Genomic DNA, 144,179 nt, shown 5'->3' on the forward strand with positions numbered 1-144,179 from the left:
TAAATATTACCTAGTGACGCAGTTCTACAATCCTCACCTCCCTACACTCCCTACCAGTGTAGTAATCTATTCCCGGCTCATAATGGCCTCAGAGACAGTATCTGTCTAGTGCTGGTAATGTCAGCATGTTTACTGGTTATCCGCTTATTGAGCTACTGTGCTTTTGTGCATCAAGTTTGTCACTATAGTTTTGTGTGTAATAGATGGAGTGACAGTAATAAAGTATGATGCAGGAACATGTATGTATCAGAAATCAAGAAGCAGTTTAATCATAATGGCAAGCAAGCACAGTAATTAAGCATAAATTAAATATTAATTATCTTGTACGGATACCTGTTTTGGTGAGGGTTGTCACAAGATGTGCTCAAAAATATCTCGAATGTCGGCTCGTTTGGTCGTACGGTTGCGTTGTTTGGTTAATTACGACGGAAGTCGTAACGAATGCGTGTACGATCCAAATTGAGCGACGAATGGAATTTTATCATGCCAATCACTAAAATAAAGTATTTTTGTCAGAACGTAAGATATGCGCGAAAATGCAAACTTATGCACTTTTGACGCTTTTAGTCCCTAAATGACCAATAAGTTTATTTTAGCATACCGAACCCTTCAAAGCCTATTTCTAAGCTATGTAAAGTATATTTATGGTATGTTTAACTTATGATCAAGTTCCGGAATGTTCGTTACTATACAAATCGGTATAGTTTCGCAGTTTGACACAAATAGTCCCTGCGATCGAACAAAATTGTTTTCGATACACCAAACCATCCAAAATTTATTTCTAAGTTATGTGAAAGTTATTTAAGTTGTGTTAAGCCTATTTCACTATCCTGGAGTGTTTTTCGCGTTAAACTGACTGCGTTTACGCACCAATTTGCATATAACTTTCCAGAAAGCGATTTAAAGCTTGAAATCGAATCGAACCAAATTGTAAAATCACCAAACACAAATACACACATAATAACACCAAAACACATTGTTTTATTGATAATTAACATTGTTTTGCATTGTTCATCAATTAAAGAGCACAGTTGTCACATTGAATAACAACCAAGCAAAGCTAGAAGGATTACGGAATCAAACGGCACCTAATATAGGTAACTATGTTAATAAACCGGACCTAAATCGGAAGATCGGATAGAATGAGGTTTCGTAAACCAAATGAGTATAGGAACTCATGTAATATGGTTTAACAAAGCCTACATTCTAAATTGAAACCTATCTTAAGTGCTTACGACTCATTACGACCCGTTTAGGTAGCTTACGCTACTTTAACGCGTCGTTTGTGTAAAACGCGTTTGGACCGCCTAACTAGTCCTATCACAAGTATTATATGCCTTAACATGTCTAATAATGTTACCTAATCAGTTTAGATGTAAAAATTTAGGTTACATATGCTTAAAATGAATTTATGCGTAAAAAGGGCATTTTGGTCATTTTCCTAAGGCATACAAATTACCTATCATACAACTAACTAAACGAAGTGACCATAAGGTATAACCTCGGAAGGTTATTCCTTATACAATTATGGTCACAAATCATGTTTGGTCGGACCCTAATGATTAACCAAACGGGTCGGGTTCGAAAGTCTAAGCGGTTGTTTAGACCGCTTATCTTACGACCCTATATAGGCACTAAACTAAAAGTGACGAGTTAAACATGTTAAAACATGTTTAACCAAGTTAGAAAACAAGTTTGATATCAAAACAAAGGGTTTTGATACCAAGAATAGTTTGGTTGCAAAATACGCATGAATACGCATTTTGACCGAAACTATGACTCGTCACTATACCTAATCAACGTGGTAATCAGTAGGTATAGTCACAAGGGACTATGACCATCATGATTACGCTCACGTTGCGAAGTTCAAACGACCTTCGTGTTGACCAAATCAAGGTCAAAGCAGAAAGTCAAACATTGTTTGACTTTCATGCTTTAAATACATGAACAAGCATGAAGGAAACTTACAAAAGGTCCAAGACTTGAAGATTTGATCAAGAACAACTCAGGTATGAAGCCTTCATAGATGACAGCTTCAACTTAGAGTTGAATTTGAATCAAATGTGTGGAGAATGCAAATGGGGAAAATGGGTATTTATAGAAAGTTAAGAACCGTTAGGATCGTTCCTCAATAAGTGAGCTTCGATCTAGACCATCCATGTGTGGCACATTGTTTTGGAATACTAGGGGTGTCCAAAACCATCACACGGTATTGAAAAAGTTACATTTAGGCCCTTGAAATTCAACCTGGGTGCCAAAATTGAAGTTTCTGTCCAGATGAGGTTGTGGCATCGCGCCACAGCAACACCATATAGTGGTGGCGCAACGCCACCACCTACCAGTAACCAGAAACTTTGCTAAATTGTCAGGTTTGGTCCCTACCACTTGTTTAGGCCATTTTCGACGCGTTTAAACCTCGTTAACCCACTTTCAAGGCCCAATAATGAAGTTTAAGTATAGGGAACATGAAATATGCTCAAAAACATCTCGGATGTCAGTTCGTTTGGTCGTACGGTTGCGTTATTCAGTTAATTACGACGAAACTCGAAAGGACGCGAAAAACTATCCAAATTACATGACGAATGGAATTTGAGCATTCCAATCACTAAAATAAAATATTCTAATGATTACAAAAATTTTTGGATGTCCGAATATGTTCAGAACGTAAGATAAGCGCGAAAATGCAAACTTATGCACTTTTGACGCTTTTAGTCCCTATTGATCAAAAAGTTTATTTTCGCATACCAAACCCCTCAAAGCCTATTTCAAAGCTATGTAAAGGATATTTAGGGCATTTTTAACTTATGATCAAGTTCCGGAAGGTTCGATACCACACGAATCGGCAGACTTTCGCAGTTTGACGCAAATAGTCCCTGCGATCGAATAAACTTGATTTCGACACACCAAACCTTCCAAATCTTATTTCTAAGTTATGTAAAGGTTATTTAAGGTTTGTTAAGCCCGTGTCACTGTTTCGGGGTGTTTGTCGCATTAAACTGATTACGTTTATGCATCAGTTCGCGTATAACTTTCTAGAAAGCGATTTAGAGCTCGAAATCGAACGAGAATTGATATGTGCAAATGATACACATAATTCTACAAATCCCAAGTATGAAACACAATATTTCATTGGTTTGGTATTTGTTTGATGGTCGAAGAGGCACAAATGTCACATCAGGAATAAGAGGTGCGATATCAGGTAACCCAAACGGGACGTGGTCATGAGTAGGTAATGGCTCAGGGTCAACAGGTGCAACATCAGGCTGACCAAAATGAATAGGGCCAGATCGGGGACATGCTCGGGGTGGTGTGGAGGTGTGGGATCACGAGCAGGAGATGGTGCAGCAGACATAGCAGTGTCATCGTTGGAGTCAGTAGCAAAAAGCTGCAACCTGGCTGCCCGTAAAGCTGAAGAAGTCACAGTGTCACACCCTCAAAATCCACACACGGAGTATCACCGTTTGGAGGCATGACTGACCAGGATCCAGCCACCAATCATATTGAACAATATAAATTAAGTAAATAAAAATCCAATCCAATCAATATAATTGGTGTCAAAACAATTCAACCAAGTTAAAGTTATCAGCGGAAGCATAAAGTTTAAAACCCAAAACATAAGTTAAAAGATCATAAGTTTAACATGGAACTCAACAGTCCATGTCCCACAACGTCCACGCCTCCTCGTGCAAGCTCCTGAAATACCTAACGACCTGCAAGGCATGTAACAACGAGTCAACAACAAAGTTGAGCGAGTTCACAGTTGGTGTTCATTATTAAGTTGTTTCAAAAACCAGGAGTTCATTCGTATGTTGTAAGTTAATCCGTTTACCCTGTTTCCCAAACACATCCATCGTTGGTGGGGGCTTCCCCATGTTAACCACTAGACCTGTTTACCATATCGACCACTGACTAAAGTAAGTTGGTGCCCTGACGTCAATGTCTATCATCATTGACTAGTGCCCAGATCCATTAGTTCACGCCCGTCCTCTGCGGCACGGTGTGAGGCTTGTCAGACCTAAATAGCGCTATCTAACTAATGACCCGCTCGCTATTGGCCCGGCGATTAAGTCGATATAAAAAGGAGGGACTTCATGATAGAGAGTTTTGGTCTAGTATCCGTGTTGTCACCCTTCAATAAAGAGGGTGTGTACGTAATCCCCAAACGAGGAGAGTACGCAGGTTCCGATTATATTCTTATCACGTGTTGTCACCCTTCAATAAAGAGGGTGTGTACGTGTCCCAAACCAGGAGATCACGCAGTTTTTAGTTTAAATCCTTTACCCATTCCCAACCCTTGGGAATCCCATGCCTTGTGGAAAGTGTGAACTCACCTTAGGGTGCTCGGTTGAACTCTTAAAATAGCTAACGGTCAGGGTTGGTCAATCACGTCCTAGTATGATTAACATTTAGTCAATTAGTGGTTTCAAATAGAGCACAAAGTTCCTACACGTATTCTAACATGTTGCACATAAAATATTATAATGTATATATGTACACATGCATGCAATGTGTCGCTATTCGAATTAGCGACCACATATTCGTCACAAATCACAAGTAAATCTTGTCACAAAATTTCAGCTTTTAAGTGCATTTTCGGACAATTTGCGGTGCATTAATCGGGACCGTTCGGGCATCGGATAGTTCCCTAAAAATTACGGAACGTTTCAATCGAACCAGAGACCATTGTATTAAAATTTGGTGACCAAATTCCTTACGGATTTTTCGTGAAAAATCATGCGCCAAACCATGATCAGATTTGATGTAATCTGATCATGTTTGCCGAACAATTTATTTAAAAATATCTGTGTATCCAATTGGCACAAAACCAAAAGCAAAATCACATGTCCGATCCCTAGTATCTACAGTAAAATTTTCACATTCAACAGTAAACACACACCGAGTTATGACGCAAAACGTTCGCTGCATTTTCTGCAGAAAATGGCAGCTCATAGCAGTTTTACAGACAATTCCGCTAAAAATACCTAGACCTGTCCGAAAAATATGAAACCACTTCTGTTTGAAAGCTATTTCCGGATACTTGGTTTTAGACTCTGAAAACGTAAAGTTTCGATAAGTTTAAGTCCCGAAAGATTCTGCCGAAATTGGCGTATTTTCTGCACTGAAAGCTGTTTGGTTTCAGCTTTCACTCTCAACACTTATTATGTGAATTAAAGTTGTTTTTACTCAAATGGCTAATAAATCACGTATCAACAACTGTTTCATCATCTTCTCAATTACCCTAAAACATTCATAGATCATCATAAATGACATACAATCCACTTCTCATCCAATTAATCCAATGGTTTTATCAACTAACATGCATGAACCCCTTATTTCTTTACTTCAACAATCCGTGGCCTAAACAGAATGTGAACTAATCATACCACCTACTCATATGACTCAGCCATCACATACTAGATAAATCAATTTCATTCACAACAACCAAATCATATTAATAATCATATTGGATCAGTGAACCATAGAATGGTCATTTAGAATTTTGTAAACATGCCACCCTATACTACCCTATCATCTCAACAGTTTACCCCTCCCTAGCCCCTACGGAAATCACGGTCACCCACACTTTCACCAAGCAAGATTCTAGTTCTCATGTTATATAATATCAATTTCTCACTCTACCCGATGATGCATACAATTAAATTCTAGATTATCGTCGAACACGTTCCATATGCTTCTATATTAAACTATCAGTTGATCTTTTCATTTAATTATCAATCATTAATCAGCACAAACATCAAATATACTCAATCACTATCAAACATAATCATTCATCAATTATATCAAATACTCGAGCCGAACAGAATGTGAGTTCACTAACCGATATTCGGGATTCGAAGGAGAACGTCTAGAACATGAAGAATTTGCTTCGAATGGGGGGGGGCTGCCGTCAGTTCGTATGAAGGAGGAGAGGAGATTAGGGTATAGACTAGGATTTGTGAATGCTATAAAGGGAAGCATGCACAGTTACGTAATATTGAGGGGGCGGTTTGGGTTTGGCTGAAGTGGGCTTGAGCCCAAGGTAGGAGTATTGGGCTGCTAGCAATTGCAAGTGTTTAGACGTGCCTGGCTAGAACCGGATCGGAAGAACAAGTTATTTATTTAATTATTATTATTATTTATTTTTTTTAATTTATTTTAACATTAAATAACTAATAAAGATTTATAATTATAACCAACTAACATAGATGTATAATATTCACGTTAAGGTTCGGGCCTCAAAAGTTTCGAGTTACGCGAGTGGGTTGAATTGACAAGTGAGACATGTGCTCCGGTTCAAACGGTTCGGTTCGGTACAACACAATATGGATTTAGTTTCGACTACATGTTTGTACACTATAAATTAATTAGGTATATTATAGATATTTGATTCGTCGAATAAGATAAGTATATAAGAAAAGAAATTGATTTATAAAAGCGAAACTAATGGTTTTTACCTCGAGAATACGGGTTGTCACACACAGACTCAAATGAGTCTGAAACCAAGTGTAGACTGGTGTCAAAAGATATCTCAACGATAGGAATCTCAGGAGGTGGGGTAGCTACAACATCCTCATCTATCTCCCCATCACCCAGGGCGTCAACTGGGGGATCGTCAACAAACAAATCGACTTCGTCATCGAAAGACCAATCCTCGGGAGGGATGACCACAAGAGGAACAGGATCGAGGATCGGAGCCACGATGTGCTCACCATCGGGGTGACCAATGATGAGGTGATCATGGACTGGAGCAGGAATGACAAAAGGATCCTCATCAGGGAAACCATCAGCAAGAGGTAAATCATCGCCAAAGTCTGGTAGCACGAACGGCTGGAAGTCATCCCCGTCCTCTGATAACATATCAGGATCACTCTCAGTATCAGACGTAAATATCTCTGGCTCGGGTATAATCTCGTCATCTGATACGACAGCCATCGGGTCATGGGTTTCCGACAACCCACTCTCTAAAGATGACATGATGCCTGTAACATAACAATCATAACATGTGCACATATATGAACCACTATCACTTAGTATGCAATCAAGACAGTTATCACTCAATCATGTATTCGCATTATCCTTGATGAAACCTTTTCTATCTTTCCTAGTCTACCCCATACAGACTAAACCACCAATGTGACCTTGCATTGTGTTTCTTGTCTTTCCTTTTGTAAAACATTTGTTCCATGGATCTGGGCGTTTTGTGTATTCAATGAAAAATATTTTGTAAAATATTTTCATGAGAGCCCTAATGACTGTAGTCTAGACTCGAGAAGGAATCCTAGCTCGCTACAATCGAAGCTCTGATACCAAACTGTCACACCCTGACTTTTGCGGAAACATGATTATGTGTGACTTGCTTAATATCATTGCATTCAACCATAACAAACATCTATATGATAGAAACCATGATGTGCATCCATAATTAAGTTTCAAAACATTACAACCAACATTGTTATAAAACTGAAAACAGTTAAAAGAAAAGGGGGACATGAACTCACTGTCTTGCGTCATGAATCCGATGTAACTCAAAGCTGCTACTTGTTCACACGACTACCTACAAACGTACTTTGGTTTATTAGACGGATAGGTAGTGCCTTGACTCTTAGTTTTAATTAACATCTTTGAGTTACGTTTCCTTGTGCCTTAATATTTTCTCCAAAGTATATAATTATTTGTTAAAATAATAAGTATTTTAACTTACCACATAATGTATTTGCACATGTATAACTTCCCCAAGGATAGGTGTATTCGTACTCGTATACTTAAACTTGTATATTTTTGCCAAGTATCGGTGGCGTATTCCGGTGTATTTACACGTACGAGAATACGTATTTTTATTGTGTTTATTAAGTATTCTTATACTCAATTTTTGTATTAATTTTTTCGGAGTAATATTTCTAATAAAAATTCACCAATATATATTCTTAAAATATATTTTTAAGAAATCATTTATAGAACTTTATCTATACTTCTTTCTTGGCAAAATATTTATATTTTCATATACACCTCAAAAATAGTATATTTTCAAGATTATCTTAGAAAATATTTTATAAATCTATTTTTCACCCAAAAAATAATATATTCTAAGTTTATTTAAGAAAATATATATTTTCTACAGAAATAGTATATTTTCTAGTAATTCAAGAAAACATGTATATTTTTCTTTACCCAAAAATAATATGATTTCTTCTTGTAAAAAATATGATATAATTTTGTAATGATTGTAAAAATCATATTTTTGTTCTCTTGATGTCCAAAATACTGTTTACCAAAATATACTCATGAATTTAATTCCGGAATATTTATGTAAGTTATATTCCTTGTTCGGTTTCTCAAATTTTTGGGTAAAAATTATGTATTTATTTCTTGGAATTTTGGTAATATCTTGTATTGTAATTTTTGGTATTTTGGTGAGTTATATTATTTCAAGTCCTAAAATAATATAACTAATACACATAATATACAAGTAATCACACACATTGTGACATCTAAATATATATTTCCCTAAATACATATTTAGTCACTTTTATTTATCAAAAACAACCTCCAACATTTATAATTTTTGTAACAAAAATTATGGCAAACTTTATATGAAAAATCATGGTTAAAACATATTTGCAAATACTTGTTTAAAAATGTAACACCTCGAAAATTTACGTCCTATAATGTATTGACACGTGTCATAAGCTTGAACGTGTTAATAAATACTATAGAGAGATTGAAGTTGACAACCTTAGAAAGTGTGTGAATTCAAGGGTTCAAAATGTCAACAAGGGATAATATACTTTACAGTAACCCTACATGATGCTCGTACCTTCAAACGAATGAATCATGGATCATACGGAACAAAATGTGGAAGAAAGAGAGGAATTACAAACTATAGGGGTTAAATGTGTCAACATGTTTAAGTTATACCTCTGAGTGACCCTTTAGCAAACCCGAGGCTTTGTAACGGTAAATTATGCTCACTAGAATGCACGATATAAATTTCATAAAGTTTCGTTATCAAATGAGAAAGTTATGATCGAATTCGTACATAAGGGGTTGAAAGCGTCAACGTTGAAAGTTAAGACTTTTCGGGTAGTAATAAAGTAACCGTTGAAAGTTAAGACTTTTCGGGTAGTAATAAAGTAACCGAGGACTTAACAAGACGGGTAAAAGTCACGAGGCCCTTATACGTAAATAAGAAAGGCCCAAAATGCAAAGTTACCCCTCCGTAAAACCAAGAGCCAACTGCAATAATTGAAAAAGATTTGAAAATCTTACAACAAGTCTCAGGCAGGCCGCGTAAGATTTAGCAAGGGCTTACGCGGGCCGCGTCAGGAGTAAAATGATTTGATTTCTGTCAGAAAGATTCAGGCAGGCCGCGTAAGCCTTGTTAAGATCTTACGCGGGCCGCGACAGACTCCCAGATGCAGAAAACGTTGGCAGCAGCACTGTTTGGTGTTTTAACCGACTTAGAACAATAATTTAACAGCATGGGCGACCCCTAAACGACCCCTAGGCCTCAGAGACACTTGTTGATGATCTGGGATCCATTGTAGAGTTGTGTGGCATGATCTAATGCATCCAAGAACACTATATAAAGGCCTTATGTGCAACCATTGTAACCACACCTCATTCTGCATTTCCTGATCATCTCTAGAGCACAAGTGCCTTCTCTAAGCATCTCTGGTCGTTCATTAGACTTTAGTAAGTATGCTTAACCTTTCTTAGTTAAGTTTTTGCTTAGTTTTAGCTTAAAAGTCAAACCGTCGTAATTAACGGTTGACTTAACGATTAATCACAAATGGTCCAGTGATTAGTCGAATCAAAGGTAGTTATATGTTGGTAATTATGTGGGCATTAAACCCTTAAAAGGGAACCCTCTGATTCCCATTCTAACTAGTTTAAATGTCGGGTCAAAGTTGCTTAGAAAAAGTCAACAGAATGCTAATTTTCGATTTAACGCATAATTAACAATGTAGATGGCATGTAACCTATTTTATCACTCATATAACTTGATAATAAGAATTATAACTGGTCTAAGCTTGTTTGATCTGACAATTTACTGTTTTGACCCGGTTCGGAACCGAAAGTCGCAAAACTTTGACTTTTGCTTTGACTTCAGTTCTGTCCCGAATTGGTATGACTTAGATATGCCTTAGGACTCCCTTAGGACCAGGTTACATGATGGTATGACCTTCTATGACTGTTCGTTGTTTGTCCGAGTCTTTTGCACCTTTCCGTTATATGCGAAAAAGTTGACCATAATGCCCTTTCGACCTTAAAACGAGAATTTTGGATGTGTGAAAGGACAATAACCTTAGTTACTGATTTCTAAACATGTCCCTAAAATTTCATGTCAATTCAAGGTCTAGAATAGGAGTTATGCTATATAGCGCAATTAAGAAAACTTTTGTTAATTAAACGACGCACTTAGCATAAAGCCTATCTAAACCCAAATTTTGACACCAAACCTTTTACACACTGATGTAATATAATATTTTGGGATTTTTTAAGATTTTTAATTATTTTTAACCTGCTCATAACCTAAGGTTATGGCGTTGATTCGGTAAATACGGATTATACCCTTTTCGGACATAAAATGAGTTCTACATAGTATTTTGACACGAATCCAATTACTACTGATTTTAAATAATAAATAGAGTATTTTGAACTATATAACCTGATCATAAAACTCAGATTTCCTGTATAACCCGGAAATCGCTTAAAACGACTTTATACGCGTATTAAACGCATAGTTTGGATTTAAAACCATCTTTGTCATAAAGACTTATTACCTACTGATGTAACTTGTTAAAACAAGTGGTTTTACTGATTACTTCAGACCCGAACATCAGAAATATAAATAATCTCTTTTATAATCTTTAAAATGACCAAAATACCCCTACGAGGCGTATATTGGGATTAAACTCGTTTTGGGCATAATGGAAGGTATCCCACTGATATCACAACATATTTAGAGCATATTAACTTAGGAAACCTGTATAAGACTCTTAAGGTTACCCGTTACGCCTTTTACGCGTTCGGTTCGGTTTATGTAACTAGTTTACATAAATTAGCCGAAACGGGTCAAACCTCGTCGTTTGTATCTCAAAATTCAGAATGTGGTTGGATTACCCATATTATACAAGTCTTCCAACTTGTCGGGTCTAAATCACATTCTATTCCGGTCTTCGCTTAATCGTGCGTTCGAACCGTATCTTTTGTTAAAACTAACCGGTCTAAGTTAGGCTTAATTAAAGACCCGTTAGGATTCTAATAGGTTGTTATAAACCTTCGTTCCAGAATAGGAGACCCGGTAAAAGCTACACGCACTTGCTTATTGTGAATTATACTTGCAAAGGTGAATAATTTTAACTTATTTCCCTATACGGGCTTGTGGTACGGTATTGTAAGGTCTAAAACTTAAAAAGACACTAACGAACTTGCATTTGACAAAGTGGTAAACGGGTCGAATAATTCATAAGTAAATTTTTGCATTAACCAACTATATAGTTATGAACAAGTTTTGAACCCCAAATGTTTCACAAAATATAACCAAGTTCTTGACTACAAGTTCAACATCTAACTACTTCCGGGCTAACTTACATACAAAAGACCCGTTTTTAACGAAAGAAAACATTTAACAAAAGTTTAGACCATGACTAGAGACTTCGCGGAAGCGTGCATCACAAGTGTGTTCGGTCCAACCATGCCATCCATCAAGTAGCTTTACCTACATACAACCAACCAAATAGACATTTCAATTAGATAATTCATACGACCTCTAGTTATTAGTCGAACTACACTATACTCTTTTTCAACCGTCATTCGAACTTGAACTCCTCAACTTAGCACCACATCCTTTCTTGCTTATTCGACCCATATCCATATCATGTATAAACTTACATTAAGCTCATTACAATTATGCAACTTTGACAAAAGAACATTGACGCATCACATTGTTACATGCTAATATTATTTTGTAAGCGAAGAACTTACCTTTGTCGTTGTTTGTATGTGATCCGGAGTGACTCGAGCTTTCTTCTTTAATCCCTATATCCAAAAATCACATGCTTTAGGTTCATGTCATTCTTTTCATTCCAATATCAACATACTTTCATTAACAAACAACCGATTCTCTATTCTAACCATTCAACATTGTAAATCCTATGATTAATTCATTCGAGCATTTTGACAAACACTTGGCGTGCATACTAATAATTAAGCATAATGTACAACTATTTTATGCTCAATTGACCCATTCATATTAATAACTCTAATAACATCAATTTCACTCAACATCTCATATAACCTTCATCCTAATTCAATTCCCCATATCGAAATTAAGCAAGAACATCATCATACAACATTTTTATACCAATTTTTACAACAAGATTTCATATTACATAGAGCCATCATCTTGATCTAAGTGGGTTTTCTCTTTAAACACCAAATTTAACATTCTTCAAGGATTTATCATATTCCAAATGGTGATTCTAACTCATTATCCTACTAATTTCATCTAGACCCTAGGATTTCTTGAAACCCCAATTATCCAAAATTACCAAAACATAAAATTCTTGTTACCTTGAGCTTTGTTAGGACTAGATGATCAAGAATCCATTAACATGCAAGGGCTATGGCCATAATTAGGGCTTCAATTTGCTAACTTTGTGAAGATGAGGGGAGTTCTTCTCTCCTTCTTGTTCCTGGCGACCCAACACACGCATATGTGGGTGTGTTGTGTGTTTTCCAGTGTTTTAAAAACCTATCTTTCATTTTTACCCACTCCACCCCTCAAGTATACACACTTATTTTTAAATGGCCAGCTCTTATTCTTTTTAGTTAAAATCCTAACTCACATTCTAACTAGGTTCATTTCCTAGTTATATCTTATGACATACTATAGCAATGTATATATATATATAAACACATATAATTAAATTCTGGGGCGTTACAAGTCCACCCCCCTTAAGAAAGGTTTCGTCCCCGAAACCTGATTACGTACCGAATAACGTCGGGTAGAACTTCCTCATTTCCTCTTCCGGTTCCCAAATGAGATCGGACCCTTTTCTGTGTTGCCATTGGACCAATACTTGCTTGATTTCTTTATTACGAAGAGTCTTTATCTTAGAGTCCCTTATGGCTACCGGCCTTTCTATATAATTCATCTTCTCGTCTATTTCAATGTCTTCAAGGGGTACATGAGCCGTTTCATCCGTTAAACACTCCCGCAACTGTGACACATGGAAGGTATTGTGAATCCATTCTAATGAGGTAGGTAACTTTAACCGGTAGGCCACCTTTCCAACTCGAGCTAAAATCTCGAACGGTCCGATATATCGGGGCCCAATTTTCCCCGCTTACGGAATCGAATTATGCCTTTCCACGGGGATACCTTCAGGAATACCCGGTCCCCCACTTGGAACTCAATAGGGCGTCTTCTCTTATCCGCATAGGACTTTTGTCGGTCTTGCGCCTCTTTTAATCGAGCCCGAACGACGTCGATCTTTTCATTAGTTATTGCCACCACATCATTCGGTGCGAGTTCTCTTTGTCCTACTTCTCCCCAACAAACAGGAGTTCTACACCTTCTCCCATACAACATCTCATATGGCGCCATTTGTATGCTACTTTGGTAGCTATTATTATACGAAAATTCCACTAATGCCAAATGTTCATCCCAGTTTCCCCCGAAATCCATCACGCATGCTATCAACATATCTAAGAGAGTTTGAATTGTTCGTTCGGATTGGCCATCCGTTTGTGGGTGGTATGCGGTACTCACATGCAATTGGGTACCCATTCCTTCATGGAATTTCTGCCAGTAACGGGAGGTGAATCGCGTATCCCGGTCTGAGACAATAGACACCGGTACACCATGGCGAGAAACAATCTCATTCACATAAATTTCCGCTAACCTTTCCGAGGAAAAAGTCTCCCGAATGGGCAGAAAATGGGCGCTTTTTGTAAGGCGGTCGACAATGACCCATATTGCGTCATGCCCTTTCTTTGTCTTCGGCAGTTTGGTTACAAGGTCCATGGCTACATTTTCCCATTTCCATACCGGAATTTCTAAGGGTTGTAATTTCCCGTATGGTTTTTGATGTTCCGCCTTAACTTGGGAACATGTCAAGCATTTAGATACATACTTAACAATGTCGCGTTTCATTCCCGGCCACCAAAAATTTTCTTTCAAGTCTCGGTACATTTTAGTGGCTCCCGGATGAACCGAGTAACGGGACTTATGTGCTTCTTCCAATAATAAGGTCTTCGCCTCACAGTGTCGCGGTATCCAAATCCGCGCAAACCTCGTTCTTAACCGACTTGCGTTTACTTCAAATTCATTTTCAAACCCTTTCGTTCTTTCACTTTTCGGATCGCCAACATTTAAGGACTTATCTTGCGCCTCGCGTATTGTTTCAAGAAGGTTTGGGGTAACTATCATTCTCATTGATTTCACCTGAATAGGTGGTGGGTATTCCTTCCGACTAAGTGCATCCGCCACAACATTAGCTTTACCCGGATGGTAAAGAATGTCACAGTCATAATCTTTAATCAATTCCAACCATCTCCGTTGCCTCATATTGAGATCTTTCTGCTCGAAGAAGTATTTAAGGCTTTTGTGGTCCGAATAAATTATGCACTTTGTTCGATACAAATAATGCCTCCAGATTTTTAAGGCAAACACTACCGCCGCCAGTTCGAGATCGTGGGTTGGATAGTTAATTTCATGTTGCTTTAGTTGTCTTGAAGCATAGGCAATAACCTTGCCTCGTTGCATCAAGACACAACCCAACCCTTGATGGGATGCGTCCGTGTATACAACTAAGTCTTCCGTTCCCTCTGGTAGTGTTAATACGGGAGAACTTGACAATTTCTCCTTTAACATTCGAAAAGCTTTCTGTTGATCATCATTCCATTCGAACCTTTCTTCTTTCTTTGTTAGTTTAGTTAAAGGAAGGGCTATTTTGGAGAAGTCTTGGATAAATCTCCGATAATAGCCGGCTAGACCTAGGAAACTTCTTACTTCACTAACATTCTTCGGGGGTACCCATTTCATCACGACTTCCACCTTGGAGGGATCCACCAAAACTCCCTTTTCGTTAATTACGTGTCCTAAAAACTGCACTTCCCTAAGCCAAAACGCACACTTAGAAAACTTAGCATATAATCTTTCCTTTCGAAGCGTCTCGAGTACCTGACGTAAATGACTTGCATGTTCAGACTCGCTACGAGAGTATACTAAAATGTCATCAATAAACACTATGACGAACTGATCTAACATATTTCGGCATACCCTATTCATTAGATCCATAAAAGCGGCCGGAGCATTAGTTAACCCGAATGACATTACCAGGAATTCGTAATGTCCGTAGCGAGTTCTGAACGCAGTCTTAGGTACATCCTCTTCCCTTACTCGTACTTGATGGTAGCCCGATCGCAAGTCGATTTTTGAGAACCAACTTGCCCCTTGTAGTTGATCAAAGAGATCATCTATTCTCGGAAGTGGGTATCGGTTCTTTACCGTGAGTTTGTTAAGTTCACGATAGTCGATGCACATTCTCATCGACCCATCCTTCTTTTTAACGAAGAAAACAGGCGCTCCCCACGGGGACACGCTAGGGCGTATGAAACCCTTGTCAAGAAGTTCTTGTAATTGGACCATTAATTCCCGTACTTCCGCGGGTGCCAACCGGTAAGGGGCTTTGGCTACTGGTTTGGCATTTGGTTCTAATTCGATACGAAATTCGACTTCCCGCTCGGGTGGAAGTCCCGGCAATTCGTCCGGAAATACATCCGGGTATTCATTCACTATCTTAGTATCTTCAATTCTTAAGGCTCCTAATTTAGTATCGACAAAACAGGCTAAAAATGCTTTACTTCCATTCCTCACGTACTTAACTGCTTCTAAGATAGTACAAAATTTTGCCCCTACTTCCCTTTCCCCATGAATGGTTACCCGTTTCCCTTTAGGAGATGTCACATGAATAATTTTGTTTTCGCATAAAATTTTCGCGTGATAACGGGATAACCAATCCATACCTACCACTACTTTAAATTCTCCCAAAACCATGGGAATCAAATCAATATCAAAATCTTCATCATCTATAGTGATTCTACAACCTCTACATATTTCGTGCAAAAGGTAACTCTCACAATCGGCAATTTCTACTTCGAGCGGTGTACACATTCTTTCTATCGTGAATAAACGGGAACGTGCAAACTCACTAGAAATGAATGATCTACTAGCTCCGGTATCGAATAATATGTAAGTGGGTATAGAGTTTATCATATAGATACCTGAGACCACATTCGGGTGAGCCCTTGCTTCTTCCGTGGAGATTTGGAACATTCTTCCCTTAGCTTTCGCGGGTTCTTCTTTCTTTCCTTCCTTCTTCACCCCTTGTTTGAGCTTTGGGCATTCAGCTTTCACATGGCCCGATTCATTACAATTGTAGCACACCCTCTTGGGATTCGGACAGTTATAGTACGGATGCCCTTCTTGTCCGCAATTGTAACACCCCTTCCTTCCCAATAAACATTCACCCGAATGGGGTTTCCCACATGTCTTACATCGTGGAAACCCTCCTTTGGAAGCTTCTTTCGTTCCTTGATCATGCATTTTGGGTTTCTTAGAAGAGCCTTGTGTTGACCCCTTCTTGGCTTGCCTTTTCTCCCCACGTTCATCTTGCCTCTTTATCTCAATTTCCCTATCCCTTGCTAGATCAATGATCTCGTCCAAGGTTTCACATTTAGAAGGAGTGATGAACTCCCGAATTTCAGCCTTAAGCATGCCATGATAACGGATAATCTTCTTCCTCTCCGTTCCAACTATTTCTTCACAAAACTTCAGTTGATCAAGGAAGGTGTTCGTGATCTCGTTAACTGATTCATCCCTTTGTCGGAGTCGGAGAAAGTCTTCTTGGATTCGATCCACAGCTGATTGTGGACAATGGTACTTGATGAAAGGTTGTTTGAATTCTTGCCAAGTCAAAGTTTGAACTCGATTCTCTCCGATCTCCTTACTATACGAGTCCCACCAATCTTTAGCCCTTCGTAAAAGTTGCCCCGTGGCAAACATGACTTGATCTTCTTTGTCACAATGACTTCGAATGAACACCCCTTCCATGTTAGCTATCTATCTTTGGCATTCAATGGGATCAATTTCCCCATTATAGGTTGTAGGCTTACATGCCATGAAGTCCTTGTAGGTGCACCGTCTTGCTTCCTTCTTGCCTTGAATCCCGGTTATCATTTCCTTCAATTCATCCACTTTGTTCGTGATCATATTCTCCACCGTACTTAGTACTTGGCCCTCCACTTCTTGGGCTAACTTTGAAACGTTTGCATCAAACGCCTTCGTTACCTCATCCGAAATCATCTTGTTTAACTCGTTTCGAGTTATACGTTCGGTAGTATCCGTGTTTCCTCCACTTGCCATCTACAATTGAACATTCATGTTAAACATCATTACATTCGTTTTCCAGTCTTTCTATACTTCAATCATAATTATTAATTCATTCTCGTAAGTCACAATTTCATCCAATTTTTCTATACAAACATTCTAGACACACTTCTTACTTCATTCATTCATGTATGTAACGTCCCGTTCTTTTACACATTCCTTATTAAAGCATGGCAATTATTAGTAATCTAAATTTCATAGAGAATTTGAGGTGTTCTTAAAGTTTAACAAGTGTTTGGAACGGGTTTGGAAGCCTCGGAATCATAAACAAAACAAATCAGCAAAGCAGTTCAGGAGAGGGCGTCGCCGATGGCACAAGGCTGCGTCGGCGACGATGCTCCAAAATGTCCGTCGCTGAAATTTCTCCGTAGGCAGGGAGTTAAGCCGTCGGAGCCTCCAAGTGCGTCGCCGACGCCCAAAAGGGCCGTCGCCGACGGTGCTTTTGGCCTGCAATCGTTGTTTAATTAAAAACTTTCATTCTCAGCCTCTTTTTCCAACCCGAAATGGTCTTGGGCAGTCCCGAAACCTTCCATAGCACCCATTATCATCCAAACCCCGGATATACTAATAACTAAACCATAACCCATTCCCGTTTCTAACTAAGAACATGAAATTCTTAAAGTACTTACTTGCGTGGCGCTTTGGAACGAACACACCTTCACAAGAGCTTTCGGTTTGAGCTCGAGCATCATCACTTACTCGAATCTCTCAAACCTTGGCTCTGATACCAACTTGTAAGGTCTAAAACTTAAAAAGACACTAACGAACTTGCATTTGACAAAGTGGTAAACGGTTCGAATAATTCATAAGTAAATTTTTGCATTAACCAACTATATAGTTATGAACAAGTTTTGAACCCCAAATGTTTCACAAAATATAACCAAGTTCTTGACTACAAGTTCAACATCTAACTACTTCCGGGTTAACTTATATACAAAAGACCCGTTTTTAACGAAAGAAAACATTTAACAAAAGTTTAGACCATGACTAGAGACTTCGCGGAAGCGTGCATCACAAGTGTGTTCGGTCCAACCATGCCATCCATCAAGTAGCTTTACCTACATACAACCAACGAAATAGACATTTCAATTAGATAATTCATACGACCTCTAGTTATTAGTCGAACTACAATATACTCTTTTTCAACCGTCATTCGAACTTGAACTCCTCAACTTAGCACCACATCCTTTCTTGCTTATTCGACCCATATCCATATCATGTATAGACTTACATTAAGCTCATTACAATTATGCAACTTTGACAAAAGAACATTGACGCATCACATTGTTACATGCTAATATTATTTTGTAAGCGAAGAACTAACCTTTGTCGTTGTTTGTATGTGATCCGGAGTGACTCGAGCTTTCTTCTTTAATCCCTATATCCAAAAATCACATGCTTTAGGTTCATGTCATTCTTTTCATTCCAATATCAACATACTTTCATTAACAAACAACCGATTCTCTATTCTAACCATTCAACATTGTAAATCCTATGATTAATTCATTCGAGCATTTTGACAAACACTTGGCGTGCATACTAATAATTGAGCATAATGTACAACTATTTCATGCCCAATTGACCCATTCATATTAATAACTCTAATAACATCAATTTCACTCAACATCTCATATAACCTTCATCCTAATTCAATTCCCCGTATCGAAATTAAGCAAGAACATCATCATACAACATTTTTATACCAATTTTTACAACAAGATTTCATATTACATAGAGCCATCATCTAAGTGGGTTTTCTCTTTAAACACCAAATTTAACATTCTTCAAGGATTTATCATATTCCAAATGGTGATTCTAACTCATTATCCTACTAATTTCATCTAGACCCTAGGATTTCTTGAAACCCAAATTATCCAAAATTACCAAAACATAAAATTCTTGTTACCTTGAGCTTTGTTAGGACTAGATGATCAAGAATCCATTAACATGCAAGGGCTATGGCCATAATTAGGGTTTCAATTTGCTAACTTTGTGAAGATGAGGGGAGTTATTCTCTCCTTGTTCCTGGCGACCCAACACACGCATATGTGGGTGTGTTGTGTGTTTTCCAGTGTTTTAAAAACCTATCTTTCATTTTTACCCATTCCACCCCTCAAGTATACACACTTATTTTTAAATGGCCAGCTCTTATTCTTTTTAGTTAAAATCCTAACTCACATTCTAACTAGGTTCATTTCCTAGTTATATCTTATGACATACTATAGCAATGTATATATATATAAACACATATAATTAAATTCTGGGGCGTTACAGGTATATAAAATACCGCTTGGTCCAGCATTGAATCTTTAATCGATTAGAGGTTAAATCATTGATATGCTTTGTTTTGAAATGTTTTGTTTGCTTAAAGCCTTTGGGAGGTTAATGACCATGTCCTGGATATCCCTGGCATCATCTTACGAGATGGCCACGACCTGAGCGCGGGGTGTAGGTGTACACCCGTCAGTGCATAAATGAATAAATAAATAATGTGGTGTGTCTATTGATCTTTTACCTGGACTTCGGTACGGGCTACTGAACGCATAAGAAAAATGTAATTCGTTTACAAGTATTATATTAAAATAATTATCCCAAGTTATAAAAGTCTGTGCCACGTGCATTCAAATCAATTTTATTAAACCTTTTCCAAAAGTGTCGGTTGAATGTATTTACCAGTGTAAACTGACGTATTTTCCCAAAAAGGTTAAGTTCAGGTACTATGCGAACTAGGCTGGCTTTCTCCTAGCGTCCACAATAAGTCTCGCAAGCTTGGATGTCAACTGTTGAACAATATTTCCTATTTATTTTTGATCCCCCTGTGGATTATTTTCAACTGTTCGTGATACATGATATTACAATAACATTCGGTTGAAATATATCTATCTTTTACTTCCGCTGTGCATTTAAATAATGTGTTGTTTGACTGTAATGTTACCAACTACGTCACGATAATCCCCCACCGGGCCCACCGGTGAAACGTGTAGAAATCGGGGTGTGACAAAAAATATTTTTCTAAGTTTTAAATTTCAAGAGAAATTTTGCCAAAGTTTCCCCTTAAAAATGGAGGTTTCCAATGCCCACTATTGGCTTTTGTGACCCATTAAGGCCCAATGTGCTCTAATAACACATATATTATTAGAGATGAGCACGGTACCGGTGCCGAAAAACACCGATACTGAAATTCATCAAATATGGATACAGGTACTGGTGCCAAAAATGTTCGGTACGGTACAGTACGGTACCAGTCCTATACCGTTATTGAAAGTAAAATTCGATAAAATACCGGTACCGTGCCGAACCAAAAGTACCAATACCGAAAACGCAAAAAAGTGGGTACCGAAAACAATTCGTTACGGGAAATTCAATACCGGTACTAATGTGTAGTAAGATTTTTTTTGTTTATTAATATTAAATAATATAGTTTTTTAATGAGAATATTATTTGAGAGAAAAGTTTTTGATGAAATATTTTGGGAGGAAGTTTAAGCTTTTGGATGAAATATTTTGGGGGGGGGGGGAAAGTTTTAGGATGAAATATTTTGGGGGGAAGTTTAAATGTTATGATAAAATATTTGGGGGGAATTTTTAAAGATGTAATACATTTGGTCACACATTTTTTCCATGACATATAGTAACATTTCGTCACACAAAATAAATAAATTGACGATAGTGTGACGAAAGTTTATATAGAGCTATATGAAATTTTGTAATTTTAAGCGTGGCTATCATATATACTTTGGTTACACAAAATAATATATGTGGCCATATATATTAGATTTTAGCCACATTATTAAGCATATAATGTGGCCGTAGATCACATCTGGTCTCACTTTTCTAGTGTTGTTGCTTTTTCTTAACGTGTGGTTAAAGGTTTCGAATATATAAGTTTTTAGTCACATGAAACAAATATTGTGGCCATAGATCACATTTGGCCACACCTTTTTAGTGTGACTAATAAATGTCACAATTTTTTTTCCTTAAAATGTGGCTAAAGGTTTTGAATAAATATGTTATTGGTCACATGAAAACAAATAATGTGATCATAGATAACATTTGGTCACACGTTGTTACTGTGGCTAATATATATCATAGTTTTTTTCTTAAAGTGTGGCTAAAGGTGTCAATTTTTTATCACAAGAAACAAAAATGTGTGTCTATAGATAACATACAGTCACACATTCGAGTTGTGGCTAATAAATATCACATTATTTTCTAAAAGTGTGGCTCATGGTTCTGAACCGGTATAAATGGTCACACTAAAAATAAAATGTATGGCTAAAGGTGTTTTAAATGACCTTTAGCCACACATTTTTTAAATGTGTGGCAGGGCGGTTTTGCCAAAAGTGTGGTCATAGCCCCTTTTTCACGTAGTGTATGTTGTTTGGATGGTATGAAGGGTGTTGATGTATATGTGCATAAAGTGAAATATTGGTAATGGTATTGTATTATGGATGGTAGAAGGTAATGGTATTGTATTACGGATGGTAGGAAGTAATGGTAGTGTATTATGGATGGTGTTGGACCCAGTATGGCCTTAACAACTTCTTTTTACGTAATATGGCAAGTGATTTCAGTATATGTGAAAAAGATGTGCGGAAATGGAAATCAGACTTTCAAGAAACAAGACCTACAGAATTATCGAGTTTATATCACTTTGAAACAAATTAGTTTAACAAGGTGATTGTAAGATTATTATCTAATACAAATGAATCTTGATTTTTGTGGGTGAGAAGAGCAGTGGAGTTTGGGTGTTTGTATGTGAATGCTAAGCTTCAAACTCAAGTATCTTGTGCCTCTCGAGCCTTCTATTTATAGACGGTTGTGGGCATGAATAAACAATTGTTTATTCATGCAATAAGTCCTGCGTAAAGTAGCAATTTGACATATTCATTGAATCCATCGTTCAAGTTGCATTTGTAATCATGATAACCAACAATGTCATGCTTCGGTCATGGGTGGCAAGATAGAGTTGTGATTTTTAGACAAGTGGGTCTTTTATCAGAATTTCTGATAAACCACTTCATCAGAAATTCTGGTGAACAAATCATCAGAAAGTCTGATGATCAGAATCGTCAGAAACAGATGATATTTCATCAGAAATATCATCAGATCCATCAGAAATGACCTTTTCTGATAATCCAAATCAACTCTTGATCAACTTGTGATTCTTTGAAGTAGATACTTTGCATTTCAGTTGTCCTTTCTGATCTTCTTGCTGTGATCTTCAGGACTGTTATTTTCTTCAGAGATCCAGTTGATTGAGATTTTCTTCAATACTTACAAATAAAGTTTCCTAACAGTTTCCCCCTAAGTATTGTAAGAAAATGAACTACCTCATGAATATAAAATTTCCAAACAGTGGAAACTTAATACTTGCAAATTTAAACCAGTTGCTAAAGTTTTGAAAAACAAATTACATAAAAGATGAAGAAAAAATAAACAAGTTTTAATTCAGCTTCACTCTGTTATGCACATCTCCTTTCTTTATCTTCTTTTTGTAGGAGATATACTTGTTGCAGCTAACATACATGTCTTTGTACCATTCTCTTGCTTGGATCCATTCTTCAATCATTTGCTCAATTTCTTTTCTGCTTCCCTCCAAGTTCTTCTCTATCTTCTGAAGATGTTCTTATCTTTTGTTCGTGGTTTTCAAGATATACCTCAGAGTTTGATTTGAGTACTTACAGATGTCAACACTTCTGAACAGAGCTTTGTTATTGTCATGGTCTTTGAAGATTACACCATATTCTTGTTCTCCATCTTTGCTTGTCTGCATAATGATGTCTCCAGATCTTGCATCATCCAATATTTCTGAGGGAACTTTTGTCTTTGGTGATCTAAAGTACACCTTTTTGTTGTGCACATGTTCATAATTGATGCATAGATCAAAGTCTGAAAAAGCCATTCTTTCAAATAGCAATATTCCAGCCTTTGATATGCCATTCAATGCCCTTCTGACCTCTTGGTTATTTTTCTTTTCCTTTTCATAGTGATCCTTCATGAACAAAATGTCCAAAGGATGCAACTGGTCAGCTAATTCTTCATCGGTCACCTTCTGTTCATCCCCATTTTCTCTTTGAAGTGTGTATCTGTTTTGTACATAAGTTCCTCCTATATCATCAGTTGCAACTTTCACTTCATCCACCTTTAAAATTCTCCTTACCGGATTCTCATTGTGCTTATGAATGTTATATGACCCTCTTTTCATTCTTTCTTCTCTTAACCCCAGTCTGGTAGGAGATAGTGATCTTGGCATTTCATCTTCTTTTGTCAAATAGTAACTCACCAGATTGTATTTAGGAAACGTCATTACATCCCTGGCAATTTCTTTAACCATGACAGACTTGGTTTCTGAGATTTTTCTCTTAATAATCTTTGACTTTGCCTCTGACTCACCTTCTTGTTCCCATTCCTTCATTGTTTGTATATTCATATATTTGCTTATTGCTGAGTCATCAGATATTGTTGGATTTGGAACAGCAGCTAGCAGTTTCAAATTTGTAATGACTTGAGGTTTTGCAGCTGCTAACCTTTTCAGCATTTCACCTTTTGGGATATTTGGAGGTGGACCCATCACTGTGGTATCAGCATTGGTGATTGGTGTGGTTGATGATTGTTGAGGAGTTGACTTTGGAGCTTTCCGATGTGAGCTTGAAGCAGGAATTTCCTTCATGAGTTCTTGAGGATCCACTTTGGCTAAACTTGCAATATTGAATTGCATCTTCTCCATTAGTTGTTGTGTTTCTCTTACCAGTTTTGAGTTGCTTGCCATGTTTTTCTGAACTCGGTTGAATTCAGCTTGAGCTTTCATCTGATTTTCAGCCCATTCTTTTGACAGCTTCTCAAGGGAATCTGTGATACTGTTATTACTTGCCCTTAGAATGGTAACTTCTTCCAAAACTCTATTTCCACTGCTTGATTGCCTTGACTCCATCACATTTACAACTTGTGCTTTGATCTTTTCTATTTCTGTGAGAATCATTTGAATTTCTGATGCAGAAATGTTGAGTTCTGGTGCTTTTTCTTTCATCTTCTGAGGGGACTTTAGTGCTTCAGTGTTATCATCAGTTTGTTTCTTTATTGCTTCCACTGATTCTGACAAAGTCTTCATCTCAGCCCTTTGACCTTGTATTTCTGACAGCAACATATCAAGTTTTTCTTCCACTGGATTTCTTTTGCAGACTTTGTAAACTTTTTCCAACATAGTTTCCAGATTTTCTTGATCCATGGGTTTTTCAGGGATATTTGGAACAACAGATGTTCCTGCTAATATTCCAGCTGTAAACACATTTTCTGCTGTTTTGGAAATGATAGGATCACTTTTTGCTTTACCAGAATTTGGTGCAGCCTTAAGTTTACCAGTATCATCTCCACCAGTGGTGAGTGACATACTCTCATCCTGGATTTCCTTATATCCTTGAATCACATCAAGATGTGATTCTCCATAAGTTTCTAAGGTAAACATATTACCTTTTTCCAGATTTCCTTGATCAGTTTCCTGGTCTCTATCTGTTGAGACCTCATACTCCTCCTCATTTTCTGATTCAGAGTTGAGATTAAAAGCACTAGTAACCTCTTTATCAACATCAGTTTCTTTATGTTCTAAGTTGTAAGAAACATTTACTGAACTTTCTGAGTTAGTTTGTTTTGAGTGAGTATCAACTAAAACAGTTCTTGAGAAGGATGTACCAGCGATATGGGATTCATCATGATGTATTACTTCAGTTGCTTCAATTTCAGTGCCATCAAATTGAGCTTCTTCATGAACTCTTCCAGCAGTATGTGATTCTGCATGATGTTCTTGTGTTGTCTCTTGTAGCATATCAAAATCTGGATGAATTCTTCCTTCATGAATTTGATCATTTTCAACATCATCTGGTAAGTTGGTAATCATCAGAATTCCTTCTCCTCCTGCCTCTTTTAATGATTTTGACTTTGGTTCTTCATCTCCTTCTAGTGATGAAGAGCATTTGAAAACTTCTCTGCTGGCTCTTTCTGTTGTGGAGTCTGATTTGGTTAGAAGTATCTCATGCTGTATTCTGAACTGTGAATCTTGTGTAATGAAACATAGCATGCTTTCTGGTAATATAGGGATATCTTTGTCAGATTCTCATCCATGATTAGAACTCCAGGCCTTCATTGTGTTTGATCTCCACAGATTTTCCAAAATTGGAATTTCTATTTCTCTTGCAACAAATGTTTCAGAAATGAAAATAGAAGTTAACCTCGGATATGGTAGATGTGAGATTATTTTTCCATTTTTGGTGATGATTGACCTCTTGATCAGGTTAAAAATTTCTAACCCATAATCAATTCTGAACCCAGTTATGAGTCCATACATGATTGTTAGAACAGCTTGATTAATCTGATCAGTTCCTTCGATTTTTGAGGTGAGACATTTGTTTAATACTTCCATCATCACTTGCCATATTGCTGGCAATTCATTTCTTTTGATTGAACCAATTTTGTTGATCTTCTTGTTTTTATAACCAAGCCCAATGATAAAACTTAATAGCTCTTTCTTGCTTGGTGCTTCCACATAGTTATCAAGAATAAGTAGTTCGAGCCATTCTCTTACCCTTGCAAGAGTTAATGTTACGGAAACATTTTCCCATACATGAGCAGAGATTTGGTTTTCTTCAACTTCATCAAAGATGTGAACAAATTGTTGTAGCAACTTTTCTAGTACTTCTCTCTCTTTTGTTAGAGCTCCTGAAATTGGACAGTTCATGAGATACTCTATCAGAAGTTGACATCTCACATCATATTCTGAATGCTCTGTATTCATCAGCAAATTGTTTTCTTTCATTGGCAGAAATTCATTGTCTTCAGTGAAAGATACATCGTGTTGAACAATCGGGATGTTGAGCTTTACTTCGGCCATTTTTGAAGTTTGTGAATTAGGGTTTGGAATTTAGGGATTTTTGAGTGAGGAACAAAGTTTGCTTTGGTTTGGAATTTGTGAGAAAGGTATGATTTTTGAATTTTCTGCTAAGTGAGAGTTATATAGTGAAGGGTTTTAGCAGAGAGTTGTGGGTTTATGGAGTTGAGAGGATATGGAACGTGTCATGCAGTGGTGGTTAAAGGATCATTAATTGTCTTTATTACCGTTTGATCATGGGATGTCGGTTTTTGATTCATGATATAACCGTTGGATCGTGGGTATCAAGACTTTAATGATGATTAATCGTGTAATCGTGGTTGTGCCTTTTTAACTTGTTCTTTTTAACTTGTAGTTTCACTGAAGTGCTTCATCTGAATTCAGATTGGAGAAACATTATCGGTTGTATGACACCTTTCCATTTTTGTGGACCCTACTCTTTTGAGGAGGTCCAATTAACTTTCTTCATCTGCATCCTTTCTTTTCTTGTAAGTCAAAGTTCCATGTCTTCAGACATTCAATAATTTCTACTAAAAATATGTATTTCCTTTGATCTGACTTTTGTTTGACCCCTTTTGATATGGTCAAATAAAGTCAACAGAATTTGATGTGTTTTTTCCCCTAAATTTGTGACTGTTTTCACCAGAATTGTAATCACTTCAACATTTTTTTAATGATGAGAGGGAATGAGATAAATTTAGAAGACTTACTCTGGTTTTTTTCTGGTATCGTCCTGCTTTCTTGGTCTTTTTCTGATGTTTTCTTGTGTTAACAGAAAAATAGATTCTTTTACCAGATTTTGTTTTTGGTTATCAGAAAGTTAGAATTTTTTTTTCTGATGATCATTCTTATTTATCCATTTCCTTCTTAACAACATAAAACAAAAGTTAACTTAAAGCAAAACAAGTAGCATTTTATATAGACATATATATATATATAACATATCATCTATCTACACACACAAGATCCACTCATGGAGAGATCTAATCAATATCTATTCCATCTCCATGTTCAATCTCAAGAAGCACCCATTGTTCAGTTACTAAACCAAAAATTTTATTTGTTGGTCTGAGTAAACTTATGCTTGCATTCTGTTGAAGATACAGCTCTGCTCTCTGATAACCAGCAGGGATTCCACCAAAGCCCAGTTGGCTTGTGATTATCTTCATCAGAAAACGAGGATACATCAAAAATGGCTTGCTTGACCACATGTTGCTTGCAAAGTCTCTCATTAAATAATAAGAGAAGTTGTAAGGAATGTTCAATGTGACAGCTCGGCAAATTTCTAACAACTTATTAGATGCTTCATGATGATTTATGGCTTTCTTTGAGAAGCATGCACCTAGTTGGGTAATCAAAAACTGCCATGGCTTGATAAAGCCATTTTTGTTGATTGCTCTAGGATCATTTTCAGGATTGTACCCCATGTGCTCCAATGTTTCTTGAATCTCAGAGTGTGAGAACATAAGTACATCGTTGTCATCATTCAGTTGAAGAGCCATTCTGATGTTACTTTCAGTTACTCGGACTCTTTGATTGAGCACCTCACTTTCAATATATATTCTCCCTCTATCCTGTTTTTCTAACAAAGTTGCGTTTTGCCAGAAGATTTGAAGGATTTCAGGGAATATCGTTATGTTGGCAGTGAGAGCATATCATATGTTACTTGCCATTAGCATGTTTACCACTGTTTGACACCCATCCCAGAGAGGACCCTCAAAGCTAGTTCTGAGCTTGAGGTTGTCGTATGGATGTTGAGTAAGTGGAAAACGATCAGCTCTAATTTTAAGCATTTTGTGTGTGTGTTCTTGAATGTATGTAGGAGAAGATGGGGAAGTTTTTCTGGTGAATTTCTAAGTGAAGATGATTGTCTTTGCTCAATGTGGTAAACATATATAGTAAATTTAAGAACTGCCATAAATGGTATTTACCCACTGTATCTTGTCTACCACAATCTTGGTTATTTAATTGTTTTATCAGGTGACATTAAGAATAACCCAGATAGAACTCTCTTCATTAAATGATTTAGGCGGCTATTTTTTAGTTTTCTATCATGATTGCCTACTGTTGTCATTTCAGTGTATTTAATGAAGAAGAAAAAATCTCTACACCTACTAACAATCCCCAGAAAATCTTCTGTCATATGACGTTTTCAATTGTAGTAACTAAAGAAAGAGAAAAAAATAAAAAATAAAAGAAAATTAAGAGAATACACAATTACAAATTATGAATTTGTCAATTTGAGTTATGGATAAAGGTGATGAAATGTATGAAATTGTTCAAATAATCATTCAATAATTTTGTTCCAAGAAGTCTTCTGATTTGTTACCAGAAATTCTGATGATTTGTTAGATTTTCTGATGATGTATCAGATTTTCTGATAATTTATCAGATTTTCTGGTGCTTTATCAGAAATGCACTTTTTCTTCTTATGATTCTTTTATTTAAACAAGTTACAAGTCAAAGAGAACTTTATCACAATTTTGACCATGATTTAGCAGATCATACCTTAAGCCTATATAGGCTACTTTCTTCAGTGGTCAGATTTTCGTACGATCCTTTCATTTATTTCATTTCCAAAGTTCACAATTTTACCCAGCTTTGAGACAAAGTTGCTGAGTAAGCTCCTATCCCCAGTCATGTGCTTGGAGCTCCCTGAGTCGCAGTACCAGATCTGCTACACATGATGGTCCTGAAATGAAATGGTTAGAGGGTTTTAGGTACCCAGGCATGCTTGGGTACTCTTTCTGATGATATTCTGGTTTTATTATTTCTTCTAAATGACCTTTCATCAGAATTTCTGTTAAATGCTGAGCCATTAACAGAATTTTTCTTTTTCTTTTGGAGATGGTGTTGAACAAGCTTCAGTATTTCAACACACATACAAGAATCATCAGAAATTTCTGATGTTCCTTCTTGTGATGGAATGATGGGATAATTTTGAAAAGATGAGTGAACTGCTTCTGGAGTTCTTACAAACTCCTGATTACATTCACTTCTTTTTTGTTCAAAATTTGGCTTATCAAAGGAGTATTCAGAACATATTGATTTGCAAGTTTCAGAATCAGATTCTGATAAAAATTTATTAGAAATCTATTGAGTTGCTTTTACAAAGACAGTGGGTTTGTTATTATTTGTTCTTACATAACCCAAACCCTCTCCTTTGTTCTTTGGAGTGGACTCTATGAAATTTATGAATTCTTTTGCTTCCTGAAAACCTCTTAGATTAATTTCTTTATCATTGATTTTCTTGTAAAGTTCTCTTCTTTCATTTTCATAGAACTCAATCTTAACTCTTTGATCTAAACTTTGTTCTATAAGTAAGTGATTTTCAAGAATAATTTTATTCAAGGTCCTCTACAACTCATCAGATTTTTTACCATCTGATTGATGTTTAACTTGCAAGTTTAAAAAATCTGACATGAGCTCATTTAGCTTGTGTTCAAGATCAAGATTGTCTAAACTTACCTGTTGTCCTGAAGTCTCTGGTATGTCATCAGAAAGTGCCATGAGACAGAAGTTGGCCATTTCTTCTTCTTCTTCATCAGAAGAATCATCAGATAGCCATGTATCTGTCCCAGCAATTAAGCTAACTTGCTGTTGTTGCTTCTTCGCTTCCTCAAGCTTCTTTTCATAGTAAGCAACATCTTTCAGATTCTTGGTCTTACACTCAGATGCATAATGACCTTTTTGCTTGCACTTGTAACACACCACCTCAGCCTTTCCTTTATCCTTAGATCTAACTTCTTCTTTAGATCTATCATCCATCCTCCTTCTATCACTCCTCTGGTACCTCTGGCCACCTCCTCTCAACCTCTGCTCAAATGTTTTGGTGAGCAGTGCTATTGCATCAGCAAAAGCTGAAAAATCTGATGATGAATCAGAAGTTTCAAAACTCTGGCTGTTTGATGGTTGTGGATCATTGGAAGTTGTTTGTCTTTGTGAGTTTGAGATAAGAGCTAAAGATCCCCCTCTTTGAATGGTTTCTTCAAATATTTCTTTCTCTCTAGGGATCAAGATGCTATATAAGTCATGAAGACTCATGTTTCCTAGTTCTAAGGTTGAGGACAAAGTCATTGTGAGACTTCTCCATTCTCTAGGCAAAGCATCAAGAAATTTTATGTTTCTTTCATCATTTGATTTAGTTATTCCAAATTTCTTTAGCTCGTTTAAAAGTTTTGTGAACCTTTGATATGTGTCATTTAACTTTTTATTAGGTAAACTTTTAAACCTTTCATAAGATGAGACGTTGTTTGTTCTCTTGTTTCTTTTCATCCTTTCTCCTCCTTCACAAAGATTTTCCAACTGATCCCATATTTCCTTGGCTGATGCACAAGCATCAACTTGTGAAAATATGTCATTGGGGATGGCCATTATTAAGAGTGATTTTGCTCTTTCATCCCCTGCTACCAGTTCCTTGTCTTCCTCACTCCAAAGTATTTCACTTTTGGGAGCTCGGGAGGCAGGGATAGCAAGTAGTTGGTCAGTTGCTGGAATTGCTGATATTTCAGTCATTGGTATATGTGGACCCCTCTCAATGGATCGAAACAGAGCTCGGTCATGACCATTAAGGAAATTGACCATCCTGATTTTCCATTGGGGGTATTCCTCTCTGACCAGAGTCGGAGGTTTGGACATAGAACCAATATTGAAAGTATTATTCCAGGTTTGAAAGCTGGCCATATTTAGAAAAAAGAAGAAGAGCGATTGATCGTTTGAAGATAATTTATTCAATCTGCTCTGATACCAATTGTTGTACCCAGTATGGCCTTAACAACTTCTTTTTGCGTAATATGGCAAGTGATTTCAGTATATGTGAAAAAGATGTGCGGAAATGGAAATCAGACTTTCAAGAAACAAGACCTACAAAATTATCAAGTTTATATCACTTTGAAACAAATTAGTTTAACAAGGTGATTGTAAGATTATTATCTAATACAAATGAATCTTGATTTTTGTGGTGAGAAGAGCAGTGGAGTTTGGGTGTTTGTATGTGAATGCTAAGCTTCAAACTCAAGTATCTTCTGCCTCTCGAGCCTTCTATTTATAGATGGCTGTGGGCATGAATAAACAATTGTTTATTCATGCAATAAGTCCTGCGTAAAGTAGCAATTTGACATATTCATTGAATCCATCGTTCAAGTTGCATTTGTAATCATGATAACCAACAATGTCATGCTTCGGTCATGGGTGGCAGGATAGAGTTGTGATTTTTAGACAAGTGGGTCTTTTATCAGAATTTCTGATAAACCACTTCATCAGAAATTCTGGTGAACAAATCATCAGAAAGTCTGATGATCAGAATCGTCAGAAACAGATGATATTTCATCAGAAATATCATCAGATCCATCATAAATGACCTTTTCTGATAATCCAAATCAACTCTTGATCAACTTGTGATTCTTTGAAGTAGATACTTTGCATTTCAGTTGTCCTTTCTGATTTTCTTCTTCTTGCTGTGATCTTCAGGACTGTTATCTTCTTCAGAGATCTAGTTGATTGAGATTTTCTTCAATACTTACAAATAAAGTTTCCTAACAGATGGTATGATAGATGAAAGGGAAGGTGCATTCAAAGTAGTGTACTAAAACACATTATATCATGTGTGACAACCGTCACTTTCCCGTACATTCCGTACACTCAATGAACAGTAATTTGTGCTTAAATGAACGTACATGATCTAGTTTACAAGACATATAAGTTCTGAATTCCATACAAGTGAATTCATGCACGTTTTATACTACAAAATATTGCTTTATGCATAAACGAGAGCGTTGCGTCATAAATTAGTAAACTCACCGGTAAGACACACTGTATCAACAAAACTGCAGAAAGCAGTCAGACATTAGAATTAGCGCCTAGGTGTAGGTCCAACGACAAGAATCCACTAAAACCCAAGAGTACAAACAAGGGTTTGTGTATAAACTTTACGGAAGCTAAAATACGCACTAAAAAGCACCCGAAACGCACTTTAAGTGCGGAATTTTATTAAATTCAGCACAAATTAGCTTTTAAATACATAAATATCATGCAAAAATTATGATTGATCATCCAGAATACTTCCCTAAGTGTCGGGGATTGAAAGTGTTACAAAAGGACACTTGAAAGACACAAAACGGTGCAATCTAGCACTTAAACGAATCGGTATCTAACCGAACAACCGGACGTTACCCGGAACACCCAAATATTGCTAGAAGCAATGTTTTAATTTTTCTAAGCTAGTTAGGGTCCCCGAACACCCTAACACCCACTAAATTATCTAATAACTAATACTTGTAACCTTACACTTCGATTGGAATGATGAACTAACTATATGGTTAATACTTACATTTAGAACCCCTCCCCATATCCTAAACAAATCAGCCCACATGCCTAATTCAAGATTTTATTGGATTGTTTATGTGATTGTCTCTTATACTTGGGAAGACATAAGACCTAATGGGTAAGAACTTGTTGGACATGAGCCTTTATAAACCACTAGGCTATATCATAAATCACCAACACACTCAAACACTCCTCTCTCTCCCTCCCCATGCTCTCGGCTCAAGCATAGCATCACCACCACCATTATTTCAATTCCATCCAATCCATTCCAAGGTGTTTTGGAGGTGTAAGAAGGTCACTAACGAAGCTCGGTGCAAGCGGATCTTGAAGGACCTTCCTCGTTTACTATTAACCACCACTTTTCTCTTCTTGAACTTCCCTAGCCTTGAGCTAGTAGTAAGTGCTTCTAAACATCCCCTTGATCTTGTTTAAAGTGGTTAATAAGTGATTTGATGGCTAAAAATCAAGAACACACAAGATCATAACTTAAAGACTTGAAAATAAGATGAATATGTCGGATAAAGAGTAGATGTGTGTGTAAATCATGTAGATCTTGTGTTGTTATGATTCTTGTTGATTTCATGATGATTTTGTTGGTTAATATTGATGTTTGATGTTGTTGTGATCACTAAACATGTTAACGGAATCAATCGAACACACTTCATAATGTTAAAAGACTGCAAAAGCTTGCTGATATGCATTTCCAGCCGCCTTTAACTGGCTGTAACCAGACCGTAACTCAACGAAAAATGTATTTTCTGAAGCCTAGATTTATGTATTATGAAATACGGTTCTAATGGCACTGGAATTATAATTTTTGGATTTCGTTTACTATTTTTAAAGTGTCATTCTGTAACAGCAGCTAGAGCTGCATTTTTCTGCTGAAAATATACATTTTGTTTTCTGTCATAACTTGAGTTCTGTGTAGAGTTAGATCATGAAACTGGTATTGTAGATGGATACTGATGTCGTAGTAATTGTCCCACTGGAATTTCGTCAATCCGACTTACAATGAATTTTTAGTGAATTATTCGGTGGGCTGCAGTCAGAAAATAATGAATCTGATTGCAGTCCGGAAAAATGATTTTTAATCAAATATTGGTAATGAATCGGATACCGAGATTTTTACACAATAATATTTGGATCGTTTGAGATATTCTATAAAAATTTGGAAATTTTTGGAATAAGTTAACTATTTTATTAAATGCTCGAAAACAGTCCAGTTTTGGATATTTAAGTTGAAATGACATAAGTGGTAATTTGCGTGTCTAAATGTCGAGTATGTTATCTGAGGAAAAATATATATATATATATTTGTTGATTACTAAACTTTGTGCTAAATGTATGTGGTATGTATAATACGTGCTAATATATTAGGACTTGCAGATACACATACAACATATTTAGACAAAATACATAATTCGGGTGCAAAGTGCAAAATACAAAATACTTATATTTATTTTCGAGAAAATAATATAAGTAAGACACTTAGTTAAAAATATAACTTATTTTTAACACAAGAATACGTACATAAAAGATAGTGACTTGTACTTGTGCGACACAAGTCTAGTGACTAACGTTAATAAAACACGTTTAGGTCACGACGCTTGCAAAGCAAATCCGGTGAAGTTTACGACGCAAGGAACGCAAAGCTGTGAGTTCATGCTCCCCTTTTTCTCTAACTGTTTTTGGTTTTATAACTCTCGGGGGTGAAATACATGTTACAAATATTACAAGTTTTACAAGTGGTAAAAATACAAGAAGCACTCTTGGTGAGAACGAGTACCGAGTGCAATACGAATTGAGAATACAAAATACGAGAAGCACACTTGGTGAGAACGAGGACCGAGTATGATGTGCTTTAAGAAATGCCTAGAAAATACTAGATCATGTGAGCATAGACTTAATACAAAAAATGCCATAAAGTCTTGGTGAAAATTAGTACCAAGCCATTAAAAACATTCAGTAATTAGGGACGAGGGTTAGATCTAACAGGTACGGCCGAACCCCACTCATGGTCAAAACTAGTACTTAGTAGTGCTTCAGAGTCCCAGTCGAGGGTAATCGACACAGTCGAGGTTAATCGACACAATCGAGGTTAATCGACACAGTCGAGGGAAATCGACACAGTCGAGGTTAATCGACACAGTCGAGGGTAATCGACACAGTAAAGGAGCCAACACTAATGCTCCATATGTTCTCACATGCCTTAAAGGAGCCAACACTAATGCTCCATATGTTCTCACATGCCTTAAAGGAGCCAACACTAATGCTCCATAAGTCCTCACATGCCTTAAAGGAGCCAACACTAATGCTCCATATGTCCTCACATGCCTTAATGTCCTTGTACAAACATTCAATTAGTACGTGGTGTACACAAGAAAACTTGATTTATACAAGAATACTTTATTTAAACAAGATACATACCATGTTTTCATACAAGGTATGCAAAACGCATGAACTCGCTCAACTTTATGTTGATGTTTTCCAAAATTACATGTATTTCAGGTGACAGGATGGATCTTGGGCGCAAGTGTCGTAACTAGAAGTAGACTACAAGTTTAGATGTCTTCCACTTTTGTTGAATTGTAACCTAGATGAAGGTTCTGTTTTAAAACTTAAATAACAAGTGTTTGTAATACTCAAAATTTTCCGAAAGGATGAACATCGTTTTAAATCATGTAGTTGTTTATTATGATTGAATGTAATGATAACAAGCTAGTCACACATCATACGCTTCCGCAAAAGACAGGGTGTGACATCATGTTCATACATATAGATGCACATGTGCATTTCTAATATTGATAATGTAAAAAAGTAATGTATTACGGATGTGCATTGTCTAATATTGGTAATGTGTTACATAATTTGTTAAAGAAATGATACATATGCACATGTGAATCGATAATTGTTACTCAATTTTTTTTAGTTTTTTCTGACGAAATATAGCGATTTTTTAAAAAAAAAAATATATATATTAAAAAAAATTTTGTGTGTTTTTTAGATTTTTTAGGTATTTTTGGTTGTGTTCACATTGGTTCTCGTGGTTCTCATAATAAAGGGTGGTTCCTAACGGATCCTTCTCCTATATATATATATATATATATATATATATAACATTGTTTGATTTAATTAATTATCATATAGAACATTGTTTGGTTTATCTAATTTATATATGTATGTACTAGGTTGGAACCCCGTGTAATACACGGGTTGAATAAATGTACTTTTATATACCAAATAATAAAAAATATATATATCATTAAAAACCTTGTTTATTACACGGGTTAAACAAATGTAATTTTATATACCAAATAATAAAATAAGAGTTAATTACATAGTTAGTCCCTGTGGTTTGCACAAAATAACATACTTAGGTACTAATAGTTTAAAATCACATTCTAGGGTATTAACTTTTCATTTTGTAACGTTTGGGGGTATTAACCTCTAGGGTATTAACATAGTTAGTCCCTGTGGTTTGCACAAAATAACATACTTAGGTACTAATAGAATGTGATTTTAAACCTACAAATAACGTTAATACCTCCAAACGTTACAAAGTGAAAAGTTAATACCCTAAAATGTGATTTTAAACTATTAGTACCTAAGTATGCTACTTTGTGCAAACTATAGAGACTAACTATGTAATTAACTCAATAAAATAATATATCTTTAAAAACCTCATTTATTGCAATAAGGGTTTGTTCAAAAAAACATTTAATTGATTAAATGGTTACTAATTTTATGGGTTTTTATTTTAATAATTTCAAATCAAAATTAAATTCATAAATTATAAATTAGATTTAAAACACATTATAGACTTTAGATTTACAATCAAGATTAAATTCTAATATAATATTTAAATCTTTTTAATTTGAAATTTAAAATTTTAAAATTTATCTATAAATTATTAATCCCCTCATTGAATGACATGTATTCCAAATCAGGTTTCTTTTATTATAGTAGATAGAAGATAGATATGCTTTTATGAAAAAAACCAACATTAATAAAAGAAATTTTAATTAATTATATAAAAAATCAAGAAAATTATAATAAAAACAACAAAAACCCCAGAGGCCGGGTCTCGAACGCATGACTTCCAGGTAGATATGAACATGCCCAACCACTTAACTACTGCTATTTCTTGGTCGGAAGTACAAGAAAGCTTTCTTTATCTTTATGGATAACCAATTCATTTTCAACTGTTTTAAGTTTTAAACATAACAATAGTTTACCATAGGTTTGATTAAGATTAAGATGAGAAAAATAAAGGAACCAGTTCGAAAAACATGGGGCCGGGTCAACCCCGAGACCTCCCGTGATTTTAACGGAACAACAATAACAACGAACCACTGTTCTGTATCGCTTTCTTGCCAAAGTAAGGGATACCTGCAAGTGTCATCTTCTTCAAACAATATTAATCCAAGCGGGACCCAAACCCCATAAATTCCTATCTTCATTCTTTACAGATAATTAATCCACTCACAAGTATAGGGCTTTTGTTCTATAAAGAAAATTGAATAGAATGATGCATAAAAGGGCTTATGAGTTGACGTAGAAGAGTCCATCGAGTAGATGAATTCTGACGACGACGCAGACACAAAAAGACGATGCAAAACAAGTTTTAGGGTAATTGTTTAGATGTCAAGGCTCGCAAAGTCGATCCAAGTCTTGTATTTAAGGATTTCAACTTCAAACAACACTTGATTCGATTTTAATTTGGTTTTCTAATATTAACATATTTGATACGATTTTATGAAGATTCGGTTAGGATTTTCGAATGTAATAGGTTGACATATAGGCCGGATTCTAGTTGCACAAAAAGGAAACAATTTCCAGTTTTGATGTCGAGATCAGAATCGGATCTTGATTTGGTTATGGAGCAAAAGAACAAGATTGGCGACATGTTTGAATGTTTCAAAAGGGTTATAGGGTGTTGGTATAAGGCTAGAGGGTATGGTGATGGTCCTTCAAGGTAGGATGATCCGCCACGTAGGCGACACGTCATAGTCATCCCAAGGATGGTCCATCCCTCAAAACTAGAGGGTATGGAGGATGGTCCTAGTCATAGTCCTCCCCACCACTTTTTTTTTTTTTTTTTTAATCTTCTACCTTTTTTTGACATTTAACAAATAAACTAACAATTAGCAATGACGTTGGAGTTCGGGTTGTGAAAACGGGTCTCGTAGAAATTACAGACCACTTAAACATAAGATTGGGCTTGTGAGCCTTGGGCCCAAGCCCACTAGAAACCCTGGGCCCACTAGAAACCCTACCTATTTAAATGACACAAACCCTAAAATCCTTTCATTTGGTCAGCCGCTACCTTCATTTTCCTTCTCATTTGTTGTCTGCAACAAAAGACTAAACATACACACACTATGTTCCCTCATCTCCTTCATGTCTTTGGAAGCCTTTATCTTCTTCTTCATTTCCACCATTTGTCAAATGTTAGTATAATTTTTTTTTTAAATTTTTAATCTTCTATTTTTTTAATCTGTTTAATCATCGTTCCTCACAAAAATTTGTCCTTTAGTGGACCGTCTCAAACGTCAAGATGCCGACGTTGAAGACGGGGACGGAGGGGGAGGCATGGTGTGCTGGGCAGCGCCGGTCCTCGACGCTCCGGGGAAGGTCCCCATACCCAGTAGCCTAAAAGATAGATCGCTGGGTAGATACCGATGTGTGCGAATGTATATGCTATTTCTGACCAACTGTTAAAAGATAAAATTACCTAAAAACGGCACACAAACGGCCAGTGTACCAGACGTGTGTAGTATAAAAAGCAAGATCGAGTATCGAACCTAAGGACTAGATGTGGCAAACTCTAAAACTCAATCTAAACCGAATTACTAGCCAAAATTAATTTGGACTTTTAATTATTTTAATTAACTAACTAATAACCTGAAATTGTACTAACGAGAACTAAGAAGAAGATGAAGACAAATAGCAGATAAGAGTGTGATCAGTGATGATGTACAAACCACGGGAAATTGGCCTGTAATAATCCCACCTAGACCTTATTAGCCATTAATAATCCCACCTCAGAATATTCCCCCCATCAGTCCCACCTTTCACCTATTTTTCCTACAATGGTCCCCCGTTAAAAAAACTTAACGGAGTTAAGCTTTTTTCCAAATTACAAACAGATTTTTTAGGGCTTTTGATTAGAACGACGATACGAGTCCATTGATGTAAAACTTGTCTCGAAACAATGCTCCAAACGATGAAAACGACGCTTTAATTCGGGTGTTTAAATTTCCAATTAACCAAAATCAAGTCACTTGGAGCACCGTTTCGAGGCAAGTTTTATATCAATGGACTCGTATCGTCGTTCTGATCAAAAGCTCTAAAAAATCTGTTTGTAATTTGGAAAAAAAACTTCACTCCGTTAAGTTTTTTTAAACGGGGGACCATTGTAGGAAAAATACGTGAAAGGGGGGACTGATGGGGGGAATATTCTAAGGTGGGATTATTAATGACCAATAAGGTCTAAGTGGGATTATTAGAGGCCAATTCCCCTACAAACCACCTAGACAAGAATCCCTAACCGCATGCAAGACTTCTACGGTTGATAATTACCAAGTTTTTCTGATTTTAGACCGACTACCCTCTCATCAGAGAAGATAAATCCTATAGTAATTAGACAAGATGAATATGACCCACACACAAAAGCCTAAAAACCGATCTATGACGTGCAATCAAAAAGTGGATGAAGTGCTACTAAAATTTGAAACGATTGTATCCGTTTTTAGTTAAATATGATACGATTGCATCCGTTTGACTATATAAAATGTCAAGGATAACTTACATATGTGATGTTTTTCAAAACACACATGTTTTCCTTATGATTGTATCTGTTTTTAGCTAGTTAATTAATCGCTTTTATTTGTTTTAGCTTGTATTTAGTTAGTTATGTTTTTTACAGGGGTTCATGCGTAGAAGGTACAGAAATTGAGGCTAAATCATGGAAGAATCGCGCACGTGGAAATATGGGTTAAAAAGAAAAACAAAAATCTGAATTTGGCAGTTTCCGCGCCACACGAAGAGTTGAAGAGGGTTCTTTGCGTCACGCCAAGAGCCCGACCTAGAAAAACTAAAGGGCCAACTATTTTGTTTCTGGTTCCACCCGAAGGACATTAATTAACCCTTCGCAATGCGAAGGCCTTTAAAATCCGATAAACCCTAAAAATTGATTATGTAAACATTGCCCAATCTCTTAGAGAAAACTGACTTCTAGCCGTAAAAACTGAGTGCTCTCGGGATTTTCGAGTGGAGAAGTTGCTTTTGATCAAGAATTGAAGCTAGGGATCGCGAATCGGGTCGGTTACAAGTATTCGGTTTAAGTTTCTTGGACTTCTTTGTTTTTCCATATTTAAAGGCATCATGTTTATAAATTATACAATTTATTTACTGTTTTTGAACATCATTATTGGCTCGATTTCATAGCTACCTAGGTTTTGATGAATAATTGTTGTTTGATATTTTCTCAGTTTTACGGATTGTGTTGATCGATTAATGCTAAAGTAAAGAACCTTTTTACAATTGATATGATGTGTTTGATTATTTGGATCTGATTCATCATCAGTTTTTGTTCCTTATGTTTTCTATTCAATGTCTTTCAAGTATCGTTGCATATTTAGGTCGCTTACTGTGAGTTTATGATTATTTTATGTTTTTTCTAGACATAGTAATCCATATGAACATTGACTGGTGGTTTGTTAGAACTTTGTATTCTGCCTATTTAGATAGCTGAGAAGTGATAGATACCAGTTAGTCTTCGTTATTAGGTGTTTAGGTGTAAAGTTTCTGAGAGGAAATTTCCCTAAATTTCCTAATATCATTGCTAGTCTGTGTCTTATCAGTTGTTCTTAGGCTACCCCGTGCATCATCAAATGTATTGAGATAATAAGACTGAGAGGTAATCTGTCGTTCGGGTACATTAGTGTTGTTGGATAGACTGAGATGTAACCTGACCAACCAGTGAGTTTCACGCACCCCTAGGGTTTTCTTTTAGCTCATACCCGGAGAATGATCAGGGACCCATTAGGTTGTCTAAGGGTGTCGTATTATAAGATCTTAGTTTCATCATGGTTTCCATAACTAAGAGAATCCAAGAGTCACAATTAGGATTCCTGACCTATGTAGTGCCTTTTCCATTCTTGAGTTCATCTGAGTTGTTAGTTTGATAGTTGTTAGTGTTAGTTTAACTTCTTTTAATTTCGACTTGATTAAACCAATTCCAAACCTTCTTTAAAAAACACCCAAATCAATCAAATATTTTAAACCTTGTGGGTTCAATATCTGGATTTTTGTTAGGTTTTACTATATTCGGTAGGTACATTTGCCTGTCATTGTGGCCTAGTTTAGGGTTTCCAGAGTTTAACTAGAGTGTCTAAGTTAGTTTGTTGTTAGTTTTTAGTTGTCACACCCCCAAAATCCACACGCGGAGTACCACCGCTTGGAGGCGTGACATGACCAGGATCAAGCCATCAATCATATCAAACATAGCATTTAATAATAATAAAAGTAGTTAAGGTAGTTCATCATGACATGATTGATGTTTCAAAACCAAACATTGTTTGAGTAGCGGAAGCATAATAATGTAAACTCGAAATAGTCATAAGTTCGAATATCGTTCATGATCCATATCCCACAACGACCCGCTCCTCCCTGTGCAAGCTCCATAATGTACCTAAGGTCCTGCAAGGCATGCAGCAAATAATCAACAAACTAGTTGAGCGAGTTCACAGAAAGTAAGTTCGTAACAGTAATGCGTAAGTTCATCTAGTGGGGACTTCCCATACATGTATATACTATTGGTGAGGGATTCTCACAATTATCCTGAACAATGGGGGATTCCCATTATGGTACTTACTAGACTAGTGCAACCATGTGTTCTTCTTAAACCGAGAACAGGAATACGTACTGGGTCACGCAGGATTTACGTGACGTGCCCTTCCCCGAGGACAGTGGTACGTGTGGGGGCTACGCAGGATTTACGCAGCGTGTCCTTCCGACCCGGAAGATAGTAGAAGGTATTGGGTTACGCAGGATTTACGTAACGTGTCCTCCCGACCCGGGAGACAATTGGCAGTTACTGGGTTACGCAGGATTTACGTAACGTGTCCTGACTATCCTGAGGACGATGGTCTATAGTCTAGTGATTGCGTAAGTACGAGTAATCATTCCTTATCAACATTTCCAACCCAATTCCCAACCCGGGAATCCCATGCCTTGGCTGTGTGAACTCACCTTGGTTTGCTCGGCAGATACACAAAGAGTACAGGTAAGCTAGTAATTGGTCAACCACGTCCTATCATGGTTATAATACAAGTCAGGTCTTGACTTAGATAATACACGTTTGTTTCACATAGTCTAGCACGTTGCTAATCACGTAAAAATCATGGCAACATTTGGCAGTTAAGCAATACATACAACTTGTACGGTTTAAACGAGTAAGCCCAATACTAACCGGCCCAACCTGTTGTGCGAAATCCCATAAAGCCCGGTCCAAATAATTATAGCAGTCCAATTAGCAGATATGTAAACAAGTCCAATTACTTGGCCCAATCAATTGGGCCCGTGACAAATGTGAGTCCAAAACAGTGTGTGCGAAGTGGCGGGTTTCGAGTCGCAACTAACGGTCTCGAGTCGCAACAGTGGTTTCGGCTTGACATGGTCCGGTTACGAGTCGCAACGGGACTCGCAACCTCGGTCTCGGCTTGTCATGGTCTGGTTACGAGTCGCAACGGGACTCGCAACCTCGGTCTCGGCTGATGCTGTTGTGGTCTCGAGTCGAGACTGTGGGTTCCCGACTCACAATCTGGGTCGCAACCAAGTGTGTAACTGATTTCCATAATTCATGCAATGATTTATCCGTGATTCTAGCAAACATCTAAGGCAGTTTCGGAAATCAGATCAAACAACAGTTTCAAACCATTCAAAGTATATTCATATCATCATCATCAAGAACAGCAATCATCAATTAATCAAGCATAGAATCGGATCATCATTCAAACCAAATCGACTCCTTTATCTAACATGCAACCTAATTCTTTAATCACAGCCGGTTATCAAGCAATATCCGAACCAATTTAACATGTTACCAACACCAATTCAATTCAATAATCATGCAGCCGGTTAACAAGAGTATTATCACTAATATCACTATCATGAACCCTAGTGTAAACGTATTCAATCTTCATTACCAAACATAACATCGTAAACATATACTAACCGGTTGAGATGGAACGAAACCGAAGAGAGGATGAGGGGATCGCCGGCTTCGAGAAGAGGGTTGTCTTCGATTCCGATTCCGGTCGCAAGAGAGAGAGAGACGAGAGAGAAGTAGGGTTGTGTGTGTGAGTGTTTTGGTAACAATGAGAGAACAAAAGCCTCCTAACTTGGTTTAGTGTTTGCGAGTGGGAAGTGGGCCGAGCCCAACTCGGCTATCTAATGAGATCCGGTTTCAAGGAGTGGCCCGAATGGCTTGTGTGACCGGTTATAGTGTGCGGTTTGGGTTCGTGAACACATAATCATTCATATAATCACAAGCACGTGTTAACATAACATTCACATAACATTCACATACGTTACATCAAAGTACAAAGGTCGGTTTGGAAATACGAGTTGTCACATTATCCCCAACTAATTAGAAATTTCGTCCCGAAATTTGGTATGCACTCACTGAGGAAGCTAGGTAAGTTCAATCGTTCACTGGTTTTCCTGGGGTGTCACATCCTCCCCCCGTTGATCTAGAATTTCGTCCCGAAATTCCGAAGTAGTAGCTTCAGCCTCAGTAGTGGTTGTATTGGTTTCGAATAACTGGGGGTACTTTTCTGTCATCCTGTCTTCGCGTTCCCAGGTGTACTCTGGGCCACGTTTGGAGTTCCAACGTACTCGAACAAGAGGGATTCTCTTGTTTTTGAGGACCTTCACATCCCGGTCCGTGATTTCGACTGGTTCCTCGACGAACTGCAACCGCTCGTCGATAGTGAGTTCTTTGAAAAGAATGATAAGGGTCTCATCTGATAGGCACTTCTTCAGATTCGACACGTGAAAGACATTGTGAACTGCCCCGAGTTCAGCTGGTAGGTTCAACTTGTAGGCTACCTTGCCGATTTTCTCAATGATCTCGAATGGTCCGACATATCGCGGATTTAGTTTGCCCCGTTTGCCAAAACGAACCACACCCTTCCAGGGTGAAACTTTTAATAAAACCCGGTCCCCGACCTGAAATTCCAACGGCTATCTACGCTTATCCGCGTAGGCTTTCTGACGGTCGCGTGCTGCCGCCATGCGTTGTCGTATCTGTGCTATCTTTTCCGTGGCGTCCACAACAATCTCTGGACCCGTAATCTGACTATCCCCCACCTCTGCCCAACAGAGAGGTGACCGGCATTTACGCCCGTACAATGCCTCGAATGGAGCGGCTTGAATGCTGGTGTGATAACTGTTATTGTACGAAAACTCCTCCAAAGGGAGGTGCTTTTCCCAGCCGTTGCCGAAATCGATAACGCATGCTCTAAGCATGTCTTCAAGTGTTTGAATCGTTCGCTCAGACTGCCCATCCGTCTGAGGATGATATGCTGTGCTCATGTCTAACCGTGAGCCGAAAGATTTGTGCATCGCTTGCCATAGCTCTGACGTGAATCGTGCATCGCGATCCGAAATGATGGATGTGGGCACCCCGTGCCTCGAGACAACTTCTTTAAGATAGACGTCTGCGAGAGTGGAGAACTTATCCGTTTCCTTTATAGGTAGGAAGTGTGCAGACTTGGTGAGTCGATCCACGATCACCCATATCGTATCGTTCCCACGTTGGGATCTAGGTAGGCCTGTAACGAAATCCATGGAAATTTCTTCCCATTTCCATTGAGGTATCTTAGGCTGCTGAAGTAGGCCAGCTGGTTTCTGATATTCAACCTTGACTCTCGCACAGGTCAAGCATTTTCCAACGTACATAGCGATGTGGGCCTTCATGCTAGGCCACCAATAAGTAGTGCTGATGTCGTGGTACATTTTATCCGACCCTGGATGTACCGAGTAGCGAGACTTGTGTGCTTCGTCCATCACAAGTTCGCGTAGACCGCCATAAAGTGGAACCAAAAAAAAAAAAAAAAAAAAAAAAAACGCCCCGTTACATAGTAGGCGCCGTCTGCCTTCTGTTCCATTTGCTGTCGTGAGCCGCGTAAGGCTTCAGCCTTGACGTTTTCGGGCTTCAATGCTTCTACCTGAGCATTTCGTATCTGTGTAGGGAGGCTAGACTGAATTGTAAGCTGTAGCGCTCGCACGCGCCGAGGTAAAGTGTCTTTTCGACTGAGGGCATCAGCCACAACGTTGGCTTTGCCTGGATGGTACTTGATAGCGCATTCGTAATCGTTTAGTAACTCAACCCATCGCCGTTGGCGCATGTTCAAATCCTTCTGCTTAAGGATATGCTCGAGACTCCTGTGATCGGTGTAAATCGTGCACCTGGTACCGTACAGGTAGTGTCGCCATATCTTAAGCGCGAAAACAACAGCTCCCAGCTCTAAATCGTGCGTCGTGTAGTTCCGTTCGTGAATCTTGAGTTGACGAGAGGCGTAAGCAATAACCTTGTCGCGCTGCATTAACACACATCCAAGTCCCCGAATGGATGCATCACAATAAACCACGAAGTCATCTGTGCCCTCTGGCAAAGAGAGGATAGGTGCACTGCAAAGTCTATCCTTTAAGTACTGAAAAGCAGTCTCCTGGGGCTCTCCCCAGCGATAGGTGACACCCTTCTGTGTCAGTAGCGTAAGCGGCTGAGCAATCTTTGAAAAGTCTTTGATGAACCGTCGATAATAACCTGCCAAACCCAAGAATTGGCGTATTTCTGTCGGTGTACGCGGTGCAGGCCAGTTTCTGATCGAATCTACCTTGGATGGATCGACATGGATCCCATCCCTGTTCACCACATGGCCTAAGAAGTGGACTTTACGAAGCCAGAAGTCGCATTTAGAAAGTTTAGCGTACAGCTGTTCCTTCCGAAGGAGTTCCAAAATAAGGCGTAGATGCTGCTCGTGCTCCTCCTGACTCTTGGAGTAGATCAGGATGTCGTCGATGAAGACGATGACAAACTTGTCAAGATAGGGTTTGCACACCCTGTTCATAAGGTCCATAAATACAGCAGATTCGTTAATCCAAATGGCATGACGAGAAACTCGTAGTGACCGTAACGAGTTCTGAAGGCTGTCTTGGAGACGTCCTCATCCTGGACTCTCAGCTGATGATACCCAGACCTCAAGTCTATCTTGGAATAGTAGCACGACCCTTGCAACTGGTCGAATAAGTCGTCGATGCGTGGAAGAGGATAACGGTTCTTCACCGTTACCTTGTTGAGTTCACGGTAGTCGATACACATCCTGAACGTACCATCTTTCTTTTTCACGAAAAGTACTGGAGCTCCCCATGGCGAAGAGCTTGGACGAATGAAGCCCTTTTCCAAGAGCTCTTGCAGCTGTTTTGACAATTCTTCCAATTCTGATGGAGCTAGGCGATATGGTGCGCGAGCTATGGGTGCCGCTCCTGGAGCGAGCTCGATTTGAAATTCGACCTGACGATGAGGCGGTAAGCCAGGTAAGTCTTCAGGAAATACCTGAGGAAAGTCACGTACGACTGGTATATCCTCCAGTCTCTTTTCTTTCGCCGATGCATCTGAAACAAGAGCCAAAATGGCTGTGTGACCCTTACGTAAGCATTTCTGAGCCTTCAAGAAAGAGATGATGCCAACCACAGCACCACTCTTGTCGCCTTGAACTTCAAGAGGTTCTTGACCAGAACGAGGAATACGAATTATCTTCTCGCTGCATAAGATTTCTGCCTGGTGTTGGGATAACCAATCCATCCCAATCACGACGTCGAAGCTACCCAATACTATGGGAATGAGGTCGATAGAGAAAGCTTGGCCAGCTAGGATAAGATTACAACCCTGAACTACGTGCGTGGCTTCTAGACTTTTACCGTTAGCTAACTCTACTACATGTTTGGTGGGTAAAAGTGTTGGTGCACGTTTTAGCAGTTGACACATTTTCACAGACATATAGCTTGTATCCGCACCCGAATCAAATAAAATAGTAACATAAATATTGTCGAGGAGAAACTTACCCATAACAACGTTGGGATCGTTCACTGCATCACCTCGACCTAGCACAAAAGCGCGTCCCCTGGCCTCGTTGCCATTATTGTTGTTGTTTCCCCCGTTGTTGTTGCCATTGCCCTGATTGTTGTTATTGCGATTCTGGTTCAACTGAGGGCAGTCGCGTTTGAAATGACCTTCAGCCGCACACTGGAAACATCCCCGGTTTCCACGCTGTGGCTGCTGTTGCTGATTCTGGTTCTGGTTCTGCGGAGCTGGTAGTTGAGGTTGCTGGTTTTGATTTGCAGGACGTGGGCTCCTACAGTCTTTGGCCTCGGCCCCGTCTTGAGACACCTTTGGCAACGACCCTTGCTGCATGGGCCGCTATGGTGCCTGTTGCAATTGTGACACTTGGGGTGAAAACCCTGATATCTTCCCCGTCTATGACCACCAGAGGATTGCTGACTGGGACTCTGGTAATGGTCAGTCTTCTGTTGCTGAGCTTGAGACTGAACGGATGCTGAACCTTTACTAGAATCTCCATCCCACTTTCTTTTGCTGTCACTAGTAGTAGCGGGAGTAGCTGAAGGAGTGACTGTAGTAGTAGCGCTGACACGCTTAGGTAGCTTATTCTGATCCACTGCCTGGTCGGTGATGCGATGAGCGAGGCGCTGAATTTCCTGGATGTTATCGAGATTAGCCGAGGTAACATGGCTCTGGATCTCTGGCGCCAATCCCTTGAGATACATCTCAATGCGCTTGTATGGAGGGTCTACCATAGTTGGGCACAGTACGGCCAGCTCATTCGACCGTTTAGTATACGCTTCGATCTCTGACCCAACCATTTTCAGATTATACAGCTCGTCTTCCAACTTGTGAATATCTTCACGCGTACAATACTCCCTCTTGATAAGTTCCTTAAAATCGTTCCAGGGTGTGGCGTTAGCAGCTGCCAACCCCAGAATTTGCACCTGCGCGTTCCACCAGGTTAGCGCGATTCCTTCCAAGGTGCCAGTTGCATACTTGACCTTGCGAGCCTCAGGGCACTCGCACATTTCGAATACTGACTCTAGCTTCTCGAACCAGTGGAGGAGTCCCACTGCCCCCTCTGTGCCGCTGAAGGTACTTGGGCGACAGTCCATGAAGTTCTTAAATGTGCAGACAGGCTGCTGCGCGTGTTGACCTATTGTGTACGAATAGGACGAAGTTAAATACGAGAGTTAATGTAGGATCTAAAGATCCTAGTGTGTGCCTATACTGCAGGATATACTACCTGCTTGAGCAGCTGCAACTGCTGCAGCAACTTGAGCTTGAACAAGAGCCTCTAGCTGGGCTTGAGTCATGTTAATTCTCCCAGACATGATCTTCATAGTAAAAGTAACGTAAATGAGAGTGGTTCGCGAGTAGGGCGATGACAGAAAAGTGTAAGCACGTAGGGATTCTCATGAAATAAAGTCATGTGTATCTAAGAGTAATACGAGCAATGTTCTAAGCAGTTCTAACAAATAGGCAATAAACATAAACCTTATTACCTAGGATGTCGAGTCTTGCACATGGAGCGAAGCGTCGTTGTGGATCGTTTGAGAGCACTGTTCTGGTTATAGTCTGGTTTTAATAAAAACGTTTTCCCATATTAAAACCAAGTTCTCTATAACCAATGGCTCTGATACCAATCTGTCACACCCCCAAAATCCACACGCGGAGTACCACCGCTTGGAGGCGTGACATGACCAGGATCAAGCCATCAATCATATCAAACATAGCATTTAATAATAATAAAAGTAGTTAAGGTAGTTCATCATGACATGATTGATGTTTCAAAACCAAACATTGTTTGAGTAGCGGAAGCATAATAATGTAAACTCGAAATAGTCATAAGTTCGAATATCGTTCATGATCCATATCCCACAACGACCCGCTCCTCCCTGTGCAAGCTCCATAATGTACCTAAGGTCCTGCAAGGCATGCAGCAAATAATCAACAAACTAGTTGAGCGAGTTCACAAAAAGTAAGTTCGTAACAGTAATGCGTAAGTTCATCTAGTGGGAACTTCCCATACATGTATATACTATTGGTGAGGGATTCTCACAATTATCCTGAACAATGGGGGATTCCCATTATGGTACTTACTAGACTAGTGCAACCATGTGTTCTTCTTAAACCGAGAACAGGAATACGTACTGGGTCACGCAGGATTTACGTGACGTGCCCTTCCCCGAGGACAGTGGTACGTGTGGGGGCTACGCAGGATTTACGCAGCGTGTCCTTCCGACCCGGAAGACAGTAGAAGGTATTGGGTTACGCAGGATTTACGTAACGTGTCCTCCCGACCCGGGAGACAATTGGCAGTTACTAGGTTACGCAGGATTTACGTAACGTGTCCTGACTATCCTGAGGACGATGGTCTATAGTCTAGTGATTGCGTAAGTACGAGTAATCATTCCTTATCAACATTTCCAACCCAATTCCCAACCCGGGAATCCCATGCCTTGGTTGTGTGAACTCACCTTGGTTTGCTCGGCAAATACACAAAGAGTACAGGTAAGCTAGTAATTGGTCAACCACGTCCTATCATGGTTATAATACAAGTCAGGTCTTGACTTAGATAATACACGTTTGTTTCACATAGTCTAGCACGTTGCTAATCACGTAAAAATCATGGCAACATTTGGCAGTTAAGCAATACATACAACTTGTACGGTTTAAACGAGTAAGCCCAATACTAACCGGCCCAACCTGTTGTGCGAAATCCCATAAAGCCTGGTCCAAATAATTATAGCAGTCCAATTAGCAGATATGTAAACAAGTCCAATTACTTGGCCCAATCAATTGGGCCCGTGACAAATGTGAGTCCAAAACAGTGTGTGCGAAGTGGCGGGTTTCGAGTCGCAATTAACGGTCTCGAGTCGCAACAGTGGTTTCGGCTTGACATGGTCCGGTTACGAGTCGCAACGGGACTCGCAACCTCGGTCTCGGCTTGTCATGGTCTGGTTACGAGTCGCAACGGGACTCACAACCTCGGTCTCGGCTGATGCTGTTGTGGTCTCGAGTCGAGACTGTGGGTTCCCGACTCGCAATCTGGGTCGCAACCAAGTGTGTAACTGATTTCCATAATTCATGCAATGATTTATCCGTGATTCTAGCAAACATCTAAGGCAGTTTCGGAAATCAGATCAAACAACAGTTTCAAACCATTCAAAGTATATTCATATCATCATCATCAAGAACAGCAATCATCAATTAATCAAGCATAGAATCAGATCATCATTCAAACCAAATCGACTCCTTTATCTAACATGCAACCTAATTCTTTAATCACAGCCGGTTATCAAGCAATATCCGAACCAATTTAACATGTTACCAACACCAATTCAATTCAATAATCATGCAGCCGGTTAACAAGAGTATTATCACTAATATCACTATCATGAACCCTAGTGTAAACGTATTCAATCTTCATTACCAAACATAACATCGTAAACATATACTAACCGGTTGAGATGGAACGAAACCGAAGAGAGGATGAGGGGATCGCCGGCTTCGAGAAGAGGGTTGTCTTCGATTCCGATTCCGGTCGCAAGAGAGAGAGAGACGAGAGAGAAGTAGGGTTGTGTGTGTGAGTGTTTTGGTAACAATGAGAGAACAAAAGCCTCCTAACTTGGTTTAGTGTTTGCGAGTGGGAAGTGGGCCGAGCCCAACTCGGCTATCTAATGAGATCCGGTTTCAAGGAGTGGCCCGAATGGCTTGTGTGACCGGTTATAGTGTGCGGTTTGGGTTCGTGAACACATAATCATTCATATAATCACAAGCACGTGTTAACATAACATTCACATAACATTCACATACGTTACATCAAAGTACAAAGGTCAGTTTGGAAATACGAGTTGTCACATTAATAGACCATACCAATCAATATGCTTCATTTTGATTGGTTCATACAAAACTCCAACCCTCCCGAGTCATTAATGTCAAGCTCTCTAGCCCATAATCTCCGTTTGCACTCTTGTTGAGGTGAGTATAAACAAAGACTAAATATAAGTCAGCTTTGCAGTGATTGTTTTCGTACATAAGAAAAGAGTAAAAGAGTAATGTGACAAGGGTTTAAATTTAAAAAATTAATAAACTTTATATATATGATTAGCTTACCAACACAATATTTCATCGAATCCCATAGATTTGCCTGCAAATTTTTCTAAACAGTTGTTGCCAACGTTAGCTTTGCATCGTTTTCTCTTGTTTGAGGACATCTTTAGCTATTGACGTGTGTCCTAACCTTGTAAAGTGTAAAAATATATGTACAATATATAAAGGGGAACTGGATATGAGACTGGGTATGTGATTACCTTTTATCTTCTTTTTTTTTTCACGGGTATAGGACGTATATGAGATTTGCCGCTATATTCGTTTATCCGGCCTAATAACCCGATGACGTATACTCGTTTACCATATTATATACCGGTATTTTTTTTTTCTTTTTAATCTTCATTATGTTGTATATACCATTATTAAAGTGTATAGTTTCTTTTAAATGATACTAAATCGTTACTTTTTGGTACACCTAACCCTCACGTCTTTCATTCTAACTTGCACTAAAAAAACTTTTTAAATGATACTACATTGTTACTTTTTGGTACACCTAATCCTCACCTCTTTCATTCTAACTTGCACTAAAAAAATTTTCCAAAATTTTTAACATGTCCTATGAAGACGACCCCTCTATCTTTCTCATTCTATCCACTCGTAAAGTTGTAAGCGTCTTAAGAATTTCTTGTTAGTTCTATATTGTTTGTTTATAGCTACCCAACGGGTTTTAGGGTCATCCAATGGGTATTTTTAATAAACTAAGGGGTATACCCAAAACTTGCGAGAATGCTTGATACTTGATAAGCAATTACCCAATAAATGCCTGACAGAGTTTGGGTCAGGTATGTGACAAGTTTTTATAATCTGGTATGAGGTTAAAATTACTCAAACCCGTTTCAAACGCTCCCCATTGACATCCCAAGAAGTATAACATAACTTGAAGCAACATCGGCCTTTGCTCAACTGTGTTCATATTCAAAATTGTAAATTTTAAAACAAAACACGAATTCGAAATGATTTGAAATAGAATTTAAAAATCATTTCGATGCGGATGGGTGTGAATTGGAAAAACTAAAGAAACCAAAAATAAAATATATGCATTTTTTTAACAAACTAGAATATATTAAATTATGAGGAAAAACTAAAGAAACTAAAAAATAAAATATATGCTTTTTTTTTTTTGCAACAAACTAAATCTGATTAGGAACATAATATGAACTAGGTTTTCCCTCATGCTTCAAGGCGTGAGTGTCGTTTTCCCACGTACGCGGCATGAGTTTAGCCATTATTGGTTTGGCTTGTTGACAAAACATAAAAGCGAACATCGATGCTTTACCGACAAGGATGTTGTTCACTTATACGTTGTTGGATTCGTCACGCAACGATAATGGTAATCTTACTCACTATAGCATACGATACAAAAAAATACTTATGTTAAATACAACTCTGCATTCATAAAAATCTACACTGGAACGTTCACAAAAAAATATGAACGACTGCACATTTCGTTTTTTCAACAAACAAATGTTATAATAGAAATACAAAATTAATTAATATCTATTAATAGAGCAATGAAAATGAATAGTGATTTTGATCGTGGTTTGTTCTAATTGACTCATTTGGGCGGTCATAAATGGGTTTTTAAAAGTGTATGTTAAATTGTGAAAATGAAAAAAAAAATGCCTTAAGCCAAAACCAACTCATTGCCCTAAAAGACAACTTTTTTTGGGGTGAAAGTGTGACAAAAAAAAAGGTTGCAGTGAAAGTGTGACAACAAAAAACCTTACTGTTTTAATAATAATAATAATAATAATAATAATAATATTTTTTTTTTGAAAGGTAAACTTCATTAAAAAATGCCACAAGAGGCCCTCAAAGCGAGGACTCAAGGGCAAACCGACATTATACAATAAGTTTAAAGGATATTTACACCAAACAATCCACTCAACATTTTTTATTTTGGATCTATTTCGGATCCAAAAAAACGACGTAGATTTAATGATTTCCACGACTTCGATCGGTCTTCGTCTTGTACCTTTGAAGCATCTATTATTTCTTTCGGTCCAAATCGCCCACATGGTGGTAATGAAAATCCCTTTCATAATGTATCTCTTTTGACTCGTGAACCTTTGTGACTCAACAGTCTTAAAAATATCCGCAACTTCAAAAATAAACAAAGAATCCAAACGACACCAAACCTGAATCCGCGTCCATATCTCCGAAGTGTAAAAGCAGCCTGTGAAAACATGGAGCGATGTCTCTTCATCCGAGTCACAAAACAGGCACGAAGCATCCAGAAGATTAACACCCCGTTTGATCAGCTCCTTCTTCGTCGGTAGGTGATTTAGAGTAGCTCTCCAGGCCATGATTTTACATTTCAGCGGAACCCACCCTTTCCAGTTCATCCTCCAAACATTTGGATCTGTATGATCATTTGAGATCAATTCTTTAGCCTTCTTAACAGAAAACATACCACTTTGGTCCGCATTTCATTTCCAACTATCAATACCTCCTTTCCATTCAAAATCATGGATTGCAGCTAATAAATCAAACAGCTCGGCTACCTGCACATGCGTGGATGGGGCTGCAGACCAGTCCCAGCTAACTGTTTTGCAGCCGTTTATAATCTGGATCCTCTCCGACACTTTAGCCCATTTGTTTTTCTCCATACTAAACAGATCAGGAAAGGAAAAGCGAAGGGGTTCATCGAGAAGCCATGTGTCTGTCCAGAAGTTTATAGATGTTCCATCTCCCACAGTGCCCTGAAAATAGCTATTCAGTAACTTTCCATTCCATATTTTCTTTTCCCCCATCTTGACAATAAACCTCCAACAGCCATTAGAAGAGGAGGCGCATGGTAGAAAATTCCAATTTCTAGCAGACCCATGGCAAGCCAAAATAATTTTCATCCAAAGATTTGCGCCTTCTTTCTTGAAACGCCAAGCCCACTTAAGAAGAAGAGCATCATTGACGTTTTGTAATTTGGTGAGACCCAACCCTCCGTTCTTCTTAGACGAGGTCACAATATCCCATGCGACCCAATGTATCTTTTTTTCTTCACTAGATCCGGCCCATAAGAAACGCCTCATTAAGGTTTCAATATTCTCAACAACCGCATTGGGGGCTTTATAAAGTGATAGATAATATATTGGCAAATTCTCTAACACAGATTTGATAAGTATTAGGCGCCCCCCAATGGATAAATGTTTTTCTTTCCACGACGCCAAACGGTTTTCAACCACTTGTATCACCGAGTTCCAGTTGCTGATTTTGGACATCTTAGCACCCACTTTAATACCCAAATAACCAAAAGGAAATGCCCCACGTTTACAACCCAAAACCTCCATCATGCTATCAACCTCCTCATTATCCGTACCGACCCCGAATAGATTAGATTAGATTTATGAAGGTTTATACGTAAACCCGAACATAAATAGAAGACCCTAAGAATTCGGGCCGTACATTGAAGATTGCTACGGGACCATTCACCCATTATAAGGGCATCGTCCGCGTAGAAAATATGATTGATATTCATATCGTTCGCCGACCAACTAATGCCTCTATGTTCACCAATGCTTTTAGCTTTATCCAACATCCAAGATAGGCATTCCATCACAATAAGAAATAAGAAAGGCGATAATGGGTCACCTTGGCGAAGGCCCTTTTCGCTATTAAACTGAAAGGTAGGAGACCCATTTACAAGGATAGACGCCCGACTAGAAGCAAAGATACCTTTAACCCATGTGCACCATTTCTCCGGGAAACCCATTTGCGACATCATTGATAATAGAAAATGCCAATTGACGTTGTCATAGGCCTTTTCAAAATCTATCTTCAAGAGAAAAGCCTTTTTCTTCCTTTTTTTCAACCAATCCATAATTTCATTCACCACGAGCGGACCGTCTAGAATAAACTGGTTAGCTAAAAACGCTGATTGAATCCGATATCACTTTACCTAATACCTTCTTAAGACGGTTAGCAAGGATTTTCGAAATAACCTTACTAATCATCCCAATTAGAGTAATAGGTCTATAGTCTTTGAGTCCCATCGGTGATTTAACCTTAGGGATCAAAGTAATAAATGCCGAGCCGCAATCCAAGTTAATAGAACCAGTGTCGTGGAAATCCTCCAAAATCTTATAAAAATTGTCTTCCAAGTAGTTCCAAAAACGCTTAACAAATCGAAATTAAACCCGTCTGGTCCGGGCGCCTTGTTCCCTCCACAATTGAACACCGCGTCTTTAACTTCTTGCTTAGAGAAAGCTCCAATCAGAAATAAACTATCCTGGTCGTCTATGCGTTTTATCCCCATACCTTGAATAGCCGGCCTTATCTTAATATCTTCCTTAAAACGGTCTCTAAATAATCTCTACACTTCTCGCTTGACAATCGATGGTTTCGAAACCCACTCATCTTTAACTGGGAGGCCCGGGATAGTATTTCTCGCTTGTCTACCTTTAATGATGTTGTGGAAAAAGTTTGAGTTCTCATCACCAAGAGTAGCCCATTTAATCCGTGACTTTTGTCTAAAATCACGAGATCTCATAAGCTCGATATCTTGAAGACCCTTAAGACATTCCGCCCAGACCCAAATATCCGATTCCTCAAGATCTTGATTCTCCATTAAAAACTCTAGGTCTTCTTTCTCTTGTCTTAACACATTCTCTTCTTGTTTTTCTTTTAATCTGTTATCATTGACCCAAAGTTTAAGTTTAACTTTCAACACTTTGAGCTTGTTAGACAGATTAACATCAGCCGGACCTTTATAAACCCAATTACCCAACACTGAATTAATAACATCCAAGCATCCCGCTCTATCAACCCAAGAGTCAAACCATCTAAACGGCTTCGGGCCAAAATTCGTATCAACAAGGGACAAGAGAAGAGGAGCGTGATCCGACAGTTCTCTATTAAGAGCCGGCTGCACATAACCGCCCGACCATTTATTGAAAATCTCTTCACAAAAAAAAACTCTGTCAATTCTACTTAGTTTACACACACCACGCCGATTGACCAAGTAAGTGTATTTCATTCCTTTCAAGTCAAATTCCCGGAGACCCGCTTCATCAACAAAATTATTAAAATCCCGAGCACAAATAGGATCAAAAACCGAGTTTTTCCTCTCGTTTTGATCTCTAACCGCATTAAAATCTCCGAAGATAATCCACCAACCATTACCCCCTTGAATAAGACGGAGCAATTTCTCCCATAGATTCCGTTTGTATTATTTTGCGGCGCATAAACGTTCATGAAATTCACCCGATTCTTACCATCAACAAGTAAGCCAGAAACTAGAAGAAAGTTTTTGTCTTTTACAACAGAGTCTTTACAAAAAAAACTTACGGTCCCAGATACTAAGGATCCCACCAGAATTACCTTCAGCATCAACACTTTCAAACTCGTGACCCAAACCACCCCAGTAGTTCGAAACCAAGCCTGGTAAAATAGTATCTGACATAGTCTCTTGAATTCCAATAAACGCCGCCCCGAATTTATTCTTTAACCGATTAATCTAACCCGCTTTTCCTTTGGATCCAATCCCCCGAATATTAACAGAAAGACAATTCATTGCTTACCATATTGTAATCCTTCTTGAACAAGAGACTTTTGAATTAAAGGAACATGCTCTTCTAAGTTAACTCCCAGCTTCGCCCCCAAAATCTTAGTGGCTTCCACTTCTATTGCCTGAATTTGATCTTCAAAATCCACGCGGTCCCGAGCAGCTTCTTCAGGAGAATCAGGGGCATTAACATCAATATCCTCCACCTGTGGGTTAGGTTGAGAGTTAAGGTCAAAAGAGTTTTGTTGACATTCTTCGAGCTCCCTTCATTTGTTGTCTATTTACTCTTGACCAGGCCCAAAAGAGAGTCAAGCCCAAAAATGTCTTCATTCTCCTCAACAATAGGAATGTTCTTGGGCTTCTTACCAGGCTTCAAACTTTCATTGCTACTTATATAGTTGTAGCTGGACCGGCCCACTTCCGACTTTTTACATTTTTTCCTCTTAACAATCTTAGAAATTATAGTACTGTTTTGTAAATTCTCACTTGGTGTGTCAAAGTCAAAGTCAACCGCTGGAATAAAATTATCATTTGAATTTTCCTCAATCTCAGCGCCTTCCTTAAAACCCAATGATTGGTCATCAATATTTTCATTAAATGTGCATTCAATGTTTTCCTGGTAATCCGCCTCCTCTTCCGGTATGACGTCATCGTCTGATTCAGAACCCTCCGATGACTGGTCGGAGTTATTTTCCGATGATTCCTCTGCCTCTGAATCTTCACTAGCCATGTCGTCATCCTTCCGGATTGTAGTAACAACATCAAAGTCCGGCACCCAGTCACCAACTTCCTCTGTGACCCAAACTCGAAACTTCCGATTCTGCCAATTAAGCAAGATCTCTTCTGAAATCCTTTTGCCATCACCGACCAGAACTCCCACATATTCGAAGGAAAGATCTTGATCAGATTCTGACTTTTTGGCCTTGTGAACAACCTTCCCAATCAATCCTCCAATCTCATCAATGACTTCATTCAATAATAAATGTAACGGAATTCCTTGTACCTTCACCCATGCCAAACGTTCGAATCCCAAAGACTGACCTTCCCATGAACTAACAATAGCGAATTTATCCTTTAAGGATACAGCCACACATCTAAAGTCTACTGCCTTCTCTGCATCTTCAAACGAAATCAAAAGATCCAAACCACCAAGATACTGCACTTTGCCGGAGCCTGGGCAAATATCGTTAAGTATCACGTAAATGTTTTTTAACGCCTCAACGTCGATCATTCTAGTGACTACCGCTCTCCCATGCAACGTAGAGAACGCGTTAACATTACTATCAATATTAATCGATTTCCCCACGAGCATCTCTTTGAAAGACCAATCTCCAGAGACAGCGGGTCCAGAACTAAACGACGAACCTACCTTGCTTTTATCTTTCGGAATTGAATTTTGTTGTTTATATTCGAACAAATTAACTTCACCGTCTTCAAGAATATAACGAGTAATATTGAACCAGAGTTTATTATCACCAATACGAATTCCCCGAAGATTCTTTAATAACTCACCTTTGTCTTTAACATCAAGAATTGAAATGAAACCAAAACGGTTGCCTCCCCTATCTCTTTTTCTTGCTATATACAGATCATAGATCTGACCAAACGATCGAATTGTAGTTGCTAAATCAGTGCCGCTGCATCCCTCGGGCAAGTTCGTGACGAAGATCTTGGTGATACGTCGCTGGATGTTTTCCGGAATTGGCGTTTTCCGGCGCCGGTCCATCCTTTCTTTATATCAATAAGATATCCTTTCAATAACATAATAATAATAATATTTGGGTCAAATCCGTTTAAAAACTAAAAGAAATTGACTTCGCCTCGATAAAATAACCGAATTAGGGATTCGGCTTGATGTTAGAGTGGTTGGACATCATGCCCAAGGGCCAAGGCCTATCAAAAGATAAGTAATTGTTTTGGCCAATAGACGCTCACATCGCAGGCCCATTGGATTGTAAGGATTAAAAGAAGTAATTAGGCCAGACCATTTAGCCCGAGTCATGTTTTAACTTCTAAGCATCTTCAAAAAGATTTAACGATACGGTGTTATGCTTTTAAAATGGCTGCTTGTATCCGTGAGTTTGTTCGTCCTTTACTTTATACTAGTAATAAGACCCGTACACGTTGCGGCGCGGGTACTTCGCAAATATCGAACGGATTAGTCCAAGCGCTATGTGATGTGTTAACCATATGAAAACGCACGTTTTGACGTATCTGATCGAACTCAATGTATCCTGTAGTTGCATTGCGATTGGATCAAAACATAACGTAAATCGAATTTATATCGTACAATCATAATGTATTATACGCAACCTGACTTATTCGAATTTATATTGTCAAGACAAAAACTCTCGAGGGGGTCAAAGTGGCATTTACAAAGTTTATAAAAAGTTAAGTGGTTAAAAATTGCATTTTCTAAACTTAAGGGCTAAGAAAGAGTAAAGATAAAATGTATTTGATAAAGTTTTAAGAAATATTTGATAAAGTTTTGGGGTAAGAAGGAAACTATAACAAAGTTGGGGCTGAAAAGAAAACTACCACAAAATTAGGGTGTCAAAAGCAAACTATTTGTAAAATGGATTAGTAGTTTAGGGACTAAATTTGGCATTTTATGAAACTTTGAAGATACCAAATTTAAGGGGATAAAATTGCAACATCCGTGAAAGTATGGGGGGGGGGGGAGGCAAAGCCGGTGTCATCAAGACCAAAACTCTAGAGGGGTAAAAGTGACATTTAAAAATTTCATAAAAAGTTAAGTGGTTAACAATTGCATTTTCTAAACCTAAGGACTAAAAAGGGTAAAGATAAAATTTGATAAAGTTTTGGGGTAAGAAGAAAACTACTACAAAGTTGGGGTGTCAAAAGCAAACTATTTGTAAAATGGAGTAGTCATTTAGGAACTAAATTTGCCATTTTATGAAACTTTGAAGTACCAAAGTCAAGGGGCTAAAATTGCAACATCCGTGAAAGTATGGCGGGGGGGGGGGGAGGTGTCGTCAAGAGAAAAACTCTCGAGGGGGTCAAAGTGGCATTTACAAAGTTCATAAAAAGTTAAGTGGTTAAAAATTGTATTTTCTAAACCTAAGGGTGAAGAAAGGGTAAAGATAAAATTTGATAAAATTTGATAAAATTTTGAGGTAAGAAAGAAACTATAAAAAAGTTGTGGCTGAAAAGGAAACTACCATAAAATTGGGGTGTCAAAAGTAAACTATTTGTAAAATGGAGTAGTAGTTTAGTGACTAAATTCATCATTTTATGAAACTTTAAAGATACAAAGTTAAGAGACTAAAATTGCAATATCCGTGAAAGTATGGGAGGAGGAAGGCAAACCCGGTGCGGTTTCCAACGACTTTGTGCTTTAAGATTTAGTTGAATTTCTTTTATTATAATCAATTTCATTTCAAAAGTAATAATTACATTACAACTCATATAAATTTATATATAAAAAAATCATTTATGGTTTAGATTTAATAACTGGTTCATTAGTTAAGTCAATATATCTAAACTATACTCAAATGTTTATACCATCTTTAATTGTTTTATGTTTTCGAAAAGTTATTTTGTACTATTTTTTTATTTTGATGATACATAATTAAAGTTGAAACAAACAAGTCAAAAAGATTGTTGGCGTATTTAAACCTTACTAATATGTTTACCCTTGAATTGAAGGTTGTGTGAGTGATAGTTTGCACTCAAAAGTCATGTGACGTCGTTGCATTATTATGCCTTTACCGCGATCCCCATATCTTATGGATATGATAGTTGCATAATACTTAATAATGTAACTCTTATGAATTTGATAGTTACAGAACTCTTTAATAGAATTGCTTACTATTGATATTTTTTCTAGGCAATCGAATAATAATGTAACTCTTATGAATTTGATAGTTACAGAATTCTTAATAGAATTGCTTACTATTGATATTTTTTCTAGGCAATCGAAATATTCTATTGAAGGGGGCATAAGAAGATCGATGTTGTCTCTTTCATGTGATCATACTCAAAAGTTATTTTGATGTTACCTAAACCATTTGATGTATATGTTGTTACAACACCTTTACAAAGTTATGTACATCAATTTGACACGGAGTTGGTGTTGGAATTTTCGTGTAACTTTTAGAAAATAATTTTAATCAATTTGTCAAACAAACTGAACGCAGCGGAAAACATGTACACGAGGTTCGGTTCTAAACCGTTTCCACCAGTGATCTCATTAAAATCAAAATAGGTTATATAAAATTAAAGAATGGTGACATCCAAGAAAGACACCTTGGTTCAACGAACGATCTCGCTAAATGATCGTTGACCACGAAATATGATTTGTTCGTTTGAAACAATTTGAAACGAAATCTTTAAACTAAAGAAAAATAAAGTTCAAAACTATACTTACCTTTTTGCCAAATAAAAGAAACAAACACGTTCAGCTTCCTTTGATGCAAGAAGTAAGAGCTTGATTTTTGTGATTTTTTTTATTCTTGTTCGACCAAAAAGCCAGCCAACAACAGAACCTTTTTGTTCTTTTTATTTGCAACGATGGTAGATTAGCCCAAGTATTAGAGATCCATCCTAACTATATGGATGCATATATGAGATTAAATTGGAAGTAGTTAATTAAAGATATAATATGTATATCTTTTATTTAAAACCAACATTAGAATTGTAATCTAATCACAACTCCACATAACTATCTCATAATTATAACAATAATCTCATTACTTTTAATTATCTAATAATTAACAAATATATATATATAATTTATTATAATTAACAAATTAATTATAATATTAAATCCGGCTCTCCGTAATTATTCTAAATAATTACCTGTTTCTTTCCTTACGCTTATTATTTCGTGATCCGGTGATTAACGATTAAAACACCGTTAAATGTTTGTTGCCCAAAGTGTAACTCTTTGGGTCGTACCTTGACGACAACATTGAATTATAATTGACAATTGAACATTATATCCAACAATCTCCCACTTGGTCGATTGGCCGATTAAGTTTCAATGTAGACAATAGTGGGTGCCTAGCTGCATCATATTGCCCCCGACAAGGTATGACAAATTTATGTCAACTAATTCTTTGCACTAATCAGTCCTTTGGTTACGCAAATAGTATAGCCCTGGTTATCGACTCATTTATCCCTCTGTATTGAACACTTGTTGAACATGAGACATGGATCCAATTCATTCTCATATATTATTCAACCATTTCTAATTCCGTTCCTGATTTGAAGTGGTTTATCAAACTACTACTAGTTCGAGCGTGGCCACGCGTTTAACACCAGTTCAAACCAACGAAAGGCGCCAGAGTGTTCCTCTCCTAAGTATAGAAGCACAAATCCCTTTGGCTACAAACAACTCCCACTAAACTTCAGATCATTCCCAAAACTATCCTTATTACTGCCAGTTACGAACAGCGTTAGATAGAATCAAAGACCAACCATTCATTTAAGTTAGTTCTAGTATGTACCGCAGGTCTAAGGATACAATGATCGTACCTATTCAAAATGTCTTATGACTAAGATCCATGAAGATCATTTTGAAACGAGTTACGCCCAATATGATTCAACTAATCATATCAGTGAATATGGTTCTCAACACTTTGAGTATCCATGATATGGATCAACCATCTAATTCACAATAGTCTTTTACCAGATTGGTTCTCACGAATCTGATAGACTACGGACATTTTAGAATACAATATTCATAGATTCTTAACGTACTAATATTTGAACATTGATATAATAGTTTAAAAGACATTCAACCATTAAATTCAAATAAACATAAAATACTGTTTACAGTTCAATATGCACCAAATCACTAAATTACAAAATCAGACCCACTGTCTAGCATATCTAAGACCTATACTATCAGCATGCTTCTCGTGTCTCACTTGAGGTATAGGCTTAGTAAACGGGTCCGCTAGATTCTGATCAGTATCAATTTTCTCTACTACGATGTCTCCTCTTTCCAAAACTTCCCGTATGTAATGGAATTTTCTGAGAATATGCTTCGTGCTGTGATGCGACCTTGGTTCCTTTGCCTGAGCAATTGCACCAGTATTGTCGCAAAATATCTCGATAGGCTTATGTATGCTTGGTATAACTTCGAGATCAGCAATGAACTTTTTCATCCAAACAGCCTCCTTAGCAGCTTCTGAAGCCGCTATATATTCTGATTCAGTGGTCGACTGGGCCACCACGCTTTGCTTAGAACTCTTCCAAGTTATAGCACCACCATTTAAAGTAAAAACATAGCCTGTCTGAGATCGTGAATCATCACGATCCGTTTGGAAGCTTGCGTCAGTGTAACACTTTACTCTCATCTCTTCTTCCAAACCGCCAAATATCAGAAACATATCCTTAGTTCTTTTTAAGTACTTTAGGATATTTTTCACAGCAATCCAGTGACTTTTACCAGGGTTCTGTTGATATCTGCTAGTCAAGCTCAGAGCAAACGATACGTCCGGTCTAGTACATAACATGGCATACATGATGGAACCAATAGCAGAGGCATATGGAACCTTTTTCATATCCTCTTTATCTTTGTCCAATTTGGGACGCTGATGACTATTCAGTACGGTTCCACTTGCCATTGGCAAGAGACCCTTCTTGGAATCTTGCATTGCAAAACGTCGAATGACCTTATCAATATATGTACTTTGACTAAGTCCAAGTAACCGCTTAGATCTATCTCTATAAATCTTTATTCCTAGAATATAAGCAGCTTCTCCAAGATCCTTCATTGAGAAACATTTACCAAGCCAGGATTTAACGTCCTGCAGCATCGGGATATGTTTCCAATGAGAAGTATGTCATCTACATACAGGATTAGAAAAGTAATAGAACTCCCACTTGCCTTCTTGTAAACACACGGCTCATCTTCATTTTTGATAAAACCAAATTGTTTGATTTTCTGATCAAAACGAAGATTCCAGCTTCGAGATGCTTGTTTCAATCCATAAATAGATTTACTCAACTTGCAAACTTTCTTAGGATTCTTAGGATCTCCAAAACCTTCAGGCTGCTCCATATAGACATCTTCTGTTAGGTGTCCATTTAGGAACGCGGTTTTGACATCCATTTGCCATATCTCGTAGTCATAATACGCGGCTATGGCAAGTAGAATCCTAATAGACTTAAGCATGGCTACTGGCGAGAAGGTTTCCTCATAATCAACTCCTCAAGTCTGAGTAAATCCTTTAGCAACCAACCGAGCCTTATAGGTTTGCACATTTCCATCCATGTCTGTTTCAACTTGAAAACCCATTTACTTCCTACAGTCCGACATTCGGGAGGAAGTTCAACCAAATCCCAGACTTGCTTGTCATACATGGATTGCATCTCGACGCCTATGGCTTCGAGCCATTTTTCAGATTCGTTACCTGAAATCGCAGCTTTGTAGGTTGAGGGCTCTTCTTGATCAATTATCAAGACGTACCTATCAGGTCCATGACGATCCCTTATACTTCTGCGGACGCCTAGTGTTACATCAGATTCCTGAATCCTATCAGGTTCAGGTCCAACAACATTTTGTTGAGAGGCAGATTCGACTATTGGTTGATTAATTTGTGGTTCTCGAATTTCCTCAAGATCCACAAGATTATCTCCAATTCCTCGCGCCATAAGCTCATCCTCTAGGAATGTTCCTCGACGCTTAGTGAAAACTCTATTTTCAGTAGGATTATAGAAATAATAACCAACCGGATATGCATATCCAATGAAAACAACTTTTTCACCGTGAGGATCAAGTTTGTCCGAAGACTCACTGGTAACATAAGCGTTACATCCCCATATGCGAAGGTAAGAGACTTTAGGTGGTTTACCATGCCACATCTCATATGGTGTCTTTTCTACCTTTTTAGTAGGAGCAATATTAACAAGACGTGTAGCAGTTTCAAGAGCATAACTCCAAAAGGAGTGTGGTAAGTTTGTACGACACATCATTGATCGAACCATGTCTAATAAGGTTCGATTTTTCCTCTCAGACACACCATTAAGTTGTGGTGTTCCGGGTGGAGTTAGTTAGGATATAATCCCACACTTCTTGAGATGTTCATCAAACTCTTGATTAATGTATTCACCACCTCGATCGGATCGAAGTGCCTTAATCGTTTTCCCTAGTTGATTCTGTACTTCATTTTGGAATTCTTTGAACTTTTCAAAGGTTTCATGTTTAAACTTCATAAGATAAACATATCCATATCTACTATAATCATCAGTAAATGTAACGAAGTATCTTTCCCCATTCCTTGACATAGTCCTGAATGGACCACATACATCAGTATGTATGAGTCCTAACAGGTCTTTGGCCCTTTCACTAGTTCCAGTAAAAGGGGCCTTAGTCATCTTGCCACTTAGACAACATTCGCATAAATCATAAGTCTCTTGACCCGTGGATTCTAGAATCCCTGTGGTCTGGAGCTTCCTCATGCGATTGATGTTAATATGGCCAAGACGACAATGCCAACGATATGTTTGATTAAAGCTAGTTTTAACACGTTTAGAGGAAAGAGAGCATACCATATTATTTGATCTATTGTTAGAAGTATCTATTTCATAGACACCATTGTGAGGCTTAGCCTCAAAATAGAACACACCATTTAAAAATGCAGAAATGTTACCATTAACAATATCAAAAGCATAATTAAAATCTTGTTCTCTTAAAGCAGAAACAGAAATAATATTCTTAGTCAAACTAGGAACATAAAAAACATTGTCTAAAGTAATAAACAATCCAGAAGGTAATTCAAGAATAAATTCTCCAACTGCCTTCACAGCAACATTCTGCCCGTTCCCAACGTGCAGCTCTAAGTCACCCTGCTTCAGCTTCCTAATCCTTTGTAGTCCCTGCAAATCATTACAAATGTGAAAACCACATCCAGTGTCAAACACCCAAGATTTGCTCGAAAAGGAAAATAGATCAATAACATGTATACCTGAGGATTCTCCTATTTGCAACTTCTTAAGCTTCAACTCAGCCAGGTACTTGGGACAATTCCTCTTCCAATGCCCGATCTCATCACAGTGAAAACACTTGGAATCTTTATGAGGCTTTGCCTTCGGAGTGGCAACCTTTTTGCCTTTGCCCTTGTCTTGCTTACTCGCCTTGCTTTTTCCCTTGGATGACTTCTTCTTGGTAATTCTTCCTTCCCTGATTGCCAGCACTGGATTGCCCTTAGTTGGGATGTTTGTCTCAGCAGTTTTTAGCATCTGATGCAACTCTGGGATCGTTCTTTCCCACCCATTCATGTTATAGTTCAATACGAACTGATGATATGAATTAGGTAGCGAGTTAAGGATCACATCCGTAGCTAACTCATTACTAAGGGGTGCGTTCAGACGCTCCAGTTGATCAACGAAAGACTTCATTTTCAGTACATGAGAACTGACCAAAGTACCTTCCTGCATGCGACATGTAATGAGAGATCTCATCACTTCAAAACGCTCATGACGGGCTTGCTGCTGAAACATGTTTTTCAGCTGCTCACTCATCTCATATGCTCCCAAGTTTTCCAGATTCTTCTGAAGTTCTGGAATCATCATAGCAAGCATAAGACATGTCACATCTTGGGAATCATCAACATGTTTTTCCATGTCCTACGGGCTGCACCCGTATTAACAGCAAGTGCTTCGGGAATTGGTCCTTCAAGGACATAAGCCTCTTTCTCCGCCCTGAATTTTCAGGTTGCGGTACCAATCCATGAAGTTAGAATTATCAAGTTTAGCATTTTCAAGGATGGACTTAAGCGAGAATTTGGTGTTATCAGAATTGTTTGTAGACATATGTAGAATTTAGAAGAAAATTTTATTAGTAATTTTCATGCATTAACCTAATTCAATTTTGACCCAAGATATACAAATTTTTAGGAATTAGGATGAGATCCCATCTCCCCATAACTCAGTGAATAGACTTAGCATTCTTCACTGGCATAGATTGAAGGGTAGGTGACGATCACCAATTGTGTCAGCTACACAATTCTCGGATTGGGGTCGCATGACGAGTGTTGTCAAGCATTGGTATGTTAACCCCAACTACACCCACTTTCACAACCATAGAAGACGAATGCAGGGTAAACACTAACATTCTCTCTCGTGTCGCAAAAGTGATATTTGTCCTCAAATCAGAACTGTAGCCCGGCCCATGTAAGCATGGAAATCGTGGAACTACCCCTAACCAAAACCGTAGGTCTGGATGCAGGGTAAACACTAGCACCAGGGGTTCGGATAGATCAGTTCGGGTGTTCTTAATTTAGGGTGGCGTAGAATATCGATTTTATTTGGGTTATATTTTAAAATTACCAGTTCGGGTCGTTTTAAAATACTTGTACGGCCTATGGCATGAACATAGGCTATACAATTCCTTTGTAAAAACCAATTTTATGTTTTAATTTGTGACGACTTGAAACACCTTTCAATCACTCGACCGATTAATTTTAAATACCCTATTTAATCTAAGTTGGTCGTGTCGCAAATTTATTTTAATTAATAACGTTTATTAATTACGGTTTTCAAATTAACTTTTAATTTTTGAAAAACCAATTTTGATTTTTGTATTTTAAAATAAACTGTTTATTTTAATTACCTATCCAATACTTAATAAACCTTTTATTAAAATTGTCGTTTTAATGATCGTGTATTAATTATTAATTTTATGTACGAAACAAACATCTCATGGCAAAACGCATAATAAAATAAATAAATATGCAATTCCGGGTTCAGAATATGTTCGGTTCATTCGAGCCCAAGAACATGAACCGAGCCCATTAAGTGTAGCACAAACCCTTTAGTGCTCCCACTTAATCTTGGATCCAATAAAAAAAACTTTAACATAAAAGAAAACCTAAATTTCCTTTAGATAGTTGTAACGAAAAGACTTAACAAAATTTTAACATTATTTTCAAAATAAAGTCTTTAGTTACGTTTTTTGTTTTAATATTTTAGTTTGGCTTACATTAAAAAACATTATTTTAATATATCCATTTTTTGTGTGTTTAACGCGCGTAGCTCCAAAAACTAATTCAGTACGCGTGTTATGAAACTAAACGATTCTTGACCCGGATTTGCATAGTACGATCATTAAGCTAAACGAAATAGGTTAAGGCCAAGTATTTTGTCAACGAGGACTTTGACAAGTGTTCATGTTTGGCCTTAATAAAACTTGCCTATAACTATTATACGTGACAAATTCTTATGCCAAATCTACTCGATTTTATGCATGCAATCCTATAAACTATTTTATAAAATAAACCTACTTTGATTTGTAAGGTGGCTCTGATACCACTGTTGGAATTTTCGTGTAACTTTTAGAAAATAATTTTAATCAATTTGTCAAACAAACTGAACGCAGCGGAAAACATGTACACGAGGTTCGGTTCTAAACCGTTTCCACCAGTGATCTCATTACAATCAAAATAGGTTATATAAAATTAAAGAATGGTGACATCCAAGAAAGACACCTTGGTTCAACGAACGATCTAGCTAGATGATCGTTGACCACGAAATATGATTTGTTCATTTGAAACAATTTCAAACGAAACCTTTAAACTAAAGAAAAATAAAGTTCAAAACTATACTTACCTTTTTGCCAAATAAATAAAAGAAACAAACACGTTCAGCTTCCTTTGATGCAAGAAGTAAGAGCTTGATTTTTGTGATTTTTCTTATTCTTGTTCGACCAAAAAGCCAGCCAACAACAGAACCTTTTTGTTCTTTTTATTTGCAACGATGGTAGATTAGCCCAAGTATTAGAGATCCATCCTAACTATATGGATGCATATATGAGATTAAATTGGAAGTAGTTAATTAAAGATATAATATGTATATCTTTTATTTAAAACCAACATTAGAATTGTAATCTAATCACAACTCCACATAATTATCTCATAATTATAACAATAATCTCATTACTTTTAATTATCTAATAATTAACAAATATATATATATATATATATATAATTTATTATAATTAACAAATTAATTATAATATTAAATCCGGCTCTCCGTAGTTATTCTAAATAATTACCTGTTTCTTTCCTTACACTTATTATTTCGTGATCCGGTGATTAACGGTTAAAACACCGTTAAATGTTCGTTGCCCAAAGTGTAACTCTTTGGGTCGTACCTTGACGACAACATTAATTATAATTGACAATTAAACATTATATCCAACAGGTGGAAAAGTACGTGTCCACGTTAAACTGTTAAAGGTGCGGTACAAAGAGAGTCTGTCACTAATTGCTGTTTTGGTAGCCATTTCTGAAACGACCACAATCCCTCTAAATCTCACCCACACGCAAGGCCATAACTTTTGTACATTGTGGTCTACACACATTTTTTTATTATAAAATCACACATTTTAAGGTGTTTGATGCTTAAAATCAAGTTTTTTTTAACTGAAAAGATAGTTTATTTCACTCATACCTTATTAAGTTACATCAAAACAGAAGGTAGACGGGTAACAAGCTGCACAGTCATCTCTTTCTAAATTGTAAACTCTAATCTACCAAAGACAAATCCCCGTCCCCCTGAGGCTGAGCAATTGTTGTGGATAACCCGTTGGACCCTGGTCAGGAATTGAATAGCTTCTGGCGCTAGGGAGCCAAATGTGTCAAAGGCAAAAGGGACAAAACCATCTGGTTCTCTGCACAAGCTTTAGCTTGCTTATCAACTTTCTTCGATTCTGCCTTTGTTGCTGCTTGTCCAGCTACAAGCCTTTTTTCCCTTAAACCAACCAGAGGGGAAACCCCCATGAGGTCCACACAAGCATGTTTCCCCCTAACCCAACCAAAGACGAGCAGATCCACTGGTCGTAGAGTAGATCTCTCATCCATAGGGTCCATAAGGAAATTCACAGGAGCCTCTTTCTTAGCTGAAAAACCAGCTCTTCTCAGGATGTCCCAAAAAACATCTCGCACCCAGTCACGCCTATATTTGAACCCAAGGAGCTCTTTACAATGCACTACGTGCTCTCCGTATTTATCCATACAAGCTTTACGACATATCGGGTGTCACACCCTGACTTTTGCGGAAGCGTGATTATGTGTGACTTGCTTAATATCATTACATTCAATCATAACAACAACTATATGATAAAACTAACGATGATCATCCATTAAATAAGTTTAAAAACATAACAACATTGTCTTAAACATAGACTTCAAATTCGAGTACAAACCATGCAACTTGTTTTAAGAGTTCACAAGGACTCGAGAAAAGACATTAGATAAAACTAGGCTTTGGGAGATGTGTCTTGTCCAGGATAAGACACACTAACCAAACCCTAAGACCATGGATGACATCTTTTATTCTCAGACAACACTTGGAACTTCCAAACGCCCGCCAGATCCATATTTAATTCCCTGAAATACATGTAGTTTGAAAACATCAACAAAAGTTGAGCGAGTTCATGTGTTTGTTTGTGTGCACGAATAAACCTTTGAAATCAGTGAAAGTATGTATGTATGTTTGTAAACTTCTGGTATGAAAGCAACAAGGAAAACAGATCATTAATGGTTTGTAAGGCCATTAATATGTGTGACGTGATGCAGGAAGGCTCAAACCTAGCAGATTTTGCACCGGGATTCTGGCTGTAAGACATAGTCATCCCATGGGCCAAACCTTGGTCCAATATGGGTGGGGCTCGCTACACCCAAATAGATCTATTACTCATGTCCCTCGGTCCTACAACGAGGATTAATGGTGTTAAGCATTATACCCACCACTCACATGATCTGGCACTACACTTCCTTAGCTAACCATACCAAATAATAACGTTTGTAAACAGTTTGTAACATGTACTTCACCCCCGAAGTTATAAAACTGAAAACAGTTAAAAGAAAAGGGGGACATGAACTCACAATCTTGCGTTCTTCGTAAGCACCGTAACTCAAAGCTTCTTCAGATATACACGACTACCTACAACGTACTAAGGTCCATTAGACGAGCAGGTCGTGCCTTAACTTAGTGTTAATTAGTGTCTTTTGAGTTATGTTCCTTCGTGTCTTCAATATTATTCCAAGTTATAATTATTTGTTAAAATAATACATATTTTAACTTCAATTATATTTATTAAATTTTGGAATAATAGTTAAAAGCATATATATTAACTTGATACTTCTCAAGTATTTATTCACGTATTCCCTTCCCAAAGATGGGTGTATTTGTATTCGTATCCTTATACTTGTATATTTTTGCCATGTATCGGTGTCGTATTACGAAGTGTATTTATACATACGAGAATACGTATTTTCTTGTAACTGTTAAGTATTCTTATACTTAATTTTTTTATTAATTTTTTCGGAATAATATCTTTAATAAAAATTCACCAATATATATTTCCAAAATATATATTTTAAGAAATATTACTTAGAAAAATTATTCATAATTTTTCACTTGGCAAAAATATTTGTATTTTCATATAAGTTCCAAAAATAATATATTTTCAAGTCTAACTTAGAAAATATATATAAATCCATTTTTTCTTCCAAAATTAATATATTTCAAGTTTACTTAAGAAAATACATTTTCTCCCAAAAATAATGTATTTCATGTTTGTTTGAGAAAATATATATTTCTTTTAAAAATAATATATCTTCACAAAGTTTTAAGAAAATATATATTTTCACTTGCCAAAAATAATATATTTTTCCCATGTCAAAATATGATATATTCTTGTAATAATTGTAAAAATCATATTTTTGTTTTCTTGGTGTCCAAAATATTATTTACCAAAAATATTCTTGTGATTAAATTTTCCAGAATATTTTTGTGAGTTATATTCCTTTGTTCGGTTTCCCCAATAGTTTGTGTATTCTTTGTATATTCACATTTTTGGAATTTTTGGAACATTTTGGATTCTGATTTTTGGTATTTTGATGAGTTATATTATTTCAAGTCCTAAAATAATATAACTAATACACATAATATACAAATAATCACGCACATGATGACTTCTAAATATATATTTCCCTAAATACATATTTAGTCACTTTTATTTATAAAAACCAACCTCCAATATTTATATTTTTTGTAAAAAAATTATCGCAAACTTTATGTGAAAAATCCATGGTTTAAAATACATTTATATAAATATTTGTTTAGAAATATTTTTCTAAGTGTTTAATTTTTAGAAAAATTTTGCCATAGTTTCCCCTAAAAATGGAGGTTTCCATACCTTCAAGGTATATCATTTTCTTTTTGTAAATCAACACAATCAATTCACCATCAACAATAACCAATCTACACTTACCGATTTTGCCAAAATCAAGCATAAACTACCACTTCATGAACTTGAAAATTTGTAAAAAATTGTAGTAACTTACTAGTATTTTTAGTAAGCCTTGTTACACTTTAAAGTGTGGTTGATTCTTTAAAAACGTCATTTTTAAAGAATTTAGATCTTTACAACTTACAACCTTATTTTCTAAAAATGTTTCTTCATGGATTTTTCTTGTTACACATAAGTTTCTACAATTTATTAATCACCAAAAATAAGGGTTATTTATTTAAGAACCAAGATTTAGTAAAACTTGTAATTTTGACTTGGTTTCTTGGAAAATCACTCTTGAAATCTTAGATTTACAAGATTTACAACTTACTTTAGTCATCATTTTACAAGAACACAACATATTCTTTCAAGTTCATGTTTCTCATGAGGATGATCTATGATCCTACAACATTTTCATCCTCTCATCTTGCTAGATTATGTTTTTAATCATGATCTAGCAAGATCATATAATGATCCACATCAAATACATGAATAAACAACAATCATCAAGCATAACAACACATAAACAACATAGTTTCTTCATGATTTAAGCTTATGTTCAAGTTTCATTCTTGTGATTCTTAGTGTTCTTCATGATAATCAACATGTATCATTCTTTAACCACTAAGATAAGATGAAAGATGGATTGTATGATGTTCTTACCACTAGCTCAAGGCTAGGGATGATCAAGAGGAGAAATAGAGTGGATAAAAGCCAATGAAGAAGGTCTTTGAACTTCTACAAGCTCCTAGCTCCGTTGTGCACCTTCTATCACACTTGTATAAGCTTGAAATGGATGAGACTTGATCGAAAATGGTGGGTGTGTGTGTGTGGTTTCGGCCGAGAACAAGGCAAGAGGAAGAGGAGAGAGTTGTGGTGTGAAGTATGTTGTGAGTTATGAGAAGTCATGAACCCTTAAGTCTTTCTTATAATCTATTACACATGATCTTCCATTGGGTAATATGTTTAGGAAAGTATAAACAAGATCAAATAAAATATTTAAACAAATCTTGAGGTGGGGGCCATGTTGGCCGATTACATAGGTGGGGGGGGGGTGGTAGGCTTAGGTTCCAACCATTAGTTAGTAATTAGGTTAGAATTCAAGTGTTAGTTAGATGTTTTAGTTACTAGATATTTATATGATGTGTTATGATGTTCGGGGACCATAACTAGCTTGGTAATGTTAAAACAGTGCTTCTAGTGAAAATTTGGTGTTTCGGGTAGTGTCCAATTGTTCGGTTGGTTACCGGTTCGTTAAGGTGCTAAACTATGCAGTTTAGTGTGCTTTATGTACCCTTTTGTGACACTTTTGATTCCCGACACTTAGGAAAGCATTCAGGACCATTTAATCATATTTCTGCTTGATATAAGAGGGTTTAAATGCTGAAAATTGCTGATTTTTGTTGATTTTCTGCAGAATTCTGCAGTTTATGTGAGTTTTAGGCACTTTTCGGCACTTAAACTATCACTAGGAAGGCATTTTTATGATCCTTACTGTCACACCCCCAAAATCCACCCTGCGGAGTATTACCGCTTGGAGGCGTGACGTGACTAGGATCGAGCCACCAATCATATTGAACAACATAATTAAGTAAATAAAACCAAACACAATACGATTGGTGACCAAAAGGTAGTAAACCGATTTTAGGTTAACAGCGGAAGCATAAAACATAAGTCCATAGTTCATAAGTTTAAAGTCCAAAACGTAGGTTTAATAAGTTCATAAAGCTTATTCATTGAGTACGTGACATATCAGTTCGCATCCCACAACGACCACCTCCATATGCAAGCTCCATAGCATTTAATGACCTGCAAAGCATGTAATAACGAGTCAACAACAAAGTTGAGTGAGTTCACGGTTGGTTGTCCATTTTAGAGTTGTTTCCATAAAACATAGTTTAATCTCATTCGGCTATCCAGCCGTGGGGGTTACCCCATAGTTCAAAAACGTTTATTTGTTAACCATCCCATGTCCACCCTTCATGGCTATCCAGCCCGGCACTTTGGCCGTGGGGAGCTACCCCCGTATTTTAAACTACCAGACTCGTTTATCATATCGACTACTAACAAAAATCAATTTTGCCCTAGCGTCGGTGTTCTATCACCACCGACGTGCCATAGTCCATTAGTACACGCCCGTCCGACTGGCACGGTGTGAGGTTTGTTAAACCTAATAGCGCTATTAACTAATGACCCGCTCGCCATAGCCTCGGCGATTAAGTCGATACAAAAAGGGAGGGACTTCGTTGATAGAGTTCTAGTCCAGTAAGTCTAACATGTCCCAACAGGACGAGGAATTTACATTCCTGAACACGTCTCAAAGGACGAGGAATCCCTATTCCTGTACCCATTCCCATTCCCACCGGGAATTTACCATGCTTTGTAGAAAAGTGTGAACTCACCTCGGTTAGATTCTCAAATATCGCTAACAGTCAAGGTCGGTCAATCACGTCCTAGTATGATTTACAGTTAGTCATTTAGTGTCTTACAAATGGAGCACAAAGTTCCTACACGTATCTATCACATAGCATGCATTACTTTAACTGTTTATGCCCGTATATATATACTTCCCATCCATTCCCCACTCATAAGTATACATACGATAGTGCACGTAACACATACAACATGTTAGATCATTCACAGATAGCATACTCGACATTTAGACACGCAAGTCACAACTTGTATCAATTCAGCATTAATATTCAAAACCGGCTGTTTTCGGACATTTAAATAAAATAGTTAAATTATTCCAAAAATTCCCAAATTTTTACAGAATGTCTTAAACATTCCAAAGGTTATTGTGTAAGAATATCGGGGTCCGGTTCATTACCAATATTTTATAAAAATTCATTTTCCGGACTGAACTCAGATTTATAGTTTTCTGACCACAGCCCACGAGATAATTTATATAAAATTCATCGAGTGTCCGATTCACGAAATTCCAGTGGGATAATTACAATTACATCGGTGGTCAACTATGGTATAAATTTCGTGATCAGACTCCACACAGATTATAAGATATAACAGAAAACAAGACGCACTTTTTCAGCAGAAAAATTGCTGCTCTAGCTGCTGTTACGAAAAGACGCTTTTAAAATAGTAAACGGAGTCCAAAAATTATGATTCCGGTGCCATTAGAACCGTATTTCCTAATATCACATTTTAGACTCGAAATATTAGTTTTTCGTTGAGTTTATGACCTGTTTACAGCCAACTGAAGTTGGCTGTAAAACTTGGACAGATTCTGTTTTCACTTTCCAACTTACTAACTTGTGTTTGATTGATTCCGTTAATCATGTTTAGTGATCACAACAACATCACACATCAATATTAATCAGCAAAACATCAGATAATCCACCAATAATCATAATCACACAAGATCTACATGATTTACACACCTATCTTCCCTTTATTCATCTTATTCATCTTTTATCCAAGACTAATGTAAGTTCTTTTAGAGTTTCATAAGTTTTTAACCATTAATCATCTATTAACCATCATAAATATGTAGATCAAGAGTGTTAGAGTGTCTTACTACTAGCACAAGGCTAGGGAAGAAACAAGTTGGAAATGTGGAGGATAATAGCACACAAGAGAGGTCCTTCGAGTTCCAAGCGCACCGGGCTTCCTACTTCACCTCCTAGCACCTTGCTATCACCTTGGATTGGATTGAAGTTGCAAGAAAATGGGTGGTGTGTGGGTGGGACTCTTGGCCGAGATCAAGAACAAGAGAGGGAGGATGAGAGTGTTGGTGTGAGTTTTGTGAAGATGAAGATGGTTTATAAAGTCTCTAAGTCCTTATGTCCAATGGATTATGTGCCTTCAAAAGTACAAACAACATCTCATCATAATCTCTAAAGGGATTTTATGGAAGATTTACAAGATTAGAGAAATCGTGTGGTGGGTCCCCTATGGGACGGTTATGGTGAGGGGGGCGGGGTATCTAGTTGGGTTGTAATGGAACTTGGTTACTACTTAGTTGGATTAGAAGTATTTAGTTGGTGTATTAAGTGTGTTAAGCAATATAAAGGGTGTTAGGGCGTTCGGGGACCCTAACTAGCTCTGAAAAGTAGAAACAATGTTTTTGGCAATATTTTTATGTTACGGGTAAAGTCCGGTTGTTCGGTTTGACACTATTCCGTTAAAGTGCTCAATTAATTCGTAAAGCGTCCTATATATATATATATATATATATATATATATATATATATATATATATATATATATATATATATATATATATATATATATATATATATATATATATATATATATATATATATATATATATATATATATATATATATATATATATATATATATATATATATATATATATATATATATATATATTTAACGTTTTTAATTTTCAACACTCCGGAAAATATAACGGACTATTTAGTGACCTTTCTGTACACTATTAGTATATTAACAAGTACATGTAAGTATAACACAGATATCAGAAGCAGTTAAATGATTTAGCACAGTCATCGAACACTTTAATTTTCATTAATAAACTGTACGGTTACATGTAAATTTGAGGGTTGTCACATTCTCCCCTTGTTAAGAAAATTTCGTCCCGAAATTTAGCATGTGGTTGCTGAGGAAGCTAGTTAAGTTGCGTTGGTTTCCTGGTTTTCCTGGGGTGTCACATCATCCCCCTGTTGATTTGGAATTTCGTCCCGAAATTCTGCAGTAGCTTCAGTCTCAGTAGTGTTTGCACTTTTCTTAAACAGCTGGGGATACTTGAGTTTCATTTGGTCTTCTCGTTCCCAGGTATACTCTGGGCCACGACGGGAATTCCAACGAACTCGGACGAGAGGTATTCTGGTGTGCTTGAGAATCTTAATGTCTTGATCCGTAATCTCTACTGGTTCCTCAACGAATCGCAGCTTGTCGTCGATTGTGAGCTCTTTGAGAGGAACTATGAGGGTATCATCTGACAGACACTTCTTCAGATTCGACACATGGAATACGTTGTGAACTCCACTGAGTTCTTCAGGTAGGTTCAGCCTGTAAGCGACTTTGCCAATTTTCTCAATGATCTCGAATGGCCCGACGTAACGCGGATTGAGTTTGCCTCGTTTCCCAAAACGAACTACACCTTTCCAAGGTGAGACTTTGAGTAGCACTCGATCCCCAACCTGGAACTTGAGTGGTTTTCTTCGCTTATCGGCATAGCTTTTCTGACGGTCACGAGCTGCCACCATTTGCTGTCGTATCTGAGCAATCTTTTTTGTTGTATCTACTACTAGTTCGGGCCAGTTATTTGACTCTCACCAACTTCTGCCCAACAAAGAGGTGATCGGCATTTACGTCCATATAATGCCTCGAACGGAGCGGCCTGGATGCTGGTGTGGTAGCTGTTGTTATATGAAAACTCCACTAACGGGAGATGCTTTTCCCAGCCGTTACCAAAATCGATTACACATGCCCTAAGCATGTCTTCAAGAGTTTGGATGGTGCGTTCAGATTGCCCATCTGTCTGTGGATGATAAGCGGCGCTCATATCTAAACGTGAGCCAAAAGACTTATACATAGCTTGCCACAGTTCAGAGGTAAAACGAGCGTCACGATCAGAAATGATAGAGGTTGGCACTCCGTGCCTTGATACCACTTCTTTTAAGTAGATGTCTGCTAGAGTAGAAAACTTATCCGTTTCTTTGATAGGCAGAAAATGTGCAGACTTGGTCAGTCGATCCACGATCACCCAAATGGTGTCGTTTCCGCGTTGAGATCTGGGCAGACCAGTAACGAAATCCATGGAAATTTGCTCCCATTTCCATTTAGGTATCTCTGGTTGTTGGAGTGGGCCTAATGGTTTCTGGTATTCGACCTTGACTCTCGCACAAGTTAAACATTTACCGACGTAGGTTGCTATGCTGGCTTTCATACCAGGCCACCAGTATGTAGTCTTGAGATCATGGTACATCTTGTCCGAACCAGGATGTACTGAGTAACGAGACTTATGCGCTTCATCCATCACAAGCTCGCGCAAGTCTCCATACAGTGGAACCCAGATGCGTCCGTTAACATAGTAGGCGCCGTTTTCTTTTTGTTCTAGCCGTTGCCTCGATCCTCTTAGGGACTCAGCTCTGATGTTCTCTGCTTTCAATGCTTCAACCTGAGCATCGCGAATCTGAGCGGGAAGGTTAGATTGGATGGTAAGCTGTAACGCACGTACCCGCCTAGGTATAGTATCCTTTCGACTGAGGGCGTCGGCCACAACATTGGCTTTGCCCGGATGATACTTGATTGCGCATTCATAATCGTTCAAGAGCTCGACCCATCGGCGTTGTCGCATATTCAATTCCTTTTGCTTGAAGATATGCTCGAGACTCCTGTGATTGGTGTAAATGGTGCACTTGGTACCGTACAGGTAATGTCTCCATATCTTAAGCGCGAAAACAACTGCTCCCAATTCCAGATCATGGGTAGTGTAGTTCCTTTCGTGAACTTTAAGTTGACGTGATGCGTAGGCAATGACCTTGTCACGTTTCATCAACACGCAACCAAGTCCTTGGATGGAAGCATCGCAGTAAACCACAAAATTGTCTGTGCCTTCAGGCAATGAGAGGATAGGTGCGCTACAAATTCTATCCTTCAAGTTCTGAAATGCGGACTCCTGTGCATCACCCCAACGATAGGTGACACCCTTCTGAGTCAGTGAAGTGAGAGGTTGCGCAATCTTGGAGAAATCTTTGATAAACCTTCTGTAATATCCTGCCAAACCTAAGAATTGGCGGATCTCTGTTGGTGTGCGGGGTGCAGGCCAATTCTTGATCGATTCAACCTTAGATGGATCCACATGAATTCCATCCTTGTTTACCACATGGCCTAGAAAGTGGACTTCGCGAAGCCAGAAGTCACATTTTGAAAACTTGGCATACAACTGCTCTTTTCGAAGAAGTTCCAGCATAAGTCATAGATGCTGCTCGTGTTCCTCCTGACTCTTAGAATAGATCAGGATATCGTCGATGAACACAATAACGAACTTATCCAGGTAAGGCTTACACACTCGGTTCATGAGATCCATGAAGACCGCTGGTGCATTCGTCAGCCCGAATGGCATAACCAGAAACTCGTAATGGCCGTAACGAGTTCTGAATGCTGTTTTGGAGACGTCCTCATCTCGGACCCTCAGCTGATGGTATCCCGATCTCAAGTCAATCTTGGAGTAATAGCTCGACCCTTGCAACTGGTCGAACAAGTCGTCAATACATGGAAGAGGATAACGATTCTTCACAGTCACCTTGTTAAGCTCGCGATGGTCAATACACATTCTGAAAGTACCATCTTTCTTCTTTACGAACAAGACTGGAGCTCCCCAGGGCGAAGAGCTAGGACGTATAAAACCCTTTTCCAAGAGTTCTTGTAGTTGTGTGGACAGTTCTTCAAGTTCTGATGGAGCTATACGATAAGGTGCTCGAGCTACTGGCGCTGCTCCAGGAGCTAGCTCGATTTGAAACTCAACTTGGCGATGAGGCGGAAGACCAGGTAATTCCTCAGGAAATACCTCGGGAAAATCGCGCACAATAGGGATGTCTTCAATTCTCTTCTCTTCCGTTGATGTGTCAGTAACGAGTGCTAAAATGGCAGTGTGGCCCTTTCGCAAACACTTCTGGGCCTTAAGGAAAGAGATGATGCCTTCGACAGCACCACTCTTGTCGCCACGAATCATGAGAGGTTCTTCACCAGAACGAGGAATGCGGACGATTTTCTCCTTACAAACAATCTCCGCTTGATGATTAGATAGCCAATCCGTCCCAATAACAACGTCGAAACTACCCAGTGTGATAGGGATAAGATCGATAGAGAAAGTCTGACCAGCTAAGATGAGGTTACAACCTTTAACTACGTGTGTGGCTTCAAGACTTTTACTGTTAGCTAGTTCTACCGTGTGTTTGGTGTTCAGAAGTGTTGGAGTGCGCTTAAGCATTTGGCTAACTTTTACGAACACATAACTAGTATCGGCACCCGAATCGAACAAAACAGTAACAAAGAAGTCGTCCAGAAGAAACTTACCCATCACAACATTGGGATCGTTCCTTGCTTCTCCCTGACCAATCACGAACACACGACCTTGGGCGCCATTTCCATTATTGTTACCTTCATTGTTGCCTCCGTTGTTGTTTCCATTGTGGTTCCCGTTTCTTTGGTTATTGTTCTGGTTTTGGTTCAGCTGGGGGCAGTTCCTCTTAAAGTGGCCTTCAGCGCCACATTGAAAGCATCCTTTGTTGTTACCTTGTTGTTGCCGCTGCTGGCATTGATTGGGTGGGGCTTGCTGTTGCTGCCGGTTCTGATTCGCTGGATGCTGACTCCTGCAGTCCCTTGCCATGTGACCAGGCTTGTTGCCTCGATGACAGTTGCCTTTACCACATGGCCCACTGTGGTGCAAGTTACAGCGATTACCTTTGGGGTGATTTCCCTTGTATCCACCCTGACTTTGATTCCCAGAAGACTGCTGACTGGGGCTCCTATACTCATCCGTCTTTCGCTGCTGAGATTGAGCTGGAACAGAACCCTTGCCCAGATTTCCATCCCACTTGCGCTTATTGTCGTTGGGAGCATCAGAAGTAGTGGCGCTAATACACTTTGGCAGCCTGTTCTGCTCAACTGCCTGATCAGTGAGGCGATGAGCCAACTTGACGACTTGCTGTATAGTGCCAAGGTTAGCTGAGGTTACGTGGCTTTGAATTTCTGGCACCAAGCCCTTAAGGTACAGCTCAATGCGTTTGTACGGAGGGTCCACCATAGTAGGACACAGGATGGCCAGCTCGTTCGACCTCTTCGTGTATGCCTCGATCTCAGACCCCATCATCTTCAGATTGAAAAATTCCACTTCCAGCTTATGGATGTCGTCACGACTACAGTACTCTTCTCTAATCAGTTCTTTGAAACCATTCCACGGGATGGCATTAGCAACCGCCAACCCAAGCAGTTGAACCTGTGCTTTCCACCAGGTTAACGCAGCACCCTCGAGTGTTCCAGTAGCATACTTCACCCTGCGATCTTCAGGGCATTCACACATCTCGAAAACAGACTCGAGCTTCTAAAACCAGTAAAGAAGGCCTACAGCTCCTTCTGTGCCGCTGAAAGTGCTAGGTCGGCAATCCATGAAGGTTTTGAATGTGCACACAGGAGGCTGAGCATGTTGACCTGTGGTGCGAGAATAAAAGACAAGGTTAAGCACGAGGGTTGATTCGCGAAGGTGGGATCTAAACGTCCTAAGATGGGTTGAAGTAGCAGGTTATACCTCCTACAGGAACAGCTGCGAGTGCCTCAGCAACTCGTTCATTGATCAAAGCCGTCAACTGGGCTTGAGTGAGATTGATACTTCCTCCGCGTCCGCTCATGATCTTCAAAATGAAGCAACGTAAGTGAGGAAGTGTCGCGAAAGTGCATAAGTGTGGGACGACAGTAGAGAGTAAGCACACAAGGTTCAAATAGCAATTATCACATTATCCAATGCACAGTGTGAACTATCTAACCGAAAGTATAACATATATCATACCACCTATGGTGTCGAGTCTTGCACGTGGAGCGATGCGTCGTTGTGGATCGTTGAGCACTGTACAGGTTATAGTCTGGTTTTATTAAAAATCTTTTCCCTTTTTAAAACCAAGTTCACTATAACCAATCGCTCTGATACTAATCTGTCACACCCCCAAAATCCACCCTGCGGAGTATTACCGCTTGGAGGCGTGACGTGACCAGGATCGAGCCACCAATCATATTGAACAACATAATTAAGTAAATAAAACCAAACACAATACGATTGGTGACCAAAAGGAAGTAAACCGATTTTAGGTTAACAGCGGAAGCATAAAACATAAGTTCAAAACATAAGTCCATAGTTCATAAGTTTAAAGTCCAAAACGTAGGTTTAATAAGTTTATAAAGTTTATTCATTGAGTACGTGACATATCAGTTCGCATCCCACAACGACCACCTCCATATGCAAGCTCCATAGCATTTAATGACCTGCAAAGCATGTAATAACGAGTCAACAACAAAGTTGAGTGAGTTCACGGTTGGTTGTCCATTTTAGAGTTGTTTCCATAAAACATAGTTTAATCTCATTCGGCTATCCAGCCGTGGGGGTTACCCCATAGTTCAAAAACGTTTATTTGTTAACCATCCCATGTCCACCCTTCATGGCTATCCAGCCCGGCACTTTGGCCGTGGGGAGCTACCCCAGTATTTTAAACTACCAGACTCGTTTATCATATCGACTACTAACAAAAATCAATTGTGCCCTAGCGTCGGTGTTCTATCACCACCGACGTGCCATAGTCCATTAGTACACGCCCGTCCGACTGGCACGGTGTGAGGTTTGTTAAACCTAATAGCGCTATTAACTAATGACCCGCTCGCCATAGCCTCGACGATTAAGTCGATACAAAAAGGGAGGGACTTCGTTGATAGAGTTCTAGTCCAGTAAGTCTAACACGTCTCAACAGGACGAGGAATTTACATTCCTGAACACGTCTCAAAGGACGAGGAATCCCTATTCTTGTACCCATTCCCATTCCCACCGGGAATTTACCATGCTTTGTAGAAAAGTGTGAACTCACCTCAGTTTGCTCGGTTAGATTCTCAAATATCGCTAACAGTAAAGGTCGGTCAATCACGTCCTAGTATGATTTACAGTTAGTCATTTAGTGTCTTACAAATAGAGCACAAAGTTCCTACACGTATCTATCACATAGCATGCATTACTTTAACTGTTTACGCCCGTATATATATACTTCCCATCCATTCCCCACTCATAAGTATACATACGATAGTGCACGTAACACATACAACATGTTAGATCATTCACAGATAGCATACTCGACATTTAGACACGCAAGTCACAACTTGTATCAATTCAGCATTAATATTCAAAACCGGCTATTTTCGGACATTTAAATAAAATAGTTAAATTATTCCAAAAATTCCCAAATTTTTACAGAATGTCTTAAACGTTCCAAATTTTATTGTGTAAGAATATCGGGGTCCGGTTCATTACCAATATTTTATAAAAATTCATTTTCCGGACTGAACTCAGATTTATATTTTTCTGACCACAGCCCACGAGATAATTTATTTAAAATTCATCAAGTGTCCGATTCACGAAATTCCAGTGGGGTAATTACAATTACATCGGTGGTCAACTATGGTATAAATTTCGTGATCAGACTCCACACAGATTACAAGTTATAACAGAAAACAAGACGCACTTTTTCAGCAGAAAAATTGCAGCTCTAGCTGCTGTTACGAAAAGACGCTTTTAAAATAGTAAACGGAGTTCAAAAATTATGATTCCGGTGCCATTAGAACCGTATTTCCTAATATCACATTTTAGACTTGAAATATTAGTTTTTCGTTGAGTTTATGACCTGTTTACAGCCAACTGAAGTTGGCTGTAAAACTTGGACAGATTCTGTTTTCACTTTCCAACTTACTAACTTGTGTTCGATTGATTCCGTTAATCATGTTTAGTGATCACAACAACATCACACATCAATATTAATCAGCAAAACATCAGATAATCCACCAATAATCATAATCACACAAGATCTACATGATTTACACACCTATCTTCCCTTTATTCATCTTATTCATCTTTTATCCAAGACTAATGTAAGTTCTTTTAGAGTTTCATAAGTTTTTAACCATTAATCATCTATTAACCATCATAAATATGTAGATCAAGAGTGTTAGAGTGTCTTACTACTAGCACAAGGCTAAGGAAGAAACAAGTCGGAAATGTGGAGGATAATAGCACACAAGAGAGGTCCTTCGAGTTCCAAGCACACCGGGCTTCCTACTTCACCTCCTAGCACCTTGCTATCACCTTGGATTGGATTGAAGTTGCAAGAAAATGGGTGGTGTGTGGGTGGGACTCTTGGCCGAGATCAAGAACAAGAGAGGGAGGATGAGAGTGTTGGTGTGAGTTTTGTGAAGATGAAGATGGTTTATAAAGTCTCTAAGTCCTTATGTCCAATGGATTATGTGCCTTCAAAAGTACAAACAACATCTCATCATAATCTCTAAAGGGATTTTATGGAAGATTTACAAGATTAGAGAAATCTTGTGGTGGGTCTCCTATGGGACGGTTATGGTGAGGGGGGGGGGGTATCTAGTTGGGTTGTAATGGAACTTGGTTACTACTTAGTTGGATTAGAAGTATTTAGTTGGTGTATTAAGTGTGTTAAGCAATATAAAGGGTGTTAGGGTGTCCGGGGACCCTAACTAGCTCTGAAAAGTAGAAACAATGTTTTTGGCAATATTTTTATGTTCCGGGTAAAGTCCGGTTGTTCGGTTTGACACTGTTCCGTTAAAGTGCTTAATTAATTCGTAAAGCGTGCTATATATATATATTTTTTAACGTTTTTAATTTTCAACACTCCGGAAAATATAACGGACTATTTAGTGACCTTTCTGTACACTATTAGTATATTAACAAGTACATGTAAGTATAACACAGATATCAGAAGCACTTAAATGATTCAGCACAATCATCGAACACTTTAATTTTCATTAATAAATTGTACGGTTACATGTAAATTTGAGGGTTGTCACACTTACTTTCCTACACACTATACTAGTGTAATACTTGGTTTCTAGCTCATCATGTGTCTCAACACATTGTCTGTCTATGTACTGAACTCCGTCATTATATTTCTGATTTGTCTGAAATCTGTGCTAACTATGTTTCGTGCATCATTTGAGTCAAATAAGCTTTCATGAAATAATGGTATGACATTAAGAAATATGTGATGCACATGTATGTATATGGCAATAATCAGAAAGCAATTAAAGTCATTAATTGTAATTCAGCACAGTCATTAAGCACTAATCCTGGTTTAATAGTTGTACGGATACCTGAAATTTTGACAGTTGTCACATCGGGCAGGTTTCATCTTCTGGGTACATAGAGATCATCAGCCGGTATTTAAGGATGGCTCTGTATTCTACTTGTGAAATACATTGTCCCAGCCCCTCAATTGGGATAACGGTCAAAAAATCCTGAGCATGGGGACCCTTCAGGCACTCCCACACCGCCTTCTAGCGAGTTGACAAATCAAAAATTTCTCCCAGGCTTTGAACGATTTTGCTAAACAGAGCATTCGCTGAAGTTTTTCGTGGCTTCGAGGGGGTGGTGTCCTTGTTAGAGAAACTGCCGATATCAAAGTCTGGGAGAGAGACATTGAAGCGTTAGAGCACCTGCAGATAGTCCCCGTCGAGACCGGTAGCCCCACTGTTTCAAAGGATATGATCCTGTAGTTCCCGAGACTGAGCTCTGGACGCCACAAAAGCATAAACCCCAACATCTCGAGCTGAGAGGAGGCCCAAACCACCTAGACGCGTTGGCAGAGATGCCAAACGCCATTGGAGGTCCCCAAAGAAAGGGCCACCACCCACGACTATGTCTTCTATAGCCTCCCTGAGGCCATCATCGAACTGGGATGCCGCATCCACCATCAAATGGGGTTGACAAGTTCGCAGCCCAAAAAGTAATTTAGCAACCCCCATGCAAGAACTAGAAGAAGGAGTTCACATTGAGGGTCCCTAAGGTAGGGCAAGAGTTTCATGAGGTCAACTGCCCCCTCTGCCCTGCCAACTCCTCTGGGGAAAAGCTTGTCCTGAACTTTCCGCCCATCACATATCGGCCAAAAAACCTCTGTTTTCTTAATGTTGAGGTAAATCCCTAGAGATGGCCCCTTCTCGTTGATGACATCTAAGGCCCTAGCAACCTCAGTCGCGTTGCCGATAATCGTCCTATCATCCAAGTACCAAGCATGAAACGGGAGGTTACAGCGGTCCTGCACCCAAAGAATGAGGGGGTGTAAGGCAAGGGCAAAGAGAAGGGGCACCAAGGGATCCCATTGTTGCACTCCGGTAGTAGCCCCAATACACTCATTACCAACATACAACTGAGCAGGTTGGGTGTAAAGGTATTGGACCCATCGATAGATTGACGGGCAATGTTGATGAACCTCTTTAAGAAAGATTGTGAGGTTAACTGTGTTGAAGGCATTGGAGAAGTCCACAGTAAGCAAGGCTAAGGAACCTTCTGCATGAAAGGAGTTGAGATACTTGTTCGCACTGTGAAGCACCGCCTCTGCATCGTTTGATGTTCCCACCCCAAATTGAAAGTCCCCCAAGTACCGGGCCATGTTTTTCCTGACCTTCTTCATTTCCACCTTGGAAACCATCCTTCGCCAGATACCCCCCACAACAATAGGTTGAATTCCTTTATCGGGTTTCAATAAAGGGGTAAGGGGGCTGAGGCAACAAACTCAGCCAGCACCTTAGGGCAGGATCCTCCAAGCCATAAGTTAACAACTTTAGTAATGGTCGTTAACAAACCCGAGGAAGTCGTTGAGCCCTGGCCCCCGATAGCATCTAACAAATGCAGGGCCCACATCCTGTCCCTACCACAAGATGTCCCTTTAAGAAAGGATCGAATACATTTGAGCACACATTCCTTATCAAAGAACGGCAAGGGTTTAATGTGTGTTTATTGGTATAAAAGTTTCTTTGATTTTTGTTAGATCCTTTTATTTTATATCTTGAAAAAAACTACTGAAAATTAAAAAGCATATTTAAAAGTGATAATTAAAATGAAACATATACTACAATTATAAGGCGGCAGCACTGACGGCATGGAGTTCGTGAGTGGCAGTGTCCCATTCAATAAAGAATAAAACATTTTTAAAAATCCCTTATTTCAAAATTCTGCTTGTTTGGTGGGAGAGCATTACTAACAGACTTTCCCTCGGTATTCCGTTGGTGTAATGAGATTGGATTTCCGATAAAATTCCCACCCATTTTTGTTAGGTGATTGTCGATGTGGGTCCAGGTTTCCATCGATAATCCCTCACTATTCTGTCAGTAATCAAAATATGAATTTTTTAATAAGATTTTCACCCAAGCTTTACAGGCGATTATCGGGGTGAGGTCTATTACCAACAAAATTATCGTTGGAAACCCAACAGTCTTATTGACTAGAATAAATAACAAAATTTGTCCTTTGTGTTTACACCAAGTTTCAAGACTCATCATTTCCTTTTAAAATTGACGAGATTCACACTTTATCTTTAAAAATTTGCATGTTATGTCCTTTGGTCCTAAATCAATTAGTTTTTATCGTTAACTCAAATCATGTCCAAGACACATGAGGATAGTGTAGTCTTTTTCCTTATATTAAAAATATATAAAAACAAAAAACCCAACCCTCCCCCCCTCTCTCTCTCTCTCCAACTTCAACTAACACCCACCATTACCTGTGATCGTCATCACCGACCACCAAACCCGGCCACTAAAAAAAACTCCACCATCTACGGAGAAGATATAGTGGGGTTCATCTGCTTGCCTCTTCTTTACTTCCAATGGGGTTCACAACAACCCTTCATGGTGGGGTTCACAACAACCACCAACACCACCACAACACCAATCAAGAACGGAAACCAAGGGACACACCATGACCACCAACATCTCTTTAAACCCTAAAAATCTTTAAATTTTCATATATACTTAAATGTTTAGTAGCGGAATAGAGGATGGTTGTTGGATATTCAGATCGGGTGAGGTCACTTTAAGACCTCCGGCGACTTCCTGATGGTTTAGATCCATAGATCCAACGATGGTTATGGGTTTCCAATGTAGATTGGTTGTTGGATGCTTAGATCAGGTGAGGTAAGGCTTGATTCCAGCGATTTAACTTTTGTTAAGATTTGATGTTCAAAAGTAGCCGAATATGTGTTTTGAAGACTGCTACGTTACTCCGAAGATCTGAGAGTGGTATGGTGACGACTATGGTAGTGGTGGTTTGTTAGGAAACTTTTATGTAAGTATTGAAGAAAAAGATGATCAACCTGATCATATGCTGAAAGATATAGTCAAGAAAGATCAATAAAAAAGTGCATACAAGATAACTATCCAATAAGAAATGAAAGACACATCTTCAACAAAGTATCAGAAAGTGATCAAGACAAAGAAGGCGATCAGAAAAGACCATTCTTGTAAGTCTGATGATAAATCTAGTATTTATCATCAGAATCTGGTAACTCTAATCATCAGAATTTCTAAAGACCAATCTCATCAGAATTCTTCTGGTAAGCTATTCATCAGAATTTCTGATGAATCAACTTGTCTTAAAGATAAGGCCCTGACACATTTTGGAAAGTAGCAAGTTGACATCAACGGATTCAACGAATATGCCAAAAAGCTACTTTATGCAGAGCAAGTGCATGAATAAACAAACGTTTATTCATGATCCAGACTCTCTATAAATAGAGATGTCAACCCCAAAGGTTAAATGAGTTGAGCTAAGCATTTAATACACACACCACAAACTCCATTGCCCTTCAGACAAAATTCTTTAAGCATTCATTTGTAACAGTCATGTCACACCCCGATAAATCGATTACATCAAAGCCGAGTGGGATCCGAATGGTATCTTCATTGCACAGCGGAAGTAATTGAGCTAAGACTTCTATAAATGAACACCCGCTAAGTACTCGAATTCCCATGGGTTCTCCTATTCCAACTATTCCATTGTTTTAAAAAATGCAACCTGAGAAAGAACATGCAAAAGATCAACATAAAATTGGCGAGTTCACAATTTGTTTGAAAAAGATTTAAAACAAATCTTTTTGATAACCGGTTTAAAAGTTGGTGAGAAAACATAATAAAATCATTTTTCTCGGTATGTCATATGAAAACTGTGAGTCTAGCCCACAAGTTGAGTTCGGCTTCGGAATTTTGGCATATCTTGTGGTTGTTGATTCATGTCGTGCTAAATAATGTTTTGGACGACTTTTAAAACTATTTGGGGACCGTGTGTACTATAATCCATAAGGATCAAACAACTATGTCTTGGTTGTGGTTTGTGTTTAAAGTTTAAACTCTAAACTTTAAAGTTATGTTTTAACTAAGTTGTATGTCCAAAATTAATATTGCATCGTCCACTAAGATACTTATGGGTACCAACCTCGATCACCGACACATATGTATTTCCGCTGCGGCGTTTTTGGGGTGTGACACCACCAGCCATCACCCTCATTCGTTGTAGCTTCCTTCACCATTGTTACCACCTTCCACCTAACCATTTGGCCCAAAAAGTTGATAATTTCTTAAGCAAAAATTTCTCTGGATCTTGATCGAACATTACTGAAAATCTGTAATCCCCATGTTAATAAACAACTTCGTTAAACAAACAATAATATCTTATTTTTTTGTTCTTTTGACCTGCACAATTTGGATATAAAAAACCCCTTCCATTTCACAATGTTCCATTATTTCTAAAATCAAAACAAAATTGTGATACACAGAAAAAAGCCAGATTATTCAAAGGATGGTGATGATTCTCCGGCTAATACCCAAGACGACGAAGATGATTCGCTTGATTCCCTTTCAAATTTTAATACATATACATTATCATGGAAATCGATGGATTCGCTTTTAAGACGACTAATACCCACCATAAAAAACCACTGCTAACACCCTAGATCTCACCGATCTGAAATCGAACCCTAAATCTTACCGATGTGAAAATCAAACCATCAAAAATCAAACCCAAATCTCAAGAATATTAAAGTGTGGTCTTGAACATGTGGGGTGATTGTGGCGGTGGTCGGGTAGTGGCGGTTATCGGCTGGTGGTGGTGGTCTGTAGGTTAAAGAGAGATGTGGAGAGGAAGAGAGAATGCATGTTTATTTTGTTTATATATATAGTGGAGGGTTCAAATGAGAAGATATTTTTGTAAGAAGAAAAAAGAAGTCATGACCAACAAGAATGCTTCATTTTACTTCATTATATTTGTATTTAACTTTAATATAAAGGTATAATTGTAAACTTACATAAATCATTAATTTCTAGTCTCCTCTTTAATAACTAAGTACATTAAATTTGTAACTTATTTTCAAAATATATATTTTTAAAAAATAAAAAAATTAATTTAGAGTGTAGGACAAAGTACTAAGTCTGTAGGATAAATTACGAGTTGTGTAGGTTAAATTAAATATGTGTAGGGTAAATTTCGAAATGTGTAGGATAACTTTTTATGTGTGTAGTAAAAAAAAATTAGTGTAGAGAATGATAGTCTTTACGAGTAATTAATTAGTTAAAGATAGTAATAAATGAGATGAAAGAAAAACTACTTAATATTTTACAATTGTACCATTTGTTTTTTTTCTTCTCAAATGAATCTTCCACACACACACACACACACACATATATATATATATATATATATATATATATATATATATATATATATATATATATATATATATATATATATATATATATATATATATATAGGAACATGATCAGGAGAGAATGCCTCAAAGTGTGAGAACAGTGAGAACGATTCTCAGCCACAAGATCTTAGTGGTTTGTAGCTGAGATTGATGTGGTGACATTCTTGTAAATAATAGGGGCCTTGGAACTACCAGGAGGGGTAAAATAGGAAGATCTAAACAAAGGTGCACATGCTAATCACATGCCATTTTCCCCCATCATATTTAAACGACAATAACTTTTTTATACGTGATTATTTTTCGAAAAAAAATACACCATAAAACTCACCGTTTTTTATCTTTCCAACGAGTATACTATTGATATACTTTTCGAAAAAAAATTAACTGGGTTTTATGGCGTTTTTCTGAACTGGGTGTTTTATGGCGTTTATCTGAACTGGGTGTTTTATGGCGTTTTAGACGAGGTATATTTTCATGGCGTTTTTCTGAACTAGGTGTTTTTATGGCGTTTTAACTAGGTATTTTCATGGCGTTTTTCTGAACTGAGTGTTTTATGGCGTTTTCAACTGAGTTTTTTCATGCCGTTTTTCTGGACTGGGTGTTTTATGGCGTTTTTACACTAGCACAAATTATGATTTTTCTGAGCTCAAAAAAGCTATATGGCTCAAAAAATGACGTTTTAACTGGGTATTTTCAGTGTTTTATGGCGTTCAAAAAAATGGTTTTTTGAGCTGTTGTAAATTATAGCTCAAAAATAGCTTTTGAGTGTTTTATGGCGTTCAAAAAAATGGGTTTTTGAGCTGTTGTAAATTATAGCTCAAAAAATAGCTTTTGAGTGTTTTATGGCGTTCAAAAAATGGTTTTTTTGAGCTGTTGTAATTATAGCTCAAAAAAATAGCTTTTGAGTGTTTCATGGCGTTAAAAATGGTTTTTTTTGAGCTGTTGTAAATTATACGTTACAAAAATGGTTTTTTTGAGCTGTTGTAAATTATAGCTCAAAAATAGCTTTTGAGTGTTTTATGGCGTTTTAACTGGGTATTTTCATGGCGTTTTTCTGAATTGGGTATTTTTATGGCGTTTTATTTCAACACCCAATTCATGTGAGTGAGTTTTTTTGACAATATTACCCCTTAGTTTAATTTAACATCAATGCCACATGTCACCACCAAAATCGTTCTCACCGTTCTCACACTTTTCATCGTTCTCTCTAAATCCTGACCCTATATATATATATATATATATAAATAGAAATATATTAATAGCTATTAAGATTTTAAAGGAAACTTTAAAAGGGGGTATATGGTAATTTTTTAAGATTTATTTATAAACAGAAATATATAAACAAAAATATAAACAGAAAGAATATAAACAGAAATATATTAATAGCTATTAAGATTTTAAAGTTTCCTTTTTTTTGGGCAGTAAAAAGTAAAAATATTACAGTAAAAAGTAAATAAAGGGGGTAATAAAAAATTTCTTACAGTGGGTTTCAAGAAAATGGCTCCTGATTATGAAGGCCAAAGCTCGAGCAAACCTTGAGATTTATGCACAGCGGATTGAACAGGGGTAACAAAAGGTAAAAAAGACTCTTTTTTTTTGGAATATAATATGAAGAACAATTAACGAAACTAAGGAGATAGGAGGTTAGGCTAAGGAGTGACGGAGAGGATTTTAGTGTGCCATAAGAAGGAATGAGAATGCAAGAAATTTCTATTGAATTCTGGGATGATTTTTACAAGTGTATTCTATGCCTTATATAGGCAAAAAGAAAAGCTAACTACAAACAAAATACTGTACATATTGCTCTAATGTCAGAAAACGGATACAAATAAAAGAAAGAAGAAGACAATAGACACTATCTTCAATAATGGATTCTTTTTCAGATGCATGTGTTGTGCAGCAATTTGTCTAGAAATGTTGTGTACACCTGTCTCTTTAGGTCCATGCTTTAATCATTTCTTTTTAGAAATCTCTGTGTGCTGAGTCTATGGACTGTGGGCTTCCAGGGTCTGAGTCCGGTACCTGGTCATCTTCAATATTGATTATGTGATCAATTTTAAGAGATTCTCCTTCTCCCACAAATGGTAGTGACATACTCCATTTGGAGGATGTGTAAATCTGAAGATAATGCCCTTCACCTGATAATTTAAAGTCTAACCATTGCAAACTCTTGGGAATTTCTGGGATTTTTTGATGTGTTTTGATAAAATTGTTTAAGGCTTCTGTATTTTCTTTACTCTCATCCTTTAACCATGGTAACTTACCAAAGTCTATATTGTAGTTTACAATTTGTCTTTTAAGGAGTATTTATAATCCTCAGTATATCTGATAAAAATCCTTTTTCTAGCTGGCCTGTATGTATAAGCATCTGTATATGGGAGAGAAGAGAATATCTTGCAGGAAATTGTAGGACATAATGCTCTTGTCACACCCCCAAAATCCACCTGCGGAGTATCACCGCTTGGGAGCGTGACTGACCAGGATCAAGCCACCAATCATATTGAACATGCATTTAATATTAAATAAAGTAAATGAAAACCATCCATTCAATACAAAAGGTGTTCAAACATTAAATCGTTTCAAAAGTGTTGCGGAAGCATAGTAAATAAACCAGTATCAATAGTTTTAAGTATCACAATAGTAAAGCGGAAGAGCCACGATCCTTGTCCACAACGACCCGCATCTCCAGTGCAAGCTCCAAGTACCTAGCGATCTGCAAGGCAGGCAACAGAATGATCAACAAACTAGTTGAGCGAGTTCACATAAAGAGAATGCGTAATAGTAAGTTCATTTGTAATAGGTGGCTCTACTGGGCCGTTTGTATATTTTACTGTGGTGGGTTCCACGTTTTCCTGTGGTGGTGTTCCACGTTTTCCTGTGGTGGGGTTCCACGTTTTCCTGTGGTGGTGTTCCACGTTTTCCTGTGGTGGGGTTCCACGTTTTCCTGTGGTGGTGTTCCACGTTTTCCTGTGGTGGTGTTCCACGTTTTCCTGTGGTGGTGTTCCACGTTTTCCTGTGGTGGTGTTCCACGTTTTCCTGTTAGTTCGCGACCATAGTCTTTACCGACCAGGGTGTGTGCGAAGGCAATTTATCAGTTCGTTCGCGACCATAGTCTTTACCGACCAGGGTGGGTGCGAAGGCAGTTGAGTAGTTCGTAAGCATCAACAGTTTAATCGTTCGTTACAGTATCAAAGTATGCACAATTAATCATCCAACCCATTCCCACCCTGGGAACCCATGCCTTGGCTGTGTGAACTCACCTTGGTTTGCTCGGTATGCTAAGTTATGCGCTCACTAGTAATTAATCACGTCCTACTGTACGCACGTATAACAAATCAGTTCATGTTCACAATGATTCGCATGCAATATAATGTTCACGTAACAGTCAGTTTGTACATCGGCGCAACACGTACCATTTCCTAGTTACTCATCAGCTAGTGCACACAATTACAAATGTAAACATTCATCATCAAGCATGGCATGTCAAATAGTTCATGTATACATTCCATCCTTCGAAGGATGTTTATAATTGCTACTATCCTTCGATCCACTGTTAACTTTCGACACATCAGTGATCTTTCGACACTTACAAGTTTTCACAGTTATCTTTCGGACTAGTTGGTATGTTTCGTACCATCAGTCATCTTTCGACCTAAGGTATCTTTCGGTCAACTTAATTATGTTTCGGTCATATCTATCCTTCGGTCAATGCTATGTTTCGACTACAAGCATCTTTCGATCAATCAACAGTTACGTTTTCACAATCAGTTACGTTTTCACAGGAACAGCAACCCTAATCATCTGTACAGCCGTCATCATCATTACCAAAACATCAGAATCATTTAGCACATCTAATCATAACGCAATCATCCAGAAATCATTGTCTAGCATGAACCTAGTTTAAACGTATCACGAAACCGGTTAACGCACATTAACACATCATCAAACCCTATGTGAAATCTATATCGATATTCAATCGTATTCAAAATCATAATATTCAGGCATGTATCAGTTCAGGTTACATCAACAATCAAGAACACACTACACGTGAACACATACGCATATAAACGAACGATCGAATCAAATAGATTTTACTAACCGAAATGAGGGTTTGGTCGCAAGGGTCTCCTGTGGTTACTAGCTTGCCGTCACAGTTTGGAGAGCTCTAGGGTTGGGAATATGATAGAAAATGACAGCCGATACATGCTGATACGTATTTATACGTATTACAGAAATGGGCCAAGCCCATCTGAAAGACTGGGCCGAAGGATCTGGGTTCCAGTCGAAGGATATGGTCTTGGTTCGAAGGATATGTTTCGAGATCCTTCGAACCGGCAGTTGATCCTTCGAATCGAAGGATATCTTTCGGGGTCCTTCGATTGGCATAACATGTTTCGATCTAAACTAAGTGTTTTAATAATATTCTAATAATAACTTTAATACCACAGCAAGTAATCACATATGTGCAACACGACAATTCATTTCATCAAAACACAACGTGTACAATTACAAGTCCATAATCCAAACAACTAAACAGTCAAAGTCAACGCGCATTTAATGCGAAAGTGAAAGTCAGAAACTCGAGTTGTCACATTATCCCCAACTAATTGGAAATTTCGTCCCGAAATTTGGTATGCACTCACTGAGGAAGCTAGGTAAGCTGTATCGTTTACTGGTTTTCCTGGGGTGTCACATCATCCCCCCGTTGATTTGGAATTTCGTCCCGAAATTCAGTAGTAGTAGCTTCAGCCTCAGTAGTGGTTGCATTGGTTCCGAATAACTGGGGGTACTTTTCTGTCATCCTATCTTCGCGTTCCCAGGTGTACACTGGGCCACGTTTGGAGTTCCAACGAACTCGAACAAGAGGGATTCTCTTGTTTTTGAGGACCTTCACATCCCGGTCCGTGATTTCTACTGGTTCCTTGACGAACTGTAACCGCTCGTCGATAGTGGGTTCCTTACAAGGAAAGATAAGGTTTTCATCTGATAGGGACTTCTGTAAGTTCGATACATGAAAGACATTGTGAACTGCCCCGAGTTCAGTTGGTAGATTCAATCTATAGGCTACCCTGCCTATTCGTTCTATGATCTAGAATGGTCCGACATACCGTGAATTTAGTTTGCCCCGTTTGCCAAAACGTACTACACCCTTCCAGGGTGAAACTTTTAGTAAAACCCGGTCCCCGACCCGAAATTTCCAATGGCTTTCTACGCTGGTCCGCGTAGGCTTTCAGACGGTCGCGTGCTGCCGCCATGCGTTGTTGTATCTGTGAAATCTTTTCTGTGGCGTCCACTACAATCTCTGGACCCGTGATTTGACTATCCCCCACCTCTGCCCAACAGAGAGGTGACTGGCATTTACGCCCGTACAATGCCTCGAATGGAGCGGCTTGAATGCTGGTGTGATAACTATTATTGTACGAGAACTCCACCAAAGGGAGGTGCTTTTCCCAGCCGTTGCCGAAATCGATAACATACGCTCGAAGCGTGTCTTCTAGAGTTTGAATAGTTCGCTCAGACTGCCCATCCGTCTGAGGGTGATATACTGTGCTCATGTCTAATTCTGAGCCGAAGGATTTGTGCATCGCTTGCCAAAGCTCTGTCGTGAATCGTGCATCGCGATCCGAAATAATAGAAATGGGCACCCCGTGCCTCGAAACAACTTCCTTGAGGTAGATATCTGCGAGAGTGGAGAACTTATCCGTTTCCTTAATAGCTAAGAAGTGTGCAGACTTGGTGAGTCGATCCACGATCACCCATATTGTGTCGTTCCCACGCTGAGATCTCGGTAGGCCTGTAACAAAGTCCATGGAAATTTCTTCCCATTTCCACTGTGGTATCGTAGACTGTTGAGGTAGGCCAGCTGGTTTCTGATATTTGACCCTGACTCTCGCACAGGTCAAGCATTTTCCAACGTACGTAGCAATGTGGGCCTTCATACTAGGCCACCAATATGCAGTGCTGATGTCGTGGTACATTTTATCCGACCCTGGATGTACCGAGTAACGAGACTTGTGTGCTTCGTCTATTACGAGTTCGCGTAAACCGCCATAGAAAGGGACCCAACTCCGGCCCGTGACATAGTAGGCGCCGTCCGCCTTTTGTTCCATTTGTTGTCGTGAGCCGCGTAAGGCTTCAGCCTTGACGTTTTCGGGCTTCAGGGCTTCTGTCTGAGCAGCTCGTATCTGAGCAGGAAGGCTAGACTGAATCGTAAGCTGTAGCGCTCGCACGCGCCGTGGTAAAGTGTCCTTTCGACTAAGGGCATCCGCCACAACATTGGCTTTGCCTGGATGATACTTGATAGCGCATTCGTAATCGTTAAGTAACTCGACCCATCGTCGTTGACGCATATTCAAATCCTTCTGCTTAAGGATATGCTCGAGACTCCTGTGATCGGTGTAAATCGTGCACCTGGTACCGTACAGGTAGTGTCGCCATATCTTAAGCGCGAAAACAACAGCTCCCAGCTCTAAATCGTGCGTCGTGTAGTTGCGCTCGTGAACCTTGAGTTGACGAGAGGCGTAAGCGATAACCTTGTCGCGCTGCATTAACACACATCCCAGTCCCCGAATGGATGCATCACAATAAACCACGAAGTCGTCTGTGCCCTCTGGCAATGAGAGGATAGGTGCACTGCAAAGTCTATCCTTTAGGTGCTGAAAAGCAGTCTCCTGGGGCTCTCCCCAGCGATAGGTAACACCCTTCTGTGTCAGTAGCGTAAGTGGTTGCGTGATCTTTGAAAAGTCCCTAATAAACCGTCTGTAGTAACCTGCCAGACCCAAGAATTGACGTATTTCTGTCGGTGTACGCGGTGCAGGCCAGTTTCTGATCGAATCTACCTTGGATGGATCGACATGTATCCCATCCTTGTTCACTACGTGGCCTAAGAAGTGGACTTCACGAAGCCAGAAGTCGCATTTTGAAAACTTTGCGTACAGTTGCTCCTTTCGAATAAGTTCCAAGATAAGACGTAAGTGTTGCTCGTGCTCCTCCTGACTCTTGGAGTAGATCAGAATGTCGTCGATAAAGACAATAACGAACTTGTCAAGATAAGGTTTGCGCACCCTGTTCGTAAAGTCCGTAAATACGGCAGGTGTGTTCAATAATATCAACCCATCCATCACATCAAACATAAAATATAGTAGTTAAAATAATTCATAAAACCCAAGACATTTGATGTTCAAACCAAACTTTGTTCGAATAGCGGAAACATAATAATGAAAAACCCAAAAAGAAGTTATAAGTTCAAATATCGTTCATTGCGTCTCCCTGACCAATCATGTACACGCTGCCCCGGCGTCATGGTTTCCATTGCTTCCCCCAACACTTTCCCCGTTGTCATCCCTGTTTCCATGGTCGTGGTTTTGAGTCTGATCCTGGTTTAATTGAGGGCAATCGCGTTTAAAATGACCTTCAGCCCCACACTGGAAACATCCCCCGTTTCCACGCTGTGGCTGCTGCTGTGTGCTCTGTGGAGCTGGTAGTTGCAGTTGCTGGTTCTGTGAAGGTTGAGGCAGTCGTTGTTGTTCTTGGGTTACAGGACGTGAGTTTCGACAATCCTTTGCTTCATGACCAATCTTGAGACACCGCTGGCAACGACCCCTGTTGCACTGGCCACCGTGGTGTCTGTTACATTTGTTGCACCATGGGTGAATTCCTCGATATCTTTTCTGCCCATGACTACTAGAAAACTGCTGTTTGGGGCTCTGGTAGTCATCTATCTCTTGCTGCTGCGTCAGAGGTTGGACCAAAATTAATCCCGTGCTCAGGTTTTCATCCCACTTGCGTTTGTTATCTCTAGAAGCACATGCAGTATCAGTCTTAGCTCGTTTCGGTAGTTTGTTCTGTTCTACAGCCTGGTCTGTGAGACGATGAGCCAATCGAGTGGCTTGCTGGATAGTGCCAAGGTTAGCTGTGGTCATATGATTCTGAATTTCGGGCACCAGACCCTTGAGATACAGTTCGATGCGTTTGGTGGGAGGGTCTACCATAGTAGGACAAAATGTGGCTAATTCATTCGATCTCCTCGTATAAGCTTCAATTTCAGACCCCACCATCTGTAGGTTGAGGAACTCTACCTCTAGTTTGTGGATGTCTTCACGACTACAAAACTCTTCCTTAATCAGTTCCTTGAACTCGTTCCAGGGGGTGGCATTAGCAGCTGCCAGCCCTAACATCTGAACCTGTGCTTTCCACCAGGTAAATGCAGCACCTTCGAGTGCTCCAGCAGCAAACTTTACCCTACGTGACTCAGGGCAATCATGCACCTCGAAGTCAGTTTCGAGTCTCTCGAACCAATGGAGGAGGCCTTCAACCCCCTCAGTTCCGCTGAAGGTACAAAGCTGGCAATCCTTGAGATTTTTGAAGGTGTAAACAGGGGACTGAGCGTGTTGACCTCCCGCTTGTATGGCTGCAAGTGCCGCAGCAATTCGTTCGTTAATGAGAGCCGTCAACTGGGCTTGTGTCATGTTGATATATTCGGCCATGACCTTTATGGCAAATGTAACGTAAGTGAGAATGGTTCGCGAGTAGGGCGATGACAGAAAAGTGTAAGCACATAAGTATTCTCATGCAATGACAAGTTGTGAGCAAAGTAATGTAAGCATACTACGAGCAAAGTTCTATGCAATTCTAGCATGTAGGCAATAAACATAAACCTTATTACCTAGGATGTCGAGTCTTGCACGTGGAGCGAAGCGTCGTTGTGGATCGTTGAGAGCACTGTTCTGGTTATAGTCTGGTTTTAATAAAAACGTTTTCCCATATTAAAACCAAGTTCTCTATAACCAATGGCTCTGATACCAATCTGTCACACCCCCAAAATCCACCTGCGGAGTATCACCGCTTGGGAGCGTGACTGACCAGGATCAAGCCACCAATCATATTGAACATGCATTTAATATTAAATAAAGTAAATGAAAACCATCCATTCAATACAAAAGGTGTTCAAACATTAAATCGTTTCAAAAGTGTTGCGGAAGCATAGTAAATAAACCAGTATCAATAGTTTTAAGTATCACAATAGTAAAGCGGAAGAGCCACGATCCTTGTCCACAACGACCCGCATCTCCAGTGCAAGCTCCAAGTACCTAGCGATCTGCAAGGCAGGCAACAGAATGATCAACAAACTAGTTGAGCGAGTTCACATAAAGAGAATGCGTAATAGTAAGTTCATTTGTAATAGGTGGCTCTACTGGGCCGTTTGTATATTTTACTGTGGTGGGTTCCACGTTTTCCTGTGGTGGTGTTCCACGTTTTCCTGTGGTGGGGTTCCACGTTTTCCTGTGGTGGTGTTCCACGTTTTCCTGTGGTGGGGTTCCACGTTTTCCTGTGGTGGTGTTCCACGTTTTCCTGTGGTGGTGTTCCACGTTTTCCTGTGGTGGTGTTCCACGTTTTCCTGTGGTGGTGTTCCACGTTTTCCTGTTAGTTCGCGACCATAGTCTTTACCGACCAGGGTGTGTGCGAAGGCAATTTATCAGTTCGTTCGCGACCATAGTCTTTACCGACCAGGGTGGGTGCGAAGGCAGTTGAGTAGTTCGTAAGCATCAACAGTTTAATCGTTCGTTACAGTATCAAAGTATGCACAATTAATCATCCAACCCATTCCCACCCTGGGAACCCATGCCTTGGCTGTGTGAACTCACCTTGGTTTGCTCGGTATGCTAAGTTATGCGCTCACTAGTAATTAATCACGTCCTACTGTACGCACGTATAACAAATCAGTTCATGTTCACAATGATTCGCATGCAATATAATGTTCACGTAACAGTCAGTTTGTACATCGGCGCAACACGTACCATTTCCTAGTTACTCATCAGCTAGTGCACACAATTACAAATGTAAACATTCATCATCAAGCATGGCATGTCAAATAGTTCATGTATACATTCCATCCTTCGAAGGATGTTTATAATTGCTACTATCCTTCGATCCACTGTTAACTTTCGACACATCAGTGATCTTTCGACACTTACAAGTTTTCACAGTTATCTTTCGGACTAGTTGGTATGTTTCGTACCATCAGTCATCTTTCGACCTAAGGTATCTTTCGGTCAACTTAATTATGTTTCGGTCATATCTATCCTTCGGTCAATGCTATGTTTCGACTACAAGCATCTTTCGATCAATCAACAGTTACGTTTTCACAATCAGTTACGTTTTCACAGGAACAGCAACCCTAATCATCTGTACAGCCGTCATCATCATTACCAAAACATCAGAATCATTTAGCACATCTAATCATAACGCAATCATCCAGAAATCATTGTCTAGCATGAACCTAGTTTAAACGTATCACGAAACCGGTTAACGCACATTAACACATCATCAAACCCTATGTGAAATCTATATCGATATTCAATCGTATTCAAAATCATAATATTCAGGCATGTATCAGTTCAGGTTACATCAACAATCAAGAACACACTACACGTGAACACATACGCATATAAACGAACGATCGAATCAAATAGATTTTACTAACCGAAATGAGGGTTTGGTCGCAAGGGTCTCCTGTGGTTACTAGCTTGCCGTCACAGTTTGGAGAGCTCTAGGGTTGGGAATATGATAGAAAATGACAGCCGATACATGCTGATACGTATTTATACGTATTACAGAAATGGGCCAAGCCCATCTGAAAGACTGGGCCGAAGGATCTGGGTTCCAGTCGAAGGATATGGTCTTGGTTCGAAGGATATGTTTCGAGATCCTTCGAACCGGCAGTTGATCCTTCGAATCGAAGGATATCTTTCGGGGTCCTTCGATTGGCATAACATGTTTCGATCTAAACTAAGTGTTTTAATAATATTCTAATAATAACTTTAATACCACAGCAAGTAATCACATATGTGCAACACGACAATTCATTTCATCAAAACACAACGTGTACAATTACAAGTCCATAATCCAAACAACTAAACAGTCAAAGTCAACGCGCATTTAATGCGAAAGTGAAAGTCAGAAACTCGAGTTGTCACAGCTCTGATAGCAATATTGCCTGCTATGATTACTATCTTTTCACCCATTTTGTTTAAAAGATTTGTTGTTCTAACATATGTCTTTATCTCTATGTAATCAATCATACCATTATGGTAAAATTGAAGGATTTGATCATCTGTTAATTTTGTAGGTGAGTGGATTTGGATTAACAGCAATCCAGTCCCTCTGCCTTCTTGATCTGTTCTTTCAACAATTTTAAAGCCTTGTTTTTCACCATCTTTTGTAAATGCCAAATCTACTAGCTGTTTTTGTGATTCATACAGAATTATTGGGAACTCTGTGCAAACTTTTTGTGAAACCAACGTTCTGAATTCTGGAAACTTGTCTGTAACTTGTTGAACACATGCCCACCATGGTGTATCAATCATTCTTGCTTTCAATGAATCATAGCTTCTGTTTAAGACTGTGTTTGTTTCTTTTTCTTGAAGTTTTGTAACACCTGTTTATATTTTGTTTCGAGAATACTAACTTTTTATTTTAACAGACTATTTTCAATCTTTTCTTGTATAGAGTGTGTATTTTTTCCTTGTTGTACAAGCTGATCTTGTAACTCAGTGATCAGCTCTTCTTGATTTTTAATTATTTATTCTGGCTTAATTTTAGCCATGTCTGCAAATGTTTGAACCTCTTTAGGTTCTATGTAAAAGCCACTTACCCCAAAATGTTCTCTTGCTGTTTCTATAGCTTTTTGAAAATCTGTAAAGCCTTTGTAAATTGGATTGGGGCATTGGATATGTTTAGCCACAGTTTCTGTTGGTGCAGTCATCTGTCGTCTTCGTCTTAATATCGTGTCTCGGGTTCGTTGCGGTTTTGGATCAAACATGATGTCATCATCTTTGATGATGACATCATATGATGACTTCATCACTACATCATCCCACATAAGACAAATAAGCTTTGGTCCAATTAGATGTCATGATATAAAAACAAAAGTCTATGTGGCCGTTTACATCATCACTTGCTAGTTCATATAAGACAAAGATGATATGGTCCAATGAGGTGATCCCATGTGATCGGTCCAATGAATAGTTATCATTTAAAGGTCCAATTACAAGAGTTTGCTTGAAGGCTCAAAAGAATCATAAAGGTTCGCTTATGCAGAAGTGATTTGGTTCGCTTTTACGGAATTTGTTTAGGTTCGCTTATACGGCTAATAGTGAGGTCCGCTGTCACACCCCCAGAATCCACATGCGGAGTACCACCGCTTGGAGGCGTGACTGACCAGGATCTTAACCATCAACCACATTGAACTCATAAGAATAGGTGAATAATACTTTCATTTATAAACAACAAGTGTTACAATATTACAATGTTTCACAGTTTACAGCGGAAGCATATTTAAATCAATGAGTGTTTATAAAACCACATGTAAGTTCTTAGTCCTTGTGTTGCGTTTCCATGTGTCTCGACCCATGACCACTCCAGCTTCCCAGACAGCAAGTTCCTTGGATATGCACCTATAAGCCTGCAAGGCATGTAATAGAGAGTCAACAACATTGTTGAGCGAGTTCACAGTTGGATGTTCGTTTTAAGAGTTTTACGAAAACATAGTTTGTCTTAAGTTGGCTTACTTGCCGTGGGGGTTTCCCATAATTGAAAACATGATTAACCAGTTTACCCTGTTTCCCAAATATATTCATAGATGGTGGGGTTTCCCAAGTGAAATGTTTATTGTTTAGTTATAGTATCCGTATTGTGAGCCTTGTGTTCGTTCATTAGGTCATATATCGTATTAGTTCATATCGCAGCCCTCTAGGCATGTATGCGAAGATTAGGGAAAGTTCTTAAGTATTCTAGACTAGGTATGTTTGTATCGCGGCCACCCGACACCTGTGCGAAGTTTTAGTGTATAGTTCGCAGCCTTCCTAGGCATGTGTGCGAAGATTAGTCATATTATCGCAGCCAACCCTGGCATGCGTGCGAAGATCAGTCATATTATCACAGCCAACCCCGGCGTGTGTGCGAAGATCAGTTCTATAAGCATCACTAGTCTAGCAGTATCTTAACCAATCAACTTCCTCACCCGAGGATCATATCATTACGTTCCATTATCTAGAGAAGTACAAATAAATAAATCAATCCCATTCCCACCCTGGGAACCCCATGCCTTGGCTGTGTGAACTCACCTTGGTTTGCTCGGTATGCTATGCTCTAGGGTTTATCAAACGTCTAAGTCCGTTACACACGACCTAGGATATGTTGCACATGATACGATGTAAGTGTTTGCATCAAATTAAGGTTTGCAAATCATTGGCATTCAAGCAACTGTGTTTTGTGTGCTTATTGTGTACAGTCTGGTATCACATCGAATGTTCATACATACGGGATCATACAGTTGCATTCCGTATCATGCGATTATATAGAATCATACATCACGTAAACAGTTAATCGTATTCACATAATTCATGCGTCACGTCTTTGATTTTCACTGTTTAATCTATCGTGGATATTTAACCTAATTGCCAACGTTAACATACTTAACCTATTAACATCGGTATCAAGCTTAATCAGAGTTTGTGGCTAAACACAGTAGCATACACATCTAACAGATCCAATCATAAATTATCTAACAGATCCAATCATAAATTAACATACAATACATGGCCTCATATTAATCATACACAAAATAGACAGGGCCTTGCCCTTCTTAAAAGCTCGGACAAGTGTTGGGGGGGTTTCCCCTGTTTAAAAGTTGGCTCATGAGTAACAAGTCACAAAACTCAGACAATGACACACCCCCTTGTGAAACTCGAACATGTGGGGGGGGTGGGGGTCAAAAGTCGGACAAAAAGACATGGGTCAAAAGTCGGACCCCTTTGATTAAAGAAAAGTCGGACAAGGGTTTAGGCTCACAAAGTTCGGATACATTCCATCTTAAATACTCGGACTCACAATCATGTTACAAAAGATCGGACTAGAGTGGCTCACAAGAAACTCGGACATATGCAATTGTTTCAAAGGTCGGACTAACATATCATATCAAAACTCAGACAATCACAATCACAATTGTAACAGTTACATTCTCTTATTCATACGATCTGGAACCCTAATTCGTACATTGCATAACAGGAATCACTTTAACAATTAACAACTTCAACATATCAAGCATATCTTGTCATCAAACCATCGATTTCATGGCTAATCATCATCATAACACAACAATCAAGATTCAATTCAGTAAATACAGAATCATCATATAAAGAACTAGGGTTTTCATGAACACATAATCAAGAATCAAGAATTGATAAATCAAGCAATCAATTAGGGTTTACAAGTATTACAATGATCAATAAACAATTACCTTGAATGATTCTAGAGAAAATGTGGAATCAAAGTGTTGAATGTCTTGTGCCAATGATGATGGTGATAATGATTGCTAGAGGATTAGAGAATACAGTACGTGCTTTGGTTTTGTGTGCAAATGATTAGTGAAAAGGGACTAGGGTTAAGTATCTCTAGGATTTCACTAATTATCCTCTACCTCCCTAAGTATCATATTTTACACATGTACACCATCTCATAACAATTTCATAATTTCACCACCAAGTTCATATATTTACCAAGTCTTTCACAATTAACAAACAACCATGCACAAACACACAATATGATTTATTTCATCAAAATGTATATAATTCCATGGCAACTAATTGTGCAAATAAACAACTAAACAATAAATGAACGTGCAATAAATGCGAAATAGGAATCTTGGAAATTCGAGTTGTCACATTATCCCCAACTTAGAAGAAATTTCGTCCCGAAATTTAGCATACGGTTACTGCGGAAGCTAGGTGAGTTGTATTGTTTACTGATTTTCCTGGGGTGTCACATCATCCCCCGTTGATTTGGAATTTCGTCCCGAAATTCCGCAGTAGTAGCTTCAGTCTCAGTAGTGGTTGCATTGGTTCCGAATAACTGGGGGTACTTTTCTGTCATCTGGTCTTCGCGTTCCCAGGTGTACTCTGGGCCACGTTTGGAGTTCCAACGAACTCGGACAAGAGGGATTCTCTTGTGTTTGAGGACCTTAACATCCCGGTCCGTGATTTCAACTGGTTCCTCGACGAACTGCAACCGCTCGTCGATAGTGAGTTCCTTGAAAGGAATTATGAGAGTCTCATCTGACAGGCACTTCTTCAGATTCGACACGTGGAATACGTTGTGAATTGCACCTAGTTCAACTGGTAGGTTTAGTCTATAGACCACTTTGCCTATTCTTTCTATGATCTCGAACGGTCCAACATACCGTGGATTGAGCTTGCCTCGTTTACCAAATCGAACCACACCCTTCCAGGGTGAGACTTTAAGTAAAACCCGGTACCCGACCTGAAATTCCAATGGCTTCCTACGCTTATCCGCGTAGCTTTTCTGGCGATCACGAGCTGCCGCCATGCGTTATCGTATCTGTGCTATTCGTTCAGTAGCGTCAACTACCATTTCTGGACCTGTAATCTGACTATCCCCCACCTCTGCCCAACAGAGAGGTGACCGGCATTTACGTCCGTACAATGCCTCGAATGGAGTGGCTTGTATGCTGGTGTGGTAACTGTTATTGTACGAAAACTCCACTAACGGGGGGTGTTTTTCCCAGCTGTTGCCGAAATCGATAACACATGCCCGAAGCATGTCTTCTAGAGTTTGAATAGTGCGCTCAGACTGCCCATCCGTCTGAGGGTGATAAGCCGTGCTCATATCTAACCGAGAGCCAAAAGCTTTGTGCATTGCTTGCCATAGTTCTGACGTGAATCGTGCATCGCGATCCGAAATGATAGATGTGGGCACCCCGTACCTCGAGACTATTTCCTTTACGTATAGGTCTGCTAGTGTGGAAAACTTGTCTGTTTCTTGAATAGCCAAGAAATGAGCAGACTTTGTGAGTCGATCAACGATCACCTAAATGGTATCATTCCCACGCTGGGATCTAGGCAGGTCGGTAACAAAATCCATGGAAATTTCTTCCCATTTCCACTGTGGTGTCCTGGGTTGTTGAAGTAGGCCTGAGGGTTTCTGGTACTCTGTCTTGACTCTCGCACAAGTCAAACATTTGCCGACGTAAGTGGCGATGTGGGCCTTCATACTAGGCCACCAATAGGTTGTCCTGATATCGTGGTACATTTTATCCGACCCTGGATGTACCGAGCACCGAGACTTATGAGCTTCATCCATTACAAGTTCTCGTAAACCGCCGTATAGTGGTACCCAAATACGCCCTGTTACATAGTAGACGCTGTCTTCCTTTTGTTCTAATCGTTGCCTTGATCCGCGTAAGGCTTCAGCCCTGACGTTTTCTGGTTTCAATGCTTCAACCTGAGCATTTCGTATTTATGCAGGAAGATCAGACTGAATAGTGAGCTGCAAAGCTCGTACACGCCTAGGCAGAGTGTCTTTTCGACTGAGAGTGTCAGCCACAACATTGGCTTTGCCTGGATGGTACTTGATGGCGCATTCATAATCATTAAGTAGTTCGACCCATCGTCGTTGACGCATATTCAGTTCCTTCTGCTTGAAGATATGCTCGAGACTCCTGTGATCGGTGTAAATAGTGCACTTGGTACCGTATAAGTAGTGTCGCCATATCTTAAGCGCGAAAACAACAGCTCCCAGCTCTAAATCGTGCGTCGTGTAGTTCCGTTCATGAATTTTGAGTTGCCTCGAAGCGTAGGCAATAACTTTATCACGCTGCATCAATACACAACCAAGCCCCTGTATCGATGCGTCACAATATACTACAAAATCATCCGTGCCCTCTGGCAATGAGAGAATAGGTGCGCTGCAAAGCCTATCCTTTAAGTGCTGAAAAGCAGTTTCCAGAGTGTTGCCCCAACGGTAGGTGACACCCTTCTGTGTCAGCATAGTAAGCGGCTGTGCGATCTTTGAAAAGTCTTTAATAAATCGCCTATAGTAACCCGTCAGACTCAAGAATTGGCGTATTTCCGTTGGTGTACGCGGTGCAGGCCAGTTCCTGATCGAATCTACCTTGGATGGATCAACATGAATCCCATCCCTGTTCACCACATGGCCTAAGAAGTGGACTTCACGAAGCCAGAAGTCGCATTCTGAAAATTTAGCGTACAGTTGTTACTTTCGAAGAAGTTCCAAGATAAGACGTAAGTGCTGCTCGTGTTCCTCCTGACACTTGGAGTAGATCAGAATGTCGTCGATGAAGACAATGACGAACTTGTCTAGATAGGTTTTGCACACCCTGTTCATAAGATCCATGAAAATTGCAGGCGCGTGCGTAAGCCCCAAATGGCATGACTAGAAACTCGTAGTGTCCGTAGCGAGTTCTGAATGCTGTCTTGGAGACGTCCTCATTCCCGGACTCTCAGCAGGTGGTAATCCCGACCTCAGGTCTATCTTGGAGTAGTAGCTCGACCCTTGCAACTGGTCGAATAAATCATCAATTCGTGGAGGAGGATAGCGGTTCTTCACCGTCACTTTGTTGAGTTCTCGATAATCATAACACGTGCGGAGAAGCTTTTCTTCACGGTATAACGGGGGCTCCTTAAAGCGAAAACTAGATCCGACGAAACTCGAGTCCATTAATTCCTGAAGCTGCTTAGGCAGTTCCTGCGACCTTCCTGGTGTAAGGTAATAAGATGTACTAATAACAAAGGCTACTCCTAGCATGACACGGGTCTGACATCCCACTTGACAATGTGTATATAAACCTGACAGTTCTTCTGGTAACACTTAGGGAGAAGTCACGTACAATTGAGGAATCCTCGATCCTCCTTTCCTTGGTCTTGACATCCGCGTTGAGGGTTAACATTGCAGGGTAAATCTTCCGTAGACACTCCTGGCCCTTCTTGCTGGAATGAAGTTAACCGTTGTACCACTCTGACACGCTGCAAGAGGTAACATTTCTCGTACAAGGTTTTCTCCTCACTAAGCATATGCATACTATATCTGGGTAGCCAGTCCACATGGCTACTGCGTCAAATCTATCAAGGGTAGCAGAAGGATGGTCGACGCTGATCACTTGTCCCACAAGGTCGAGTTTGCATTCCTACGCCCATATGAGGTTTCAATAGGCTCGCCATCTGTCGTTTCCATAGCAGGTTCGGTTTCGAGATGTACTAAAGATGAGCCGAACAGTGACGAAGTGAATTATTACTAAGAGCACGAAGACCACCATGTTGTTACAGTATTGGTGTTGTCCATACCAATCCTAATTACCCATCGCGAGTACCACATCCAGTGTTGTTGCTACTGCTACTAGAGCTCCCAAATCTGCCATTGTTCCTTGGGTTGATGATGTTTTAACTTAACCCGTACATAGGTCGGTAAGGTGCTACGCTCATCCTCCTGTCCTTCGTCGTTACGAGTGGTTCAAGTGGTTCGCTATCTGATACGAGAGTGTTGCGGAAGTGATCACACTTCAGGATTCGGAGACGTCAATCCATGAGTTTCAGAAAACGAGGAGGAGTAGGATAAATTTCGTTCAATCATTCGACACGAGGACATCCAACTCAGGGACGCTCGTATAAGCACCTAACATTCTACACGGTTCGCTAGATGTTCTAATGGGTGTTCAGGTAACACTCGACAGCATCGAGTTTCGAAAGAATCCAACGATAATGGAGAAGTTCACGTTTAAGTTTGAGTAGGGAGACAATTACTGCTATGGCCCCTATAGGTTGGTTATGTTTCATATTGATCAAATAACATGACAGAACCCCTTTTCCACTTGTTAAGCCTTACTGGGACTCACATGCACCCCACATTATTATTATGTGTGCACCCACGATAATATTGTGATTTGCATGTTCATCTCAGCTCCTCTTAACTCATGTCAAATGGTTCCCCACACTCAAGTAGGAATCAAGAGTATCACATAGCGTAGGTTATGAAGGTTTAGGGAAAGACCACCCCATCGGTCACTTATTACGTGAATGTGTTCATGAATTCAAATTGGTTTGCTAAACGTGCAATCCATGCAATATCGTATGTAGGTGTTCACTAGTTATGTAGTACAATGAGTATAAGAAAGACGAACCTTGCAATCTGGAGCTGAGTGTCATGGTCGTATTCCCGTTTTCAGAATCTGTCCGGTTATAGTCTGGTTTTACAAAAACAGTTTCCCCTTTTTAAAACCAAGTTCACTATAACCAATGGCTCTGATACCAATCTGTCACACCCCCAAAATCCACATGCGGAGTACCACCGCTTGGAGGCGTGACTGACCAGGATCTTAACCATCAATCACATTGAACTCATAAGAATAGGTGAATAATACTTTCATTTATAAACAACAAGTGTTACAATATTACAATGTTTCATAGTTTACAGCGGAAGCATATTTAAATCAATGAGTGTTTATAAAACCACATGTAAGTTCTTAGTCCTTGTGTTGCGTTTCCATGTGTCTCGACCCATGACCACTCCAGCTTCCCAGACAGCAAGTTCCTTGGATATGCACCTATAAGCCTGCAAGGCATGTAATAGAGAGTCAACAACATTGTTGAGCGAGTTCACAGTTGGATGTTCGTTTTAAGAGTTTTACGAAAACATAGTTTGTCTTAAGTTGGCTTACTTGCCGTGGGGGTTTCCCATAATTGAAAACATGATTAACCAGTTTACCCTGTTTCCCAAACATATTCATAGATGGTGGGGGTTTCCCAAGTGAAATGTTTATTGTTTAGTTATAGTATCCGTATTGTGAGCCTTGTGTTCGTTCATTAGGTCATATATCGTATTAGTTCGTATCGCAGCCCTCTAGGCATGTATGCGAAGATTAGGGAAAGTTCTGAAGTATTCTAGACTAGGTATGTTTGTATCGCGGCCACCCGGCACCTGTGCGAAGTTTTAGTGTATAGTTCGCAGCCTTCCTAGGCATGTGTGCGAAGATTAGTCATATTATCGCAGCCAACCCTGGCATGCGTGCGAAGATCAGTCATATTATCGCAGCCAACCCCGACGTGTGTGCGAAGATCAGTTCTTTAAGCATCACTAGTCTAGCAATATCTTAACCAATCACCTTCCTCACCCGAGGATCATATCATTACGTTCCATTATCTAGAGAAGTACAAATAAATAAATCAATCCCATTCCCACCTTGGGAACCCCATGCCTTGGCTGTGTGAACTCACCTTGGTTTGCTCGGTATGCTATGCTCTAGGGTTTATCAAAAGCCTAAGTCCGTTACACACGACCTAGGATATGTTGCACATGATACGATGTAAGTGTTTGCATCAAATTAAGGTTTACAAATCATTGGCATTCAAGCAACTGTGTTTTGTGTGCTTATTGTGTACAGTCTGATATCACATCGAATGTTCATACATACGGGATCATACAGTTGCATTCCGTATCATGCGATTATATAGAATCATACATCACGTAAACAGTTAATCGTATTCACATAATTCATGCGTCATGTCTTTGATTTTCACTGTTTAATCTATCGTGGATATTTAACCTAATTGCCAACGTTAACATACTTAACATATTAACATCGTAATCAAGCTTAATCATAGTTTGTGGCTAAACACAGTAGCATACACATCTAACAGATCCAATCATAAATTATCTAACAGATCCAATCATAAATTAACATACAATACATGGCCTCATATTAATCATACACAAAATAGACAGGGCCTTGCCCTTCTTAAAAGCTCGGACAAGTGTTGGGGGGGGGGGCTTCCCCTGTTTAAAAGTAGGCTCATGAGTAACAAGTCACAAAACTCAGACAATGACACACCCCCTTGTGAAACTCGGACATGTGGGGGGGGGGGGGGTCAAAAGTCGGACAAGAAGACATGGGTCAAAAGTCGGACCAAGGGGAGTGGGGATCAAAATCGGACCCCCTTCTCTTGGGTTTGAAAGTCGGACCAAACATCACACTCAAGAACTCGGACAACCATATACAATGTAAAACTCGGACCATTGTGTTTGTGTATCAAAAAGATCGGACAACAATCCTTGTAATAAACTCGGACACACCACACTAATCAAAGGTCGGACCCCTTTGATTAAAGAAAAGTCGGACAAGGGTTTAGGCTCACAAAGTTCGGATACATTCCATCTTAAATACTCGGACTCACAATCATGTTACAAAAGATCGGACTAGAGTGGCTCACAAGAAACTCGGACATATGCAATTGTTTCAAAGGTCGGACTAACATATCATATCAAAACTCAGACAATCACAATCACAATTGTAACAGTTACATTCTCTTATTCATACGATCTGGAACCCTAATTCGTACATTGCATAACAGGAATCACTTTAACAATTAACAACTTCAACATATCAAGCATATCTTGTCATCAAACCATCGATTTCATGGCTAATCATCATCATAACACAACAATCAAGATTCAATTCAGTAAATACAGAATCATCATATAAAGAACTAGGGTTTTCATGAACACATAATCAAGAATCAAGAATTGATAAATCAAGCAATCAATTAGGGTTTACAAGTATTACAATGATCAATAAACAATTACCTTGAATGATTCTAGAGAAAATGTGGAATCAAAGTGTTGAATGTCTTGTGCCAATGATGATGGTGATAATGATTGCTAGAGGATTAGAGAATACAGTACGTGCTTTGGTTTTGTGTGCAAATGATTAGTGAAAATGGACTACGGTTAAGTATCTCTAGGATTTCACTAATTATCCTCTACCTCCCTAAGTATCATATTTTACACATGTACACCATCTCATAACAATTTCATAATTTCACCACCAAGTTCATATATTTACCAAGTCTTTCACAATTAACAAACAACCATGCACAAACACACAATACGATTCATTTCATCAAAACGTATATAATTCCATGGCAACTAATTGTGCAAATAAACAACTAAACAATAAATGAACGTGCAATAAATGCGAAACATGAATCTTGGAAATTCGAGTTGTCACATCCGCTTTTATGGTTATTGTCACTATGAGCGGACCAGAAGTAGTATATATAGGTTGAATGTCATTTCATTTGTAACGGATTCCAGATTTGATACCTCAATCATCTCAAAACATCAACTTGTCAAAAGTCAATACATCAACTTGTCAAAACTTCTGATCTCACGGTTTGAAATTCAAAGTGTTCAAGGGTCCGTCTGGTCGATTGGAAGTCGGGCAAGGTCATTTGAAAGTCCATCAGTTTGTTCGTAGTGAATCTGGTTGGTTGAGTCTAATAGGAGTCACAATTGTTCGCGTGTATTGACGGCAAACTCTATTCACATCAAATTCAGTCCGCACAAGTTTGTCAAACCTCAATCTGCACAGAATATTCATCAGTTCGAGTACCAGTTTGTTTTTATTAATTGATAAATCTTTAAACTGAGTGTGTTTTTTGTTTGTGTATTTTCAGGTATTTCCCGAAGTATCATCTGAATTTAGAAACATGGCTGAAGAGTTCTACAATGCGTTCGCGACACCCGTTGCCCCTGTAACCCCTGCTGAAGCGTTGTATAATGAGAATGAGACGGGCACTCATCAAAAACCGCCGAAACTCATGTACATTGAAGATTTTCAGGGTTGGAGAAATCGATTTGAGAATTGGGTTCAAGCCTATAGATTCGATGCTTGGTGTTCACTACTAAAAGACTATGAGAAACCAAAGAATGAGCGTGGATTAGTAAAGGGTTTCGATGATTTTACTGAAGCTGATAAGTTGAAGTACACTAGTGAGAAGATGATGATCAGCATCCTTCAGCAAGCAGTTAAAGAAGATATCTTCGTCTTACTTCAACATAACGGAACGGCTAAATCCATTTGGGAGGCTTTGATTCAAAAATTCAGAGGAAGTGCTGATATGATCAAAAACAAAAAGGCGTTATTGAAAAAAATCATTTGATATGTTTACAGCTTTCGATCATGAAACTACAAAACAGACCATTGATAGGTATTGTCATCTGGTATTGGAAATGGGTAGGTTGAATATAGTGAAAGATGATGATGAGTGGGTTGATAAATTAGCAGAGGCGTTACCACAGCATAAGTGGGGAACGTATTTGATGGTTGTGAAACTTATGAGAAAGTCCGAGAACATGAATTTGGCTCAGTTTATTCAGAAAATCGAAGAGCAGGAGCTGGATATTCAAAAGACAGCTATCATGACAAATCCAAATGCAAAGCAAGATGTCAGTCTGTACTATCGAGGGAACAAGTTTGAGACCACTCCCAATCTTAGTCCAAAGATTAGTACTGCATTCAGTGCTGATGATTCTGCCAGTCCTCATGCAAGTACTACAACTCAGAGTGGTGGATCTACTTCATCATTCTCAAGCTTTGATCCTAACATCAACACACCTAGTCCTCAAAAGCAAAATTCTACAAATTTGCAATGCAATGTGACACTGAACATCCAGAATGGTCAAAGTCTTTCTCCTGAAGTGGCAAAGCAACATATGGCATGTCTTGTCGCTATGTTAGAATCGTATGAAAGTTTGATTGCAGGTAAAATTGGCAATCCAATGCTCACAAAAGAAGACTACGACCAAATCGATGCCGAAGAGCTTGAGTTGATGGATGTGAAGTGGTGCTTGGCAAGTGCATGTAGGAGAGCTGAAAAATTTCAACAGATTACGGGCAGAGACGAGTTTCGAGGAATGGCTACTTCTCCACTTGGTTTTGACAAGTCAAAGGTTACTTGTTTCCGATGTAAAGGAAAGGGTCACTTTAAACGCGAATGTAAAAATCAAGAATCAACTGGAAACCAAGAAAAGAGCAATTATTATCAGAGATCAATCTTTCATGAAATTGATCAAAAACCTCAACAAAAAGAACCGACAGTTTTAACGGGCAGAGACGAGCAATTATTGTCAGAAAAGGATTCCGATATTTCCAGATCTTGGAAGTGATGTTGATACGGATTATGAGGAAGAGTATCTTAACAAATGTAGAAAAAGCATTGATCCTGACAGTTTTAATTTTTTCTATGCAGATAAAGTTGAGATGCTGAATCAAAAAAAGATTGCTCGATTGCAGAGAGAGCTAGAAGCAGCAAAGTTACTCGCTGATGAAAAGGCGAAGACTGAAGCTGTAGAAACAAAAGATGAAGCAACTGCTGAGATTGCAATAGAGAAGATTGTTGAAATAGAGAAAGTGGTCGAGAAAATTGTCGAAGTCGAAAAACTCGTGGAAGTTGAGAAAATTGTTGAAAAGATTGTTGAAATAGAAAAGATTGTCGAAGTCGAGAAAATTGTAGAAGTTGAAAAGACTGTCGAAGTCGAAAAGATAGTTGAAAAGGTGGTTGAAGTCACAAAGCCTTGTGAGAAATGTTCAGAAGCTTGCAAAGTTTGTGAAGAAAAAGATAAAAAGATTGCTGAGTTAGAGAAAATGAAGGAAGACTTACTGTCTGATGTGAAGTATGTTAAAGAGTCATACGACGTATTGAACAGGACAGTTGACAGTTTGAAAAGAGCAAATGCAGAATTTGAAAAAGCAAATGACAAGATGAGTGCAACTTTGATGACAAAGCAAAGTGTCATTAATGATTATATCGAAGATTGTGCTAACTTGAAGAAGGAGTTGGAACTTGAGAAGATCGAGAGTGAAAGGATCAACCGATTACTTTTGATTTATACTACTTGTGATTATCTGATTGATCGTGTTTATCCTACTGTCGCAGGTCTTGAAGCTTTCAAGAAGAAAGGAAAAGAAGAGGATACTGGTAAGAAACCAAGTGTCAAGTATAACAGATGTCCGCCTCCTATCTTTGAGAGTTATTCCCCCAGGAAACTAAATGAGGAACAAGTAGACAAGGCTCTAAACATCAAATTAAAGTCTGAAATCACTGATGAATTACCAGACAATATTGATGTTACATTCACAGCGTCTGACACTGATCATGAGTCTGAGTTAGTTAAGAGAGTTGTTGATCAGGTGTTGGATATGGATGAAGAGTCAAAGTCGGAGTCTAAGTCTGATAGTTCGAGTTCGTCTGAGAAAAGTCCGTGTTCGCCGGTTAAGAGGAGTTATAATAAAGAATTCTTGTTATCAAAGAATAATTTGAATGACGAAATGTTTAAGGTTGCTTATACCTTGAATAATTCAGACAAATTATTTTCTGATGAGGAATTTCCAATAAGAAGTGTCAAAACTGAAATGATAAAACAGGTTTTCAAATTAACAGAAATTAATATTTCTGAAATAAAAGATGTAAATCTTACTGAAAAACCTAAAAAGTACACTTCAAGAGTTCAACAGAGATTGAACAAGAAAAAGGGTTATGATTATGGTTCAGGTTATCAAAAGAATCCAAACCATAATGGTAATCTCAAAAAGAAAGGTCTTGGTTTCAATTCTTCAGAAAATTATAAAAATCAGAAAACTTATAAACCAAAAACAAAATTTGTTTCAGGAGGAAGTTCAGAGGATGAACAGAAGAAACCGTTCTGGAAGCAGTCGAATAAAGAGTTTCTTGCTGAAGTAAAGAAGAATGTGAGGATGTTTGCTTCGAGAGTTGATAGAAGAACGTGTTTCAAATGTAAAGAAGTTGGACACATAGCGTGGAATTGCCCCAAGACCAACTACCAAAAACAGGGAGTTTCTTCTAACTCTGATATGAAAAAGAAATGTGTTGATAAATCGACTTTGGAAGTTGGTGAAACTTCAAAACGTTTTTACAAAAGGCAAGTCGATTTGAGTAAACAAAAATGGGTTGTTAAATCTGAGGGTAATTCTGACAATGAATTTGATTCCATAAAATCAGAGGAGTCATTGGTTGATAAAAAGATTGTGGATTCTGTTCCAGTGGTGAACGATGAGAATTTTCCGAAATTGTCAAAAGAAAATTTGATGAAGAAAGTTGGAAAGGTTGAAATTTCAAATCAATTCTTCGCTGATAAAGGAGAATTTGATGTTGAGAAGGCTTTCAACGGGAAAGTCAAACACATTTTTGGGAAGATGGTTGATAAGAAGGTAAAGGGTGCTAAAGAGTTTTATAAATCAAAATGTTGGTGGGACAGATATGTTCCAAAGTCACCCAAGGCTGGTGAGGCTTGGGTGGACATTATGTTTGAATAAAACACCGGACTTGCCGGAGATCCCAAGTTTATATCGTGGATCAGGAATCGGCATCTTTCATGTTTAATTACGATAATTTGAAAATGTTTAAAATTGTCAAAATTTTACAGGATAAAGGACTATGCCGGAGCTTCCAGGTTGGTAAGCGAGGAGCAGGTATCGGCATTTTTCTTGAGGAATTTACTACGGTAATGTCAGTCATGCAAACGGTAAAAAGGTTTGTTTGTGTTTGTTTACAAGTGGTTAGAAGAATTGATTGTGCAATAACTTGTGCATATGGTAAATCAAGGACATTAATTTATACTTGCATTTTCCTACAAGTGATTGAGACAAGATGATGAACCACATCCCCGAACTTAGTATTGATATACTTACAAGTGGTAAAATCAACCAAACTTATTTTCCAGAAAAATCATTTTGATTAAAACAAACTTAAGTGTTTTGAAATCTAAATGAGAAAATAGTTTGTTGATAGGGGGAGTTCTGATTGTTTATGCCAAAGTGAATGGCGAATTGATGCGATTTGATATCGGTAGTCATGTTTCTGTACAGTTTGTTTTCAATTTTTCTTTAATGTGTTTGAATTTTAGGGGGAGTAGAAAATTTTCAGAAAATCCAAAAAACATTAGAAAATTTGAAAAAGACAAAAACATGATAAAAACCAAAAATTGAGTTTGTTGTGAAAAAGAGGAAATGATAGTACATCAGTGGACTATCACAACATGCTAAAGATTTGGAAAGTTTAAAAGTGTTAAACAATCTTACTGTGGATGTGTCAGTAGATTTTTGCACATTTAATAAACTGTGACGAGATATAAACTTAAAATTCAAAACTTGCTTGTTCTGTGGGTTAACACAAACTTGGATATATAGGTAACCCCTGAAATCTTGTTTGAAAGGTCCCTTATTCTGAGATACTAGGTCTTTATGCTCAGTGATATCTGGGGTATTATCCCGGGACTTCTGCTGTATGGAAGTACTGACCTAGTCCCCGGATAATACTTTCTGCAAATGCTTGAAAAAACGCCGCCCTCAGCAAATCGATGAAACAATAAAATTGATAGTCATTGCTGTTGTAAAAAAGATCCGCTAAAGGGGACCCACCAAAAGTCGAGCCGTCATCTCTCTGCTGAACGGAAGTTCTGACCTGAGCTCTCACGGTTTCGCACCTAACCCCTTACAGATATCAGCTGTGGTATACTCACCTGTAAGACTGAATATTGGGATCTGGATACGGGAGTATATTCAAGTAGTGGGACACACGGATAAGTTTAAGTGCTTAAAACATTAATATCGTATCTCGGAACAGTTGAACTTTGTGTGAAATGTAAGTGGACCAGTATACTGACAATCTAGGTAAATTGTTTAGAACTTAAAATGGAATGAAGCTTAACGGTGTTGGTGATTTGTCTCATAAGCTGATATGATCCTCTTACACAAACTCACAAAAATAATGTTTGTAAATATTTCTGTACTGCATTTTATTTCTCTTCTGTCAAAAATCCAAAAAGATTTTCAGTGTGTTTTAGCATAAATTTTTGAAAAATTCAAAAAGATTTTCGACAACTGGTGTTGGAGAGCTAATTTTCAAAATTCCGAGTGCTAAACATGATGAACAGATGATTTGGGAGAGTGTGTTGTTTTGAAAACAAAAATGATATATCTTCAAGTGGTTCTTCAAAGATTAACATTGTAAAATCATTATTTGAATGTAAAATGTCTGCAAGTGACTCATTAGATCTTTACATGTTATCATCGGAAGATTTATTTTTGGGTAGAGGATGTACAGGTTTTGAAGTGATATAGATCCAGGTTCCGATATCTGAAGACTTTGAGATTTCAACATGCCAGACTGCGATCCCAGCATATCGAAAGGGGGAGTCTGAAGACATCCAAGTAAAGATTGTTCGTGGAGAGTCTGTTGGTGATGATGCAAAGAGAAGAGAAAGATTTGAGGATGCTTTCACTGATAAAGACTAAAGTCGTTGAAGACTCGACACTTAAGACTCGTCAACATCTGAGGGGGAGTCTGTTGGTGCAGTCATCTGTCGTCTTCGTCTTAATATCGTGTCTCGGGTTCGTTGCGGTTTTGGATCAAACATGATGTCATCATCTTTGATGATGACATCATATGATGACTTCATCACTACATCATCCCACATAAGACAAATAAGCTTTGGTCCAATTAGATGTCATGATATAAAAACAAAAGTCTATGTGGCCGTTTACATCATCACTTGCTAGTTCATATAAGACAAAGATGACATGGTCCAATGAGGTGATCCCATGTGATCGGTCCAATGAATAGTTATCATTTAAAGGTCCAATTACAAGAGTTTGCTTGAAGGCTCAAAAGAATCATAAAGGTTCGCTTATGCAGAAGTGATTTGGTTCGCTTTTACGGAATTTGTTTAGGTTCGCTTATACGGCTAATAGTGAAGTCCGCTTTTATGGTTATTGTCACTATGAGCGGACCAGAAGTAGTATATATAGGTTGAATGTCATTTCATTTGTAACGGATTCCAGATTTGATACCGAGGTATTGCCGGTGTTCCTTGTAACTGTAAACGCTGTAAAATCAATATACAAGAGGTTTAAAGTGTGATTCAAGCTGTATTCACGTCCGTTTCTTTGTTTTCGCGTCTGAAACGGTTTTGAGCTCTTCCAAACGACTCGTTTAGGTCGAAATCGATCCTACAGTTTCCCATTTATTAAAATACCAATTTTAGTGCCTCGAAATATGACATAATGGGTAAACTTAGGCCTCTGTGGTTTCTCAGGTGTTTTACTGCTTTGTTCATAAAAATAAATGCTTAATGCATTTAACACCTGGACTTTAAAGGTTGAGGCCTGAGGCATAGTTTGAATATGCCACAGGTTATCTAGTAAACACTGTTGTTTTTCTGTTAACTGCATTCCAATAATTGGACGAAACTTTGTATTGGGATCATCACATCTTTTCAATGCATAATTACCAAAGGTGATAACCGCATTTTGTGTATTCTGTGATTGAGAGCTTGCCCTTTGTGTAAAATGTCTATTTTTTGGAGGACGAACATTTGTAGCCTTTGATTGACTCGGGTTGTAAAACTGTGTAATAATGTTGAGATCTGTTAGTGTTGCAGGCAGTTGTCTAAAATTCTGTGTTCTTGCTGCTTGTATTGACTGGCTCATGAGTTTCTCTGTTTTCTCTTCTTCGGATGATGTATTCATTGGAGAGGATTTTGTAGGCTGTGTAGTATGTACAAGTATTGCCTTTCCTTTATCTTTTTTCATGTCCATCTAAAAGCAACAATCTGTTAATATTACGAGATAACATATCGGCTATCCCATTATTTTTCCTTTAATATGTTCAAAATTTATTTAATATCCACTTCCTTGGATAATATTTTGTAAATTAACCCATCGGGTCCTGTTTATCTTTTTACTTTGATCATTCTTTATAAATTTTACAATAGCTTCACAATCAGTTCTTACTGTAAATTCTTTGTGAAGAAAGAGTTTGAATTTTTCTAAGGGAAATTGGCCTGTAATAATCCCACCTAGACCTTATTGGCCATTAATAATCCCACCTCAGAATATTCCCCCCACCAGTCCCACCTTTCACATATTTTTCCTACAATGGTCCCCCGTTAAAAAAACTTAACGGAATTAAGCTTTTTTCCAAATTACAAACAGATTTTTTAGGGCTTTTGATTAGAACGATGATACGAGTCCATTGATGTAAAACTTGCCTCGAAACAGTGCTCCAAACGATGAAAACGACGCTTCAATTCGGGTGTTTAAATTTCCAATTAACCAAAATCAAGTCACTTGGAGCACCATTTTGAAGTAAGTTTTACATTAATGGACTCGTATCATCGTTCTGAAAAAAAGCCCTAAAAAATCTGTTTGTAATTTGGAAAAAAGCTTAACTCCGTTAAGTTTTTTTAACAGGGGACCATTGTAGGAAAAATAAGTGAAAGGTGGGACTGGTGGGGGGAATATTCTGAGGTGGGATTATTAATGGCCAATAAGGTCTAGGTGGGATTATTACAGGCCAATTCCCCTTTTTCTAATGCATATATCAATGCCTCTATTTCAAAATCAATACTAGTCCAACTTGTTTTGTTTTGAAAATTACCGCTTGCATAAGCATAAATTTTCTCTTCTTGCTTAGGACTATATTTACTTGGTTTACAGAGAAGAACTACTCCCCATCCTTCTTTGCATCCATCTGTCTCAATAGTTATGTAATCTGTAACAAGTGGTAATTCTAGTGGTTTAATATTTTTAATTGCCATTTTAATTTCTTTAACTAGTTTTATGTCTTCTAAATTAAATACCTTTGGCCATTTTTTGTTGTTTTACTATATAAAGGCCCTACTAACTTTGATAAATTTGGAACAAATTTTCGAGCATAATTGACCAGTCCCAGAAAGGCTTGTATTTGTTTTAAGTTTTCAAATTTTTCTGGGAAATCAAGTATCTTTGTAGAGATATGTGATTGCAATTCTATTTTTCCATTACCTATTTCTAATCCTAAGAAAGATATTTTTCTTTTAAATAATTCCATTTTCCGTTTGGAAACTACTATTCCATTCTTTTTTATTTCTTCAAACACCTGTTGTAAATGTTTTTCATGTTCTTGTACTATTTGGCTTGCTACATGTAACACCTCGAAAATTCATGTCCAATATTATATCAACACGTGTCATGGACTTTAAACGTGTAAAGGACTGAATTAGAAGGGCTAAAGTTGACAAACAAGAAAACTATGTGAATATAAGGAACCAGAATGTCAACAATGGATAAATATATTTTAAAATAGCCCTACAAGATGTTTATGCCTTCAAACGAATAAGTCAGGGTTCATACGAAGCTAATTGTGAAAGAAAGTGAGGAATTACAAACTACAGGGGCTAAATGTGTCAACATGTGTAAAGTATACCTCTGAGTGACCTTTTAGCAAACTCGAAGCTTTGTAATGGTTAAATATACTCACAGGAATGTGTGATAAAAGTTTCACAAGGTTTCGATAAAGTATGAGAAAGTTATGACAATATTCGTATACGAGGGGTTAAAAGCATCAACGTTGAAATTTAAGACTTTTCGGTGAACGTTTGAATTACCGGGGACCTAACAAAGTTGATTTATGACTTGGGGTCCTTAAAAGTCAAGTTTGGAGGTTAAAAGTGCAAGAAATGAAGCTAAAATCAAGTTTGGAAGGATCAGGGGCCAAAAGTGTAATTACAGCAAACTTGGAAGTCTGACAGGGGAGCCATACCGGTCGCGTAAGACCCCCCATAGGTCTTACGCGGGCCGCCTGGGAATGCCTAGTAATAGAAAATGGATTTTCAGCAACTGTTTGCAATTTCAGGGGTTGTTCTTGCAATATCTTTGTGTAATGGCCAAGTTACCACCTCTCCAAGGCATATTAGCTGGCCATTTACACTTGTATGGCTGTGATTTCTTCCTTGGTGGCGAAACAAATGTCACACCCCCAAAATCCACCCGCGGAATACCACCGCTTGGGAGCGTGACTGACCAGGATCAAGCCATCAATCATATCAAACATAGCATTTAATATAAAAGTAATTAACGTAAGTCTCCATGACATGATTGATGTTTCAAAACCAAATACTGTTTTAAGTAGCGGAAGCAATGTAAAGTAAACCCAAATAAAGTTATAAGTTCAATAATGTTCATGATCCATCTGCCACAACGACCTGCTCCTTCCTTGTGCAAGCTCCATAATTTACCTAAGGTCCTGCAAGGCATGCAGCAAATAATCAACAAACTAGTTGAGCGAGTTCACAGAAAGTAAGTTCATAATGTAATGCATAAGTATAGCTAGTGGGGGCTTCCCATACTAGTGTGTAATAAAGGTGGGGGCTTCCCATGTTTATCTTGGCTAATGAGGGCGTCTCATTAACGGTACTTACTAGACTAACTTCCGACCATGTGTTCTTCTTTACCGAGAACAGGAAAACGTACAGGGTCACGTAGGCTTTACGTGACGTGCCCTTCCCCGAGGACAGTGGTACGCGTGGGGGCTACGTAGGCTTTACGCAGCGTGGCCTTCCGACCTGGAAGCCAGTAGATGGTATTGGGTTACGTAGGCTTTACGTAACGTGTCCTCCCGACCCGGGAGACATATGGCAAATATACTGGGTTACGTAGGCTTTACGTAACGTGTCCTGACTAACCTGAGGACGATGGTCTATAGTCTGGTATATGCGTAAGTACGAGTAATCATTCCATATCCAACATATCCAACCCAATTCCCAACCCGGGAATCCCATGCCTTGGCTGTGTGAACTCACCTTGGTTTGCTCGGCAGATACACAAGGAATATAAGTAGCAAGTAAATGGTCACTCACGTCCTATCATGGTTATTATACGAGTCAGGTTCGTATATAGTACGTATATAGCAATCACGTATAGTCATGGCAAACATGTACGCACGTAAGCAGATAAGACATAGCATGTGAGGATCCAATTGTCTAAGTCCAACAATACCCGGCCCAATAGCATAAGCAGCCCAATAACAAAACAGTCCAGATTCTCAATCGGCCCAAATAGTAAACGTATATCGGTCCAATAGCAAACAGTCCACAATTCAAATCGTTGGGCTCAATAGATTGGGCCCATGACAGTGAAGGCCCAACAGTGTGCGTGCAACGGTGGTCTCGAGTCGCAACGGAGATCTCGAGTCGTAACCAGAGATTACGAGTCGCAACAGCTGGTTGCGAGTCGCAATGATGGTCTCGGTTCATCATGGTCTGGTTACGAGTGGTCATGTGCTGGTTGCGAGTCGCAACGGGACTCGCAATCGTGGTCTCGGCTGGTGCTGTTGTGGTTTCGAGTCGTGACCACGAGGTTTCGACTCGCAATCTGAGTCGCAACCGTGTGACGTGTGTGTGTAACCGGTTTCCATAAATCCTGCATTGACTTATCCGTGATTTCAGCTAACAGTTTGGTCAGTTTGGTAACCAGATCAATTAACAAAATTCTCAACAAATCAATAGCATGATATCGATCAAACAGAACAATTGCAACACAAATTCATAAGAACCCTAATTATAACATGCATGAACAACCAACAATTCATCGACAAACCAACATTCAAGTTAACCCGATGCATACTATAGCCGATTACTTGTTCATTCGGTAATACTACCAGATCATCGATCCTTATGCAATTCATACATTCGCACATATATCCGGTTCATATCTAAGCCAATTACATGATCATCAAAACAGCCGATTTCTATATATCAATACATTCGGTTCTAAACTAATCACAACTACAAACTGATTATATAACAATACATTCAAGGACCAACATAACCACATAATCTAACCGGCCCTAGATCATCATCATGCAAATTCTAATCGGTTCGATTTAAGCATGTAATCAAAGCATCACTTAACACACAAGCATAAAACATCATACTAACCGATTACAAGAAGGAGAGTGTGATCCGAGCAAGGGTGTTCCTTGGTGCCGTCGGGTTCCAAACGAACGAGAGAGAGAGCAAAGCTTCTAGGGTTTGTGTGTGTGTTTGTGATTTGCAAAAGTGGTAAAACAAAACCCCTAAACTCAGTTTTGTGTGTTGCGAGTGGGGAGTGGGCCGAGCCCACTCGATTACCTAATGGACCCGAGAACAAGGAGTGACCCAAAGGGCTCGTGTACTCGGTCCGCATACATACGACATACGTACGCACATAATGCATATAACATAACATCTATCATGAAATCAATTAATCATTCAGGTTTATAAAATCACATATCGTGCACAAACGTTACATCAAAGTAAGCCTAAAGTTCGAGTTGTCACATTATCCCCAACTAATTGGAAATTTCGTCCCGAAATTTGGTATGCACTCACTGAGGAAGCTAGGTAAACTGTACTGTTCACTGATTTTCCTGGGGTGTCACATCCTCCCCCCGTTGATCTGGAATTTCGTCCCGAAATTCCGAAGTAGTAGCTTCAGCCTCAGTAGTGGTTGCCTGGTTCCCGAATAACTGGGGGTACTTTTCTGTCATCCTGTTTTCGCGTTCCCAGGTGTACTCTGGGCCACGTTTGGAGTTCCAACGAACTCGGACAAGAGGGATTCTCTTGTGTTTGAGGACCTTCACATCCCGGTCCGTGATTTCGACTGGTTCCTCGACGAACTGCAACCGCTCGTCGATAGTGAGTTCCTTAAAAGGAATGATAAGATTTTCATCTGATAGGCACTTCTTTAGGTTCGATACATGAAAGACATTGTGAACTGCCCCGAGTTCAGCTGGTAATTTCAACTTGTAGGCTACCTTGCCAATCTTTTCTATGATTTCGAATGGTCCGACGTATCGCGGATTCAGTTTACCCCGTTTGCCAAAACGAACTACACCCTTCCAGGGTGAGACTTTCAATAAAACCCGGTCCCCGACCTCAAATTCCAATGGCTTTCTACGCTTATCTGCGTAGGCTTTCTGACGGTCTCGTGCTGCCGCCATGCGTTGTCGTATCTGTGCAATCTTTTCTGTGGCGTCCACTACAATCTCTGGACCCGTAATCTGACTATCTCCCACCTCTGCCCAACAGAGAGGTGACCGGCATTTACGCCCGTACAATGCCTCGAATGGAGCGGCTTGAATGCTGGTGTGATAACTGTTATTGTAAGAAAACTCCACCAAAGGGAGGTGCTTTTCCCAGCCGTTGCCGAAATCGATGACGCATGCCCGAAGCATGTCTTCAAGAGTTTGAATCGTACGCTCAGACTGTCCATCCGTCTGAGGGTGGTATGCTGTGCTCATGTCTAGTCGTGAGCCAAAGGATTTATGCATTGCTTGCCAAAGTTCTGACGTGAATCGTGCGTCGCGATCCGAAATGATGGACGTGGGCACCCCGTGCCTCGAGACAACTTCTTTAAGATAGACGTCTGCAAGTGTGGAGAACTTGTCCGTTTCCTTAATCGGCAGGAAGTGTGCAGACTTAGTGAGTCGATCAACTATGACCCATATCGTATCGTTCCCACGCTGGGATCTAGGTAGGCCTGTAACGAAATCCATGGAAATTTCTTCCCATTTCCACTGAGGTATCTTAGGCTGCTGAAGTAGACCAGCTGGTTTCTGATATTCGACCTTGACTCTTGCACATGTCAAGCATTTTCCAACATACGTAGCAATGTGGGCCTTCATACTAGGCCACCAATAGGTAGTGCTGATATCGTGGTACATTTTATCCGACCCTGGATGTACCGAATAGCGAGACTTGTGTGCTTCATCCATCACAAGTTCGCGTAGACCGCCATAGAGTGGGACCCAAATCCGGCCCGTTACATAGTAGGCGCCGTCTGCCTTCTGTTCCATTTGCTGCCGTGAGCCGCGTAAGGCTTCAGCCTTGACGTTTTCGGGCTTCAGTGCTTCTATCTGAGCAGCTCGTACCTGAGCAGGAAGGCTAGACTGAATCGTAAGCTGTAGTGCTCGCACGCGCTTCGGTAAAGTGTCCTTTCGACTAAGGGCATCAGCCACCACATTGGCTTTGCCTGGATGATACTTGATAGCGCATTCATAATCGTTTAGTAATTCGACCCATCGCCGTTGACGCATGTTCAAATCCTTCTGCTTAAGGATATGCTCGAGACTCCTGTGATCGGTGTAAATCGTGCACCTGGTACCGTACAGGTAGTGTCGCCATATCTTAAGCGCGAAAACAACAGCTCCCAGCTCTAAATCGTGCGTCGTGTAGTTGCGTTCATGAATCTTGAGTTGACGAGAGGCGTAAGCGATAACCTTGTCGCGCTGCATTAACACACATCCAAGTCCCCGAATGGATGCATCACAATAAACCACGAAGTCATCTGTGCCCTCTGGCAATGAGAGGATAGGTGCACTGCAAAGTCTATCCTTTAGGTGCTGAAAAGCAGTCTCCTGGGGCTCTCCCCAGCGATAGGTAACACCCTTCTGTGTCAGTAGCGTAAGCGGCTGAGCAATCTTCGAGAAGTCTCTAATAAACCGTCTGTAGTAACCTGCCAGGCCCAAGAATTGGCGTATTTCCGTTGGCGTACGCGGTGCAGGCCAGTTCCTGATCGAATCTACCTTGGATGGATCGACATGGATCCCATCCTTGTTCACCACGTGGCCTAAGAAGTGGACTTCACGAAGCCAGAAGTCGCATTTAGAAAGCTTGGCGTACAACTGTTCCTTCCGAAGGAGTTCCAAAATAAGGCGAAGATGCTGCTCGTGCTCCTCCTGACTCTTGGAGTAAATCAGGATGTCGTCGATGAACACAATGACGAACTTGTCGAGATAGGGTTTGCACACCCTGTTCATAAGATCCATAAATACCGCAGGCGCGTTCGTTAACCCGAATGGCATGACGAGAAACTCGTAGTGACCGTAACGAGTTCTGAAGGCTGTCTTGGAGACGTCCTCATCCCGGACTCTCAACTGATGGTACCCAGACCTCAAGTCTATCTTCGAGTAGTAACACGACCCTTGCAATTGGTCGAATAAGTCGTCTATGCGTGGAAGAGGATAACGGTTCTTCACCGTCACCTTGTTGAGTTCACGGTAGTCGATGCACATCCTGAACGTACCGTCTTTCTTCTTCACGAAAAGCACTGGAGCTCCCCAAGGCGAAGAGCTTGGTCGTATGAAACCCTTTTCCAAGAGTTCCTGCAGTTGCTTTGACAATTCCTCCAATTCTGATGGAGCCAGACGATATGGTGCGCGAGCTATGGGTGCTGCTCCTGGAGCGAGCTCGATCTGAAATTCGACCTGACGATGAGGCGGTAAGCCAGGTAAGTCTTCAGGAAACACCTGAGGGTAATCGCGTACAATTGGAATATCCTCCAATTTCTTTTCCTTTGCTGATGCGTCTGTAACGAGAGCCAGAATGGCTGCGTGACCTTTTCGTAAGCACTTCTGAGCCTTCAAGAAAGAGATGACGCCAACCACAGCACCACTCTTGTCGCCTTGAACTTCTAGAGGTTCCTGACCCGAACGAGGAATGCGAATAACCTTTTCGCTGCATAAGATTTCTGCCTGGTGTTGGGACAACCAATCCATCCCAATCACGACGTCGAAGCTACCCAAAACTATGGGAATGAGATCAATAGAGAAGGCTTGACCAGCTAAGATAAGATTACAACCTTGAACTACGTGCGTGGCTTCTAGACTTTTACCGTTAGCTAACTCGACTACATGTTTGGTGGGTAAAAGTGTTGGTGCACGTTTTAGCAGTTGACACATTTTCACAGACATATAGCTTGTATCCGCACCCGAATCAAATAAAACAGTAACGTAAATATTGTCGAGGAGAAACTTACCCATAACAACGTTGGGATCGTTCACTGCGTCGCCTCGACCTAGCACGAATGCACGACCACGAGCTTCATTGCCGTTATTGTTGTTGTTCCCGCCGTTGTTATTCCCATTGCCCTGGTTATTGTTGTTGCGATTCTGGTTCAACTGAGGGCAATCGCGTTTGAAGTGACCTTCAGCCCCACACTGGAAACATCCTCGGTTCCCACGCTGTGGCTGCTGCTGCTGCTGCTGGTTTTGTGGAGCTGGTTGCTGAGGCTGCTGATTCTGATTCGCAGGACGAGGGCTCCTGCAGTCTTTGGCCTCGTGCCCCATCTTAAGACACCTTTGACAGCGACCCTTGTTACATGGGCCGTGGTGATGCCTGTTGCAGTTGTGGCACCTGGGTTGACTACCCTGATATCTCCTCTGTCTGTGACCACCAGAGGATTGCTGACTGGGACTCTGATAGTGGTCGATTTTCTGTTGCTGAGCTTGTGGCTGAACGGTCGCTGAACCTTTACTAGAATCTCCATCCCATTTTCTTTTACTGTCACCAGATGTAGCAGGAGTAACTGAGGTGGTGACGTTAGCAGTAGCGTTAACACGCTTGGGCAGTTTATTCTGATCAACTGCCTGATCGGTGATACGGTGAGCGAGACGTTGAATTTCCTGTATGTTTTCGAGGTTAGCCGACGTCACGTGGCTCTGAATTTCTGGCGCCAATCCCTTGAGGTACAACTCAATGCGCTTGTATGGAGGGTCCACCATAGTTGGACACAGAACGGCCAGCTCATTAGACCGTTTAGTATACGCCTCGATTTCCGATCCAACCATTTTCAAGTTATACAGCTCGTCTTCTAGCTTGTGAATATCTTCCCGCGTGCAATACTCACGCTTGATGAGTTCCTTGAAATCGTTCCATGGGGTGGCGTTAGCAGCTGCCAACCCTAAGATCTGGACTTGGGCGTTCCACCAAGTCAATGCTATCCCTTCCAAAGTACCGGTAGCAAACTTGACCTTGCGAGCCTCAGGGCACTCGCACATTTCGAATACTGATTCTAGCTTCTCGAACCAGTGGAGGAGTCCCACTGCTCCTTCTGTGCCGCTGAAAGAGTTCGGACGACAGTCCATGAAGTTCTTGAACGTGCAGACAGGCTGCTGCGCGTGTTGACCTAATGTGTACGAATAGGACGAGAGTTAAATACGAGCGTTAATGTAGGATCTAAAGATCCTAGTGTGTGCCTATACTGCAGGATATACTACCTGCTTGAGCTGCTGCAACTGCCGCAGCAACTTGAGCTTGAACAAGAGCCTCTAGCTGGGCTTGTGTCATGTTGATTCGTCCAGACATGATCTTCATAGTAACAAGTAGCATACGTAAGAATGGTTCGCGGGTAGGGCGATGACAGAAAAGCGTAGGCATATAGGTGTTCTCATGAAATCAAAGCATGTGTATCTAAGCGTAATGCGAGCAAAGTTCTAAACAATTCTAGCATACAGGCAATAAACATAAACCTTATTACCTAAGATGTCGAGTCTTGCACGTGGAGCGAAGCGTCGTTGTGGATCATTGAGAGCACTGTTCTGGTTATAGTCCGGTTTTAATAAAAACGTTTTCCCCATATTAAAACCAAGTTCTCTATAACCAATGGCTCTGATACCAATCTGTCACACCCCCAAAATCCACCCGCGGAATACCACCGCTTGGGAGCGTGACTGACCAGGATCAAGCCATCAATCATATCAAACATAGCATTTAATATAAAAGTAATTAACGTAAGTCTCCATGACATGATTGATGTTTCAAAACCAAATACTGTTTTAAGTAGCGGAAGCAATGTAAAGTAAACCCAAATAAAGTTATAAGTTCAATAATGTTCATGATCCATCTGCCACAACGACCTGCTCCTTCCTTGTGCAAGCTCCATAATTTACCTAAGGTCCTGCAAGGCATGCAGCAAATAATCAACAAACTAGTTGAGCGAGTTCACAGAAAGTAAGTTCATAATGTAATGCATAAGTATAGCTAGTGGGGGCTTCCCATACTAGTGTGTAATAAAGGTGGGGGCTTCCCATGTTTATCTTGGCTAATGAGGGCGTCTCATTAACGGTACTTACTAGACTAACTTCCGACCATGTGTTCTTCTTTACCGAGAACAGGAAAACGTACAGGGTCACGTAGGCTTTACGTGACGTGCCCTTCCCCGAGGACAGTGGTACGCGTGGGGGCTACGTAGGCTTTACGCAGCGTGGCCTTCCGACCTGGAAGCCAGTAGATGGTATTGGGTTACGTAGGCTTTACGTAACGTGTCCTCCCGACCCGGGAGACATATGGCAAATATACTGGGTTACGTAGGCTTTACGTAACGTGTCCTGACTAACCTGAGGACGATGGTCTATAGTCTGGTATATGCGTAAGTACGAGTAATCATTCCATATCCAACATATCCAACCCAATTCCCAACCCGGGAATCCCATGCCTTGGCTGTGTGAACTCACCTTGGTTTGCTCGGCAGATACACAAGGAATATAAGTAGCAAGTAAATGGTCACTCACGTCCTATCATGGTTATTATACGAGTCAGGTTCGTATATAGTACGTATATAGCAATCACGTATAGTCATGGCAAACATGTACGCACGTAAGCAGATAAGACATAGCATGTGAGGATCCAATTGTCTAAGTCCAACAATACCCGGCCCAATAGCATAAGCAGCCCAATAACAAAACAGTCCAGATTCTCAATCGGCCCAAATAGTAAACGTATATCGGTCCAATAGCAAACAGTCCACAATTCAAATCGTTGGGCTCAATAGATTGGGCCCATGACAGTGAAGGCCCAACAGTGTGCGTGCAACGGTGGTCTCGAGTCGCAACGGAGATCTCGAGTCGTAACCAGAGATTACGAGTCGCAACAGCTGGTTGCGAGTCGCAATGATGGTCTCGGTTCATCATGGTCTGGTTACGAGTGGTCATGTGCTGGTTGCGAGTCGCAACGGGACTCGCAATCGTGGTCTCGGCTGGTGCTGTTGTGGTTTCGAGTCGTGACCACGAGGTTTCGACTCGCAATCTGAGTCGCAACCGTGTGACGTGTGTGTGTAACCGGTTTCCATAAATCCTGCATTGACTTATCCGTGATTTCAGCTAACAGTTTGGTCAGTTTGGTAACCAGATCAATTAACAAAATTCTCAACAAATCAATAGCATGATATCGATCAAACAGAACAATTGCAACACAAATTCATAAGAACCCTAATTATAACATGCATGAACAACCAACAATTCATCGACAAACCAACATTCAAGTTAACCCGATGCATACTATAGCCGATTACTTGTTCATTCGGTAATACTACCAGATCATCGATCCTTATGCAATTCATACATTCGCACATATATCCGGTTCATATCTAAGCCAATTACATGATCATCAAAACAGCCGATTTCTATATATCAATACATTCGGTTCTAAACTAATCACAACTACAAACTGATTATATAACAATACATTCAAGGACCAACATAACCACATAATCTAACCGGCCCTAGATCATCATCATGCAAATTCTAATCGGTTCGATTTAAGCATGTAATCAAAGCATCACTTAACACACAAGCATAAAACATCATACTAACCGATTACAAGAAGGAGAGTGTGATCCGAGCAAGGGTGTTCCTTGGTGCCGTCGGGTTCCAAACGAACGAGAGAGAGAGCAAAGCTTCTAGGGTTTGTGTGTGTGTTTGTGATTTGCAAAAGTGGTAAAACAAAACCCCTAAACTCAGTTTTGTGTGTTGCGAGTGGGGAGTGGGCCGAGCCCACTCGATTACCTAATGGACCCGAGAACAAGGAGTGACCCAAAGGGCTCGTGTACTCGGTCCGCATACATACGACATACGTACGCACATAATGCATATAACATAACATCTATCATGAAATCAATTAATCATTCAGGTTTATAAAATCACATATCGTGCACAAACGTTACATCAAAGTAAGCCTAAAGTTCGAGTTGTCACAACAAACACTTGTCTTGATCTTGTATCTTCACCTCAAGTATAAATAGGTTGGCCATGCATTGTTCATTTGCTCACAACAACTTCTAAACTCAATTCTGGAGCTACCTGGCTTTAGGAGAAGACTTGGAAGTGTAGAAAAGATAGCAAGGACCCTAAGTAAGAGCCTTAGTCCCTGCTTAGTCATTTTAATTAGCTTATATTCCTAAAAGTCAAACCGTCGTAATTAAGATTTGACTTCGTCATTAATCTTAATTGCTCCAGTTAATTTTCATTATGAAAGTACCTATGAGTTGGTAATTATGTGGGCATTAAACCCTTAAAAGGGCACCCTCTGATTCCCACTCTAACTAGGTCAATTGTCGAGTCAAACTTAGTTACAAAAAGTCAACAGGAAGCTATCTTGTAAATAAACACATAATTATCAATGTGTAAGCTATGAAACCTGTTTTGATACTCATATAACTTGGTAATTAATATAAGAACATGTCTAAAAATGTTCAACTCGACAATTTTCGGCTTAGGTTCGGTTCGGGACCGAAAGTCGCGTAGTTTGACTTATGCATTGACTTTCAGTTCTGACCCGTTTGAGCATGAATTAGGAATGCCTTAGCTTTAATAGGACCAAGTTACCTATAAGTATAACCCTCTGTGATTATACAACTTGGTTCATTGGTTATCCAATTCATATGCATGATTCCGTTAAATGCTTAAATGTTGACTATTATGCCCTTATCACCTTAAAATGTGATTTTTGAAAAAGTGAAAGGATAGAAACCTTCACTACTGATTTATAAACTTGTCCCTAGAATTTGACATCAGTTTGAGGTCTAGATTAAGAGTTATGCTCATTAGCGTAATTAAGAAACGTTTAAGTAAATAAACCGCATAATTAGCATATAGCCTATTTAAACCCAAATTTTGATACCAAACTTATTACCCACTGATGTAATATAACATTTTGAGATTTTTGAAGATTTTTATTTATTTTTAGGCTGAGCATAACTTAGGATTCTAAGCTGGATTCGGTAATTGCCGGTTTTGCCCTTTTGGGCTATAAAATGAGTTTTACAAATCCTTTTGACCCCAAACCTTTTTCTACTGATCTAATATGATAAATAAAGTATTTTGGGCCTTCTGGAATAATAAAATTATCAGCTTTCCTTTGAAAATGTCACACCCCCAAAATCCACATGCGGAGTATCACCGCTTGGGAGCGTGACTGACCAGGATCAAGCCACCAATCATATAGAACATTGTATAAAGTAAAAGAAATTGCAATATAATCCAAACCAAATCCATATGAAAGGTGTTTCCAAAACATAAGTAAGTTATCATTGTTTAGCGGAAGCGTATAATCAAAACCCAACATAATTAAGTACGAAATGTCATAAGTGTTTAATAAGATAATCACGATCCAAGCCCACAACGACCCGCTCCTCCATGTGCAAGCTCCATATACCTAACGACCTGCAAGGCATGTAACAGAGGATCAACAACTAGTTGAGCGAGTTCACAGAAAGTAAATGCGTAATAGTAAGTTCGTTTGTAACAGGTGGCTCTACTGGGCCGTTAGTACGTTCTATTGGTGGGGGCTTCCCATGTTGTATAACCACTAGACTACTCGTAACTATATGTGTTCTTCACAATCCGAGAACAGTAGTAAGTATAAGTTCACGTAGGTCTTACGTGAGTATCCTTCACATCCGAGGATAGTAATTAAGTATAAGTATCCTTCACAACCGAGGATAGTAATATGTATAAGTATCCTTCACAACCGAGGATAGTAATATGTATAAGTATCCTTCACAACCGAGGATAGTAATATGTATAAGTATCCTTCACAACCGAGGATAGTAGTAAGTATATGCATACGTAGATTGCACGTATGTGTCCTGCACAACCGAGGACGATGGTATGGTAGTCTAGTAACAGTGTGTACACGAATCTAGTCAAATCTCATTCCTTTAATCCCATTCCCAAGCCCTTGGGAATCCCATGCCTTAGTAAGGGTGTGAACTCACCTTGGTTTGCTCGGTATGCTAAACTATGTGTTCACAAGTAATCAGTCGAGTCCTATTGTATGCATGTATAACAAATCAGTTCATGTTCGTAATGATACGCATGTAATCTATGTCACAAGGCGTTTAACAGTTATCATCATGTATCAAATAAACAGCTAATCACATTTATGCAGCTTGAGCTTACAATCAGGGTTGTTCTTAGACGTTTTAACTCAGATATTCATCAACAGTCTTAGTAATTGTAATCGTGTTACATCATTGTCCAAGATTACAGAACTAGCATGCATAAGAGAGTTTACATACGTAACAGTGTTATTACATCAAACAGTGTCATCATGCTAACAGACAATGAAACTCAGACTAGGTTAACAAAGCATGGGGGTTAGCATATTGAACAACCTTGGATATCACTTATCTACAAAAGTCGGACAACCTTATGCACATAATTTCATAAAATTCGGACAGGGAGTGGGGGTTTGGGCCATGAAACTCGGACAAGGGGTAAGGGTAAACAACCCTCACAAACTCGGACCACATGTGTTTTCACTTTGCAAACTCGGACAAAGGGGAAACATGGCCACAAACTCGGACAAGGGGTCCCCCCTTTAAACTCGGACCATGAGCTTCTCAAACTCGGACATGGGGAGGGGTTACAAACTCGGGTAGGGCTTGGGGGTTTAAGTTCGGACCTTATAAATGAAACCACAAACTCGGACCCTTGCCACTTGATTATGAAACTCGGACCACCTAATCAATAAACTCGGCCACATATTCATTCAATGAACTCGGACCTCTAATCCCCATTAAAGGTCGGACCACCCTCTATTCAATAAACCTCGGACATTACATCTATATATAGATAAACTCGGGCTTGGTAAGTTATTCAAAACTCAGACTATATAATTTGCATAAAGCTCGGACTAGACATCATGTTATTATAAACTCAGACATATGTTTTCACAAACTCTGGGCAACATTAATCACATGAATCGTAAAGATTAAAGCAGTTACGTTTTCCATGTTTCATCATTCTAAAAACCCTAACTTCATACGCAATGACGGCAGAACATAACAAATCATTAAATGCTAATCAACAACAACAATTACCACAATGATAACCTATCCAGCATGTATCTAATCATGTCATAATCTCAACTATTCAAGATCAAATCACAGAATATCACATGAGAAACTAGGGTTTTCCATGAACACATAATCAAGAAATCTATAAACAATAATCATTTGATAGAATCAAGAAATCAACAAACAATAATCATTTACCTTGTGATGATCCTAGAGAAATGTGGAATCAAAAGTGATGATTAGCTTGTCAATGTTGATGGTGATGATTGCTATAGAGCCAAAGAAAATGAAAGTACGTGCTTGGATTCTTGTGAGAGGTCTAGTGAATGATTTAGGGTTAAGTATAGTTTAAGTTCACTAATGGCCCTCTACACCCTTAACTAATATATTTTACTATAGTACACCATCTCAAATAGTTTCACAGTTTCACCACCAAGCTTATACATTTGACAAGTTTATCACAATTAACACATAGTCATGCACAATCACACAACACACCTCATTGTATCAAAACATATACAATTCCATAACAACTAATTGTGAAATCAATCGACTAAATAATACAAGAACGTGCAATAAATGCGAAATAGAAATCTTGGAATTTCGAGTTGTCACATTATCCCCAACTTAAAAGAAATTTCGTCCCGAAATTTGGTACGCACTCACTGAGGAAGCTAGGTAAGCCGTAGTGTTCACTGGTTTTCCTGGGGTGTCACATCATCCCCCCGTTGATTTGGAATTTCGTCCCGAAATTCCGCAGTAGTAGCTTCAGTCTCAGTAGTGGATGCATTGGTTTTGAATAACTGGGGGTACTTTTCTGTCATCTCGTCTTCGCGTTCCCAGGTGTACTCTGGGCCACGTTTGGAGTTCCAACGAACTCGGACAAGAGGGATTCTCTTGTGCTTGAGGATCTTAACATCCCGGTCCGTGATTTCAACTGGTTCCTCGACGAACTGCAACCGCTCGTCGATAGTGAGTTCCTTAAAAGGAATTATGAGGGTCTCATCTGACAGGCACTTCTTCAGATTCGACACGTGGAATACGTTGTGAACTGCACCGAGTTCAGCTGTTAGGTTTAGTCTGTAGGCTACTTGGCCTATTCTTTCAGTGATTTCGAACGGTCCAACATACCGTGGATTGAGTTTGCCTCTTTTACCAAAACTAACCACACCCTCCCAGGGTTAAACTTTGAGTAAAACCTGGTCCCCGACCTGAAATTCCAATGGCTTCCTACGCTTATCTGCGTAGCTTTTCTGGCGATCGCGAGCTGCCGCCATGCGTTGTCGTATCAGTGCAATTTGTTCAGTAGCGTCAACTTCCATTTCTGGGCCTGTAGTCTAACTATCCCCCACTTCTGCCTAACCGAGAGGTGACCGGCATTTACGTCCGTACCATGCCTCGAATGGAGCGGCTTGAATGCTGGTGTGGTAACTGTTATTGTACGAAAACTCCACTAGAGGGAGGTGCTTTTCCCAGCTGTTGCCGAAATCGATAACACACGCCCGAAGCATGTCTTCTAGAGTTTGAATCGTGCGCTCAGACTGCCCATCCGTCTGAGGATGATACGCTGTGCTCATGTCTAATCGTGAGCCGAAAGATTTGTGCATCGCTTGCCACAGTTCTGACGTGAATCGTGCATCCCGATCCGAAATGATGGAGGTGGGCACCCCGTGCCTCGAAACAACTTCTTTAAGATAGATGTCTGCGAGAGTGGAGAACTTATCCGTTTCCTTTATAGCCAGGAAGTGCGCAGACTTGGTGAGTCGGTCCACGATCACCCATATAGTATCATTCCCACGCTGGGATCTGGGTAGGCCTGTAACAAAATCCATGGAAATTTCTTCCCATTTCCATTGCAGTATCCCGGGTTACTGAAGTAGGTCTGAGGGTTTCTGGTACTCTGTCTTGACTCTCGCACAAGTCAAACATTTGCCGACGTAAGTTGCAATGTGGGCCTTCATGCTAGGCCACCAATATGTAGTTCTAATGTCGTGGTACATTTTATCCGACCCTGGATGTACCGAGTAGCGAGACTGGTGTGCTTCGTCCATTACAAGCTCTCGTAAACCGCCATAAAGTGGGACCCAAATGCGCCCCGTTACATAGTAGGCGCCGTCTTCCTTTTGTTCCATTCGCTGCCTTGAGCCGCGTAAGGCTTCAGCTGTGACGTTTTCGGGCTTCAATGCTTCCACCTGAGCATCTCGTATCTGTGCAGGAAGACTAGACTGGATGGTGAGCTGTAAAGCTCGTACGCGTCTAGGTAGAGTGTCCTTTCGACTGAGAGCGTCAGCCACAACATTGGCTTTGCCTGGATGGTACTTGATGGCGCATTCATAATCGTTCAGAAGTTCGACCCATCTTCGTTGACGCATGCTCAAATCCTTTTGCTTAAAGATATGCTCGAGACTCCTGTGATCGGTGTAAATTGTGCACTTGGTACCGTACAGGTAGTGTCGCCATATCTTAAGCGCGAAAACAACAGCTCCCAGCTCTAAATCGTGCGTCGTATAAATTCGTTCATGAACTTTGAGTTGTCGCGAAGCGTAGGCAATAACTTTATCCCGTTGCATCAATACGCAACCAAGCCCCTGTATCGATGCGTCGCAATAGACCACAAAATCGTTTGTGCCCTCTGGCAATGAGAGAATAGGTGCACTGCAAAGCCTATCCTTTAAGTACTAAAAAGCGGTTTCCTGGGAATCTCCCCAACGATAGGTGACACCTTTCTGTGTCAGCAGCGTAAGCGGCTGTGCGATCTTCGAAAAGTCTTTAATAAATCGTCTGTAGTACCCCACCAAACCCAAGAATTGGCGTATTTCCGTTGGTGTACGCGGTGCAGGCCAGTTCCTGATCGAATCTAACTTGGATGGATCGACGTGGATCCCATCCCTGTTCACCACATGGCCTAAGAAGTGGACTTCACGAAGCCAGAAGTCGCATTTTGAAAACTTAGCGTACCGTTGTTTCCTTTCGAAGAAGTTCCAAGATAAGACGTAAGTGCTGCTCATGCTCCTCCTGACTCTTGGAGTAGATCAGAGTGTCGTCGATGAAGACAATGACGAACTTGTCAAGATAAGGTTTGCACACCCTGTTCGTAAGATCCATGAAGACTGCAGGCGCGTTCGTAAGCCCGAATGGCATGACCAGAAACTCGTAATGGCCGTAGCGAGTTTTGAATGCAGTTTTAGAGACATCCTCATCTCGGACTCTCAGCTGATGGTAACCTGACCTCAAGTCTATCTTGGAGTAATAACACGACCCTTGTAACTGGTCGAATAAGTCGTCAATGCGTGGAAGAGGATAACGGTTCTTCACCGTCACCTTGTTGAGTTCACGGTAGTCGATGCACATTCTGAACGTACCGTCTTTCTTCTTCACAAATAACACTGGAGCTCCCCAAGGCGAGGAGCTTGGACGAATAAAGCCCTTTTCCAAGAGCTCTTGTAGCTGCTTAGACAGTTCTTCCAGTTCGGTTGGAGCTAAACGATACGGTGCGCGGGCTATGGGTGCTGCTCCTGGAGCGAGCTCGATATGAAATTCGTCCTGACGATGAGGCGGTAGACCAGGTAAATCTTTAGGAAACACCTGAGGAAAATCGCGTACAACTGGATGGTCTTCCAACTTCTTTTCTTTCGCTGATGCGTCAGTAACGAGAGCCAAAATTGCGGTGTGGCCCTTCCGCAAACATTTCTGAGCCTTCCAGAAAGAGGTGATGCCAACCATAGCACCACTCTTGTCGCCTTGAACTTCGAGAGGTTCTTGACCCGAACGAGGAATGCGAACAATCTTTTCTCTGCATAGGATTTCTGCTTGCTTTTGCTGCTGGCGATTCCAATTTGCAGGCCGTGGACTCCTGAATCCTTAGCTTCATGGCCCATCTTGAGACACCTCTGGCAACGTCCCTCGTTGCACTAACCACCGTGGTGTCTGTTGCATTAGTTACACATTGGGTGAATTCCCCGATATCCACCCTGCCCCTGACCACCAGAAGTTGGCTGACTCGGCTCTGGTGATCACTATTCTTGCGCTGCTGCTGTGCTTGAGACCGAACGGTAGCTGAACCCTTGCTGGAATACCCATCCCATTTCCGCTTGTTGTCACTAGGAGTAGCGGGAGTAGCAGAAGTGGTAGTGGTAGTAATAGCGCTGATACAACTAGGCAGCCTGTTCTGTTCCACTGCCTGATCCGTGAAGCGATGAGCAAGACACTGAATGTCTTGGATATCGTCGAGGTTAGCCGATGTAGCATGGCTCTGAATTTCTGAGGCTAGACCCTTGAGGTAAAATTCGATACGCTTGCTTGAAGGGTCCACCATGGTTGGACACAAGATGGCCAATTCGTTCGTTCGTTTCGTATAAGCATCTATTTCCTGACCCCGTCATTTTCAAATGGTAAAGCTCCACTTCCAACTTGTGAATGTCATCACGCGTGCAGTATTCCCTTTTAATGCGTTATTTGAATTCGTTCCATGGGTGGCGTGAGCAGCTGCCAGCCCTAATATCTGAACTTGCGCGTTCCACCAGGTTAGCGCGATTCCTTCCAACGTGCCAGTGGCGTACTTGACCCTGCGAGCCTCAGGGCATTCACACATCTCGAATACTAACTCGAGCTTCCCAAACTAATGGAGTAGTCCCACTTCCCCTTCTGTGCCACTGAATGTGCTTGGACGATGGTCCATGAAGTTCTTGAATGTGCAGACAGGTTGCTGTGCGCTCTGACCCGTTGCGCGAGAAAGATAGGTCAAGGTTAAGCGCGAGAGTTGGGTCACGTGAGTAGGATCTAACATCCTAGAATAGGTTTGGAATAGCAGGTTATACCTGCTGCTTGTGCGGCTGCAAGCGCCGCAGCAACTTGTTCGTTAATGAGAGCCGTCAACTGGGCTTGAGTCATGTCAACACGTCCAGACATGATCGAACAGTAAAGGTAGCATAAGTATGAATGGTTCGCGAGTAGTGCGATGACAGAAAAGTGTAGGCACATAGGTGTTCTTAAGCAATAACAAGTAGTGAGCAAAGTAATGTAAGCATACTACGAGCAAAGTTCTATGCAAATTCTAGCATGTAGGCAATAAACATAAACCTTATTACCTAGGATGTTGAGTCTTGCACGTGGAGCGAAGCGTCGTTGTGGATCGTTGAGAGCACCGTTCTGGTTATACTCTGGTTTTAATAAAAACGTTTTCCCCATATTAAAACCAAGTTCTCTATAAATAATGGCTCTGATACCAATCTGTCACACCCCCAAAATCCACCTGCGGAGTATCACCGCTTGGGAGCGTGACTGACCAGGATCAAGCCACCAATCATATAGAACATTGTATAAAGTAAAAGAAATTGCAATATAATCCAAACCAAATCCATATGAAAGGTGTTTCCAAAACATAAGTAAGTTATCATTGTTTAGCGGAAGCGTATAATCAAAACCCAACATAATTAAGTACGAAATGTCATAAGTGTTTAATAAGATAATCACGATCCAAGCCCACAACGACCCGCTCCTCCATGTGCAAGCTCCATATACCTAACGACCTGCAAGGCATGTAACAGAGGATCAACAACTAGTTGAGCGAGTTCACAGAAAGTAAATGCGTAATAGTAAGTTCGTTTGTAACAGGTGGCTCTACTGGGCCGTTAGTACGTTCTATTGGTGGGGGCTTCCCATGTTGTATAACCACTAGACTACTCGTAACCATATGTGTTCTTCACAATCCGAGAACAGTAGTAAGTATAAGTTCACGTAGGTCTTACGTGAGTATCCTTCACATCCGAGGATAGTAATTAAGTATAAGTATCCTTCACAACCGAGGATAGTAATATGTATAAGTATCCTTCACAACCGAGGATAGTAATATGTATAAGTATCCTTCACAACCGAGGATAGTAATATGTATAAGTATCCTTCACAACCGAGGATAGTAGTAAGTATATGCATACGTAGATTGCACGTATGTGTCCTGCACAACCGAGGACGATGGTATGGTAGTCTAGTAACAGTGTGTACACGAATCTAGTCAAATCTCATTCCTTTAATCCCATTCCCAAGCCCTTGGGAATCCCATGCCTTAGTAAGGGTGTGAACTCACCTTGGTTTGCTCGGTATGCTAAACTATGTGTTCACAAGTAATCAGTCGAGTCCTATTGTATGCACGTATAACAAATCAGTTCATGTTCATAATGATACGCATGTAATCTATGTCACAAGGCGTTTAACAGTTATCATCATGTATCAAATAAACAGCTAATCACATTTATGCAGCTTGAGCTTACAATCAGGGTTGTTCTTAGACGTTTTCACTCAGATATTCATCAACAGTCTTAGTAATTGTAATCGTGTTACATCGTTGTCCAAGATTACAGAACTAGCATGCATAAGAGAGTTTACATACGTAACAGTATTATTACATCAAACAGTGTCATCATGCTAACAGACAATGAAACTCAGACTAGGTTAACAAAGCATGGGGGTTAGCATATTGAACAACCTTGGATATCACTTATCTACAAAAGTCGGACAACCTTATGCACATAATTTCATAAAATTCGGACAGGGAGTGGGGGTTTGGGCCATGAAACTCGGACAAGGGGTAAGGGTAAACAACCCTCACAAACTCGGACCACATGTGTTTTCACTTTGCAAACTCGGACAAAGGGGAAACATGGCCACAAACTCGGACAAGGGGTCCCCCCTTTAAACTCGGACCATGAGCTTCTCAAACTCGGACATGGGGAGGGGTTACAAACTCGGGTAGGGCTTGGGGGTTTAAGTTCGGACCTTATAAATGAAACCACAAACTCGGACCCTTGCCACTTGATTATGAAACTCGGACCACCTAATCAATAAACTCGGCCACATATTCATTCAATGAACTCGGACCTCTAATCCCCATTAAAGGTCGGACCACCCTCTATTCAATAAACCTCGGACATTACATCTATATATAGATAAACTCGGGCTTGGTAAGTTATTCAAAACTCAGACTATATAATTTGCATAAAGCTCGGACTAGACATCATGTTATTATAAACTCAGACATATGTTTTCACAAACTCTGGGCAACATTAATCATATGAATCGTAAAGATTAAAGCAATTACGTTTTCCATGTTTCATCATTCTAAAAACCCTAACTTCATACGCAATGACGGCAGAACATAACAAATCATCAAATGCTAATCAACAACAACAATTACCACAATGATAACCTATCCAACATGTATCTAATCATGTCATAATCTCAACTATTCAAGATCAAATCACAGAATATCACATGAGAAACTAGGGTTTTCCATGAACACATAATCAAGAAATCTATAAACAATAATCATTTGATAGAATCAAGAAATCAACAAACAATAATCATTTACCTTGTGATGATCCTAGAGAAATGTGGAATCAAAAGTGATGATTAGCTTGTCAATGTTGATGGTGATGATTGCTATAGAGCCAAAGAAAATGAAAGTACGTGCTTGGATTCTTGTGAGAGGTTTAGTGAATGATTTAGGGTTAAGTATAGTTTAAGTTCACTAATGGCCCTCTACACCCTTAACTAATATATTTTACTATAGTACACCATCTCAAATAGTTTCACAGTTTCACCACCAAGCTTATACATTTGACAAGTTTATCACAATTAACACATAGTCATGCACAATCACACAACACACCTCATTGTATCAAAACATATACAATTCCATAACAACTAATTGTGAAATCAATCGACTAAATAATACAAGAACGTGCAATAAATGCGAAATAGAAATCTTGGAATTTCGAGTTGTCACAGAAAACCCGGAAATGGCTCCAAATCGCCTTTTTAAGCGTTTTTAACGCATAGTATACATTAAAACCATTTTAGATATATAAGACTTGATACCTACTGATGTTTAAAGTAATATTTCATACTTTAGCAGTAAGCAAAAGTCTTAAACTCAGAATTCCAGTTTTGACCTTTTAAGCCTATGTGAAATTTCCAAAATGCCCTTGAGATGCATAGTTTGGTTGTAAGTGATAAATTTCACATGTAAGTTATACCCTACTGATATAACTTAGTAAATTGAGTATTTTTACTGATTACATCAGACCCGAAACTCGGAAACGTATTTAAACCCTTTTATAACCTTCTAAATGACCAAAATATCCTTACGAGGCGTAATTTGTGTTTAAGATCATTTTGGGCATAATAGAAGACATCCTACTGATGTCACAACATATTTAAGGCATATTAACTTGTGGAACATGTTCTTGACTCTTATGGTTACCCGTTACACATGTTTCGCGTTCGTATCGGTCTTTGTAACTAGTTTACATATATTAGCCGAAACGGGGCAAACCATATCATTTTTGTTTCAAAATTCAGAATGTGTTTAAGTTACCCATATTAAACAAGTATACATGCTTGTCAGGTCAAAACCACATTCTAAGTCGGTCTTCGCTTTATCATGCATTTGAACCGTGCCTTCCTTTGAAAACTATCCGGTCTAAAGCTTAGGCTAAATTAAAGACCCGTTAGGATTCTAATAGGTTATTAAAACCTTCGTTCCAGATTAGGTGCCCAGTAAAAGCTATGTGCACTTGCTGTATTTGAATTATACTTTGCTCAGGTAAATACCCTTAACTTATTTTCCCTATACGGGCTTGGGATACGGTACTATAAAAGTACCGCTTGGTCGGGTTTGTGTAGTCATTTAAATCGGATTGTGATTAATGTATTTGCATGACCCGTTTGATATGTATTATTTGGTGTATGGCCCTTGGGGGTTAAATGACCATGTCTCGGATATCCTTAGCATCATTCATGAAATGGCCACGACCTAAGCACGGGGTGTAGGCGTACACCTGACAGCTGCCTTATGTAAAAACTGGTATCCCACTTAAAGGAATCAACCTTGTGGGCATTATACCTGTGGCGTGTCAGTTAACTTAAGTCCGGCCCTACAAACCGGCCCTGATGGACGGCAAATAAGTAAAACTGTATACAAGATTATTTTGAATAATTGTCCCAAGTTATAAAATATTTTTTTTTTGCCGCAGTGCATTCAAATTAATTTTCAAACTCTTTTCAAAATGAGTCAGTTAAGTTGTATTTACCAGTGTAAACTGACGTATTTTCCAAAAAGGCTAAGTGCAGGTACTAGACGAAATAGGCTGGCTACTCCAGGCATCATTACTAAAGTCTCGCAAGCTTTAGATGTCAAAGTCTGCTGAACAGTTTTCCTTTTTATTTGATCCGCCTGTGGATCTGTTTCGACTGTTTTGTGATATTTAATATTACAATTTATTTAGTTGAAATAAATCTATCTCTTTGCTTCCGCTGTGCATTTATTATTTGTGTTGTTTGACTATGATGATATCAACTACGTCACGATACTCCCCACCAGGCCCACCGGTGACACGTGGAAAATAGGGGTGTGACAGGTTGGTATCAGAGCCAACACTGAGTGAATTAAACACTAGTCTTTTGTGTTTAATCTCAGTTACACAGTTGCACATTCTCGAGTCTAGACAAGAACATAGGACTAATCCTAATTCGTTTTATTTTGTCTCCTTTGTTATTTTTTTCTGATTAGCCCTTGCATGGGCAAGTCATTTCAGTTAGAAGTCCCATTTAGGGCAACCATTCCTAGTATAATATCATTTCTATTATAAGATCTACCATTATAATAAGATGGCAAAATCTAAAAAGGACAAGACCTAGCCATATGTCACCTTAAGACAAGGTCAAGATGATAGTTCCTCTATTAGATTCAGATCCTTGTTAACATTTCAATTTAGGGTTGTTCTGCGTATTAAATATTAAAAAGAATCTTAAAGGTAAAACCTAGCCTAAATGTCATTGCAGACATGGCCAAGATGGTACAACCTATTCA

General features: G+C 39.3%; 1 protein-coding gene and 2 long non-coding RNA genes across 3 annotated transcripts; all 3 read right to left on the reverse strand.

Annotated features, from left to right (window-relative positions):
• Positions 1 to 11,432: 11,432 nt before the first annotated feature.
• LOC110866202 lies at positions 11,433 to 12,716 on the reverse strand. Its single transcript, XR_002551223.1, has 3 exons — positions 12,577 to 12,716; positions 11,989 to 12,042; positions 11,433 to 11,722 (listed from the first exon to the last, which is right to left on the reverse strand). It is a non-coding gene; the product is annotated as an uncharacterized LOC110866202 (long non-coding RNA).
• Positions 12,717 to 18,268: 5,552 nt separating this feature from the next.
• LOC110866201 lies at positions 18,269 to 19,486 on the reverse strand. The gene is made up of 3 exons (XR_002551222.1): positions 19,365 to 19,486; positions 18,783 to 18,836; positions 18,269 to 18,516 (listed from the first exon to the last, which is right to left on the reverse strand). It is a non-coding gene; the product is annotated as an uncharacterized LOC110866201 (long non-coding RNA).
• A 34,709-nt stretch (positions 19,487 to 54,195) lies between these two features.
• Positions 54,196 to 54,726, reverse strand: LOC110866465 (uncharacterized mitochondrial protein AtMg01250-like). The gene has a single exon (XM_022115613.1). The coding sequence runs from the start codon at positions 54,724 to 54,726 to the stop codon at positions 54,196 to 54,198; it is 531 nt and encodes a 176-aa protein (XP_021971305.1).
• Positions 54,727 to 144,179: the final 89,453 nt, after the last annotated feature.

The sequence above is a fragment of the Helianthus annuus genome, chromosome 7, assembly GCF_002127325.2.
Source record: "Helianthus annuus cultivar XRQ/B chromosome 7, HanXRQr2.0-SUNRISE, whole genome shotgun sequence".
In the NCBI taxonomy this organism is placed as follows: Eukaryota; Viridiplantae; Streptophyta; class Magnoliopsida; order Asterales; family Asteraceae; genus Helianthus; species Helianthus annuus.

What these genes read in the sequence shown, in the direction of transcription:
- LOC110866465 (XM_022115613.1), bottom strand. Translation starts at nt 54,726, where the DNA reads ATGGATTGGTTGAAAAAAAGGAAGAAAAAGGCTTTTCTCTTGAAGATA.